General features: G+C 34.7%; 13 protein-coding genes across 13 annotated transcripts; 7 read left to right on the top strand and 6 right to left on the bottom strand.

Moving 5' to 3' along the window:
- Window positions 1-11436: 11436 nt before the first annotated feature.
- On the top strand, window positions 11437-23297 carry LOC133337019 (inactive serine protease scarface). Its single transcript, XM_061545284.1, has 6 exons — window positions 11437-11757; window positions 18495-18656; window positions 21650-22402; window positions 22459-22613; window positions 22674-22942; window positions 23008-23297. Exons 1-6 carry the CDS (start codon window positions 11437-11439, stop codon window positions 23295-23297), a joined length of 1950 nt encoding a protein of 649 aa, XP_061401268.1.
- Window positions 23298-37954: 14657 nt separating this feature from the next.
- Window positions 37955-42095, bottom strand: LOC133337047 (protein fem-1 homolog B). Its single transcript, XM_061545310.1, is given in 7 exon segments — window positions 37955-38172; window positions 38237-38520; window positions 38591-38811; window positions 38870-39682; window positions 39807-39934; window positions 40073-40340; window positions 41877-42095. Coding segments are annotated over 7 exon segments (2097 nt in total). The 3' UTR covers window positions 37955-38008.
- Window positions 42096-49104: 7009 nt separating this feature from the next.
- LOC133337043 (proteasome subunit alpha type-5) lies at window positions 49105-49903 on the top strand. The gene is made up of 2 exons (XM_061545307.1): window positions 49105-49252; window positions 49308-49903. Exons 1-2 carry the CDS (start codon window positions 49120-49122, stop codon window positions 49901-49903), a joined length of 729 nt encoding a protein of 242 aa, XP_061401291.1. The 5' UTR covers window positions 49105-49119.
- Window positions 49904-51439: 1536 nt separating this feature from the next.
- LOC133337060 (UBX domain-containing protein 6) lies at window positions 51440-53324 on the bottom strand. Its single transcript, XM_061545326.1, has 5 exons — window positions 52794-53324; window positions 52629-52723; window positions 52153-52576; window positions 51602-51750; window positions 51440-51542 (listed from the first exon to the last, which is right to left on the bottom strand). The coding sequence occupies exons 1-5, from the start codon at window positions 53322-53324 to the stop codon at window positions 51440-51442; spliced, it is 1302 nt and encodes a 433-aa protein (XP_061401310.1).
- Window positions 53325-53326: 2 nt separating this feature from the next.
- LOC133337018 (uncharacterized) lies at window positions 53327-53799 on the bottom strand. Its single transcript, XM_061545283.1, has 2 exons — window positions 53547-53799; window positions 53327-53406 (listed from the first exon to the last, which is right to left on the bottom strand). Exons 1-2 carry the CDS (start codon window positions 53797-53799, stop codon window positions 53327-53329), a joined length of 333 nt encoding a protein of 110 aa, XP_061401267.1.
- Window positions 53800-54530: 731 nt separating this feature from the next.
- Window positions 54531-59498, top strand: LOC133337017 (uncharacterized). Its single transcript, XM_061545282.1, has 5 exons — window positions 54531-54614; window positions 54694-54857; window positions 54943-57060; window positions 57141-57941; window positions 58002-59498. Exons 1-5 carry the CDS (start codon window positions 54557-54559, stop codon window positions 59496-59498), a joined length of 4638 nt encoding a protein of 1545 aa, XP_061401266.1. The 5' UTR covers window positions 54531-54556.
- Window positions 59499-60015: 517 nt separating this feature from the next.
- LOC133337016 (mRNA-decapping enzyme 1A) lies at window positions 60016-61195 on the bottom strand. Its single transcript, XM_061545281.1, has one exon. It carries the CDS (start codon window positions 61191-61193, stop codon window positions 60039-60041), a length of 1155 nt encoding a protein of 384 aa, XP_061401265.1. The 5' UTR covers window positions 61194-61195; the 3' UTR covers window positions 60016-60038.
- Window positions 61196-64189: 2994 nt separating this feature from the next.
- LOC133337015 (N-acetylglucosamine-1-phosphotransferase subunits alpha/beta) lies at window positions 64190-66294 on the bottom strand. The gene is made up of 4 exons (XM_061545280.1): window positions 66184-66294; window positions 64795-66126; window positions 64548-64738; window positions 64190-64493 (listed from the first exon to the last, which is right to left on the bottom strand). Exons 1-4 carry the CDS (start codon window positions 66292-66294, stop codon window positions 64190-64192), a joined length of 1938 nt encoding a protein of 645 aa, XP_061401264.1.
- Window positions 66295-72164: 5870 nt separating this feature from the next.
- LOC133336995 (V-type proton ATPase subunit S1) lies at window positions 72165-73849 on the top strand. The gene is made up of 4 exons (XM_061545259.1): window positions 72165-72482; window positions 72550-72652; window positions 72822-73086; window positions 73149-73849. Exons 1-4 carry the CDS (start codon window positions 72400-72402, stop codon window positions 73844-73846), a joined length of 1149 nt encoding a protein of 382 aa, XP_061401243.1. The 5' UTR covers window positions 72165-72399; the 3' UTR covers window positions 73847-73849.
- A 1811-nt stretch (window positions 73850-75660) lies between these two features.
- Window positions 75661-92229, top strand: LOC133337014 (locomotion-related protein Hikaru genki). The gene is made up of 9 exons (XM_061545278.1): window positions 75661-75814; window positions 78590-79537; window positions 80155-80379; window positions 81243-81340; window positions 81831-81896; window positions 85276-85612; window positions 85671-86153; window positions 87775-87957; window positions 92015-92229. Exons 1-9 carry the CDS (start codon window positions 75661-75663, stop codon window positions 92227-92229), a joined length of 2709 nt encoding a protein of 902 aa, XP_061401262.1.
- Window positions 92230-95157: 2928 nt separating this feature from the next.
- LOC133337013 (uncharacterized) lies at window positions 95158-116166 on the bottom strand. Its single transcript, XM_061545277.1, has 10 exons — window positions 116011-116166; window positions 100452-101043; window positions 100009-100378; window positions 99757-99952; window positions 99412-99688; window positions 99104-99335; window positions 98860-99050; window positions 98308-98610; window positions 97395-97550; window positions 95158-97070 (listed from the first exon to the last, which is right to left on the bottom strand). Exons 1-10 carry the CDS (start codon window positions 116161-116163, stop codon window positions 95158-95160), a joined length of 4383 nt encoding a protein of 1460 aa, XP_061401261.1. The 5' UTR covers window positions 116164-116166.
- Window positions 104832-108979, top strand: LOC133336993 (probable cytochrome P450 28d1). The gene is made up of 8 exons (XM_061545257.1): window positions 104832-105016; window positions 105075-105213; window positions 105270-105377; window positions 105437-105538; window positions 107357-107776; window positions 107824-107950; window positions 108013-108282; window positions 108816-108979. The coding sequence occupies exons 1-8, from the start codon at window positions 104832-104834 to the stop codon at window positions 108977-108979; spliced, it is 1515 nt and encodes a 504-aa protein (XP_061401241.1).
- A 6250-nt stretch (window positions 116167-122416) lies between the features above and the next one.
- Window positions 122417-123595, top strand: LOC133337012 (polyhomeotic-like protein 2). Its single transcript, XM_061545276.1, has one exon. The coding sequence runs from the start codon at window positions 122417-122419 to the stop codon at window positions 123593-123595; it is 1179 nt and encodes a 392-aa protein (XP_061401260.1).
- Window positions 123596-144179: the final 20584 nt, after the last annotated feature.

Here is a 144179-nt window from a genome sequence, read left to right as displayed (position 1 = left end):
AATTGCTAAGATTACGGTCTTGTTGTTGTTTCTAAATAATAGGTGTGTTCGTTTATTGGTTAATTTTAGTTTTTTTGTCTAATCAAAGAGAGAGAGAGATAGAAATAGATAGAGGTACCACGAGTTTGCGACACTTTCCCCAATAAACATTTCCAATAGGTTGAGTCTTAATGAGCCTGATGTTCCAAGAGTTCGATTGTTATTAAACGAGTTTTTAGTTCGTCTTTCGTAATTTTTCGTGTTGAAGAAATCCCAACAGATTTCCATTATCATTGGTAGCGATAGACTGCGAGTACTTTTTATTAGCAAGTTAAACGAACCCACCTAATAACGTCAAGATCCGTATTGTTTAATTGGAACCGTTGACGTTGTTTTTGTCGACAATGTTCATCTCCTTTGACTTGGAATTTAAAAAAAAAAGTTGTTTTTCACCCATTCAGTCTATTGGAAATTCCGTTCACGTACAGCCATCGATATATAAAAGAACCCCTCAAATCTATTGTCTTAAATTCGGCAATGTACAATTCTATTAATTCGGTATCGGGTGTGACAAACACACAAAATAAAACCAATCTTTCAGTAGATGTTTCAGCACAACAATGACACACACACACACACGGGGAAGCCTATTCATCAGAAGAAGAAGAATCTACTCCAATTTATGTGTTTCAGATAAAGAATCGAACAAAACAAAAGATGTTTTGACGATTTGTTGTAGAAACAAGTTTCTTTGCAAACGGTAGAAAAAAACGAAGAAAGTTAATGATCCTCGCTGTCTGTTGTTGTTGCTGTTTTTTAGTCATCGTCGTCGTCGTTGGTAAACAACAGCCACTTGTCCAGCGACCTGTTGTTCTATTGTTGTCAGTAATGACTGGCGACTGCCCCCTGCCCTGAGCAACCCATCCCAATTCCGGTTGCTGACCACCACCAACCACAAACACAACAATAAAGCCACATTTAATTAATATGTATTTAAAGTGGTGATATAATTATGAGCGTATGAATCCAAATATTGTAGTTTTGACATATCTTCTTATGTCATATTTGGACCATTTGTTTGTTATGACAATGTGTACTCTCGTATAGCAAATACCAAACATTCAAAATCACATATCCAGTTTGGAAAGGCGTTCGGGGTGGTCGAGCAGTGCTCGTTGTAGGGTATTTGTTGCTTTATCATTTTTCAAATTCAATTTCAGATTTTATGCTCGTTCGATTAACATTTGTCATTATAAATTGCTTCTAAAAAGCAATAAAAGAGTTGTCAATATAAATAAGCAATAGCCCCGCCAGATTTGGCGAGTGCGACGACGGTAGCTCTTAAATGATTCTCCAGCCATAAATCAGCTTGTTTATGCAACTGCAAATTGAATTCAATAAAAATAATCGAAAAACAAATTAAATTAATCTTGAGGATAGGATACATATTATAAAACAGTTAGCAGCTCTAGCAAGCCGGTGATGTTGAGCACAGACATAGGTCAGCCGTGATGCATTATGGCCAATATATTTGTACGACACTCATTACAACATTTGGGTCAATGATGAGAGCATAGAAAAGCCTAAGGTTACGTTCGGGTCGCTCATCTCAAAAGTAAAACCACAAAGGGCTATGCTTCTACCAATTAGATTGACTTTCACCCTGTGTTCCCGACAAACTTAGTGTTGCCCCATTAAACGCATTCACATAAAGTTCAGAATGGCAATACAACAGATATGTTTCAAAATTACAAAATTCTTTTAAAATTCAATAAAAAAATTTGCAATTTTCTTTGCGAGCACATTCATGATTTTTGGTACATAGGTTAAGGAAAATATGCTGATTCGAAATCTGTTTTTCCAATTTTTGAGTTTTTAGTATGGTTATGAGAATACGGTTGTGTCTAGATCTTCTAAAACATGTGACGATTTCTTCTACAAATTCTTTTATATGATTGTTAAATATCGGTAGATTCATCTGTTAAAAGCTTTGACTTTAAAAATTATCAAATATATTGCAGTTACAGTATATGAAAATGATTAACATTAAAAAGCATACAGTTTCGTTTAAATCGAATCAATCTCTTCCAATAATTATGATTTTTTCAAGATTTCATTTCGCGGCCAAAATGTGGCGCTCGATGCACTTTACTATGCAAAAACCGTAAAAATGGCTAAAAATGTCGCAACTTGCATACGATTTTTATGCGCATCATATTTCAATTTTAAAAGAATATTTCCTATTTTAAAAGAATTGGTTAAGAACCGCCGATGTGCCGCCACAATCAATTTTAGATAAAATACGCATATTATATGCGTATCGATGTATTTTTGATCTATTTTCACACAGATTCGCGTATATTATAATACAAGCATGAATAGAGGTATAATCAATTCGAAGAAAAACGCGATTTAATACGCGAATTAGTCAAAATAAGTTTTTGAAGTTTTTCCTACATTGAAGGTCCCTACATCCGCCGTTTCATTGGGCGGAATAGAACATGACTGGGCTCATTAGATTCGGCGCGTAAAACACATTTTTTTACATTACCACAATCGCAGTTTCCACGCATCTTATTATTTATTACCAATATTCTAAGATTTTGACAAGAACACTTCATTTTATAGAAATGAATTTAAATTATATGCAATATGATCATATTTCGCTTGCAAACCTCAGTTTCAAGCACATTTGGACTATTTCAAGAGTTTAAAGAGGATTTTCAAGTAAATTATCCTACAAATTATAAATTGTGTCGTTTCGCCTCGACGTTAAACTTAAGTTTTCTCTATGAATACGCTTACTGGCCGACCTTAAGATAAATATCGGGGAAATGAATGGAATGTCAAGTTTTTTTCACAATTCAAATGTGATTATACAGCCCTACTTAGCTTCTACTAGCTCGTTCATCGCAAAAGTAGAACACGTGTATTTATATGAATGTTACCGAAAGACGTCGAGCGTACAAAATTTCAAGTTGAACAATTTCAACTTTGACAGAACGTGTTTTTTGTTTTATTCTTTTGTTGAAAATAAAAACAAAACATTCAGAAAATGTTAAATTTCGAATGGCAACATAAAATATTTGGATTAATTTAATAAATTTTCAATTTTGTTTTGCGGTTTGTATTATTCGCTTGAAGATATAGATTCGACTTATTTGGGTAATATTACATAAGTGGGGAAGTTGAAAATTTTTGTACGCCCCGTCGGATAATAGGTAACGTTCGAATGCTGAATTCGAAAATATTTTAATTTTTTATATTTTCAAAACATTACCAACACATATGTATACAAATTGAGATATATGGTATGTTCCCGTACTGCAAGAATCTTCTCGATTTTACTATTTTCTTCAATATCATAAAGGAAAATTCGTTATCGTAGTAAAAAGTAGTAGATTCTTGCAGTACGTATACAAATTGAGATATATGGTATGTTCCCGTACTGCAAGAATCTTCTCGATTTTACTATTTTCTTCAATATCATAAAGGAAAATTCGTTATCGTAGTAAAAAGTAGTAGATTCTTGCAGTACGGGAACAGACCAATAGTTTTGACAGAGCAGGGTTATACACAAGAAAAACAGTTTTTTCTTTTAAAATATTTCGTTTATATTATATATTTTTTCAACGTGAACGACAAAATTAGCACCCCGCACTGATTTTTTTTAATCATTTATATATTTTTCACACTATTTGATATAATTATCTTGCTGTTTTACACATTTGTTTTTTAAAAAGAAAAATTATTTTACATACTTTTTTACAACGTTAACCTTTCAAATAACAGGCAGCCGAATTCATGCCTTACAGGCTTACCTAAAATTCAACAAGCTCGTTCGACGTTTTTCACCACAAAAATAGAACACAAGTATTTATATGCATGTTACGTAAATACGTCGACGTACAAATTTTCAAAGTTGAAAAAATTCAACTATCTTTGTTTTGTTTCTTTTGTTGAAAAAAAGAAACGAAACATAAAGAAATATAATTCTTTCAATAAGAATATGAAATATTTGAAAACATTTTATAATTTCTTAATTTTATTTCGCGATTTTGTATAGTATTTGGGTAATACGGCCGTACAAAACATTTTGCCATAGTGGGGAAGTTAAATATTTTTGTACGCTTCGTTGAATTTTAGGTAATGTTGTTAGTCTTCTCTTGCTGTCAAAATTTTAATCGCGAAATACCAACAAGTACAGAATGAAAACTCAAACTATTTTTCAGGAAAACGTAATGATAGTAATGTGCACATAGATTTTGTTTGGAATAAAAATATTTTTGTTTATTTATTCTTCAAATAATAAATTTGACAGTCAATGAAGACTTTGAATTCGTCTCCCTGTTAACCTTATCAATAAACCTTGTTTTTTTTATTAGAAATCAACTATTTTGACAAAATATGTAGATAGCAGCTGGCCCAAGGTAGATATATAAGGTAGCCGCATCGGCGAATTGGGAACATTATAATTTCGCCATGACGTAAAAAACGCGAATCAAATTAAATTCCACCAATCAGAATTAATCATTTTGAAAAATGTAAATTATTTGTTTATTTTTTTAATATTTTTAAAATTCTAAATGTTTGTGTAAATATCTGATTTTTGTATAAAAAGTAGCATCAGAAGAGCGCCTTAAATGCAATCATGTTGGTGCCATCGGGTGTATAGAGAGATAACAGGATTTTGACCATTTTCCGTAGTGTTTTTATGCCCTCACATGAAATTAAAAAAAAAAAACAATATCATGCAAAGAAGATAAAAAGGTCCCATCGAAGCAAATCTTTTTTGATTCCAAAATCTTGTTTTCGATTCCATGGTCTTCTTATAAAAGTGTAATCTCGACGGTCTACTGCTATGCCTTTCTTTTTTAATTGTTTGAAAAATAAATTCCATAAAATTTTATGCATGTCGATTGGCATATTTTTTTAAAAAATTAAAAATGTATTTTTTTATTTTAGAATGGACAATTCTATTCATAATTGCATCTAAATATTCCACTGCATATTTTCAGTTAAATTTTGAAAGCTGAATGTTGTCAAATATAAAATGATGAAAAAATTGGAATTTATACCTGTACGCAACTACCTTGAGTAATTATGCCATGGTTATTTTTTAAATGTAGTTCAATTTTTATTTGGAAATGGATTTGTGAAAAAACAGAACAATTTGTTATGACATATAATGTTACCATCAATCTACATATGTACGGTAACATCAATGCCAAGGTTTTTACATACAAACAGCCTTTGTAACAATGTTGGTTCATGAGTTACAGCTACTTTAGTATGCACATGTATTTTGAAAATTCATCTTTTTTATCGAACGTTCCTACGCCTCACTTGCCCACTCCTGCCGACCGAGGGGACGACCTCCCCTTTCGTAGGGATCGCGTACACACCATAATCCGCATCATGGTGGAATATGAGAAGGGAATAGAAAACCAGCTACAGAATCTGCTCCAACAGCCAGTTTATTATTAAGTTGCACTACTCATTAAAAAATACAATTATATTAGATTTTATAAGTTCAACATTCTTGCAAAAATCTACATTAGAGTACACAGAATTAAAATCAATACAAATTTTGCTGACTGGATCTCCCATAGAATAATTTGTGCGATGAAAATCTACATATAATAGTTGATAATATCTACTAGATCGAAAAGGAATATTTTTTCTAATAGATGAAATTAGAAATTATTACATTTCCATTGCATTCTGGTGGAAAAAAGTTTTGAAATAAACCACGCCAATGGTCGGATCTGAAGATCTATACAACGTCATTGGGTGGAGCTCACGAATTAAACAACACCTTTGGGGGGCTTTTAGGAATTAGACCAAAGTCGTAGAAGAAGCTAAACTGTAAAACAACGTCAGTGGAAGGAATGCAAATCGATATTATTGTTTGCAGAGACCGTCATTCAAATACAAATAACGGTCAGACTATTCCAGATGACAAATTTTTAAATTTTGACCACTAATGCGTTAATATTTCTATTGTGGTTTCGAATGGCTGCGGAAAGACATTGGGTTTTTACGACTTCGTTTGGTTAGGTGAAATGAGTCACTGCAATGCCAGTCCGTTCATATGACCAGCCAAATATCGTGTCGTTACTAATGGGTGACGATCAGTGAACAAACGTAATAATATTTCAATGCGGATAGAATAGCTGGCTGGAAGCAGCTTCTGAAATTAGCATGACGAAACAAACATGTCAGCAGAATTGAAACTCCGTCACAAACACGCGCACACACATTGTGATGATTTTTGTTTTTCTTTGTTTTTAAGTGAATTCCCTTTGGCCCAAAGCAGAGCGACCAAAACAAAGCACTGAAGTTGCTCTTGCATATTCAGAGCATCAATGCTAATTATTGCTAAAATCAAAACGTCCGAGAGACAGAGCGAGAGTATAGACAGAGAGTATGATCACACGCTTTGAGATCCATCTTCACGTCGGCAGTGCAGGAACAGAGCGGCCAAGTGAGCCGGTTACTGAAGCAGCATCAGCCAAAGTACCATTCAAGTCTAAGAATGTAACATACAACAAGCTGAGCCGAGAAGAAGAAAACAATAACAAAGCGCTCTTCACCAAGCCGAAATAAAAACACTTGTTTTTTGGCAGGCGACCACAGCCAAGAGGCACACCACTGGCCGTTGTTTTTGTTTTGCGAACCCCTCCCCCACACCGCGCTACACATAATCTATAACACTACCCAGCCGTCGTTGAAGCCGAGGGGAGATTCACACACTACGACGGTGGCTGAAACGCCCTCAGCAGCAACGCGCAGCATCGACAACGCAGTAAGACGTCACCTGCCGAAAACTTGCTGCATATAAAAGCAACGGACTTGGCGCAGATAAGACACTATCTTTAAAATACCTGTACGCGGCGGACGTTAAGTCAAGTCAAAGTCGGAATTACTCGACAACGAAAGCAATCAACAACAATATCGAATCGCAAACAATCGGCCAGTGAACAAATAAATAAATAAACAAACGATCTTCAAACAACAACGAGGTAATGACAACAACAGAACATTTATATCGAACAATGTAAGAAATCACTGTCTGACTGTCTGTCTGTCAGCGTGCATTCAACGGGGGCATCATTCATCCCACAGACGACGTAATAGTAGTATGAATATGTTGGTGTTCTGCCCAAGTGCCAGGTGGAAACATACATACGCCGCCAGTTGAAGAAAGTGTGTAAATGTATGTGTGTGTGTGTGTTTTTATTACGGAATATAGACAAATTCAAAAAAGGACTATGAGTCATTAATTGTGTTTGTGTGAGGTGATATATATCTATATGTGTATATATATAATTTTTATGTGTAGCAGATTCTTGTAATTAATACAAAACTCATTGGTTGCAATGCCGATACCAAATTTTATCAATATCAGATATGGCATTTAATATGTAACGAAATAGAAACTACTCGGAACCCTATCGGTATGAACGTTTCCACCTAACGTGATGCCGTTTAGAAAGGAATGTGGTTTACTAATGGAAGGATTATCTTCAAATATTCAACCGCTACATGTGTCGAATATGTTGCATTTGGGACATTGGCGACGAATTGCGATACACAGCTGAGAATGGTATTTTGTATGTGTTCGTTCGTCAATGTGCTTAGCTTCCTTAAGTATTCTGTCTGTAATCTCCAAGTTTTCTAATATGTTCGTCATTCTGTACCAATGGCAATAACGATAAATAAATAACGTAAATATTTTCTAAGTTTATATCCCGCATTTTTTTATTACTTCCCGATATTACAATGTGCTCGAAAAATGTCACGACAGTTCATCGCGACAGATCAACAAAATTCTGGAAATAAGTATCGGAATTTTTGGATTTCTGTTCTTAATATATAATGGGAAGTATTTTGTTTAATGTTAACTCTGCCTTTAATAACTCCGAATCGCAATATAATATATAATTCGAATCTAAACTCAGTTATAGTGTATCTACTCCATTGTAATATTCATGAAAATGTAGTTCTGCAGAATAGAACACTAATAATTATTGCAAATTCATACTATTAACATCGACATCTGATCCGAGGGGGCGTGAATGGAGAAAACTGAAGGAATCCTCAAAAACACGGAATTCCTAGATTCATAGGGGGGAACAAATCCAAAATATTTTGGATCTAAACGTTCACTAATTCTTACTTTCTCCGCATTTCTAGAGCACACAACAGGCCTCAATTGACTTATGTGTATGTCCTTCCCATGTTGGACATGTGGTAGTATTATCCACCCCTCTTTTCAACCTAACCTAACATCGTTACCTATAATCCGACGTGGCGTACAAAAAATGCAATTTGCTTACTATGGCAAAATGTTGTGTACGACCTTATTATTACCCAAATACGTCAAATTCATATCTTCAAGCGAACAATCTAAATATTTTATGTTCTAATTTGAAACTTGACATTTCAACGTAAAATTTCGTACGCTCCAAATTGCATGTGTTTTTCTTTTGTGGCGAAAATCAAATTAAAAAATAAAAACGCCCTTATGGCATATGCCTAAAAGTGCGGTTTACACTTTGAAAATACAATCTAGTACGTTTATAACGATTTTTTCTTATAGCGAAAACCCTATCTGGTTCCGAAGGTTTACATTTTTCATAAAAATCTTTACTCTTATAGCGAACAACGGATATAGCAAAGAATGGGTGTAACGAAGAGTTCTGTGTGTACGGGATATAACGAACTTTATATAAATAGACCTAATATTTAACGATGACAATCACCGTTAAAATATTTTCAAATTCAGTTGTAACTAAAATACCACTTCACAGTGTTCGGAAGTGAACTATGATATGTTTATATGCATGTAGAGACAACAGTTTGTATTAATTTCGTCAAGTGATTCTACCTTTATTATTGTATTATAGATACATACATATGTATGTGTTTTATAAATCGTTAGTAAATCCCCATTTCTATAATTTGAATATTTTCAATAATACCTCAATTCTAAAAATAGCAACAAAAGTGTGTACGGGCTACTGCTCTCGCACACACAGACACAAGGTCCAAGCGAAGAGAAAATATTGTTAGAATAAAAAATGCTGTTGGTCATTATTGTTGTTTTTTTTGCCGTTGACGGATTTAAATTTTTGGATGCTAGAAATTACACATCATTTTTATGGTGGAACTGGTTTGACCATATATATATATATATATGTGACTGTATATACAATACCACAATATTTCACTTTTTAGTATACATAATAAACACAACTAAATCGACTTTCTATTTCAATTTCTTTGATTTAATTCCATGTCGAAATAAAAAAACACAAACATATCCCATTATTATAGTCCGCATATGAAAGAAATTAAAAAAGATGGAGAGGGAGATGTATGGTGACTCTGCTTAAAGAATTCCATTAAAACATCACGCATACCCTCTCTCAGAGCACATGAATTTGCATTCCTTAAAAACGATTTACGGACATTCCAAAACAACAAATAATCATACATAGTTTAAGCACGCGTTCCATCGGATTGGGGATATTAGCAAAGCTTATTGATTATGACACTAACAACGAATCGAATATTGGGTCAAATACTACACAACATCCGTTGATTGATTTCGGATGGTGTATTTTTACTCCACGCGAAATAATTGATCGATATTTTTGTAAATAAGATAATGTCCAATAGTCACGTTAATCAGTCACCCCCTCCTCTACCGTTTACAGAATAAATTATTGAATTAATTTCACTTTCACATTACATCTGATCAATGCCGAAGATGTTTTCATATTCTCTTAGCTTTAATTTTTAATTGGTGTCAACCGGCAGGCAATAGCCACAGCTTTTACATATCTAAAATATAGATACCTTTTTCAATAAGTGGCCAACTCCTATATAAATATGTACTTATATAGGGTTCTGGAGGTTTGCGTCCAAGCATATCATCGAACGAGTACATTTGTCGTGCCAAACATATTTACGCCCATACAGGTGTACGTACTCTGGTAATTGTTATACTTTGAATATTACGTTGTCACCTTGCCATAATTATGACATTATCGGCTCTATCACAACAGCTTGACTCCGTTGCACGATGGCATCATAGTATGGGTTTGAAAAATACCGGATCAACGGTAGCTCGCTCGGCCGAAAACCCAGTAACCGTACCAGCAACGGCATCAACGCCCCATCACCACAATTATCACAGCATTGTGGTCGGTTGTTAGCAAATTCCGCCAACTAATTCTGTTTGATCTTTTACGTAATGTGATTTGCTTACACACATGCAATATACATATGTACATTCGTGCATTCGGGTGTATGTGTGTTTGTCGGTTTGTTTGAGTATATCTAAATGAAAATTCTTTTTTCAATTATCAATCTGGCTGTGCGAATTTTAGCATTCAGCACGTTCGAAGCTACTACAACGGCTTTGCATAGACAGACATCGGTAGATGCATCGTTAGATAGATTATGCGATTCGGTTTTGGCTTCGGCGACAAACATTGCAATATCGGTGTAAAATTGTTTCTCGCCTTTTACGAAAGTGGCAAATATTTACTTATTTGTCTGTCCGACAGCTTGTCTGGCCAGACTGTCGGATCAATGAGCAGCGGACGGGGCAACAATTGACGCTAGAATTATTTGACAAATCTGTTGAGCAACTTTATTAGTCGGAGTCATGCAAGCCAGAAAATAAGCAACTACTACTTGTAGGCTTCCACAGACGGACAGACACAGGCGTTCTTGCATTGCTGCGACACACAAATTACAAATTGTGCACCAATGCATCAATGCTGGGCATGCTTATGTCAAAACGTAGAAGGAAGTAAATTATTGTGTTGAGCACCGCGTATTCGATGCGACTCGTACACAACTTGTCTGTCCAAAACTAAATTTACACAACTTAACAACCTCCAGCGGTGGAGATACGCACAAGAATCTACCACCTACCGAACAACACCTTGTGTACAATGCATGTACGGGCATGTACACATATATGAGTACGTGCCATATTTGTGTACAAATGTCCGGGCGCATGGCTTTGAGTGGTCGATTGGATAATTAATTGCAAAGCAACACTCAATAAATAATACTGTTCACTTCGACTGGTGGGGGATAGGTGGCACGTTGTGCCGAAATAGCTCTCGCGCATTATATTAAACAGTTTTAATAGCACTGACTATTATCGCCTAATCAATCAATGGCATCGTCAGAATCCGTTTGCAAATTGCATTTTGTTGGCATGTTTAAAACGCCAGGAGAGTTTCGAGGATCTGCCGGACATTGATGTCTTAAATATGCAGCATGAACAATTGTTCCGGGAACATTATTAATTCGTTTTCTATTTCTATTTTACAGATCAGTATTCAGGAGACTACAGAAGCCGGATGGTAGCTTTGACCTTTTACTGTTGCCAACGATAAATTCAACACAAAATAGTTCAATTAACGCATCATGCTAAGTTGTCGCATATTGACATTTGGTCTGGTGGCCACACTTTCGTACGCCCTCACAGGAGTGCACGGCTCGCAATACAGCTCGAATATGTTCCTCAATGGTGAATACAAAAATGGATTGGCATCTCATCCGGACCATGAGTTCAGACCAAACCCAGCCGCTGCAGCTTTTATATCCATGCTAAGCAAACGCGCATCGCCCTTTGTGGGACAACAGTACTTGCCAACCCTGCTGGAGTGCAAAGGACGCGGACAGCAATGTGTGCCCAAAGACAAGTGCATAAACGGCTACTTTAACGAGCAGTTGCCCAAAGTCCAGGTGAGTCAATAATAGCAGCATTATATTTTTAAAAGCATAAAAGTTTGTAACCCATATTTAAATGTTAACATTTGAGGTTAACATCCCTCTAACTCCCACAAAAAATCATATAAATAGAGTTCAGGTACTTAAAAGGAATTGTTTTTAATTTTTGGGCATGACAGTTTCGTTCGGTATGAATAACATAAGGAGGTAGTATTGATTGACCTAACCCTTTGCATGAATTACTACATTTATTATTTTATTCATCGAATTTAATTTTGGGGGCTCATTTCATAGCCATCTTTCAATTCAATTTATAATGGCCACAGGCCTTTAGGTCTTTATGCAGACCAATTGGTTTTTGTAAAGACCTGTGGTCTCCAATTCGTTTTTATAAATCCAATTGAAAGTATATGGGCTGTAATGGGGTAAGAAAAAACCAAAGAATAGTGAAATATTGAATTCTAATAAATCAAATGGATGGATTAAAGAGTAAATGCAGTAATTGACGCAATTGTTGCAGTACGGAACTATTATTATAAAAATAAATAGTTTTTAAATCCCTATGTTTATTATTTTTTAACAATATAAGCGATTGTTGTGTAGAATTGTAAACGCAATCAAATTAAATTTAAATTAAGTGTCGTTTGAATGTAGAAAATTGAATGTGGTCAGACCATAGTCAATTAATGGCCAAGAATTGTGATTCAAAAAAAGTATATCCTAGGAGTTTATAACACCCGAAAGGCTGTGGCAACATAACCGTCATCACATTTCAATGAGCCGGTGGTAATTAGAAATCTGGTGAGATTCCACGTAAACAAGTTCCCCTCAATTTATTGATTGCCATTTGTTTTTGTTGCTTTTGTGGCTGTATTTGTTGTTTTATTTTTGTTATTTTTTTTTAATAAACGCAACAATGATTAATTTATAATAAATGTGTTTGTCGAAGTCTGTGCGAAACGATTGTCTCATGGCAGAGCAATGGGACCGGTGCTGATATCTCAGGTGCGTGTGTGTGTGAGCGCGGGTCTTTCAATTACATAATCAGAATTGAATTTGGTTTTACCCATTATATTATTTTTATTTATATCTATATATACATACATATATATATACATATATATTTTTTTTTATTTTGAACAAAACAACAGACAAACAACGAACAAGCAACAAACAGCGAAAAGCTATTTGGAAAAAAACGTTTATCAATTCGACGGTTTATATAAATTTTATGCAGATAAGCCAGCTTAAAGGTATCACAGAATGTGAGTGTGTGTGTGTTCATATGTGCGTATATGTGTGGATGGCGACGAATTCGTTTACTGGGTCGTGATGGTGGCGATGGGACTTCTCTCGACTTCGGCCGGTAGCTGTCTTAGTTTATTAAACCGTTAATTTCCGACCATCACCATCACCCGTCCTTCGAACTTTCCTGCACAACATATTTTCGATTTTATTTGCATTATACGGTTTATCACACATACATCACCAACGTCTTTTACCAACATTGAAATTTCGTAACTTTCATGAAGTGGTTGGAAAGCAAAACCATGGAGCCTGTATGGTATTCGGCAATGCGGCAACGTGGCGGTGACAGTGGACGTGGCACATACACGTACACACGTTGGTATATATCGACGAAGATGCAACATGTCGGTCATATGTTTGTCTGGAAAAAGTATGTCGAACGTAAAAATGCAACTCATCTCTTGATAATGCCCCAAGTTCATGTTTAATTGCGAAACAGGTTTATGATGCAGTCAAACCAAAGAGAAGAAGACGCACAGCAACAACAACAAAGAAATAAGTCTTTTATGCAAATTCCACAGCAAAAAAGTACACACAGCAATGAACTTAACCCTTTGCAGGTGCTCAGCACAGCAGTGGGCCAATAACAACATTACATAAGAACTTAAAGGGCGCCACCAATAGTTATTCATGAACCGTGAATCGATTACGGTTGAAACGGGAAAACTTCAAATATAATTACAACGATTGAAAGCTATGTTGAATCTCTGCTATGTTGTGTTTCATCCACAGAGAACTTCGGCAAACTCCCCGTGCTTGTTCCTTATATATATTTTTTTATTTTTTTTGGCTGATCGATAATTTTTACAGCTTTCAAATCGAAAACTAATTTTTCCATTTTGAAATTTATGACGAACCAATAACGTGGCGTCATGGCGTAAAATCCAATTTACAACACCGCAATGTAAGCATCTCTGCCATTTCACGTCAACACACAAAAGTTAAGGGATAGGTGTTTCTAATCGCCATTCCGAAATTGATTTTAAACGGGTTTTGTTGCAGGTGTTGTTGTTGCGATTCCGCCAGTTTCGAAATGCACTGAAGCCTAAAATAAATTCACAACGAAACGCTAATTGTGTGAAATCGAGTTATTTAGTATGTGTGAATTTGCAAACTGGCATCAATATGTTTTCCGCGTTTCCCAAAATGTGTACACAACGAAGAATCAAAATAGTATTCGCACTGAGCACACACTAAGGAAACAATCAATGTTTTTCTACTGATATTGAGATATATTTAGGTGATAGCATCACGATCAGCTGTCATGCCCGAGTGCTCCCGCACAGTAGCCTTCTATTCGGACAATGACACTATGAAAAACGTGATACGACGTGACAATTAAGTTATCACATCCTAGGCACACCAATATTGTTGAAATTTAATTGACAGCGTAACGTTGAGGTCAGATTCAGATCCAGCATGGTTACACCATAAACATATTCATTAAAATCTCGCTAATCCGGACAACTGATAGCATCCGGATTTCCAATTTGTTATAATTTTATTAATTTAGAGATCATTTAAATTGTTTTAAGTTTTTTTTTTGACATTTCAATTGTTTTTTGTAATTCGTTTTGTTTTTCAGTTGTAATTCAAATTCAATTTGCAACATTTCATGTGCAATTTTACTTTAAACTTTTCATATTAAATTCAAAATTCAAAGAACTGAATTTGAAATTCATAACATTTCACTTGAAATTCATAATATTTCAGTTGTAGTTCGTAATAGTTCATTTCAAAATCACACTTATTCTTTTTGTGTTACCAATAATGTTTTCTAATTTAAAATTAAATGTTATGAATAACAAATGAAGTGCTATGTATTTCAAATCAAGTGTTATGGATTTCAAATGCAATTTTATTAATTTCAAATGTAATCCTTTGAATTTCGAAAGGTATTCTATGAATTGCAAATTATATGTTGTGAATTACAAACGGAATTCTTGAATTACACTATGAAAAACATGTGAATAGGGTGTAGTTTATTTTTCTACTTGGAATATGTTTCAAAATTAGCACATTTTATGCGATAAATTGAAGATTTTTGTTCAATTACTTTCGTTGAGATAAGTTCTTTCCATTCGTATTTTTGTAATACAGACAACCCCTAAAATACTGTGTGCAACATATAAAGCGGGTGTATCTCTCCAAGCTTGGTACAATTATAGAAGGTAACTGGAAACCTTATATGACTTTAGCACGATAGCTTCTCTATAATATTCGAACATGTTACTAAATTACTTTCCCCCAGAAATAGACAGCCCACAAATTCAAGATCACCAAATGCTTACACGCCATACAGTCATTGGCGGATTACACTACACACGATAGGTGATGACGATATAGAATACCAAAAACTGCAACTGACTCAACTTTTTGGCGTGGGGACAACAACAACAAAGCAAATGGAAGTGATAAGAATCGATGTGTGAGACAAGTCGTTGAGGCATCAATAAAAAGCACCCACTGCCTAGAATTGTTATGGTTATTTGTATGACAGATCAGATTTGTTGTGGCGTTGCAGAACTTCGACAAAACAATACAACACACAGATACCAATTAATACAGTTCCGTTGAAGTGAACATTGACTCGTAAATTCATTAAATTCAAATCGTATTTGGATAGCTAGCGATTGTTTATCTATGGGGGCGACATTTCCATACTGGCGATTGTTGGTTTTCGGAATTGTGATTTTTAATTTCTCTTTTATTCATACATAGAATTTGGATCTAGGTCGTTAACATTACACAAAAGCTCTTATTGTGTAACATTCACCCACACATACCTTTAAGGGCAAACTTAGGCAGATCCGAACAATACAACATGTCAGATTGGCTACGAAGATGCTTTCAATGATGAAATATGAAATTGGTAACAACAAGATGCAACACGTTGTAATAATAAGATGAAGCAGTTCTGAACTGAAACATGTACTGTTCACCAATTGAACACGGAGACGAGACTAAAAGGATACTGTAGGCGTTCAACAGTTTGTGATGGTCCAAAATGTTGCAAACGTATTTGTTATCTCTTCGTAGCAAAGCTAATCACCCCTGAACGATTTCATGTTTTCTTTTGTATTGTGACAGCTTCATGCTGAGATTTACATTTTTCGCAAATCATGCTGCAAAATGTAGTCATTCATTTTATTGGACATCAGTGACGATCATCATTAGCTGCCAAAGCAACAACAAAAACCAAATATTTCAACTCAGAATGGAGATTCGTGGTAGTTGATGTTTCTACATTATCGACATGCATTCATACATCCAACACATGAACATAGTTATTTGTACAGCAAGCTGTCAATAAATAAATTGCCATATTAATCAATGACAACCAAATTATTGTAAACGATCTAATCGATGCTGGCTGTTGCCGAACCAAAGTCGATCCAACGTAGAACCCATCAAACCAAGTGGCATCCAGCAACAGTGTTCGTCGCTGTATGCTAAATTTTACTAGTGAACAATGCGGAATCTAGCATGGAACTGGAATGAAGGGAGGGACACAGCTAGTATTTATTTGAATATGGGTCAGCACCCCACCCCATTTATGATCTTCATGTTACCAGAAAACAGGCAATTTGTCACAGCAGCAGGCACGATGTTATGAATAGTTTGAAGACAACAACTCTAGCAATTTCTTGTACATACTCTTTTCCGGAGCCTGCACAAATCCACAACTTTTAAATGTTTAACTTCTTTCGCGTTATATGTTGAGGATCTTTGGAATGAGATCCTCAACATATAACGCGAAAGCGTAAGCATTAACAGTACTACAGTCTACAGCACAGACATTTCCAGGTATTCAATATACCCCCTAATCCTGCAACGGAGAATTTTACAAGTAATCGAAATACGTACATTTCAAAATATGTTAACGATTATCGACTTGGGGTGCATTGGGAGGCACCCAAATTGCAAGTTTCCTAATAGTAGCCTCCGATGCTGAATAATTAGATACAGTATTTCCCTGGGCTTAATTCACACCTTGATTGATGATTTTAATTTCGGTTACAGTAAGAAACCTCCATTTGTCTGCTGAATGTCAGAGCCCGGAGGTTAGGCTTCATTGTGGCCAATGGTCATTTGTACAGCTAAACGTGGTGGTTCGTTTTTGATACACTGACATATGCCAACGCTAAAGACACATGAACATTTATCGTTGTCAATGTGCGCCACACGCTGTCCTCACCTCTGCCAATGCTGCCCGTGGCACAAACATTCAACAGATCTGACAGAAAGATGTAACATTGCCAATTGTTGATATTTGATACTGGAGTACTGCCATCACCGACATCCACATCTCCATCACTGGCGTGCACAGTTGTAGATGGCGAATGATCAACACGACAGCGACAGTGACAGTGACACCAACAACAACGACAGCCGACCAATGAATTTACTAATGGCGTTAATATTGCGCTTGGGTGTTGCATATTTGTTAATCATGTGCATGGTGAGCGGTCAATGAATTGGTCCAGCCTCTGTGGCAACATTCGTCTGAATCCAAGAGAACAAATTGGCCATAACAACCATTCAAATTGTCTGTGAGTGAGTGTGTGTGTGGACTTCTCGAATTAAGAAGAAGTGGCGAACAACTTATGTGGACAGCTCAATGCAATGCTTGGATGCGATCGTGTCGTCTTGCCTTATGGCAAAGAGAGGTCAATTCAAATGCTAAGTACGGATGGAGATGAGCAGCAATGGACACAGATCGGATTGTGTGGGGCCAACTTTTGTCAGTCGTGTGTGCGGCTGTGTGCTGTTGCCGTATGCAAAGTGGCAACGTGTTATAACCAGTCCCCGAGAATTAACATCTAAACGCTCAAATCGCCAATGACAGATCATTTATTAGTTATGTTGCATCGTTTTTTACGATGTGGTTCTTCTGTATGGGTTTTGCATAACCTTTTTAACCTGTCTTTAATTAACTTGCAGTTCTTTGTTCAGCAGTCCGAACAAGAAGACCATCGGAATTGTTATTCGTTATTAATTGTTGCACAAACACGCTCACAAACAACGACATTTCGCCTCGCTTCAGTTTGAGCTAGTACCTACTCCCCATTGCCACGATACGGGCGTGTCTCGCTCTATTCCGCCTATTCTTGTTGTAGGACTGAATGATTTATGATCTGCCACTAGCAATGACTTTACGTATTTCAAATGGCAAAATCAAATCGAATGCCAGTTTCGCATTCGTTCATCGCAAATTCGTCAAGCCAAGATTGGCACAGGCATAATTAGCGCCATGGTGATCAGTTGCAGGGGTTCCTTAGTAAAAAAGAAAAGTGTTTGTTGGTTGTCGGTATATTCAATAATAGTGCGCAAATTGACAGATCTGGAGTTTCTGCAACTGATAAATAGAACATTGCCGATCCTGTCACATAAATATGAGTTTTAATTGTTTGTTTTTACTCTCTCTCTCTCTCTCTTTTCAGAACTGTGCTCCAGAAGAAAATGTTTGCTGTACATACAATCCGCCTACCCAACCACCCACTACATCCACTCCCTACACCACATGCTCATCTAATATGGCATGTGTCCCTCCGCGTGATTGCCGCAATGGAGAAATTCTTGCCAATGCTGTAGTAACTTTGCAAGTAAGTATTCATTAGATGCGATTGAAAACATGATTCCATTATTGAAAAATTCACTTCAAACTAATGCCAGAAAAATTTAAATTCGCATATTCAAATAGTCCCTAGCAAGTCTGGCGTTGATAAAAAAACGTCGATGCCGATATTGAAATGTCAAGTATTTGTAGTGTGGTGTATATCCGCAAAACGATAGAAATCGATTGTCTGCCATCCGATATCATGAACCAAAGGTGCCTTTAAGCGGACAATGTGAATTTAAACAATCGAAACCGTTTTCAAAACCGACAGTTACACAAATACAGTGTGTGTGGTGGTTTTGGTAAGTCGGTACATGACTTACCAAAACCACCACACAAACACACAAATATTCACTCATGTGCATTCGGATGCCAAGTAATTACAAAGACTTCTCGTATTTCAATTTGATTAATAGATCGTTCCTCTAACAGGTGAATGAGTACACCAGCCGTCGTCTACAGCAATCCAAAGACATTGTGTCGTTGCTGCACAGCAGCTGCGCCAAAGCGATTGCCTTATCATCATGAGTGTTGCACAAACCTAGCAGAAAAAGAACGTTTCGAGTCGAAATTTAAGATGCCGCTTTGGAAAAACACGACAATTACAAAATACTGACTCTGTTTGAAAATATGTTGCAATTCGATGTGAAATATTGCTGCCCAGTAGCATATGGATCAAAGAACGGCAGCCAATGACAAAGGGTCCATTACATTTACCCATTTGCATTGCCGAAACGAATAGGCACAGCAATTAGACGACTGCTGGTGGCAACCAATGACGGGATACCCTTATAAATAAAATTGTGATATTATTGTGAAAAACATTAAATTTAGGGCTCGTACTTAAAATACAACGTACACGATCGATGTTTTAACCACAAAAATTGCATACTAGAGTTATGACATTTTTTCCCGGAATCACATTTTGATAAGTTTTACATAATATTAGATAAAATCGTAATGACTGGGCGATTCTATAGGGCCCTCAGCCACAGAATCATTTGAAATTGTGATCGATTCAAAATAAGATGTCTACAATGAATTGCAAATTAAAACGTCAAGCGTTCATCGATATCTCTGACCAATGTCTCAAACTTTACATAAGTTATGTGACATTTCGTGTAAGTTATAAAAATTTATACAGTTTTGGGTATAGTATTATGTATGATTAAAAAACAAAAAAAATATTTTTTTCACAAAAACATACCATAATTTCGAAGTGACTTTTGCTGGACATTTTGTAATCAATAAATAGAATAAACCATATTTTAGTCATTAATAGGCAAAAGTTCATTAATTTCTATTATTTTAATGGGGTTTGAGAAAAAACTAAACAATTCCTAGTCCTATTAAACACGTCTAGTTATGTGAATGCAACCAAAATACGTAGAACTTTCGAGATTTTAAATTTGGACAAAAATTAAACCCAAACATAAATTGTTGATGAATTTATAGACTATTTGAATTACTTCTTTGATTGTGTGGTGTGTGTGTGTGTGCGTGTTTGTGAAGATATGAATCCGGCGGTACTAAATATGAAACATGTGAACATTCAATGGTCTGTTCCGGTACGGTAAGGAACTTTCGTTAACGTTGTAAAAAGTAGTAGTTTCTTGCAGTAGGGAAACAGACCACAAATATTTAAATATGTCAACATGTATGTAAATAGAATAATTCCCTACTACAGTCCATTCATATGGACGAAATGTTGGTCAACGGTGACTGGATGGGTCATTTAGTCCTCCAAAATTAGGAGCATAACTGTTAGTTTTTTTTCTTTTGCTAAATAAATATCAATGGTAACAGCACCGTCATCCGTCCATATACATCACACTCCAACGAATAACATGCCAACGAACAATGTTAAGCTATCGTTCGGCTTCGTTACACCTGTATGTGTATATGTTTACAGTTGCTTCTACTTAACACATATTTATCCATTAAATAAATCGGATTAATTGCGGAATGCATCTCCCCCACATCTCGCTTTACTGCGACTTCGGCGATTTGTGCATGTGATCGGATTGGTGAAACAAATACAAGTCACAACAGAACGCCGGTTTCATGTCAATACCTCTGCAAAGTTTTATGTACAAATTATGTGCCTTTGCAGATTTATATTTATTGTATTGGCATTGGAATCAGCATACATGCATATATAGATGCATCAGTGCATAGTTTGCAATTGTATTGCCAAACTGTCTATTATTCGTTTCGATTTGGCTAATATTCTCACACATGTGCTTGGCAAATAATTCGGTATGTACCAATGGACGACTGTGGGGCCGTGTATGCATAATAACAAGGCCGAATTTGTACACCATTTCCAAATTCACATAGATAATAATAGTAAGCATGCTTGTTCGTACCAGTGTATCGTCACATAATTTATGCAACAACACTGTAATGGGAATAGTGCGGCAAATCTATAATACCTATTTTGTAAAATTATGACAGTCGATATCGAGTTGTTTCGATCGATGTCTTTCAATTTGGTATGACCGTATTCGATATCGACCACATGTCGTCAAATATCATATAAAAACAGTCGAGTCTTTTACTTGAAATTTTAAAGGGACATTCTTGAATTGGTGTAAGGTGGAATTTTATAAGAGAGTAGTTCCCAATTTCTCCACCTAAATTAAAGTATGTCATCTTTTTTATAATATAAAAATGTAAATTCTTATATTTTATACAAAGCTGTTTATTACTAAATATTGAATATGTGATATTAATATACTTAATTGAGTAGTTAGCCACTTGCCAAACATTCAAATATATTAATATTTTTAGAATAATACCTTCTAAGGTATCATTGAGAAATCTTGTTAAATGGAGTAGTATAGTTTACAATTTAATTGAAATCGGCTTTAATGGCTCCAAATTGCATTTTTTGGAATAATTAAATAAATAAAATAAATTTTTTCGATGAATATTATTTGTTGCTGTTAACTAAACAATGTCGTTTTTTCTTTATAGTCGAAAAAGTGTTTAGCGCCGAATGTGTGTTGCGGCGTACCCTCTACCATGCTAACGCAAGATGGTTATGTTTTGAAAACACCACCGACACCACTGACGTATCCATCTCCTGAACCTTTCAAGACGACTACTCCAGTGAATAAAAATTATTTACCCCCTGTAGCAGCTCGTAAGCCACAACAGGCGCAACCACAATCCCAATCGCAAATACTATCTGAAGTCCAAACTCAAGTAAGACCTACCAACGCCCCTGTTCGGCCAACAGAATCCAAATATAACCCCAGGGAACCTTCGCAACGACCTCAGAAACCCACGTTTGTCACACCCGCCCCTCCAAGCCGAAGAATACCATCAACAACGCCACCAAAATATCTACCGCCTGTCGAGCATAAGGAGGAATCATCAAATCAAGAAAATGTCATCTTGCGTGGTGAAGATCAATTGTCTCCACAAATTTTCCCTACGAACCAAAAGAGACGACCAGGACAGTTTGTATCCGCTGAACAGTCTTCCATTCCCGCGGTCCCCGCCACTCCCTCGAAGTGTGCCTCAGCTTTAGTGTGCACCGATGAGAATTATTGCAGTGCGATCGGTGTTATTAGCGAAACTCCCGTGGAGATTACTCCTTTCAGAGTACCCTTAACCGATTGCATTATTGAAGGTACCGGGGCACCCGGCAAATGTTGCCGCGATGCTAACTATGTTGATCCTTGGCCCGTGAATTTGGCCGGTGTGTGTGCCCAGAGAAACAAGGTATGTACTCATTGACTCGCCCATGCAACCGAAAATAATACCTGTTCCGTTTACAGAACACGAAACCACAAGGCGTCAAAGATATAGATACCAATTTTGCTGAAATTCCATGGCAAGCCATGGTCTTGCAAAACTCCTCGAAATCCTTGTTATGTGGAGGCGCAATTATTGGTGATTCCCTTGTTCTGACAACAGCATCTTGCGTACAAGGGTAAGCATGCATTTATTTCATTGTCGGGCGGTGCGTTTAAAAAAAATACTATAATTTTAGGGTGTCTGTGGCAGATCTGCGAGTCAAAGCCGGAGAATGGCAGCTGGGAAGTACTGACGAGCCGTTGCCATTCCAATTAGTTGGAGTGAAGAACGTCGAAGTGCATCCAAATTACGATCCTCGTAGCGGATCCAACAACATGGCCGTTATACATCTCTCCCAACGTCTCCAGTTCGCCACTCACATTCAGCCAATCTGTATTAGTGACAAGGATCCCAGTCCATCAGAGACATGTGTGACCACTGGATGGGGCAAGCAAGCACTGAGCAGTAAGTTCTATTTGATAGTAAATTTTCATCAGCAGGCCTATATATGTATCTTCATTCCTTTGCAGTACACGAAGAAGGAGCCATCATGCACGTGACCACAACCACACCAACGTCTCGCAGCGATTGCGGCGCCGATAGCAGCGGTGTTTGCAGTACTACTAAATTTGATGCATGTGAATTCGATTCCGGAAGCGCCCTCGCCTGTGGAACCGGTTCCAGTGTTCTACTGAAGGGCATATACAGTGTTGAAAATGGATGCGGGGAAGGTGAAACCGTGCGCTTCATCAAACCAGATGTCGCCTGGGTGAATAAACAGTTCCTCGAAAGGAGTAAGCCACTTCTTCTCAGAGTGTAAAACGACCTGTGTGTGGCATCCAGTCTGAAGAGCATTTGTGCTACCTGGAAACTAGTTCTCATATTTGGTGTTTGATGACCCAAAACTCACAGCTAAATTATTTGACATTCCATTCCAAGTCACAAACCCTCTATTTTTTCCATTTCATGTATTCCCACCTGCTCGGGCGATGGACTGGTGGAAATTAGTTATCGCCCCTCTATATAATGTTTTTGTTCTTATCCCCGTAGTCCAGTAGTAACATTTTCAGTGCGGTACTCAATTTCGAACGAGTTAACGTGAGATTACATACTTATATAATTATTATTTATACCTAATTCACATTAATGATATATAAACGAAAACTTTCTAAATTTAGCTTGTAATTTAGTTTATAATAAAGAATGTTTTTAAATAGAAATCGTTTGTCACTTCATTCTACTGTTCGATCAATATATAGTGGGTCAAATGGACCCAGACTTTTGTGTGTGGAAATTGGAAAAATGTGCATTCTATGGCGTATATAGGCCATAGACCGGATAAGATTACAGTACATCCAAGAAGTGTGGTTAACCATTTAATTGATACCACTTACGTTATTGTATTTTCTCGGATGTGAGAGTTTTACAGGAGCCTACTGATATCTGACATTGTTCAGTATTACCAGACGACAGGACGGAATCGTTTTGAAATGGTGCATGTAGTTCCGGTTATGGTCAATAACGACGGGGTGAACTGAGGAAACTGATGAAGATCTGTAGGAAGATCCGAAACTATACTCTTCCCTGCCTCACCGTTTGGCGGCGGTGTTTAGATACAGAATATTGGGCCATAGCGAATATATTCAGGGGTTCAAAAATACGCAATCGTTTTAATAAATGAACCTATAATCGAAAGTAATATATCATATGAAAGCTTAAATCGTCTTCGTTCAAATTCATCTTTGCAATGAATAGTCGACAGAACATATCTCCCTGGTTATCTGATCATTTGATTTCATTGAGACATTTCATAGACTCTGTTTAATAGACATTTCATAGACTCTGTGCATGCATTCAGAAATTTCATCCGACGATACCGAAATGGTGATATTCACCCCTACTCCGTATGTCGTCGTCGTTATCGACGACGTTTCTCTTTCGACATCACTTCGACACTGATTTGGTATTCTGTAACACTCATGGCCTATAAATAAGGTCACCAACTGAGACCAGCTGATTATCGATACCTCTCAAGTTTACTGTCAAAATGCATTATTGTGAATTGACTCCCATTATGAAAACGTAAACAAAGTCCAAATTTTTGACATTAGACTTGAGAAAAAACAGCTGTTTTCCGATTTCGATTGCTATCTTGGTGACCTTATTAATAGATCTTGGTAACACTCATGCGACGATGTCGACTATTTATCGATAATATCAATAAAAACAAAAAACACATCTCTAAAAATGTGGTCAGTTGTTTATTTTGTTGCATATTTTTGGGCAACAATGTGTTTGTATCCTTCACCGCACTGTGTGCAACGACCAAAAAGAAACGAGGTAGGCCCAAAGTTACTTTTTAGTATATATGTACATAGAATTATTTTTCAGTCGATTTATGCATGTCCCTCCATTCATGTATTATTTTAAACAAGTTACATGCCACCATTATAATCCGAACGGGATGAAATTTGGAAAAAATCCATCCAATTGGGATGAAATTTTATTTCCACATAGACGAGTCCTATTGACATTGGTCAAAATCGGTTCAGATTTATATATAGATCCCATATATTTTTCTTTATTTACACTTTATTTTATATTAAGTATTAGATTCTAGAATGATGTATCCTGTTCTTGTCCGGTCATGTTTTTTTTTAATTTCTAAAAAAAAGGTTCAAACGCTTCTGTCGTCAACAAAAACTTTGAGAAGAAATCTTCGACATCGTCGTCGTCTCATATTGTTACGGAATACCAAAAATGTTTCAATAGTTATCGATAAATGTCGACAACGACATAGGGAATACCACTTTGCAAAAGACGACTCTCTTCGACGTCGTTTCGTGTCGACGACATGCAGAATAGGGGTGATTAATTCATTTGGAACACTGTTGACCGTTTGGTCTGTTGGAAGTGTCAAAGGAGCTAGTCATTAAGGAACTTAACGCATTGGACATCAAACAAATTGTGGTTCATATCTTGGCCTTATTATGCAGAACAATCTGTTATGGAATTCCCACATTGAAAAATTAAAGACAAAAGTTTCATCGTCAACTGGAATTTTGCACAAAGTTAGTCTTTTGAATACAGAGAGTAAGATAATGATATACCACACGTTGATACACTATCATTTAACATACCTACTGGGTATTTATACCTGTAAAAATAGCAGATCATTAAGCGAATTGCAACATGCTCAAAATAAGGCATTTAAAATTGCGACAAATAAACCAAGACGATATTCTACAAAAATACCCTAGAAAGAGAAAATAAAAAATGTTCTTCCAATACGTGGTTTATATATGCAACACATTGCACTAAGTTACGTTTATAAATGTCTGAATTTGAATGGTTTGGGCTGAAGGGTTTTTAGTAATAACTATGATAGAACTGCAAGACACACGCGATAGGCTCGACAGTTACATGTAGCGAGACGCCGAGTTGAGAAAACTACTTCCATATCTCAACACTACACACCAATTCTAAATTCAACTATACCAAATTTGGTACCATTTAATACCTTGTGTACTCTAGTTGTATTTATTTCCAAAACTAATTCCATATTTCAAGATTCGAGTTCGATATGTTTACCAAAAACCAAAGCTTTCCAAATGCAGTATCCATTAATGAAATAGAAATCTTATTTCCCAATTTCAAGATTCCAGCCTTAATGGTTTACGCAAATCCAAATTGTAACATTTAGTACACATAGGTACGCATTTCCAAAACTTTCTACATACCTCAATCCTACACCCCCAACCGTGATCCTAACTCCAAATTTCATCAGCACCATCGATTTACCCAAAAGTCAAATTGTACCAATCACTTTACTCTTTGATTAGTATAGATTGTCTAATGCTTATGCATATTTTTAATTTGTCTTTTATTTTTCATTCCAGGTTTTTATGAATTATATATGCTCGAATTTCCGTATGATGACAATCGCAAACGATATACAAATTATTTGAAAATATGGCAGGCGCGCCGATAACGATATATATGTATTATATATATATATCTCAATCATAAAATTCCACAAGGAAGGATTACAATAAAATATAGTCCAAATAAGTGGGCTAAGTTGTTAAGAAACTTATTTATTAAAATTTATATTTAATATATTGAATATTTAATATAAATATGAATAAAAAATAAAGAATAATGAATTTACTAAAAATACTATTTGTTTTTATTTACGGATACAACAAATATGGTAAGTATACATGCCCCTACGCATGCGATATAATTTGTATGATGACGTCACAATTTTTAATTCACCTGGTTGTACGCATTTTTTGCGCAAATTTCACAAAACTACCAGGCCCCGAAAAAAATAGAAAGTAGCCCGCCAAAAAATGTAAAAAATTGCATCTTGCAATGTCGTAAAAAGAAATTACAAAATTTGTAACATACTTTTAGACATTCGAATTTTGCCAGACCAAAATTTTTCGATTTTTTTTTTGCGGGCAACTTGCCACTTCATTCTGGGCACCTGGCATTTTTTGAAATTTGCGTAAAGTTGCACCAAATTTTTGGGATTTTTTTTTTTCAAATTAATTGGGAGCCATTATTGTGACATTGGGCGTTATTGTTACAAAGAATCCCCACTAATAGATTTTTTAGACGTCCATAAATAGACACACATTTTTAGTATTTTTTAAAATCTGTTTATTTGTTGTATTTCAATAAACGAAGAAGAAGCAAAGACATAACTCAACTACATACACTATTTGCTTAATAGTACTTAATACAATGGTAGTGTAGAGGAACAAATTGATGAACGATGTCAGGCTCAGCTGGATATTTTCTTTCATTGCTCAAACCTACGAGGCATCCAGAACAGGTAGATAGAAAAGTTAACTAATTGGCAAACTGCGGGCTTTTAGCTCAGTAAAATGAACCAGGTTTGATAAACGGAACAACATTTTTGGTCTCATATCAGGAAATAGCAATCGAGCAACACATAAAGTCGTGGGTTTTTAAACATGTTTATTTACCAAGGACCACAAATGAAAGTGGGTCTCAGGGCTGTCTTTCTTGAACTGTAAGGTATCATAGTGAAGTAAAAAATTAGTCATTGGTAGGGAAACGGCAAATTTTATTTCGAAAACTTAGTTAAGGTTCTAAAAAATTATTCACTGCGGTCGCTAAATTACCAGGTCGTTAAGGAAATTTAAATCGGTATATATCTATATTAATAAAAGAGTAAGGAATAGCCGCTTAAGTGGGTCGATCATAACATAACATTAAAGAAACGTGTTGTGAACCTTTTTAACAGAGCACGCATTTTTATAAAAGAAATCAATGATTTGAGAGGCTTTTTTGTTTGTATGACTATTCATCATGAAATTATAGCCCGAACTAAAGATGTTTGGCAGTGAAACAATGACCAATATTTAGCCATTAATATGACACCTTTGCTATGACTATATAGTACCCTGATAAAAAAAATACATCTTGTAGAAAATAATTGTAAAGAAAAAAATATTGATCAGACAATACCCTACAGGAAAGCCCTCTTTTGGGGCGGAATGAATTTAATTTATAGCTTCATACTTACCTTCCCGCAATCAACCACAAAAATAAAATAAAAACCCATTTTTTTTATATTTTCATAGTTTCATTTAGAAAAAGAAAAACAATTTATTATTTCGTTTCTTGTTTTTAATTCATCGTTGCATTTACTTTCAGTTATTAAAGACTTATGAAAAAATTTTGTTTGTACAAGAAATACACATAAAAATATACTTCTAATTTCGAACTTACAAACAAAAATATGTATACGAATTAATTTACAACAATACTAAACACTACAAAAAGTGCAACACCTTAATAATGTTAATATTTTTTTACAGAAATATTATTAAAATTATATACTCTATTTATAAAAAAGTAGTATTCATAATTCCTCTTTTCAGGATTCCATCTCTATACACTCAACTAAATGCAAATAGTACCGAATGTAGTACCATTTTGTACTTTTTATACACATAAGTACGAATTTCTTAAACACCTTTATTCCTTATAACATTTCAAGATTCTAGTTTTATATGTGCAATATATATACAAATAAAACTAAATTTTAGTACTTTTCGTACACTTATAGGTCGAATTTCCAAAAACCCTTGTAACAGTCTTTTAATTTAACAGGGGAAATGGTACTTAGGTGTTTGGCTACGGCTTAGCTCGCCGGATGGTGAGGTTCTTCTTCCGCTGAACTGTACATTTAAAAAAAAAATATGTACCATTTTTATAACGGAAATTAAATACTCAAAAAGGTTTATCAAAAAAATCATATTTTATAGACGGATGCATTTTAATAAACATTACCTTCTTACCGTTCAATTCAAATTAAGGTTCTGTAGATTTCAAATTTACAAGAGGTTAGGTGTTATACCTCTTTGGCTACCCTCCCCTTATGAGTTTTTACAGTCATCCTATGGTATTTCCTTGCCAAAAATAATATATTGGGAAATACCCCTTTAATTAACACTTTAGACTATGCGACCACTTTTTTTTTTAAATAATTCATAAATATATCTCAATATTTATTATTTTCAATTTTTTTTAGTAATTAATTTCTAATTTACTGGGTTTTATAATAAAAATATTATTCCTTTTAAAATAATAACCAAATTATTAATAATAATAGATTTCATAAATATGTTTGGCATGTATATATAAATTGTTAATTTTATTCTTATATATTTCCAAATCTTATTCTCATTTTTTTTTATTTACTCCTTATTTTCTTTGTAAATTTTTCTTTTTAATTGTAAATACATTTCGAGGTACCTTTTTAATTGTAATTTTAGGACACAATGATTATTTGCGCCTAAACATATTCTTCAAAGCCAACTATATTATTTTTAGGTTATGACAGTGGCTATCAAACTGCAAATAATTACAACCACGTGTAAACGTAATTTGGAATATAAAAAAACAATATTTTAAACAATTATGGTCTTGAAATGGTTCCTTGCATTAATTATTTTACTTATTTTTATGATTTTTCAGGTAATTGGCTAATTTCATATTTAAAAAAGGCTTAATATGTAAAATTTGTCCTTTATAATTTAATGTTGTTCTTTAAAGGTTTGTGTACTCACTTCCCTGCCTTTTTCAGAATCACCGGATTGCCAAACCATGTGGTGTAATTTTGGTGAGGTTGGGTTTCTGTGGTGTATTGTGAGGTCAAAATCGAAGAATGATCATCCGGGATAAAATATCTCCCTCAATATGTTGACTGTTGGTGGGACACTTGTATATAACGATTTGTCATCTAGGCTGTTGTGAGGGTTAATCCTTTGGCGATCATCAAATGATTATTTGTCCAAAATATCTTGTAGAGATGATAGAATTATATAATTCACTATAAAACTATTTTAAGAATTTTTTTTATTTAAATTTTTATGGTGACTTAAATGTTTGTCACCTCACCACTTGGAAACTGAATGACGGTCAAAAAAGATAAAGTCATTTTAGAAACTTCAAGGTGACATTTGGCAAGGTCAGTATCCACATGGAGTTGAAGTTTCAGGGTTGAAATTATATTCTCCTTGCAACTATGGTGGAACCTGAAACTGGCGAGTTTAGTTTTAACTATATGGTATAGATTGCGTTAGCATACAACTTTTAAATTTTAGGTGTGTTCACCTTTGACGATCTCTATCACCAATAAAAGTTGGTTGATCGATTACGATGAAATATCAGTACACATATTTTACTATCAGCACACACAAGCTAATCAATTTGAAATAAATAATAATTTATAAATTATTTCATAGCCTATGTGTAGCTGTCACCCTTTAAAGGTCGATATCTTGTGGTGTTAGGAATATATATATATATATATATATATTAGTTGTATCTATTTACTCGATATTTGGTAACTATGTTACTAAATATTATCTGTTTATCCAAATATCCATCAAAAGGGATTCAAGTGAGCGAACAAGTTTGACAGTTCAGCAATTGCAAACTTACTGGAGTTTACTGAAAGAATTTTATGCAGTTAGATATTGCAAAGATTTTTATTTTTTTGTATCAGCTGTCTTGTGACCTATCGCCAAGAATTGTGTGCAAGATTTCAAACATTTTAATTTCGAAAGTACAATTATAAACAATTTGGAAAGTGGAAGGAAATTCGCGAATCTGCAGATTATTTGCTGAATCTTACTGAATGTTGTCTGTTTACTATCACATGACACACGCTCAACAACCGTCACCATTTCCATCTTTTCGTTACATATGGAACGTTTTTAAATTAAGCTGGTTCCTTCGTACACCGAATCCGATCAGAACGAACTACACAATACTACATGGTATAATAATAGAAGGTAACAGCAAGTGTTGTTGTACAAAAAACGATACAACAACCACATGGAAATTTGTTTTTGTAAGTTCTACTAGTGTCAAGGTATATTTAATAAGGTAGCCGCATCGGCCCAGCTGTTGGACAAATAAATGTCAAAAATGTTGTTGTAATGTTGAACCAAAAAATTAAAAAACAAAATTATGAATGAAAATCTCCGAATTACGAAGAGCTTTTTTGGCAATACTTTTATTAACATTTTCTACAAGAATTTGTGTAAAAAAATCTTGCCAATCTGTTTGTTTTGGCAAAATATTTTTGACATATCAAAATACAACAACCGATGTTTGTTGTAGAAATTCGCCGATGCGGCTACCTTGTATATCTACCTTGACTAGTGTCAACTCATTTGACAGAAAAATGTAAACAAACAAACAAATTATCATCAAATTATTTTTATTTTGAAAATGAAATATTTTTGAATCCTCAAAATAAAAATTGAAAAAACATGAATGAAAATGTATCAAATTTATATTTCTATCGCTTCCACATCTTTCCTATAATTGAGCCATTGCCATATATATGTGTAACGCATATGAAAATGCTGGGAATAGCGAGTTATTCCTTGAAGAAAGATTTGCTTCCTCAAACTTTCCCAGCAGGCAGATTGAGTAAATTGAATACAAGAGCACATTTAATAAAGAACAATTTCAAATTGTATGCGTTCCCAATTTTCCTGTTGGGTGATTTTTAAAAACATAATTTGTCAAATTCATATTGACACTAGTATTACGTTGGAATCAAATCAGCTGGGATTTGCTGTTACCTTTTATAATTGTACCATGACAATACTAATAAAGAATTGTTTGTTTCGAACAGTTGTGTGTTAAAAAAATAAAATAAATTACAAAAAAAAACATTAAAATTGTATTTCTAACCACAACAAATTCAATCTGAGGTTGCAGTTGAGGGTTTCCTCTATATTGGCTTGTGGCGCGTTATGCTGAATTGAATGCCAATACATCAGCCATACCAGAATTGGTGGCTGTCACACCCTTTTGCACATCTTTCTAACATCCCATCAGTGACCCAAATTTCAGAATTCTTGCTCTTCCAGTTCGCCTAATACAAATGGTGCCGTATTTGGTACATTTTAGTACTTTACGCCTACGACATCTCACGCCTACATATCAACAACCCACACTCAAAATTTCATGTTTCTAGCTCTACCATGAGCAAATGTTTACCCATGTGGCAACCTGCCGAACGGAACGAAAAAAATTTTGTCCTTTCTTCTTTGCCTTCCTTCTAAACATGACGAGCGCCATGGCGTTATGCTTCACACTCATTCGTAAACATTCTAAGTGCCTGTCATTTTCGTTTCGATCTGGCCTTTATCGGTTATTCTCTTCTGTCTCTCTTATTCGATGTTTAGATATATAGACGGTCTCATTTCTCATTTGGATCTGACTAAAGCCACACAAAAAGCACAAACCAACCAAAACGCCCTCAACACAAGGAACGACAAAGTGAATTGGATTTTTTGGTTGATTAAGGGATAAGTAAGTATTATAATATTGTTCACATTATATAAATAATACGTAGCGTACCGTTGTTTCTGCTAGGCGTCGTATAGAGCTGCTCTTCAACCGATATGCTTCTGGGGGTCTTAGCTTTGGTGACATTTGAAGTTCAAGTCTCGTAGTCCATCTACTGAGATGTTGCTTTTGAAGACTAAGAATTCTATTGGATGGCAATCTCCCACGCCTTTTTCCATTGCCATCCACTGTGAGTTCGTCTCACTTCACGACTTCCATTTCTACTAACAAGACACCTTCACCTAAAAGACCGTTTGAACTAGGTCTTACAAAGTCGTTTTTTTTTTTAGTTTATTAAAAGAACGAATTGGAATAATCGTTCCTTTTATTTCAAATGTGAGCATTTTACTGTTCGTTTTGGTCTAAGTGGAAGCGACACCGATCGAGTTTTATTTTGCATGTTAACAGCGCATTCACTAATAAAAAATATGTTGCCTACAATAATGTTGGCCAGTAATTTTTTCAATTAATTCGAAACTTTTCTTAAAAAATCTACCCTATGTAGGCCTACATATTCTTTGGAACCTTTTTTTATTCCACGCCTTATAACATGGTATAATAATAGAAGGTAACAGCAAGTGTTGTTGTACAACAAACGATACAACAACCACATGAAATTTGTTTTTGTAAGTTATACTAGTGTCAACATCATCAAATATTTTAAAAATATTTTCGAATCCTCAAAACATAATTTGAAAAACATGAATGAAAATCTTTCAAATTTATATTTCTATCGCTTCCACAAATTTCCTATAACACTGTGCGACACGAAAATTTTTCAATGGTTCTAATGTACCAAATATGTTTAGTTGGAGTCCCTGGACCACGAAAATACCTTTGGTTTTTCTGGGTCACTTCGAAAATTTATTTTATAACGGTAAATATAGAGAAAAACGTGGTTTCATGGATTTTCAATTTAAAACTCGAATAACTTATTTACTTTTTAACAGATTTATATTATTCTTTTTTTTCTTTCGAAGAGTACAATTTTTCCTTTCAAACAAGATATATACTTGGTAAATCGGTTGAGGATTGGCTGAGTTACAGCGGTTGAAATGTGAAAAAATACGTATAAAATGACAAAATTTACTTTTCTTCGGGCTGTACGATGAAATTATGGCATCAAGCCATATAAGTTTTATTGTATTACGGGGAAGAAAATTAAATTAGCTTTCGAAGATGATAAAAATCAGAAAAATCGGTTAAAAAATGGATGACTTATACACATTTTTGTATTGATTCTATGCATATTCTCTAAAGGAAATATGGGTCTGTATCTTTTCCTGTTATAAACCGTTATGTTTGCAACAGGCAAAAGGAAACGAGATAGACCTATAGTTCCTTTAGAGAATATGCATTGAATCAATACAAAAATGTGTATAAGTCATCCATTTTTTAACCGATTTTTCTGATTTTTATCATCTTCGAAAGCTAATTTAATTTTCTTCCCCGTAATACAATAAAACTTATATGGCTTGATGCCATAATTTCATCGTACAGCCCGAAGAAAAGTAAATTTTGTCATTTTATACGTATTTTTTCACATTTCAACCGCTGTAACTCAGCCAATCCTCAACCGATTTACCAAGTATATATCTTGTTTGAAAGGAAAAATTGTACTCTTCGAAAGAAAAAAAAAGAATAATATAAATCTGTTAAAAAGTAAATAAGTTATTCGAGTTTTAAATTGAAAATCCATGAAACCACGTTTTTCTCTATATTTACCGTTATAAAATAAATTTTCGAAGTGACCCAGAGAAACCAAAGGTATTTTCGTGGTCCAGAGACTCCAAATAAACAGAATTGGTACATTAGAACCCCTGAAAAAAATTTTTTTGTTATTTTGTAGCACAGTGTAATTAAGCTATTGCCACTGATTTGTGTAACACATATTAAAATGCAGGAAATTGCGAGTTATTCAATGAAGAACGATTTGCTTCCTCAAACTTTCCCAACAGGCAGATTGAGTAAAAAGAATACGGGAGGACATTTAATAAAGAACAATTTCGAATTGTATGCGTTCACAATTTTCCTGTTGGGTGATTTTTAAAAACATTTGTCAAATTCATACTAGTATTACGTTGGAATCAAATCAGCTGGGACTTGCTGTTACCTTTTATAATTGTACCATGGCCTTATAGGTTCATCAATTCTTTTGAAAAGTTTCTTTAAAAATCCATTACTTATAGGTTCATAAACTGTTCTCAAATTTTTCTTTTTATATCCTCGCCATATTGATCCATAAACGTGTGATGAACTAGTAAAGTAAAACGACAGCTGAATAAAATAGCTTAATTGCGAACGGTTGAACTACTGAACTAGAAGACCGAACTAGTTCAGTCAAAAGAGCTGAACTAAAAAGAGCGATCAGCTAATTGAACTAGATAGAACAACTCTATTGTGGACCATTGTGGCAGCTCTAGATCTGTCCAAGGCGTTTGATACGGTCGATCATTCCGAGCTGATATCCGATATCACAAATTCCACCCTTCCGTCTGATATCAAACGTTGGCTTGTCAACTACCTTAATGGGCGGCAGGCCTTCGTTGAGATCCGTGGCCAAAAATCCAAATATCGCAAGATCAAAATGTGAGTACCGCAAGGCGGTGTCCTTTCTCCCATTTTGTTCAACATGTATCTTGCGAAACTCCCCATTCCTCCACCAGATGTTTCAGTGGTGTCGTACGCCGATGACTGTACGATTATTTCGTCCGGCGTTAACATTGACGACGTAAGTGCAAGAATTTGCAACTATCTAGTTACCATCACCAACTTCTTCCGGGAGCGCAATCTAAAATTATCCACTGCAAAGTCAACCGTGTCGCTTTTCACTTCCTGGACGCGAGAAGTCAATCTAGAACTTGACATTTCCGTTGAAGGTAGGCGCATCCCCACCGTCCATAATCCGAAAATCCTTGGGGGAAAATCCTTCATTTCTCCTCGCATTCCAATTACATCAACCAGAAGGTGAAAGCTAGGAATAACACTGACGACGTAAGTGCAAGAATTTGCAACTATCTAGCCACCATCACCAACTTCTTCCGGAAGCGCAATCTAAAATTATCCACTGCAAAGTCAACCGTGTCACTTTTCACTTCCTGGACGCGAGAAGTCAATCTAGAACTTGACATTCCCGTTGAAGGTAGGCGCATCCCCACCGTCCATAATCCGAAAATCCTTGGGGTGGTCTTCGATAGCCTCCTTCATTTCTCCTCGCATTCCAATTACATCAACCAGAAGGTGAAAGCTTTGGCTGGCACCTCCTGGGGCAAGGATAAAGAAACGTTGGTAACGACTTATAAGGCTATAGGTCGTTCCATCCTGAATTATGCTGCCCCAGTCTGGGCTTCTTTCCTTAGTGACACACAATGGAGATCATTGCAAACATCCCAAAATAATGCACTCCGAATTGCAACCGGGTGTGTCCAGATGACGTTCGTCGATCACCTCCATGAGGAGACCAGGATGCTGTCAGTCAAGAAACATAATGTGTTGTAGACTAGACAGTTCCTGCTGGCATGCTATCTGCCGTGTCATCCTAACCATCACATTGTGATGGCAGATCCACCTCCGCGACACATCCGCCAGGACTTCAGGCGCTATCGTGATGGCATCCAAGACGTCATTCCATCGGACTTCAACAGATTGTCGATAGCGAACGCGATGAAATCCGTGCATCAACTGGCGGTCCCCGATGCCATAAATGGCAACATATGCAATAAAGTCCTACAACAGCATCCTCTTGCAATTTCGGAGAGTGAGAGGCTTCTTCCTAGGCAAACCCGTTCAATTCTGGCACAACTAAGGTCCGGATACAGCAATGTACTCAACTCGTATCGAGAGCGCATTGTCCCCGGAACCCTAAACAGCTGTCCCTCCTGCCAGCAAAGCCCTCACGACACACACCATTTATTCAATTGTCCGTCCGAGCCTACGAGTCTATTGCCCATAGACTTATGGCTAAAGCCAATAGAGGTGGCAAAATTTCTCCGGCTACCCTCTTCAAATCCGAATTCCTAATTAATTAATTAATATATTTTCCTTCTTCCGTTTTCTTTTCAATCAACATTTTTCAGGAAAGAACTTTCGTCAACAGCCAACCTGTTACAACAACAACTCTACTTGTAGGTTCGACATGTTTCAGTAGTCGGTATTATTCGTAGTACATATTCAAAATCAAATAACAGAAGGCCTGCAACTAAATTTTTAAAATAGTTTGAATGACCTTCAACAATGTAGTGTGTGTTTCCATACACTATAACTGGTTAAACTTTCAAATTTATAAAAGAATAAAATGAAGAAATTATATATATAGGATATATTAAAAAAATAAATAAATGAAATGGACTTGACACTTAGAAGCGTTCATTGCACACTTCGATTAACTGATTTACTCTACTTTTTTATAAAAGAATTTTATAAACAGCATATAGTCTGTTGCCATACTGTAAGAATCTACAAAACGTTGCATTTTTTCGTAGCAAATATTTGTTCGTTCTTGCAGATTCTGGAACAGTCATACAAATTTGATATCGTATTTCCTAAATTTTCATTTTATCGTGTTATATATGCCACATTACACTGTTTTCCTCTATGAATCCGGTTTGCAAAGATCTTCAACATAAAGGGACCTTTATATGGACTGATTTTCAATGTCAAACATAATATCCATTTATATACAACACTTCAAAGCTCTATATTAAATATAGCATACTCAATCGCGGTTCTAACGGACGTACATGGCTAAATCTACATAGAAGCTTTCTCAGATCTAAAATGTATATTCGTAATGGAATCTGAACAAATATTTTAAGGCGATGCAAACAGTATATGAATAAATAATGCCAATTACAGATATGTGCATGATTTCATAAAATTAGCAAGTTGAACTTTGTTGTATCTCAAATTAACCTGGGAATAAACAACTCATAAACATGGATTTTATTCAATTGGTAAGTCGACGTTAGCGATATTAAATTATTGCCTCAAATTCCTTCTTTTGCAGATAACTGAATTTGCCAGCATTGGTTGTAATGAAAAACTTCAAGCTTCAGTTGCAGCTCGTGTGTTTCAAGATCTTAAGCTCGGTAAGTTTATGAATAAGCTCAAAAAACTATTTACAAAGCACCGGTAATAAGCGACTCAAACTACACAAATTTATCTACATCATTAAAGATAAATAAATTTTCTTCTAGACAACAATTATCGCATTATATCTAAATGTTTTGATTCTTATCTTCAAATTCCATTTTTGCGTGCAACATCTTCCTGCAATGACACGTCCATCTTCCTTCCTTTGCTCGATTCGGAGGATGTAAACTTTAAAACAATTACTAAGTTCCAGAAACAATTTTGTGGTTCCAACCGGAACAAGTTACGTTAAATATCAATTATGTTAAATATCAAAACAATGACTAATTTTATTTATTTAATTTGCAGGTTGTTTTTGGCTATTTGTGATCCGTCATCCAATATTTTGTACTACCAATTATAAAAAGTTTTTATAATTCCCAAATTATATACGACTATTTGATTTTAACCTATGTTGTTTTATTTGGCTATAAAGATTTTACAAAATATGTATAAACTCTGTCGTTTAGTTGGAATACTTTGACCTCCTCATGATAAGTACTTTTCTGTACAGTGCATTTCTATAAAAGATTCCAAAATAGTGGGAACGAGTCCTTGGTACTTAAGTCTGTTGACGGCTACACAACGTGATGCAATACATTTCAAAGATATTGATGAATTCGTATGATTCATTATTATCGCGTTAAGGGGGCCTTTAAGAAAATATTAACAGATACAGATTAAATATATAAATAGTTTCTTTCGTACTCAGCTCACCAATATTGCTAACTTGGGCTGGAGTCAAGCCTTGAGAATTCACTGCATCCAAATGAGCTCCAGCGTCGACCAAAAGTTGGATAATTTTTTCGGCGTGAGTAATTAGGTGATTATTGTCTCTAGGAAACTAAAGGCATTTGATGAAAAAGACGGACATAATAATAAATCTGGATCTTCTTACACTTGATGCCAACGTATGTAAGGGTGTGTTGCGCATATTATCTACTGCTAAAACATTAGCTCCACCATGAACCAAAAGAAGGGCAGTCCGGTAGCATGGAAACCTGAAATGGTATATGTAGTATTTATGAACTTATAAACATACTTGCAAATATCATCTACTTATAAACATACTTGCAAATATCATTTGTATAAAAGTCATCGACTGGAGTGACGGCATTCACAGCCATGTGAAGGAGGGTTTGGCCGTCAGCTAGTCTGATATCACATTTTATAATTTTCTTAATTGTACAATAGAGAATATTTTTTTGGTCGTTTGTTACATTTTGAGTCAGGAGTCTGGTTATGATTTTAATTAGGTAAAGGGCGGTGGCTACGTTCTGTTCATTTTGATCCTAAGTGAAAGTGTGAATCATATATTTTGAATTTTAATTATCGACATGTAAGACTTACTGAAATCATTTGGGGTACATCCTTGGGTCCTGGGTAGCATATCTTGTGCTTGTTCCGTTCGATTTCTTGCTGACATTTGACTAGGACGGACAATACCTGTCCCAGGTCCAGCCTTACATCTTCCATACGCAAGATTTGTGAAAAAAGCTGTGCAAAACGCAGCAAGTCTCTGTCCACAGATATGCCATTCATCATCCTTAGGTCCATTGCGTAATTCCATAGCACTTGACACTGAGAAAATCGGCCTTGGTCAGCCATAACCGCGCCCCTATACACAATGGGCTGGGGTAAGTCCGGATTGTTTCTACCCAGGATGCGTTCTCGTATCGTCAGAGATTCCATATGAATTGAATGGTGATTCAAGCGGATTGCCTGTAACTCTGGAATATTTTCCGTTTCAAGCCAATCATCATATGCCGGTATTGGAGGCATAACCATCTTTCGTATTACGTTGTTTGAATCGGAGAATCGTAATTCCATAGCTTTATGCAAGTACTCGTATGCTTTCTGAATATTGTAGTTGTCCTTATCATTGGCAAATGAAGCGCCCATCAACTCCAAAGCCATAATAATGTCCTCTTTTTGCATTAGACCTGGTCTTGCAGTAAACAATTTGACGACTTCCTCTTGTGTCCTTTCAGCTGCAGTCAATACCGGAGTCAGTCCCAATTCATTTTCCTGCAAACGCGCACCATGATCCAGCAGCAAGCGACAAACTTCAAAGTGACCGCATTCTGCGGCATAGTGCAAGGCCGTTGCTCCGCACAACGCTTGTTCATTTGGATTAGCGCCGTTTTTTAAAAGTGTATCAACCTATAAACGGGCAAAGTACATACATTTATATTTTGCATTCATGTATTTCAATTACTACAACAGCTTTTAATGGATATGAGTTAAAACTAAAGGAAAAAATCTTTAATTTTGCATGCAACCTTACCACTTGTGTGTGCCCCTTATAGGCAGCAATCATTATGCAGGTGTTGTTATATTTATTTCCAAGATTGACATCAGCTCCGTGTTCTATAAGGTACTTAACTATATCCAATCGTCCGGCGTAACATGCGGCTGTAAAAATAGTTGAACATACCATACTAAATACTAAAGTTTTTCTCTTATTTTGGCAATATTCTATAATGTTCATAAATTGTACCTGATTATAGGACATGTTTGGGCACTGAACATCCAGAAATACTAAATATTTACCTCTTAACGGCGAGGACTGCGCTTTTGTGTTGTGATTCACATTAGCCCCGTGTCGCACCAATAACTTGACAATCTGTAGGTGTCCTAATCCAGCAGCTACCCACAAAGCCGTTGCGCCATACACTACCAGCCCATCGAATATCACATTGCATTCACACTCCAGATCGACTTTGTATTGGTTAAGTAAAGTTTTGACGTACATAACGTTTCCAGCAGTCGCTGCCATTGTGAGAGGTGTAATAGACTGACCATCGATCTCATCGAATTTCTACAAAAGAATGTGTAGTAAAAAGAGTATGTTTTACAAATAAAAAAAAGTATTTATTCATATTTTCCGTTGACTTGAATACAAACAACTAGTATTCAAGTGCTTTGGCATTTGTAGGTATGTGCATTGAATCCGCCCGAAGAAAGCTTAACAGTTATAAACAAATTACCATTGGGTAGGAATGCAATTATCACTCCCGTACAATAACGCGGAACATACAAAGGTTAACATATTTTTGCACTCACCGGAGGATAGGTCAAATATGGAGATAAAACCACAGTTTTCGGAGATTTCCAAAAATTCGAGCCAGGCCATGCCGTATTGAAATTTTGTTTACGTTTTCTAAATTTAAATTATTTAGTTATAGGAAATATACATATATGTATATCCTTTTCGATACTTACAACGACATTTTATTGTAAGAATCAATTGTTTAACAAAGATATGTTCGGAGTATACGAAGGATGTAATGCAACTAACTAGCTCCTTTGGTGGATGAAAGAAATAGTCATTTGGTATATGTTAACATTGAATGTTTGTGGCACATGCCATCCCCTACAAACGTGCGAAGGCTCAAGGCTCGCGCACAATGCAGCTGCTACTAAACACTTACGTTTCTCTTTATTATTGTATTCTCTCTCACACACATTAGACAAAATATTAAGCCGGCTTACGTCTCGATGGAGAGAATACTAAATAAAGAAACATGTTAACAACACATGCTTGAATATAACGAATTTGAACAGATGTGCCTAGCAGTATATATTGCCTAGCACTATATAAAGCAGATAATTATGTAGAGACCCGTCTTGCGTCGCCGACGAGAAAAGGAAAAACGCGGCGCAAATCGAAAGAAGCTAAATCACACACTGCAAATGCTAAGAATTTACGACGCAAATAATCAAGAAGCTATGCAAATCGAAACTATCAAAAATAAACCTTATTTCTAAATACATTTTCTTTAGAAAGTAATTCTAGTTGTTTGATATTTTATTGGTCTAAAAAGTTTAGGAAAATGATATGTCATAAATGTATCCGTAATAATGCCAAAGAATTGCAAATTCCAGGCGGACGGAGAACATAATTGAATTGAACTCATTTAACGGGCGTCCTCCTACGCAGAATTATCCCCTTTTGGGGGTTTTTAATAATTGCGGTTCGCCCATTTCCTAACGAAGACACCACAATCGCAATTATATATATAATAAGATATATATAATAAGATTTAAATCATTAACAACTGTCTCTTGTTCCCAGTACATATATTACGTTCATAGATCTAAGCTATGATCTGCATTAGGCCTCGAAATTTATTTCAATTCTTCATACATATTATATAGCGTACAATTTTTCTACATATTTAGTACATACGATATTGAAAACAAAGAGATGCTCTCACTGTAATGACAAATAGAAACAAAGTACGCAAAAACCGTAGTAAATGAACACGCAGGAATTAATTTGAATCGGAGTGCATTTTTGTGTTGAATCATCCCGCAATGATTAATTGCAAATTGAATATTTTCATGTCCTTACCATATTCAGCAGATAACTTCGCAATTCCTCATTTCGGATTTCATTCATTGTGGACACCAATAGCTTTGCATGATTGAGTTTCGCTGTGGAATATAGCATGGTGATCAGTGATGTTGATATTTTCTTTCCATCTGATGGGAAAAGTTGGTGTAACTCTTCAGTCAATTCCTCGATCATTATTCTTCTCTTGTCCTCCCAGTCTTTAGAATTCGAGCACATACGTTTAGGTCGTTTGTATTGAAAAATATAACTGAATTTTAAATATCTCTCCCGAAAGTCTTCCTATGTAAATAATTAATAATTACAGAACAATTTAGCTATTTGGGCCCATGGTAGCTATTTGATAAGGTAGACGCAAAAGCAATCTGTTGCAACAAAAAACTGTAGTAGTGATTTGAAATGTCAAAAACATATTTGAAAAAATAATCTATCGCCAAATTTAATTCAAACCATTTAATTCAGAATATATTAAGAAATGTATTTCCAAACAATTTCCTCAAAAATTCATAGATTTTTATTCAGAAAATAATGTTTTTAATTTTAATGCCTTAAATTGCAACAACTCTTTTGACAACTTATTACACTAACAGATGTTCTGATGGATGATCCACTTTGATTGAGTGATCTGGTTCAAAAAATTCACTGAAATGAAATATAAATCCGTCGTGCATTCACTCTAAGAGTCTAAACGCAACCAGAGCGTCTAGAGTCAGCGACGGTCGTTTACAGTGTATTTCTTATTGGCAACGGAAATCGCGAAGGCTGACGTTCGCGTCTAGCGGCTTGACTCTAGAATAGATTTTATTCATTTTTGCTCAGCGTCATACTCAAATTTTCTCTCTTGCTCTCAATTGAGTTACCATATTTTAGGAAAAAATCAGCAGTGCTACCAACATTTCAGTGGAAATTTATATCAAAACATATGGCAGTGCTGTTAAAACAACAAATATTTTCAAAGATTGTGGTCGTTTTTTTAACGAATTAATCATAAAATGGAAGATACATTTAAAAATAAAATGGAAAAAATGATTTTCCACAAGTTCATTGACATTATTGTTTATTAAATAATAAATTAAATTTGGTTTGCACAACGTACAATTTTCTGTCAGAAAATGAAAACAAATAATTGCGATTTTGTGCCGCTAACGCTAACTCTTTCGTTTGGTTTTCACGCCGGCGAAAAAGTGTGCCGCTGACTCCTGACTCTATGGTTGCGTTTAGACTCTAAAATAAGTGTATTAGAGTCTAAACACAACCAGAAAGTCAGGTGTCAGCGGCGTACTTTTTCGCGGGCGTGAAAACCAAACGAACGAGTTAGCGGCTAGCGGCACAAAATATCAATTATTTGTTTTTTCTCTGCAATGCTCTTTCAAATTTCTTCTTTTTTGATTATGTTTTTGTAATCAGGAGATTCCAAGTTATACAAAATCCAGGTTTATTCTAAGGTTAACCGGCAGGCAAATTCATGCCTTAGTCATCTCTTGCTACCAACTTTTTAATCGCGAAATACAAAGCAGAGTAGGATAAAAATATCTTTCAAAAATGTGTATTGATAAGATTGTGCACGAATATTTAGTTTCGAATAAAACTATTTTTTGTTTATTTATTCTTCAAAAAATAAATTTGACGGTCAATGAACACTTTGAATTCGCCCCCTTGTTAACCTTATGAATAAACCAAGGCAAGGTAGATATACAAGGTAGCCGCATCGGCGAATTTCTACATCAAACATCGGTTGTTGTATTTTGATATGTCAACAATTTTTGACAATTATTTGCACCAACAGCTGGGCCGATGCGGCTACCTTATTAAATATACCTTGAACCAAGGCCTATATAAGGTCGGCCAGTATGCGAATTCATAGAGAAAACTTAAGTTTAGGGTCAATTTTTTTGCCGAGGCATTGCAATAAACCTTGTACAAAATATATATTTTTTTTATTTCCTCGATCAAAAATGAATAAAATCAACTCTAGTTTTTGTTTTGATACATCACCTTATTATTGCATCATGAACTGACTGTTAGAGTCTAACTGCCTGGTCTAAACAGAACCAGAGAGTCTAGAGTCAGCGACGGTCGTTTACCGTGTGTTTTACTTGAATTCGATGTGCAGTGTTGCCAACCATTTAAAATAATAAAAGGAAATTTTTGACAGATATTCGAGACAAAAATGTTTTTGTTTTGATACATCACCTTATTGTTGCATCATGGGACTACCTATTCATTGTGCCATGAGCCAGCTCAAGGTATATTTAATAAGGTAGCCGCATCGGCCCATCTGTTGATGCAAATATATGTCAAAAATGTTTTTGTAATGTAGAAGCAAAAAATTAAAAAAACAAAATTATCAAGGTGTATTTAAAAAGGTGTAAGTGACAATCATATGGCTTCAAACATTTTTCTTTTTTGTTTGCAAAGTAAATTGTCAAAAACATTTTCAAAAACATTTCGATTTCAAAACTGGTCTTTAAATTTAGGCTTTTTTAATAATAAAAATTCAAGAAAACTACATTTATAGAGGCGGACGGAAAGGAAACCTGGGATTAATCAGTTATAACCCCGTTCGCCGATTGGTCCACATATTCTGTGTTATGTGTCCATAAATCCCAGATACTCATAAAATCGAGGAGATTATGTTAGCCTATATTGGAATCGATCCCTTGGTGCTTGTCACAATCCTCGGCGGAGGTTAAATATGCCTATGGAAAGATTATATACGGTCAACACAATTTCCATGATTTAGTATTTAGCCGGGGATTTATGTTCTTCAATTTTCTTTCAGAAGGCAAGATTTGAAGCCACTCCATAGAAAAAATAGATTGTAATTCACAATATAAACAACATCACAAGGAGTCATGGGCTGCATGTGGGAAACATCAAATTAATCGCGACCAGGTCCTAAACTTTATTTTTCACTAACCTAAAACCGCTAATAACCCAAGAATACACTAATTCATTAATTATTCCTCAAAGAATAGTTCTTGAAAAAAATAAATTAATAATTGTTTTTGTTTATTTTTGTCAAAAACTTATTGTCAGCATGACAATTTTATTTCTATAAATTATAAATGAAACTCTCCGAATTTCGAAGAGCTTGTTTGGCAGTACTTTTATTAACATTTTGAACAAGAATTTGTGTAAAAAATCTTGCGAATCTGTTTTGGCAAAATATTTTTGACGGCTACCTTGTATATCTACCGGTGGATGCGGCTACCTTGTATATCTGTACAGATTCCCAAAAGGACGTAGGATCTGTTGTGAAGTCTAAATTCAGACGAATTTAGAGCTTTTGGATTATGAGTTTGCCGGCAAAAGCAACAACTACAACACATACAAATATACAAACACCACAAGTATACGTGTAATACTCACGTGATGTTTAGCACAAATACAAAGATAAATAACTTTAATTATAATAAATATTCGACTGTCAGGCGACAGGTTTATTATGGGTTTAATTTGGGTCATGGCCAAGGGAGACAAGCTGATTATCGATACCTCTCAAGTTTGCTGTCAAAATGCATTATTGTGAATTGACTTCCATTATGAAAACGTAAACAAAGTCGAAATTTTTGACATTAGACTTGAGAAAAAACAGCTGTTTTCCGATTTCGATTGCTATCTTGGTGACCTTATTAATAGATCTTGATTTGGGTAAATATAAAGTTGACGATCAAGGCGATCCTTTAGGTTTTACTTCTTGTAACAAGAGTGATTAGTGATGGGAGGAAATCGATTTGGTCCGATGACTTACAGGTCCAAATCGATGTGGTTGTCATCGTACTGCTTGATGGCCGTGCGGACGTCAACAATATGTACCTTGAGCCGCTCAACTCACACGGATTCTTATGCCATGTACAGACGAGCGTCGTTCGCTCTCTCATTCGTTGTTCGACCCTTAATTATGAAGTAATTACTTAGTTCCCCATACAAAAATGTCTGAGCGAACACCGACTTTTGTTCGTTGTTCAATTCGAATCACTCTCTGAATAACTAAGAAATTTGTCCCATCCCTAACAATTGAGAGGATTTATCGACAATAAATTAATTTTGACAGCATGAAAATATTTATAAAATTTTCAAACTTTTTCAGTAAAATTGAAAATGATGAATGAAAAGTTAAAAATTGTATAGTTTTTATATATGCAGCAGGATGTAAATTTTGTTTTCTACATAATGCAATATACATTTATTTTCCCTTGATTCTAATTAGCGTACAAAACAAGAAACAAATGTGGGGAAACTCAAACAAAAAATTCTCCAAATTTGTATAGTGACAGTGTGTGACATTTTAATTGAGAAAATATAAAAATGTATTAAAAACAACAAAATTTTCAGAAAAAATGGAAAACATGAATGAAAAGTAAATAGCTATGGGTTCTGACTATATTCAGGAGAAAGAGGTTAATTTTCTCTATTTAAATGTATAGGTAATACACACAAATATGTTGAGATTTCTGTGTAAAAGGAGAAACAACAAATTTGAAAAAGGAAATTCTGATGACATGAATTAAGAATAGTGTTGTATGAACGGGTTAATTCATCTAGGTAATTCTGAGAGCGAACTACGTTGTTCGAATGCTCGTCAGAACATGGCATTACGCTCATTTGTTTAGTCGTTGTTGAGATTGATTCTTTGCTGAAGAATATTCTTTTGAAAAATTCAAAAAACAAATGTTCGCGAATTCTCGCGAGCACTGTTAAAAACAACAACAACAAATAAAAATATCATAAAAACACACATAAACAACCCTGTAGGACTTTCATCAACTAGTTTATAAAATGTTTAGTTATAAAGAAATTATTAATCAACTGATTATAAATTAGCAAAAAAGTCATCTAAGACTCAACCACATTGAAACCAAAAATATGTTCATGTCATCAAAAACATAACACACGCAAAACAAGAAACCGTTAGAATTGCATTCCACACAACAACACAGGATGCAAAGATGAAGAAAAATCATTCTGTTTGAAAGTTCGGAGAGTGAAGACGTGTAAATCGTAATTAATTGTAATTGTGCTTTTTAAGTGTGAAATTAAAAATAAATTGGTAAGTGTTTTAATAATATAATTGAAATGTTTCCTAGCAAGTCACATCGTAGAAAATTATGTAAAAAGCAAAGGGAAGAATCTGTAAATATAGATACACATCTTTTTTTAATTTGTAGCGCATATGCAGAATATTTGTAAAATTTCTAAACCAATAAAAACATGGAGTCCCGCCAAAATCAGTGAAAAGCCTCAGCATGAATTTAAGCAAGTAATTTATTATATAAATTAAAACCAACTATTCTAATTCGAATTTTAATTTCACTATATTTCAGATGCTCATCTGCCTACCTAAAAGATTTAAAAAATGTTTTCGAGTGCCTTATGGACACCCTGCGATCACTTCCAGTGACATATTTTATGTATTTCCACCTATGTATATAAATTTCAGCAATTTATAATTCAATCTATTGAATTCTAAACTGAAATTGTATATTGTCCAACGTTATTTCATAGATTCAAACATTGCAGTATTGGTATAATTACAAATTAGCCAAGTTAAGTTAGTAAATAGTTATATTAAAATATACCAAATAATAGTCATTTCGAAAAGTCTACATAGAAATTAATCTCTTTTAGACCGATGACTGTCTGCATTTTTTTAATCTAACTATAAATCAAAAATAAGTAGTTTGTAAACAGTTGAAAAGTTACTGACTACTACCGCGACCATCGTCATGTAAAAATAGTCAGTTGGTCCAAAGAAAAATTATCGATAAATGGACTAGTAGTGACTATTTTAAAATTAGTTTAAAGTTAGTTTAAAATTGGTTCATTTCCCTACAGGGAATGACAGGATATGTGTTGAACAGCAGTCGGCAACAAATACATATTCATTTGTTTGGTCACACAGACACAAGGTGTGTGAGAGTAACTCTTGCTCTCTCGAAAAATAAGGTATAAGGTCACCAAGGGAGACCAGCTGATTATCGATACCTCTCAAGTTTGCTGTCAAAATGCATTATTGTGAATTGACTTCCATTATGAAAACGTAAACAAAGTCGAAATTTTTGACATTAGACTTGAGAAAAAAAAGCTGTTTTCCGATTTCGATTGCTATCTTGGTGACCTTATTAATAGATCTTGATGAAAACGTAAACAAAATCGAAATTTTTGACATTAGACTTGAGAAAAAAACAGATGTTTTCCGATTTCGATTGCTATCTTGGTGACCTTATTAATGCCATGTACAGACGAGCGTTGTTCGCTCTCTCATTCGTTGTTCGACCCTAGATTATGAAGTAATTACTTAGTTCCCCATATAAAATTGTCTGAGCGAACACCGAATTTTGTACGTTGTTCAATTCGAATCACTCTCTGAATCACCAAGAATTTTGTCCCATCTCTAACAATTGAGAGAATTTATCGAAAATAAATTAATTTTGACAGCATGACAAAATTTTTCAAACTTTTTCAGTAAAATTGAAAATGATGAATGAAAAGTAACCAATATTCTAGTTTTTATATATGCAGAACGATGTTAATTTTGTTGTCTACATAATGCAATGTGCATTTCTTTCCCCTTGGTTCTAATTAGCGTACAAAACGAGAAACAAAAGTGGGGAAACCCAAACAAAAATTCTCCCATTTTTTAAATGTGACATTTGAGTTGAGAAAATATAAAAATGTATTGAAAACAACAATATTTTCAGAAAAAATGAAAAACATGAATTAAAAGTAAAGAGATAGGGGTTGATATTATAGTCAGGAGAAAGAGAATTATTTTTTCTATTTAGATCCATATGTGAATCACGCAAATATGTTACAATTTTGGTGTGAAACAAGAAACAAAAAGTTTGAAATAAAAAACTCTGATGACATGAATTCATATACGTAATTCTGAGAGCGAACTACGTTGTTCGAATGCCCGTCAGAACATGGCATAATAGATCTTGATCGGTGTTGTTTTCTTTAACGATAACGGTAAATGGACTACCTATTTATTGTGCCATGAATTGCCCGATTGTGCAAATATTCGATCTTTTTAGTTGGTAACACTGACAACCTCCGTATCGCCGTTGACTCTGGTTACTTTGGCTTCGCTGTCTTTTGGGCAAAAGTGTTTTGTCATTTTGCACATTCAGATTGTTTGAGAATAATTAAATTGATTGGTACCGCTAAATAAGAGATATATCCAATTGTAAGTTAATAGTTAATTTAACATGTCTAGTTACTAATTAAATATTCACAGATGTTTCTCACCCGCTCTGAATATGATCGTGGAGTAAATACGTTTTCTCCTGAAGGAAGACTCTTTCAGGTGGAATATGCTATCGAAGCTATTAAGCTGGGATCAACCGCCATTGGCATATGTACATCAGAAGGTAAATATTAGTAGTTTTTTTTTGCAATTGGAAAGCTAAAGTGGGTTTACTTTAGGTGTTGTATTGGCTGTTGAGAAACGCATTACTTCCTCACTAATGGTGCCAAGCACAGTGGAGAAAATTGTAGAAGTCGACAAACACATTGGCTGTGCCACATCTGGTTTAATGGCTGATGCAAGAACTTTAATAGAGAGGGCACGGGTGGAATGTCAAAATCATTGGTTCGTTTATAATGAGCGTATGTCTATTGAATCGTGTGCACAAGCTGTGTCTGCTTTGGCTATACAGTTTGGTGATAGTGGTGATGGCGGTTCCGCTATGAGTCGGCCATTTGGCGTTGCAATTCTCTTTGCAGGAATAGAGGAAGGCAAACCACAACTTTGGCACATGGATCCATCTGGTACATATATTAGATATGGCGCAAAAGCCATTGGATCTGGTAGTGAAGGTGCCCAGCAGAACTTACAAGACAATTACACTGCTGAAATGACCTTAAATGACGCCATTGTTTTGGCACTGAACACCTTGAAACAGGTAATGGAGGACAAAATAAATTCCACCAATGTTGAAGTGATGACAATGACGCCGGAGAAATTATTCCGCATGCATACAAAAGAAGAAGTGGAGAAGATCATCAATGATTTGGCTTAAAAATGTCAACATTATATGAAAGCATCAAATGTAATATATATAATTTTTTATTGTAACTTTTCATCATACTTAAATGAACAGAATTTTGGCCGTCGACGGTAAATACGTTGTTTTTATTTACAAAAGTAGCATATTTGGGAGCATCGGACATCATGTTATTAAAAAGAACAATGCCGCAAGGAACAATTTTAGTAGTTTTTTTGCAATTTTATGTATGAAAAGCGCCGTTCAAAAATGGAAAGCCTTGTTCAAAGCTGCCCCCTGGCTTCGTCCATTAAAACAGTAATAAAATATTTAAATCGGACTTAAAGTATGTCAGATGTGTATCCAGTGTAAAGGTTACATCTGTACCTATCAGTTAAATTTTATAAAAACCCAAACATAAAATTAAAAATTGTATAAGGCCTGAAAGCAGAAAGAATCCAAATGCGCCCCTCTCCCCTTATTATTTTCTTAAAACAATAACAGCTATTCGATAAATTAGTCTTCGATTCAAACAATATTGTTATAATGTTAATGATAATAAAATTTGATGAAGAATTTTTCTGCGAATGTGAATTGAATCCCTTATTTCAAAAAATCCCAGATTCGTAGGAAGTTATGTTTACTAAATGGTACTAAATTTGGTACAATTTGGTTGAACCGATCGGACTGGAATACTTAAATTGGGAAATAGGATTTCAATTGGATTGTTGAGGTAGTTAGCTATGTAAATTTATTTTAATGTGCACTAAATGTTACTAAGTTCGGTAAAATTTGGGTGATCCTATAGAGCTCGAATTATGAAATTAGTTTTGGTACAAGAGTACAAAAAGTAATAAATGTTAACAAATTAATAAGCCTTTATTTTGTAATGAAAAGCCAAAAGGGTCAATAAATTATTGCAATATACTTTGAATTTGTAAATTTTATCTAAAAAATTATTAGAACTTAAAGAAAATTACCAAAAAATACACTTATGACACTTCACATGGGAATTTTTGCTGTGGTCAGAAGTGTTGTGAGCTGTATAGATATGGAGGCAATATTGAAAATACATACTATAAGAGATCAAAGATACTATGTTTAATTATCGCTGATATTGGTGTGTAGTTTGAATAGCTTTTCTGAAAACAGTATAATAATATGTAAAGACAAATTTAAATATCTCCCACATTCGCTAACGAAGTAACCGGAATATGCTAGTACATATAATAAAAATTATTCATTCAAAATAAGAAAATATGGGATAATTTTATTACATTTAGTATGTTCAACCCTAAGCTATAAATCAAAATCTGCAAAAATAATAAAGATATATTTAGACCAGATTAACATATAATATATATCGAATGTTAATATTCCATAGCATACAACATTTCTTACATCGTCCCATTTTCCTTTGTATAAGATCTTACTTGCTGAAATACTACGTAACAAAATATGTTGTACATTGTATGTGAATTTATATCGTAAATTTATAGGTGATCGCATGCAATTTCAAATGAAACCCGCACATTTGTTAAATTTCGCCACTCTTATTTTATTACACTAATATTACATATTTTGTACAAGCAGCAATAGATCTTCTTTCAAAAAATTGCCGTCTGACCCCAATTCTCCTGGTGATGTAAAGAGTAATACTACATTTGGTATAAGTCTGTAACAAAAATTATAAATGTTGATTACTACATTCGTGTGTACTTCATTTGAACTGACCTTAAATCAAATAGTGTCTTCTCCATGTCGTCTTCGGAGAATTTACCGCCATTGGGCAACATTAAATTGAAGTCCATACATTCGTTTTGTAAGCATGATTGCACAAATTCATAGACATCAATAAGCTTTTCGTAAACATCAAATGTTCCCTTTGTAATAAATCAGAAAAATATTTTTAAGACAATGCTTGTTGTCTATGCTGGCATTTTTAATTAACTCTGCTGGTATTTTTAATATATCCTAAATTATTTATATTATTTTGTAAAAATTGATTTTCATTTAAATACTCCGTAACAATCACACTGATAATTTATCATTCATTTCAGAATTAATTTTAAAAATGCATCCGCATAATTCTTTTAAAATATTAAAATTTAAGATATTAACATTTATTTTAAGTATCTAATGTAGTATATTTATAATTAACGATAGTTATGATGTAAGGTGGATTCCTTGTAATAATATATAAATTGGCCATTGAATGTATAATTTGGCTTCAATTGCAAATTAAATACAGATGCAATTAAATTAAATAAAGGCACTTGACTTACTTGAATGTAGAGTCCATTCGGGAACTTTACTCGTATCAACGCGTATTTGTACATTCTCATGAGTCGCTGTTCTTCGCGTTCGCGCATCGCTTTTGTTTTCAGTATTTGGGCGTTTTCCAAAGCTTCAGTTCTGAGTTGTTGTTCTCTTTTAAGTTCTTCAGGGGATATGCGATAGAAGTCGTCTGGCAAACTAACATTTTTTGCCTGCGAAGGCAAAAGAACTTTTATATTCCTGTCCAACTCCAAATGTATCTGTTCAGCATTTCTCAAGGACTCTAACATTAATGGTAAATCGTAGTCTTTTTCTATATTATCTTTGGACCATATCAAAAATAATTCGTTGTCCAACATTATTTCTCGAAAACCACAAGCATTAAGAAAATCCAGTGCTCCCTCGACATATCGAACTTTATCGGAGAATATCCTAAAAAACACCGTAAGTAAAATTCATATTAAATTGAAGCATACCTCATTACCTGTTAGACATACGTATTGAACAGTACTTTTCCTCATTAGGGTGGTTGATAATATTTTCCAAATATTTACAAAGAGTCTGAACGCATTCCTCTGCCTGAATATTACAAACATTCGAATTAATTTAAAAACGCAATATTTATGCTTCGATCGGTACTATCGCTTACCTTCTCTTTACTATTACAATTCTGAATTATTAAGCAAGATGTCAAGGCTTTTTCATCGCTGTTTTCTAGTTGCTGGTACAAAAACTCTTTTATTTTTCCTCTCCATTCCTTTCGGGGAAGTATTTCGTCACTCACTAGAGGGCAACGATAAAATATAGACGCCACGTTAGAAGTGGGTGCGTTTTCGTTGTTTGCACACTCTGTCTCCTGTTTGAGAGCTGCCGCTTCAGCTTGAAGTTCTTGTTTAGCTCTAGCTTTTATTGCTGCTAGCGAAGTATTCAAAGTCTTGGCATCGCCCCTTTTCTCGATGCGTGCCAGAGCGGCTTCTGCCGCTGCTTTGGCCTCATTGCTTAATTCTTTCCTTTTTGGTGGTACGTACTCCTCGTAGTTAGATTTTCTTCCTTGCGAAGAAGACGTTCCTGGCTCTGAAGAACTTAACGAATGTCCCTGACCCAAACTACCACCGCCAAGCTTGAATTTAAATGCGGCTTCGTCCTTCTTCTTTTTAAAGTACTGTTTAATTTTTGACATACTTAAATTCTCGGCGAGTGTTCCTTAGGAAGTTTCAACTTATCCACAGACAGTTTGAGCTCTTCGATCTCCTTAAGGGTACCTTTAAACGAAAAACATCCTCTGTTATTCGACGTTAATGAATGGCATTCGTCCAAAAATATTCCCAACATATTCGAAAGCCGAATAAAATTCCTAATAACAATTTACCCAAAAAATTTTCATTATCAAACTCCAACTTACTAGGTCGCACAAATTTCTCGTTTATGACCTTTCCGTAAATTTTCCAACTGTAGCCTATTATTATTAGGGTGCACAATACCAATGCTAGCAACACATAAAGAAGTGTCCTCTGCAAAGGCGTAAAAATTGAGTCAGCTCGACCAACAGCCTCTTTCAGGAGCGTTATAAATGTCTGACTTGTTTTTTCCACTTGTAATGCAAAGGCTTGGAGAGCTTTGTTTAGATGATCCCGGAAAGAATCGCCACTATGCATCTCGCATAGGCATAAGTAAAATATAGGTTTTCAATTTATTTGCAAAAACGTCAAAGGAATGATTCGCAAGTCAAGGTTTTCTTTAATCAAAGTGAGATGGTATATCTTGTGTCGATTACGAGGTAATCGCCAGCGGAATGTATTTGATGTTTACCAGATATAATCGTTTCGCAATAATGCCACATTGATAACTTTAAGAATTTGCAATGTTGCCACTGAGAATCAAGAAAATATTGACAAGGAACAGAGGAATACGATGCCCACATTGCGATTCACACACACACACACATCATACAATAATAGCATGTTTGATGCCTACATTGCAACTCAAACATCATACCAAGGTATATTTAATAAGGTAGCCGCATCGGCCCAGCTGTTGGACAAATAAATGTCAAAAATGTTGTTGTAATGTTGAACCAAAAAATTAAAAAACAAAATTATGAATGAAAATCTCCGAATTACGAAGAGCTTTTTTGCATTTTCTACAAGAATTTGTGTAAAAAAATCTTGCCAATCTGTTTGTTTTGGCAAAATATTTTTGACATATCAAAATACAACAACCGATGTTTGTTGTAGAAATTCGCCGATGCGGCTACCTTGTATATCTACCTTGCATCATACACTTCACAATGGTAACAAATGTGGCAACACAACAAACAAAAGTACACAAATACCAGTCCGCAGTCCGGCAACGTAGCGCAGTGACAATGGCAAGATTTATTTTTCCATAAATAAATAGAATAATTAGAGGAAAATGGCTTATATTAATGTAGCCGAATGGTCTCCGGAACAAGTGACCGACTGGATAAAAGGTTTGGGAAGAGCAACGTGTGGATTTGTTGAATCGTTTGTGTGAATCATGTCATGTGGTGGTGCTCTTGTTTGTTGTAGGTCTGGATGACTCGATGTATAAATATGTGTTCTCCTTTCATAATAAGAAAGTCGGTGGTCACCAGCTATTGAATATTAGGCCTTATGAGCTGGAACAGCTAGGCATGACTTCCATCGGCCACCAGGAAATAGTTTTGGAAGCTGTGGAAAATTTGAGAAACTTTGTAAGTTGAATGAAGTATAGTACTGTGTTGTTGGAGGGGGCAGGGCTATTGACAATTTCTTAATACCGTACTTCTTATTTGGTAGCACTTCAACTTGGACAAGGAAAACCTACAATTTATGGCGCTGCATGTGGCGACCGCTGCTCGTTGCCTCCACCGTCAACTGGCGCTGAAAACGGGAGAGACTATGATTGAGACGCAGGTTCTCAACGATATTACGCGAACAATTGCCACAATCAAGCCTTTGATATGTTGGCTGGACCGATCACCTTTCCTCGGCCAGTTTCAGTTTACTGAAATTTGTCGAAAAATGCTCAGACTAGGTTTGGAAATGGCAACGATCGCACAAAGAGAGCGCTTCGTAGAGCGACCAGTAGAACAAATTCGGACGACGGCTGAGACATTGGAACGTTTAGCTAACTACATTATTCAGGACATCACTGATCCGATGCTACTACAACCGGCGTCCCTTAATTTAGTTACTTTGAAGAAGAGGGAGTCTGAACTTGGTTTCAATATTGAAACTAGCTACCATGGGGTTCATCGGGTAACAGATATTAAACACAACTCACCAGCGCACAATTCGGGAAAAATAGAAGACGGCGATGAAATAGTTCAGATAAACTATCAAACGGTGGTTGGGTGGCAATATAAAACAGTACTACTACAGTTGAGGGAATCATTGCCCGATGTATTGCTAACACTCAAGAAACGGCCAAAACACACAAAAATTTATGGTCAGATTTACATGCAACCATATCGCCTTCCTAGCAAGAAACGGAACATTGGGACGCGATGGGGAGAAAATGTCCCAAGCCCCCGACCAGGATTTCTTGATGTCCCCGAGACTACATTCAAAATGCCTCCGTTGACATTGAACGTGGAAAATGAGAAAAACGATGATGCTGATACAGATTCCATATGCAGTGATATTTTAACTCCGACGGACGCCAAAGTTTTGGAGAAGGAAAGTCGTTTGTATTATCCGAAGCCCAGAGCAATGCTACAAAGACGAAATACTATTTGCGGGGATGAAGTCATGCGACACAAAAGCTTAGGTGTTGTGTCCCATTGGATTGAGAGCAAATCTGGCATAGGAGGAGATCCCTCATCACCCAGTTTACGAGACAAATCAGTTTCCTTTGGTTTTGGGCTCGAAATTAATCCGAGGCCTACGACATGCATAGGTATTAGTGGCGGATCTAATTCCAAATACGTTGGCGAGTTCAACGATAAGAAATTGCGTAAAATCGTTGAGCAGTCTAGTGATAAGTCACTCTCATCCAAACCTGGAGTATGCAAAGTGGTGCGCTTCGATGCCACAATGAAGGCTGAGGATTACCCACTTGACGAAAAGTACACATGCAATGTTCAGAATACAATATTGGAGACATTTGAACCGATTCCATTTGCGGACGAAGAGGAAGATGGCACGGAGTCGCTACGATTTGCTCAAGAAAAATCAGACGTATCAGCAGAGGGCCCTAACAAGGAAAACATTAGCAATAAAAACTCCTTGGTTGAGACCATAAATATTCCAGTGGTAGTAAGACGAGGTAGACTTGATAAAAGTCATAGTACGCCGGCCTATGATAACTCTGGCGAGGACTCCGATACACCTCCTGCCATTGAACCAAGAAAGGAATTTTTAATAGTAACGCCACCTGTACCCCCGCCACGCCCCAAAAAGCTACACGAAATGAGTCCACGCACAGTCCCCATTCCTCCACCCAAACCCCCAGGCCTAATGCAAGGAATAACCACATCGCCTGTACCTCTGAAAACACAACAAATTCAGCATGAATCGTCACAGCCGAAAATGACCACGAATAGTCCGAATGTATCGCCGAACAATGCAGGGGATGCCAGTGCGATCCATAATAGTACATTTTCGCTGGCAGCCACAAGTGATGCTCCAACAGAAGGAAGTGAAATTCACACTCCTACAAAAACCAGAACATTGACACTGAAAAAGAAACACAGTTTGATTAGCAAGAGGAGAAATGTTAATCTGAAAATTCTAGGTACTGGCGACATTCAGGGTTACCTGTACCGAAGGACCAAAGACAAACGAGGTGTCACTTTCTGGGATCGTTTGTACTTCGTAATGTTGGACACAATTTTATATGGCTTCCGTTCCAAAGAAGCCTCGAAGGCGAACTGTGTAATTTTTCTTCCAGGTTTTACAGTTTCATTAGCAAAGGTTAGTACTCATTTAAATTGATTTAAGCCATAAACATATATTCGAAAGAGTCAAATCTATTTGTTTTATAAATTATTTAGGAGGTCCATTCGAAACCATTTGCCTTTAAGGTCTACCACTCGGCAAAGACTTTTTACTTCGCTGCCGAATCACAAGATGCACTGAACCAATGGGTAGAATTTATAAGAGTGTCCACATTAGCGCAACATACCAACACACTAAACGGGTCAGAGGCAGAAATAGACTCTAGCACATTGTTCTCAGAAAATGATAGCTCCAGTGAAGAAAGTGAATCTGTCGTTACAAAAAATCTTTGCACTCCTTCTCCGCAAGCAAATAGGGAAATGTCGGTGTCTTCGGCCTCAGTTCAAACAAAAACGCCAAATTCGACACCTATATCTACAAAGAGCGATCGACGCTACCTGGGTTCCTTGAGAAAACTTACGAAGGGCTCATTGCAATTTAAAAGTTCTTCTGCTAATGAGAAAAAAATGTCCAATGATATTCCTGTGCCTACAGACCAATTCCGGTCATATCGTAAAGTACCTGGTGGTAATTCTGGCATTCAGATTGGAACAAATGCTCCCGTGTATCAAGATTCGTCTCTACACCCAATCAATGTGTCTAGCACTAATGTTCACTGCGGAGAACAACAGCAGTCAACACTACTGCCTCAACAGCAGCCCCAGCAACGACAGCCTGTTCAACAACCGCAACAACAACATACCGTAGCGTTGACTTCTACTAACGAAAAAACTGTTCATTCACACCCGAGACAAACGTCAAGTGGATGTGAAACATCTATGGTGAGCCTGGAACCGCCCTCATCGCCAGCACCCGTGCCGCTCATTTATAAGGATGCCACATCCATGACGTCAAATGTAGGATTAACTGATCTGAGTATCCCACAAACACGACTAAACGACGAAGAAACCATTCAGCAATCCAAGGGTGTGACGAGCCCTAGCAAGAGTGTGAAGAAAATACCGTACAACTTCATTCATGCCTCAAATCCCAATTTAGTGGAGTTCGATTTCCAAACATCACGGACTTTAGACTACAATTTACCGAAAATTAATTCAACTAATGCGTGGGATGCCCTTCCCACTAACATTCAAGGCTTTGTAACTCTAAAGGATTTGATGCTACAGAAGCAAGAAGAGGAGGCCCAAGAAATGTACAATAACCGCGTTCTATTAGGCGTAGAAAAGAAGGAAGATCACAAACGAAACGTTGCTCAGAGGCAACAAAATCAAGGTAATGGATTACCTGACGATGGCGGTGGGGGCCAACATTGCGAAGATCAAAAAGTTTCAAAGACTCAGAGCCGCAGTCTTCCTAAACCGCCTGATTACGAAATTAGCTTTAAGCCAGACGATGAAGATATACAACTTACGCGGACAAAAGAAGGATTAAAATTAAGAGATTTTGGCTATGAACTCATATCTGGCGATGAACCATTGGGTGCACCATCAACTACTGCTCGACAATACCTTCAAAGTAATCGTCATTTGACGCAGCACACAGATATGCACGACACCATGTGTAGTAGCAGCAATTGGACCTCTGCTATGAAATCAAAGTCATTTTTACTCTCCTCGAATAAGCTTAAAAAGAACTCCACAAGTAGTAGCTGTTCATCTGCCGATTTTAATATTGGTCCTGGGGGCGAACGTAGACTAGGCAGTTTTAAGAAGAAAGGAAAACTGGAAACTTTTAAGACCTCTAGTGAGAGAATTTTCCAATTTGGCAAACATGGATCCTCCAGCAGCGCCGCAGGAACGACAATGACTTTGCCCCTTAACAAAAAGACGAGCAATTTGTCCAGCGATGCCTGCGGAAATTCTGGCATTAAGAAAAGTCAAACATATAACAACGAACTGAAGGAAAAAGCTGGTAAATACGATGCTCAACGAAAAAATTCTGCTCCAATGCCAATATTTGGTAAGTTGAGTTTTTCTAGCTCCTCTTCGGCGCCAAACGCAAATAACAAAAACGATAGCAAGAAGGACAAGAAAAACTGCAATTCGCCCCTATTCCATCGGACACTTTTCGGTCATCAAAATAATGCTAATAGCCAGCAAGAACATATAAGCGGAAGCAATGCATACACTGGCCGAGATTATGACCAGGAGATTTTTTCTCAAGTCGTGTTTCCCAAGAAGAATTCCAACCGTAAACAATCTATTGTAACGCCAGTTGCTAACAATGATATTATAACTGCCCCTGATGTAACTGCGCCGCCACCTCCATCGAAGGCTAGTAACGCTAATGATATTCCACAATCAGTTTCCGGCGTTTCAACCACCGAGTACCCCAACATGGAATGTCCTCCAGTCTTCGAACCGGACATCTACTCATTGGATCCAAATGCCAGCCTCTTACTGAGACGAAATAATAATAACAACCACAACAGTAGAGAAAACGAAAACAACTGATTCAATCAGTCCCTTAATTATTACTCTTATTTAGCCTCTGCACATCGTACAGGAAAATAATTGTACTCAGACGATTCTTGAAATTTGTATAATTTGATCGCCGATCAGCATTATCATGGTGTAATTTAGTCTTCCCTTTAGTTACAGTTCTATTCAGAATATCTATTATTTAGCATTACATCTATTTTTGTAGTCGAAAATTGGCCTAACTATTATTTGAAAAATACTGGTCACCATGTACATAGTATACATAAATATATACATACATATATAATATCGCAAATATTTACAAACAATAAATAATTTAAAACAAATCAGACAATTTCATTATGCATGTATTAAAATGTGTGTGTTTCTGGAATCGTAATTTTTGGTGTTAAATATTTTTTAAACACATTTAACACAAAAAATTACTTAACTGGTAAAATTCGCAGCCAGTTCAAATTTAATGATGAACTATAATGAATCAACGAAAAAGTATTAAAAATATCCAAAGAATTGTTTCAGAAAAACTTCGTTTTTACATTTTTTATCAATGTTTTATTGACAGGTCTTAAGATAAGCTTCATGTAATTTATCTACAAAATCATCATCGTTTTGTATCAGATAATTGAACGCTTGTATAAACTGATGCTTAGTGAGAGGCTCCTTGTGTTCCTGTTCTGCAAAATTGGTTTGAGAAGGCGTAGTCGATGATGGTTTGTCGAACATTGTTGGGGGCATAAGTGCCGGCTTGGCAACCTCTGTTGCCTGTGACAAGCTTTTTTGAAAATTCAGATTTGAAAAGATTTTGCTAAGTGATATCTGTTCGCCAATATTTGACGTAGAAGAGCATGTCGCCGCTGTTAGGGCCTGTGCAAAGCCAAAGTCGGGGCCTCTATTTAACACAGCCGTATTGTCCAATGTTGAAGTGCTACCAGGTCGTGGTATTGATTGGTTGTGCAAGGAATTTGTAGAGTTTTCCAGCAAGGAGCACGATAGGCGTTTTGTGACGGTCGAATCTTCAAAACCGGCTGTCTGCTGCTGTTGTTGCGCTGGCTGTATATCGCGCTGTTGTTTTTCAAGTTGTTCTACTAATAAAGTATTGGGTAATATTCGTGGTGTGTAAGCGATATCAGTTGTTGGTTTAGCGGCTTCAAAAAATTTCAAAACGTTTCCCGAAGCTTTCAAAGGCGCTTGCTGTTTTTGGTTCTGGTTATTGAACTCTTGTTGTGCATTGGACAACATTTTAAATATGTTGACATTATTGTTATTGCTGTTGCCTGCCTTTGCATCATTATTAACGTGTGAACCGTTTTCAGTTGTACTGGCTACTGTGTGTACCAGGTCGCTAACCAATTTGCTTATGCGATCACATTCCAAGCTGTTATAAAACCAAAAACCTCGGATACGGGACCTTTCGTTGCGGTACAACAAAAAGGGTGCTTGGGCCTGTAGTTCCAGATGTGGTGTAATGGGTTCCACAAACGAGGTTGTATTTAAGCGGTTATTAATGAAAATACTGTGAAATGGTTGTGCATTGCGACTATAAATGAAGAAAGCACCCTCAACGTCCGTTTTCTCCCACTCATTCTGATCCGAATCAAATATATAAAATGCTACATGAGATGACGTATCTACAATATCCTTGGCGTAAGGATCGACCTTTTTGATTGCAGCCAAGTTCATACGCGTTTTGCTCTTATCTGCCATCATGACTTCTGTTAATCTCGATATGAGCGCTGAGATACCGTTTGGAGACCTAAATATGTTGCCTCTGAAAAAAAAACTAAGGAGAATAAGAAGAAATGAAATATCGATGAGTCTTTATATAACCCTTGGAAGACAACCCAATCCATATCGAATCATAGGTGCATGCTCTTTGTTGCAAATACTCATTTAATTGGTCGTATACAATTACCAAGATATATATGCAAGAAATTATCGTGTAATCGAACCACAATGAACATTCGCAGATATTACTCTATTAGATGACGGAATGAGAACCATCATGGAAGTGGAAAAGTAAACAATTAACAGATACGTGTGATTAGGATATGGTAGCCACAGCGAGATAGGCCTGAACTTCTAACATACACAAAGCGAGCAGCAATGGCCTCCAGTGCCCAGAGTTATATCAGTTCTCAAAAATAGCTAAAACTACCTCACACTCACTTTACGAAAATTTCGAAATGTACAAGCAAATAAGCCACTTCGATTGCGATTTTATGGGAAATTGTTGAATCCTTCCTTCGGAATGCCACCAGAGATATGTCGCTCAGGAAAGAAACTGGTTCAACGAACAACTCAGTGAAATGAACGATCAGAACGTTGACGTTCTATCCACTGTAAAATGATTACCGTCGCGCTATACACAGCAAAATGGCTACTCTAGTGTGAGGTGTTGAATATATTTTAATTCTTTGTGCGTTTGACATGATATGATAAAACTCTCAACGCGTTGGATGTGTTTGGGCCTTAAATCTAGTTTATTTATTGAATATTAGAAATTTAAATGAAATGCAAATGATTTTTTGCATCTTTCGTCAGAAATTACTTTGTTATTTAGTCGTATTCAAAGGTTTGACAGTGTGTGTCATATTGTGAGAAACTTTAAAATTAAATGGCATTTACATCATAAATTTTTGCCGGGTTACCTATTTAATGAGGATTTATTTGACATATGGAATTGACAATTTAATCCCATTACTATTAGTTTAAAGATGGATTTTTCAACATTGGTAACAAGAAATTTTTTATTTGTGCTTGAAATCATATTCCCGATTCGAGTTTGAAAAGAAAACCTGACATTTTCCATTAATATTTCGTGGTTTTGGTAAAATTTTAAAAATATGTCAAATTAACAAAACAAATATATGCATTTGCTCTTATTTATTCTGTAATTATAGTGCACAAGGCAGAGCTGTATTTTTTTTTTTTTTTTTTTTGACAAAAGATAGCGTACTTTGTATAATTGTACCATGCTACAATTATACAAGTAATACCAAAGACAGACGAGAGCCTTAATTTGCATTAAATAGTTCTTAATTTGAATTAATATTTACCCCTGACAGACGAGAGTTTCTGCATTTATGAATCAGTTTTTTGTTTCAAAACTATTGTTTGTCTGTGTGTAGTAAGAAAATATTGTCATTTGTTTACATTATTTTTTAGGATTACATCTTTATGAAGAGTATATATGCCAGACAGGAAGAATAACAGCTATAATGATGATGAAACAGCGCCCAATTCGACGGAATGTTGTATTTTGCCTTTATTTCTAATTTTTATTTTCAAAAACGTAAACAAATTTGACAACAATCAATTTATTTTCTACAGCATTGCCATATTGAAATTGGTTAATTCAGTATAAATTCAGTTTGATTTTGTGCATTTACAACACATAAAAATGAGGATAATGTACAAGTTAATTTGAATTAAGGCTATTAGCAAATTAAGGCTGTCGTCTGTCTAGGCTATAACTGAATGCTTAGCAGATTTGATTGTATCGTAATGGTACGTTTACATTTAACCGGATTTCGTTAACCCAGTGGGTTTCAATTGTCAATTCCTTTGCATATATGCAAATAAATCCTCATAAAGTATGACATTTTTGATTTATGTAGAACGACCCAGCAGAAAATTTTTTTACACATTATACTTGAAATAAAAATACGATAATGCAATTTTAGGTTCACAATATATGTATAGAGAACCAGAAAAAAATCGGCGTTTAATTTTTGACATGAGAATTTCAATTACTTTAAATTAAAAGAGTTCTAGGCGCGAGTAAACAATTGTACATTTCTAAATCAAAGAAATTGCAACAGAAGTTCGTTACCATTTGGTTTAAAATTTACTCAAATTTCCTAATGGGAATATTTAAAGAAGCAAATCGTTTTGAAATGAAAAATGACAATTTTTAACGCTATTTGTATTATTTTGTATGAGTTAACTCTACATATGGCAATGGTAGCGATTATATGTTTAAAATAAATCAAATTAATTGATATTTCATTTGTGTGGTTTTCGTTTTCGATATATCAAACTGACACTACAAGGCAGGGCACAGCTACCAACTGATTACAATTTTTTCTCAAGGTGGCTTGTTCCATCAAATCAAAATACATATTTTGTGTATGAGAATGTATTGTTTTGAATACAATGTCAAATAATTTCAAAATTAATTGTGGCTCACAAGAAAAATTGCATCTGTTAAACAACAGCAGATGTAATTTTTAAGTTTAGGGGGTTCGCTTTATTTCTTTATGTAACTCGAAATTTTGCAGTCATATGTTTCCAATTTTTTCGTAAATTTGCTTTGACAACATTCAGATTTGAATAATTTATATTTATTATTAAGTTCCCTGCTGCTAAAACTTATAAATATAATTTGCAACACCGATAGATTAATATTGAAAAGATTGTGGAGCTTTAGAAGTGTGAGGATAATCGGTTCAGATTAAAATATAGCTCCCATGCATACTTTCGCCAGATTCATGCATTAGCGCCGTCGGACAGTGATCCCTTTTTACTGGGTTTATATTCATAGCTACTTTAAGAATTCTTGGTTTGTTCAGTAATTCCATGAAATAAAAAAAAATCATACGATTCTCAAATAAGACTACCTTCTGTAATTATGCCATGCAGAAATTTTGAAATCAAATTGATTTTGGCTCTTTATTAGAACATTAATTCATAATGCTTTATTTTTATTTGGTAATATGGCAATACTTTATAAATAGGATTTGTCTTTTTTTCCTACAAATTGATTGAACAATGAAAATCATAAATATAACGCAAACCCCATAGATAACAATCCAGAATATTTGCATTTTCAAACGCCAGTTCACATAATCCGTATAATTTTCGAATCTGTTGCGATATTGGTGATCCAATTCGAACTTGCTTCGATGAGGAAAAAAGGACAAATAAAAATCTTCCAGTAGGTGACGAATCAATTCATTCTCTTCCGGATATTTAGAATTCAAGTTGTCATTAATGCAATTGAATTTTCTGAAATAATCCAATAAAAATATAATTTATCGAATAAGCAATATCAAAAAATACCTTGGATCTCTTCTGATTCTGTCTAAAGCATCTACAACATCCGTTACATTTGAGGTGAGCATCATGAAATTATTTAACACATTTCTCTTCGAGTTTATTTTATACTTATACATGGGTTTTTGGGCAAAATTTAAGGTTAATGCTTCCACCAACGGCAGACATTTCTTCACCAAATCCTTGGTGACCGTGGGCTAAGTATAAGTGACAAGTCAGTAAGCATCCACTAATATTCACAAATGTATCTTACCAAATGAGAATCTTCGTATCGTTCGTATAAAACTGTAGTATGTTGATTTTTATTCAGGGCCGCACTTCCGTACCCATTGGATTGACTGCAATTTTGAATAACTTCTTCAAAAAAACGAACAGCGGACCAATCCAAAGGTAAGGGAAACATTTTTGCCAATAACGTTCTAATTTCTCTATCGGACCATGTAAGAGAATTGTCTGTGTCAAACTCGCCAAAAATACTCTCTATAGTCTCAGTGAAGGTCTCCTCCATTAGAAATGAATAGTACAGAAAAGCAAATTGCAGATCATCAGGTGCCCGAAATCTATGTGTAGCCGTAATGTATATTTCATGGGCAAACTTTTTTTGCATCGCCCCAATGATTTGCTTATCTAATAGGAATCCTACATGGCTAATGACGTGCCTTGCTTTAAATCCATATCGACGATTTAGCAGCATGTTCGTGTATATTAATGATTGTGAAAAATTGTCACTTGTATTTAGAGGGGATCTAAAATGTTTGGCAGTTGTGTGTAATATTGGGGCATTAATGGACTGATGATGTTTGTTGAAAGTATCTACAAGAGCCTTCACATTGATCGGGTGTGTCAAATTAGAACCATTCAATATATCCGCAAAGTGTTTTGTAGACCTTGTGCTAACAATTTTGCCCTTTCTATTTCTAAAGTTTCTTTTATTTTCTGATTGTTTTTGACTACGTTGGTTTTGTGTTAATGCCTCAAGAAAACCTATGCCGGTCTTATACTTAACATCATTGACACAGTCTCCTCCATCATATTGGCATTCTGAAACGTTGCAGTGATAATCACATATCTTATCACCAATATATGTCCAGGGGCAATTCTGAGAACATTCTGGAACAAGCCAGGCTTGGAAGACCCGTGTGCCTTCTGAATGAGTGTAAAGATCTTCTGGATACAACTCAGAACCCAGAAATATGTCGTCATTCAAATAAAGAAACCTATTGGATAAATTGGGGATACGGTGAATAAACGTTTCTATGGCAGCACTTGAAAATAATGGCAACCATTGTTCGTTTGGTATTAACAATTTGTGTGGTACAATGGTTATACGTTCATTTGACAAATCCAACCACCCCGGAATTTGACCATTTGTAACAATGTATATATGTCGAATCCAAGGGGCATATTTTTCCAGCGAACGTAAAGAATATTTTAATTCATTCTTATCATCAAATCTATTTTTGTCATAATGCTCTCTGTATTGAGTTATTGTTTGATAAAAATGTGAATCGCTGCCATTAACCCACGTGTAAACAACATCCATTGGTTCGCAGGCCGATGATGTTGATGCTCGTTTTCCATTTTTCTGTAAATTAGGTGGACTATATTAACAATTTATTACGAGGATTAACCTAATGTTTACCTTATGTTTAAACCAGAATAACACTATTATAAGCATTGAAGCCAACAATATTTTCCACAGGCGCTTCTTAAGTGTCCATGCCACATACTTAGATGTCCTTCTTAAGCACATGATTTGAACGGGTCATGTAAATATTATGGGTAACCATTGCGATGACAAACATCCATACTGTTGTATTATTCGCGAAAGTTATTTCTGCCCAAACTCCGTAAATGTTAGTGTGATACCAATAAAAGAAACACAGTTGTTTTTCTGCCACCAGCAATTGTCCCGGCAGAACAAACACATGTACATACTATTCATTGTGCAGTGCGTCTGTTTATGTATCTTGCATTACGAGCAACTTCAGCTAATGGAAATCATATTTTGACTATATTCGGCAAAAACACACACACAGTCAAATCATAAAAATCCTGGAGCAAAGCAATGTATTCAATCTTTTAAATATAAATATGAATATATTAAATAATATTAATATATTAAACTATCCTAAAATTTCCACTGTTATACACTACACAGATACCGGCAACATTTAAATATTTCCGTATTTTTTGTGTACATATGTACACAAAAAATACGAAAATATAATGAAAAAATGAACATGAGTATGTACCCACCACTCAGCTGATTTCAAATACATATATGGTGTGTTTTTATTGGTTGTGTCTGTTTACTCGATAGTTTGTAACAATTGTTAGCAAATGTTACTAAAGATGTGTTCCCAAACCTGCAATATAGTACTATATTGTACTAGTTTTACAATTTTTGCTAGAAAAGCGTTTCCTTACGTCGAAAAGCAGGAAACATTGAAGTTATATTTAAGAGAGTTAAAACCAAAATGGTGTTCTCTTCTCCTATTTTCTGCAAGACCAATTTGGCCTAGCACGAAATAGTAAATGTAGTAAATTATGAATTTGACATTTGATTGCCAGAGATATACTGTCCGAAATAAAGCATATGAAAGTTAGCGCTTCAACAAAAGGGACACACGCAAAGACGCACACACATTTGCTTAAAAAAAAAAAAAACAAATAAATTTAAAAATAGACAAACAGATTTTTTTATTCTCTTTTGAAGTATAGCGAAGATGAATGGCTGGCAGAAGATTCAGATGAAGAAACTATAGAATGAAGACTTGGGTTGGTTAATCGTACTAACCAATGTGTGTACATTGGTCCAAAATATCTTGGGCTTAAGTCAAGTTTAGGGGCTCTACTTGGATCGCTTTGACATTTTTACAGTAAGTAGTCCTCGATGAACTGATTACAGTGATACATATATATTTTATAGGGAGAAATGCATACTTCCCTTGAAAGTTCGGAGAGTATGTTCTTTTAATCAGCCGTATCATTTTAAAGGTTATGGTTTGTGCTATATAACTAGATGCAGAATATATTGCATAACCATGTATGCGCCTGTCCGTATGTGAAAGTCTTATTCTTAAGTTCTCTTAAAAAGTACCCGATATAATCTTTTAATGATACCCATATTGCCTTGGTGGCAATAGAAAAAGGGCTGTTTTAAAGAAAATATGTTCCGAAATGTCAAGGCCAATAACTCGGGAAGTATGCATTTCCCCACATGAAATGTATATCACTCTAATCCGCACAAGGAGGGCTACTTACGGTAATCATTTCAAAATGATCCGAGTGGAGCCCCTAAACTTGACTTGTTCCATATTTTGTTGTTCAAGTTTGCTAAAACATTCCAATCAAAATATCTACCAATTTGTTTGTGCATTAGGTTTCCAATCAAAATATCTACCAATTTGTTTGTGCATTAGGTTTCTGTAGTCTGTTTTTGTCCTTAACAAATGGAATTTTTGATTTTGACGTTTCTTTATGTTTTAACTATTTTTCGTTCCTTTACTTTTTTTTACTAGTACAGGAACGAACCTTAAATATAGTCGGTTTACCAAAAAATCCAGTAAAAGAGAGTAAAGTGAAAGAGCAAGTTTGACAGTTCAACAACAAAAAACTTACTGGAGTTTACTGAAAGAAACTTTTCTCACCCTATACCAGCATTTCATAGCAAATTTATGCAGTACACAAAAATCTCTCTATTGATAATGGTCTAATTTGTATTCGTAAATATATTAGTATAAATCCCATTCCCATGATACATTGAAATATTTTTTATATATGACATAAGAAATTGAATTAACTTTGTAATGAAATTGACCCTAAGGCTTTATGATTATGAATAAATATCATGAAATGAAAATGAATTTTATGCAATAACACTGTAATTTTCGAATCAGCTGTTTTATGACCAATTGACAAAAATAATGTGAAAGATATCCAAACATTTTAATTTCCAAAGTGCAATTTTAAACTTTGTTGTATAAAAAATATATAAAATGGAAGAAAATTCACGAATCTGCAGATTTGCTGAATCTTACTGATTGTTGTCTTTTTACTTTTCCCAGTATTATTGCAGAAAATAATAAAAACGGCTTACTCTCTGAAACAGAAGTTAAACGACATATACATTAAAACTTTTTACCGGGTTAACCTACTTTATGAGGATTTATTTGACATATATGCAAAAGAATTGATAATTGAAACCCACTGGTTTAACGAAATCCTTTTAAATGTAAACGTACTATTACTGAGTAAATCTTAATGGAAAAGAAACCAGATACAGCTCCATATATTAATTTGTACTGGTTCAATGTGTATTTAACAAGGTGTAAGTGGCAATCATATGGTCTCAATGTTTTTTCTTTACTGTTTTTAAAGCAATTTGTCAAAAAATCAATCATGGAAATAGTTTCGTTCCTATGATTGTATTTTTGTTCCATTAACTCAATTTAAAATAATATCAAAAATCAATAAAAAATGGAACAAAAATACAATCAAAAGAAAAAAATCAAGATGAAAAAGGAAACTTAGGCTTAAATCAATGTCGGTAATTTTTCACACATATTTGTCCAGTACACCTTGAATTCCAAATTACAAATATGGGTACCCTTCTACCATGCTATCTCAAAATCAAAGAGATAATGTGACATAGAACATTCGAATCTGTCTATTAGCGTGTTTAAAAATGAATCTCGAAAATCATATTTAAAATTTTGTTGCGGAGCCTTCAATTTATTGATAGGTGAAAACATTAGTTCCTACCATGGTATAATTATTACAAGGTAGGGCACAGCTATCAACTGATTACAATTTTTTCTCAAGGTGACTTGTCCCATCAAATCAAAATAACTATTTTTTGTATACAATGTCAAATAAATTGAAATATATTCAAGTAGAATTGAAATGAAAATAAAGTTTTTAACGCGTTCGTCTGGAAGTAATTACTTTGTTATGGATGAAACAAACATTTTATGGTATTCCCTACTGGATTTTGGGAAGAAATCATAACCATTCATTCATTTTTCGCATTTTTAGTTTTGTGTTGAAAAATAAATACAAACACTTCTAGCGTATATTTATTTTATTTTTGGCAGAATAGGTCACACGTGCACAGTTTTTTTTATTCACCTTCGAACAGAGATTTTACTGGCATTTATGATAATTCTTCTAGGAATATCTGTTGACAAAAACAAATAAATAACAGTTTTGCTCAAATCATTGTTACCTTTCTGTCACTACTCAAAACTAAAATATTTGTCAGTTGAGATTTGTCCCAGTGCACACTTATGTAATTCCCCGAAGCAAAATATTATTGTAGTTCGGAACTCAATCTAAGTACGCCCAATGTTATGTAATTTTTTCCATGAAATTACATTGACGGGGACAATCAACAATAGAATTGACAATTCTATTGCGAATCGCAAGATGTAGATTGGAAAAAACCAAACAAAGGATTGATTATATTGGCAGTAAAAGATATAATGAATTGCCACCAGATATAAAATCACTACAGAATATTTCGAAATTTAAGTCTGCCTGTAAAAAATACTTATGTTCCATAAAAGAAACACTTCTAGTATGAATGTTTACTAAATTTATATTTTTTAATTAAATATCATGGTGCAATTATAAAAGGTAACAGCAAATCCCAGCTGATTTGATTCATACGTAATACTAGTGTCAATAGGAATTTGACAAATTATAGGTGTGTCTGGTTACCCTAAAGTTTGTAACAATTGTTACAAATTGTTACTGGAAGTCGTCTGTTAACCCAAAAGTTCTGCAAAAGAGAGCGGTTGGAGAGAGAAATTTTGACAGTTCTTTCAGTGAGAGTTTGCAAATTCTTGCTGGAAAAATTTCTTCTTGCAATCTCTTGCAACTCTTCTTCTTCTCATACATCGACATTCAATCAGATGTTTTCTATTGTTTGTTTATTTATTTTTGTGCTTTCAATTTGAAAATAATTTTTTTTGGAATTAGCAAGACTAATTGTTTTTGGAGAAAAACTTTACAAAACGAGAAAAACGTAAGTATTAATATGTAATAGGAAAATAAAAGACTATTTCCAGCATTTTTAGAAAAATGACGGAAGAAGATCAGTGTGTCTCTGTAGCCAGTGGCAGTAAATTATTAAGCCCAAATATGGATTTGGATTTTTTTTATTTTTATTTTATTTTATTTCCTTTTTATTTCAAAAACTTGTTAAACTGGTTGTGTTTTCTTTCTTTTAATTCTTTATAATGGCGGACAAATTGGTTTGTTTTGACAAATCAGCTGATTAGTTGCAAGCTTCTGCAGGGATGCCGTCTGTTTACTTTTCGCATTTTTCTTGCAAAAGAGAATAAAACTACCTTACTCTCTCAGAAAGAAGTTACTGGACAATTCCTGCAGGGAAAGTAACCAGACACACCTTATGTTCTTAAAAATCACCCAACAGGAAAATTGGGAACGAATACAATTTGAAATTGTTCTTTATTAAATGTGCTCCCGTATTCAATTTACTCAATCTTCCTGCTGGGAAAGTTTGAGGAAGCAAATCTTTCTTGAAGGAATTACTCGCTATTCCAAGCATTGGCATATGTGTTACACATATATATGGCAATGGCTCAATTAAAGGAAAGATGTGGAAGCGATAGAAATATAAATTTGATAGATTTTCATTCATGTTTTTCAATTTTTATTTTGAGGATTCGAAAATATTCCATTTTCAAAATAAAAATAATTTGATGATAATTTGTTTGTTTGTTTACATTTTTCAGTCAAATCAGTTGACACTAGTAGAACTTACAACAAAAAATTTCCATGTGGTTGTTGTATCGTTTTTTGTACAACAACACTTGTTGTTACCTTCTATTATTATACCATGATTAAATATTAACATTTAATGATGTAATTCAAAATGTTGCCAATTGCCTCAATAATGCCACTAGGGCGCTGAGGCCAAAATACAGAAATGTAAATAAATATAAAAATTTAATAAATAATAAAAAATGCACTGTATTTACTATATCCGCTACTCTTTATGGGTTTTGTCATATTAGGTTCGTTTGTTTACTCAATCATTTGTACAAATTATTATAAAATGTTGTTCGTTTACCCAAAAGTCCAGTAAAAGAGAGAGTATTGAGAGAGCAAATTTGACAGTTGTGCTAATGAGTATTTGCAAATTCTTACGAGGAAAAATTTACTGAGTAAGAATTTTCTTGTACCATTTTGTTTGCGCCAAATAGTTTGTTGTTGTGTCGATACAACCTTCTTACTGAATGTTGTTCGTTTTAATTTTGCAATTTTCTCTCCATTTTGTTTGCGCCAAATAGTTTGTTGTTGTGTCGATACAACCTTCTTACTGAATGTTGTTCGTTTTCATTTTGCAATTTTCTCTCCTGGAAACGAAAAATTCGTATTTTATTCTCTGCAAATTCTTACTGAGTAAATGTTACTGGGAGAGTAAACGAACGAACTTATTGTCGTTATGTTTAAACGTCAAATACGTTTACTAAATTTAAGTATATCTGCTGGCAATACCCCTCTCACAACCAAATACACCCCTGTAATTGCTCAACAATTTTTGACATAACACATGACAACACGAAAATATGGCAATCTACGCTATGTCATCACATGACTGCTTAAAGATCATATGAATACGAAGAAATTTTCATTGTTAGACTGTGAAGATCGACGTCGTTTTTTTTTTCTTATGGAACAGAAGTGTACATAATTGTGTTTTTATTTTTTTTTCAAACGAATACAATTCCATTTTCTATTAGTTTTCAGTTCCTAAATACTCATTTATTTTTTTGGGAATATTGGAGTGTGTTGGGAAAAGAGGAAACTAACTAGAAAAAACGACATGAAGTCTGTGGCTGCGTTATTGTGTCTTTTGAGTTTGGTCATTGCTGAACAAGCTCCCGTGTTTCTTTGGGGCGTCAACAGGTACCTCCGTCATAATATTCAGCTTTGTTTCTAAAATTAAAAATGTATTTCCCCTTTAATATTTTAGCGAGGCTAAACCTGCATTAACAACTGTATCCAAAACGGAATTTTCTGAGATTGTTGCTTCGCAGAAAAAAGATAACACCTTGGTTGTGTTTCTCGAAAATGGCGTAAGTAAAACTTCATCAAAGCGATATTTAGTAAATGTGTTTAAATGTTTATGACTGAATGTTTAATAAAGAACAATACATTCTGACAGATATCAATAATGATAATTGCAATATTAAGATTTAAATTATGTATGAGTAACGTAATTGCATTCATGTACTTCCTTTGTAGTTGACCACAAAAGACTTTTCATGCACCAACGCCCTTACATCAAAGTCGTGCTACGCACATTTGCAAGAAGTCCCCGAAAAAACCTTCTACGCCTCGGTTGAAGATCCAGTCGATGCATTGAAATCTATTGGTGATTATGAGTACAATTCCGTGGATGCCACAGGAAAGCTGAGCAACAATTTGGAATTAAACGAAGGCAAAGTTGTATTTGTTACTTTTGATGATCAGTCAGAATCGAACCGGGCTGCTTGTTTGGAGTCGCATGGTAAATTAGATTAAATCATTTAGAAAGACAAAGACATTTTACGTTTTCATTTTTCATTCCAGATTCTATAATCACATCGATTTCCAAGCAATTGAATGGCAAGGCTATTTTTGTGTACACAACTGCTCCACAAACATCCTCATTGGCTTTGAAACGTGAACGTCGCGCAGCTGCTGATAGCAACGGTGTTGTTTTCCGAAGTGGTGCCGAATTGTTGTTGTACTACACTACACTTACCGTAGAAAACAGCAAAGACAAAAGCACAACCACTTTGACACCAACTAGCATGCTCGTGACACCAACAAACGCAACAGCTTTGTCAGTTACATTGACAACAACACCGCAATTGACATTTGACGTAACATTGTCTGGTGGATATTTCTTTATGACTAATGTCAAATGGAATGACATCTCGTTCCGCAGTAATGATGTTTATGCTCCCACTGACTTCTCGTACTTCTGCGGAAATTTAACTCTATATGGCAAAGGCACTGCCGAAGAACCAAGCACATACACCTTACATTGGAATTCTCTGCAGTTCCAAGCACCATTTGGAAGCACTACGAATAAAGATTTCGTGTTTGGAGATGCATGGCACTGCGTTGGTTTCTTCACTGGTGGAATCTTATCTGGCCTTTTGATTGTTGCCCTTTTATTAACCATCACATTTGTGGGTGTTTGCTGGATGATGGATATCAACACCATGGACAGGTTTGACGATCCCAAAGGAAAGACAATTACAATTAATGCTTCCGAGTAAATAATGTAATGAATGTCCACATTATTTCTATTCATTCCCTTCTTTCTCAAGTCATTTCCTTTAACTCTTGTTGTTACCTATTTAAAAAACAAATATTATTGAGTGTGTGTATAATTGCAATAATATCTTTGTATTTAAATTAGTTCAGCATCCTCGATTTAAATGCAGATATATTGTTGCTCTTAAGGTAATATTATACAAAACAAAATGAAGCCCGTTTAACGTCGGAGTTGGCCGTGGTTGGTTAATAGTGTAAAATCGCAAACCTCTTTCTAATAAGTATTTTTAGAATAGCTCATTTGTTGTATTATTTTTATTATCGAAATTTTGAACATAACAAATAAAAATGGTTGTTCTACAAACAAAATTGTCTTATTTATACTATTTTTCAGATTATTGTGCATCATTTATTTATGGAGTTACAACAAAAAATTATCTCGAGAATTTAAGAGTAGCGTTGTGTTGAGACAATTTAAGATAAACTAGATGTTTATAAAGTCAGAACTATTGTCAACATGAATATTATGTTGTGTGTTGTTTTTCGAAGTTCCAAGTTTTGGGTGAAGGAAATTTAAACATTTTCATTATGCAGTGGCAACTCTGCCTCGATTCCTTAAAGAGAGCACGAGAGAAAATGTTGAAAATGTACATATTAAGTAAAATGAATGAACAATGAATATCCAGTTTTTCACTGAATGTCTTACTTCGTACGCTGTGCGGCAGGACACATCTCTATTGAAAAGTAAAAAAAAAATATGAAGTGATTTTCAAACATAAAAATGTAAATAAACATTTTCATTCAATACAAAATCTTATAACCAATGTGTCAATTATATTTTTATATATGCATTTAAAATTATCAATGACTTTAAGTGGAAATAAATAATATATGCATACATATATACACAAACTTGCCTTTTTTATATGTATACGAAACGATGCTTCCGTGATAGTTTTTACATAATAAATAATTAATATTCCTCCGAAGTTGCGTATTTTTTAAATGATGAAGTAGAAAAAAATACAATGAAATGTACGTATGTACTACGTGAGACCTTGGCGAGGATGTTATTGAGTTTTATGAAAAATCAATATCAATATACTGAAACTTTTTTAATGTTTAGGAAGATAAATGTAAACAAAATGTATATTCACAATGGATTTAATTATATATATATATATATATATATATATATAACCATCAATATATATTTCAATATTTTAAGGGGGTAGACAAATGTACAGAAAAAAGTTCAATTTAGAAGTAGGCAATCTCAATATACAGAAAAATTCATGGTACAATTATACAAGAGAACTGTAATACACTCGTGTCAATATGAATATGACAAGTTATATTTTAAAAAATGATCCAACAGGAAAATTGGGCAGGCATAAAATCAAATTTGAAATTGTTCTCTATTAAATGCCAATTTACTGAACCTGCCTGCTGGGAAGGATTGAAGCAGTAACTCTTTCTTAATTCAAAATTTCCAGCATCGTTATATGTTTTACATACATATATAACTGGCAATGGCCCAATTAGAGAAATGCTGGGGAAGCATTAGACATATAAATTTCATAGATTTCCATTTATGTATTTCAATTTTATTTTGAGGCTTCATGACGTTGACAATATAGTTGCATTACTTACAACAATAATTGTCCATGTGGTTTTTGTATCGTTTGTTGTAAAACAGCCCTTGCTGTTACCATGTAAAAACTATTAAACTCACCTTACTTATAAACAAATACACAACATTGTAGCGTATTAAAGTAACAGATAAATAAATAATTGATTTCAGTTCTCCATCGACATGCTCCTGTTACAACTTCCACATTATTTGCAAAGGATGCCGCACAAACCAAGTTTGTTATTTTTGTTGTTGTTGACCATTTCCATGACATTTCTGGACAAAACATCTGCAAATCTTGAAACAGAGTCGCCACAGACTACTACCCCTGAACCGGGTGAGTATTGTTGAAATAAAACTGTCAAATTCTTTTATATTCCAAGATTGAAGTTTTCTCAAATGAGTGGTTTATTTTGAAAGTAGTTTAAGACACATTTTTTTCTTATGGTGAGACATTAAAGGTTTGGGTTTGATTCGTTTAAAAATATTGTTAATTTTGTTTGCGGGTTTGTGCCCTTAAACATGATAGAATAGGTTTGTCTTCGCACCAGTAATAATTACTCAGTAACACTTTTGTGAGAGTAAGAGAGGTTCTTTTTCTTCAAACAGTAAAATAACTAAAAGCAAGGTGTATTTAATAAGGTGTATGCATCAGATACAACAACAAATATTTTACAAAAACAACATTGTTGTTATAGAAATTAAATTGTCATGCTGACAATAAGTTTTTGACAAAAATAAACAAAACAATTATTAATTTATTTTTGCCAAGAACTATTCTTTGAGGAATAATTAATGAATTTGTGTATTCTTGGGTTATTGGCGGTTTTAGGTCAGTGAAAAATAAAGTTTACGACCTGGTCGCGATTAATTTTAAGTTGCCCACATGCAGCCCATGGCTCCTTGTTGTTGTTTATATTGTGAATTACCATCAGGTTTTTCTATGGAGTGGCTTCAAATCTTGCCTTCTTAAAGAAAATTGAGGGACATAAATCCCCGACCAAAGACTAAATCATGGATATTGTGTTGACCGTATAAAATCTTTCCATAGTCGTATTTAACCTCCGCCGAGGATTGTGACAAGCACTAAGGGGCCGATTCCAATATAGGCTAACATAATCTCCTCGGTTTTATGAATGGACAGATTTCCATACATAACATAAAATATGTGGACGAATCGGCGAACGGTGTTATAACTGATTTAAGCCTAGGTTTCCTTTCCGTCCGCCTCTGCGAATGTAGTTTTCTTGAATTTTTATTATTAAAAAATCATAAATTTAAAGACCATTCATGAAATTGAAATATAATATTTACTTTACAAACAATTTACAATTTACTTTACAAACAATAAAGAAAAAGTTTGAAACCATATGATTGTCACTTACACCTTATTACATATCTATTGTTTTTTTTACTTGTACTTGAGTGAATTGTCCAAGTAAGATTTGTTAATACTCAGTAATACAAAATTCAAAATAGCTTTCTCAATTTACAATATTTTACTAAAGTTTTGTGGAAAAAACAACATTTGTAACAATTGTTACAAAATATCAAATACGTAGACAGACCTATTACATAAAATAATTTGTATTGTAAACGCTTCTAGAAAACCAAGATTTGTATCAGAACCTAAAATGGGCTTATTAAACCACGTTCAAAATAAACGACTCAAATAAATAAAAAAGCGTAGATAACTATGAACAGTAATACATGGCAAGACAACGTGAATAATGACATTTGTTGGTTTAGTTTTTACACAATTTTATTCAAAATAATTACTTGAATTTTCATAGAGATATTGGTATTAATTCAGAATAATTGGTTTCTAATGGATCATATCGATGTATCGATGTATTTGCTAAATTTCCTTTTTTCATCCTTATTTATTTTAGTTAAAATAGTTTTATGTAGTGCGGCCATTGCCGTTATTTGTAAATGTTTGCTCATAACATGGCCTAGAAATAAGTGGTCTGTTCCAGAACCTACAAGAATGTAAAATTTTTTACTACGATACCAATAGTAAAATTTAGAAGATTATTGTACGGGAATAGACCAAAGGTCTTCCGGGAGACGAATTCATGCTTTAATCTTCTCTTGCTGTCAACTTTTATATAGACATCTTTAGGAAGAATATTTTTTACTTCCATGAAACATAAAATGACAAAATCCGGCTAAATTGTTGATTCTACAAGTTATTTAAACATCGCTATATCAAGCTTCAAAGCTCTTTGCGCAAAATATTCGATTAAGGGAACCTCCCCATTCTCGATTTTAATTTTTCAAGAATTTCAATGGGCTGGTAAATTTTTTTCCCTTAAGTATATATGTAGATGGCTATACTAATATTTGTCATAGAATAAGAAGACAGCTCTACTGAACATATCTTATACATAGAAATTCCTAACATTCGAATTGGCTGTCTGCCAGATCGCTATTTTGCTATTTTCCTGGACACTGTAAATCTACCTTGGTTCCGTAATGCCAAGCCAGTCCTGACAAGTCATTCCTTTTTCTAAGGCCATATGTAAAAGTGAAACAGGTTTTATGATTTTATGTAAAGTAAAATAACATAAAAAATAAAAAAAAGTTTATTATTCAATTCGTTTGAATACTTATTATTCAACATACAATTAATTACTTATGACGGCTGTTCCAATTATGCCTAAATAACAACTAAATTCGTATATAAGCAATTACTCAATATAAGAAATTACAAATTATTTTTGTATTGCAATTATAATATATTGACATTAACAGAAATTAAATATAATAATCTCATAAATGAAAAGAAAATAAATGCCCAAAATCTATGAAAATTAGTAAAACATATATTTTTACGATTTTTGAGCCTGCTAAAAGTACAATGGTCCAGGTATAGTCGTGATATGGCCATATCCTAACACATTTTCCATATACAAAAAAATTTACTATTTTTTTTTTATATAAACGAAAAATTGTTATCGTAATAAAATATAGCAGGTCCTTGCAGTACGGGAACAAACCAATTATATAAAAAAGAAACAGGTCATACATTTTAATTTAATACTTATATACATATATCCACGATATTTTTATTTCAAAATAATAATATTTCACTATTTCATTTTTATAGATGCATCGCCTGGTTGCAAGGCACCAGATATACGTTTCACTGTCATAAAGCCGGAAACAACGACTCACCCACCATATGCCAAGTTCGAAACAACTCCTTCATATACGGTCGATGAATTCACAACATCTGATGTAGAGTTTGTCGAAAGGATTAATATTGACCTGACAGGACGTCATAACGGCAATCAAATGGGAGGCATTGTGAATCCCTATCAGGTCAATATGAATGATCACAATACAGCTGGAAATTTCCATGCCAGTGATATGGCGGCGGCTGACGAGGATGCGGGTGAAGATGAAGACTCCGATGGATCGACTCCGAATCCCCTACAAAACCGCAAGAATAATGCCAAAAAACGACGCACCGGCCAGGGTCGACGTAGACGTATTGAGAACGAAAATGGCCAAACTCGAGGTCGCGGTAGCCGATATAAGCGTCATTTGGTAGATTACGCGCTCAACAGTGTTCTAAATGTCGATAAACCCACTGGAAATATATCGAATGTCACAACGGATGTGTACTACATACGTTTTGAAAACAAAACAAAGAACCATGGCTTGAACGGAGAACTCAAGTACAAAATATATAGATTGAAGACAAAAAGCCGAAATTACACACACCACGAACCAAAAAACGATATCGGATCCCACCATCGACATCGCGGGGATGTTCAGAACGTAAGCAATAATGTCGTTTCGATGGATGACGACGTCAATAGTGGACCCGCAAAGCAGCACTTGCTGGTCGATTATAAGTTAAATGGAGAACCCGCACCACCATTGGAACAGACTAAAGAGGTCGATACATTTGCCCAAACGCACTCGAATGAGAGTGGAAATAGCGCTTTGCAACGTGTGAAGCGCAAATCAGGCAAAACAACCGGCGCTCTTAGTCGTCCCAAGGGTGGTGGCGATTCCAGTTCGAAAACGACAAGCCGCAAGGACAAAGGTAAACAAATATCGTAGACTATTTAACTAATTTCTGTGAATTTGCCTTATTATTCAGCATTCAATTGTGTGACGCATTGCTGATAATTGCCTCCACTTCCACTGTCATCCAACAATTGGATAAATATCTTGTATGTTCTCCTCCTACAAATAAATAAGTGAAGTCTTTTCAAATTATTCATTTTCATTTTTGATATATCTTTCAAATGAATCTGCATTCATATTTTACTAAGTAGTCCCATTTTCAGTACCGAACATTCCAATATGAATTAATATATTGTCGATATTATGCCCAATTTTCGTATACAGATAACAATAACATAATTCTGGATTCCGACTTTCAATCTAGTTTTCAGATTTTTCTGGGTTATTTCCAATAAATAGTCCTTAATAGTTTAGTTCTGTAGATTCGACAAATCCTTAAGTTCTGTCCAAATTTCAAATGTTCTTTGTCCATCAGCCATCCACAAACTGCTAAGTTAAAAATCGATTTACTTACTGATTTAAGGAATATTCTTCTGAGTTAAATTATTTTGTGGAATATGTATCTAACATTTTATTTGTGCACTTCATTGGATATTTAATATTTGTTTTTTTTTTTTGTCCCTTTTACAATAGGCATTTTTGATGAAGATGGAGGATATTCACCCGTTCATCCGGACGAAGGCGATTCCGACGAAGAAGATGAAGAGGAGGAAGAGATCGATATACAACAGCAATTTACCGAAGTATCGGAAATACGTTTCCCTGGAGAAATCGGACCACTCGGTGATAGGCGTTTGTGCAAAATCCGGTGTGTTAAGGGGAAATGGGTGGGTCCATTGTGCGCCACCAATGAGGAGGGTAAGTGAACGAACCGCAGAAATAAGGTCACACATATACCGCTAACACCAACACCATACGTACACGGATCATTCTGCTTTGCGCACATACCTACCTACATACATCTGCAGTATGTGTGTGCCCTCTGCACGGTGTACGCACTTTACATGCGAAAATTACACACTAACACCTTTCTAATTATATCTTAAAAAATGCAACATTATCAGATACAACTAGAGTATAACTATAATTATAATCACATTGTCACATTTTACGCAAATTACACCTAAATATAAGCATGACTCGTTTCGCTTGTCCTCACAATATGTTCGCTTTTCGAATACTTATCTATCTATCACGTACCTATGTTTCAATTGTAGCCATTGTATCTAATTGAAATACATACAAATATGTATAATTATTAATAATATGCAAGCGCACAAAACATAAACATACACGCCAATGTAATGATTGTAATTACTGGCAGGATCGTCTACATTACAACCTGAAGCCAACTAACAACTAACACATATTCGTACTCGCTAGAAAATTGTGAAGCACTATAAGATTATCTCTTGAATCCCATTACAACACCATCGATTGATGCGATGCACAAATAAGCGTCAGTTTGTAATGCAGCGGTCCTCAACATATTCAGGATCACTGATATTGATAATTGAATTATCTGTTCATTCGATAAATATGAATTATACAAACATATACATATATATTCACATGTTTTGAAAATAAAATGTCGTCAAACCGAAATATACTTGCACCATTTTTTACTTTACGGAGATGCCTGGCTCTCATTTAATTGTTGTTTCTCGTTTTATTTGTAAATCACTTGGCCGCCCTCGACCCCATTGACCGCCACTATTTAGACGAACACGGAAATGTGAAATTTCAGCCGTTGTATAAGTCATGTCACGTCCAAAGAATTCCACCCTACTTGTTGTTGAGTTACCGCAACATCTCTGTGGTAAGTTTGATCCAGAAATAATGAATAAAACAACCACGACCACCACCACCACCACCACCACCACATCAAATACAAATAAGAAATACATTTCGAGCACGCTACAACACATCCACATCAACATCAGTACACATGCCAATCGAAGTAGTTCGAATGTATCCAATAACCACAAACACTGTAGAAGCCGTCGATCACTGCATTTCTCTACGCACCAGAAGCTACCCAGCCAATTGGAAAGTTGACAAACTCTGTCTGTGGTTTGTGCAACGAAAACAATGAACTTCGGTCACAATCTGTCCATCTCTGACGTCATTACAATCATTTCATTGCGTTTCCTCTCTCAAAAGAACAGCTATCGTTCGTTTCCCTTGTACTGCATTTTGTCCTGATTTATAAAAGAAGAAAAAAAAAAGAATTCGAAAGAGAAGATTCTAAAAGTGTTTTATTTGTTTCTTTTTTGGTTCTTTTCTTTCTATTTTCGACTCTTTTGCAGACCCCCATCTACCGTTCTCGTCGTAATCGAACGTCTAAATCGAATTTTATTTCCAATACCCAAATTGTGAGTCAATTTAAAAGGCCATTTCAAACAGTTTATCATACGGAACTAGTCCATCTAGAAAACAATGAGACTTTCTTCGACACACAAACAATTCTACATAATTTGATTATTGAGTATTTTTCATACATACAGTCAGTCAGACAGTCTGACAATCATAAGCAATTCGGCACTGGTGCATTGGAAAAAAAATGTTACGCCTCGTTTCAGATAGCCTAGCCCCCTTTCGAGTAGTCCACAAAATAACATACACAGACGTACATACATCCGAGCAGGTTATCGAGTAAATACGTTATTTAATATATATATATATATATACATATTACATCCAACTACATAATTTTCCACATAGACCTTCATTCTTTTATACACTACAAACGAAACAAGAAGCCATAAAATTATATATGTATATACTTTTAATTTTGTTGGTGATTTCCTTTTTGTACATTTTTTTTTATACATGTCTTGATATAGATCCCAATGATCAACAACTGTGGCTCATTTGAACCCATCTGTATTTATCGCCGATGTGGCTCATTATTGACAAGTTATTATTTTTATTTCGTTTGGAGAGTAATCTCACTTATTTGTTGTTGTTGTAGCAGCCCTATTGCTTTTATACAATGGGCTGAGGTGACAGACGTTGGCCGAGAAAGACTCGGGTCGTTTCGGATCGTAGACCCCTCTGTCGTGGAAACGTCACTTATTTATAATCTGCAGTGGTGCTTAAACATTTATTTGATCATAATTTAGTAAATTTCGAATAGTAATTATCCAGTTTTATGGGATTATGGAAACAGGTTCAATACTAAATAAAAATATCTTTATATATATAGTTATGACGTATGAAATAGCTTAGTGGAGGGAGTTTGAATGGATTGAAGTCTTCAATTCGATGAGAACAAACATAGTAACTATAAAATTGTACAAATAAAAAATAAATGGGAATGGGATGCATCACGATATTGCAGCAGGCAAAACAATCCCCTACATATTTTCTGCCTTATTATCATTACAATAAATTCGAGTTTTTAACAATTAATTGAAGCTCATAAATGAAGATTGTTGATTTGTTTTCATAGTTTATTTAGCAAATATTAATAAGGTAATGAATACATTTTTAACCAAATTGTCTGCTTTATTGGCCAATATTGATAGAAAATGTTTATTTTTAAAACTCAAAAAAAAAAAAAAAGATCGTATACAATTAAAAAAGTCTTTTTTAAAGATTTTAGTTAAATAAAATAAAAATATTCAACTTTCCCATGACAAAATGTTTTGTACGGTCGTATTACCCAAATACATCGAATCTATATCTCTTATACCATAGACAGACGACAGCCTTAATTTGCATTAAAAAGTTCTTAATTTGAATTAAAATTTACCCCTGACAGACGAGAGTTTCTGCATTTATGAACCAGTTTTTTCTTTCAAAACTATTGTTTGTCTGTGTGTAGGAAGAAAATATTGACATTTCTTTACAATATTTTTTAGGATTACATCTTTTTGAAATTGATACATGGCAGGAAGGAAAACGAACAGCTATAATGAAGATAAAACAGCTCCAAATTTGAAGAAATGTTGAATTTTGCCTTTATTTCTAATTTTTATTTTCGTAAACGTAAACAAATTTGACAACAATCAATTTATTTTCTACAGCATTACCATATTGAAATTGCTTAATTCAGTATAAATTCAGTTTGATTTTGTGCATTAACAACACATAAAAATGAGGATAATGTACAAGTTAATTTGAATTAAGGCTATATCTCTGTCTTATTAGCAAACTAAACAAAATTAAAAAAAAAATGATAAAATGTGTTCAAATATTTTACATTCTTATTTAAAAATTTATATTTTCTTTTTGGTTTGTTTTTATTTTCAACAAAAGAAAAAAATCCATGTTCTGTCATTGTTGAACATTTTTTAACACATAACTGAAAAAAGCTTATGATTGCTTCCCAAAATCCAGTAGGGAAGGCCATGAAATATTTGTTTCATCCATAACAAAGTAATTACTTCTAGACGGACGCGTTAATAACATAATTTATTTAACATAGTATTGAAAACAATTCACACACATACACAAAATATGTATTTTGATTTGATGGAATAAGGCACCTTGAGAAACATTATACCATGGCGAAACAAACGAAACAAAATTATGAAAAATATTCAATTTTGAGCTTTTGACTAAATAAATCTTTTGAAACTTTTTTTTTGATTCTTTTGATACATTTCGCCATTCCCTTAGGACTTCGGTGTATAAATACGAGATCTTCTTTTAGTATAAACAATTTCCCACAAATGTTCAATGTGATTGAGAGTTGGGGATTGGGATCGCCTCTTTTAAACACATACATACCTCATTGGACGACCCTAGAGGTGTGTTTTGGGTCACAAGCATTGTATTATAAATGAAACGATTTGGACCAATTCCTCGGACATAACAACAAGCCCTCCCCATAAAATTGACTATCTCCCAACATGACTGCCTTGTATGTGTACTTTTCTTTTCGTCAATTTCCCTTGCGTTCCTTATAAATAATCATACACCGCTGTTGGTAGAAATTTCGTTGCAGGGGCTCTGAAACATTGTTAGGCTGACATGCTAATATGCATTGTTTCGAATTCACCTGCCACTGACTGTATGTATGTACAAAGTTTGTACATATTACCGTTTTTTTATTCGCATTGACAACCAAGTAGTGATGACTTTTTTGTGATTTGCTTTAAGTGAAGTACCAGCAATAAGTAGAGAGCTGATAGTAGCTAACATTTTCAAAGATATCATTACTTGTCACCATCCCATCACTCGCCTACCAGTCACCGCTCCTCCTGTCACTCGAAGTTCTAGTAGATTTGGCATTGTTGCTGAAATTCAGGAATTTCAGTGTACCAAAAGTAGCAGCAACAAGGCCAAGAAGAACACTGTTTACGAAAGATTGCAATATGGCACACTTTGTCACAGATCACGTTACTCTCACCTAAAAATAACTTTTGACCCACTACACACACCAAGCCACAAAAGTTTGTCCTCCTATCTTTCGTCTCTCAGCTGCTTATATTCACCGAGTTGTATTTTTCTATGGTTTCTCTATCTTGCTCTTTTTCGATAACATCCTCGGCTGCATTTTCTCTCTCTCTCTCATTTTGTTAATGACTAATCGATATGAACTTTATGCACACACAAACACACTCATATATATGTATGTACGTGTCTACCTACATATACATACATATATGTATCTGCTATATACACGCATGTGTTGTATGAATATGTGTAAATACTGATGTCATGTGTACGAATCCTTTCAAATCAATCAATCAATCAACTACTGCACTGTCTGTAATCGGCTGGCGGTGGTGGCGATTAACAAAGAATGTCGGCTGGGACCTGCCGCATGGCCATTCCCTGCAAGCACGTTGCAAAGACTTAGGTATGTACAAGCTGCTGGGCGAATCGAGGGTGCTATGTTCGAATGGCTTGTGGGCTCCGCGTATGCCGTCGTGTGTACCCACAACCCTATTGACTAACTTTTCGGACGACAGTGCTCCGTCCATTAAGTACAAGATCTTAAACGGATCGGGATCTTTTGAACCGTCTGGAGTTTTGGCAGTGTTGCCACATAGCACTATTTTGTTGGACTGCATGTATCCGAGAGTGCGCGGTATACCCGAATGGACATGGACTAGTTGGTATATGAAATATTCCACCGGTAAGTACGCTAAAATATAGCAGCAGCATATAGGCGAATTATGTGATGTTCTTTGCAGGTTGGACCCATGAGGATAAAAATCTACGGTATCGGCTAAGCATTAAAGACATCGAAAGCAGGGACTCTGGGACATTTACTTGCACGTCGCCCAGAGGCCTCACGAACAGTATTAGCATCGCTGTAGCACAATCCACTTGCCCGCAGCTTCCAGAACCGGCGCCACCGCTCACCTTACGCTTAGAAGGCAACAAGCTAGGCCAGAGGGCTATGTACCGCTGCCCGCCTGGCTTTAGAGTGGATGGCATTGTAAATGCAACTTGTTTAGCTTCCGGCAATTGGTCATCGCCGCCACCAACATGTCAAGCTGTACAATGTCCACGTTTGATTTTAGATGACCCACACCTAAGTTTGGTTGAGTTGAATACATCTGCATGGGGGCGGGCGGTGTTCAAATGCCAGTGGGGTTTCAAATTGACCGGTCCACCGGGTTTGGAATGTGATCCGTCGGGCGTGTGGAGTGGCGCAGTACCCAGATGTAAAGGTATGCCAAACATCAATGCCTTTTAATGTGATTTTAATTTAAAGATCTAACAGCAGCCACATGAAAACGCTGGGACCTATAGCCTGCCGTGGCAATGTACTCCATAGATGTTGAGTATATTTTTGTGGCAAGCTGAAAGGTATATTTTTTATTTCGCTATTTCGAACAAATTGCTACATTAAAAACATGTAAGAAGTCAGTCCCTGCTGATATGGCGCATTTATACTGAATTAGTGCAAAGGTTAAGTAATATGGTCAGGTAGGCGTATACTAAATATTTTATTACGTATACCCACCGATGTCTAGCCAGACCGTTTTTAACGATGTTTTTAGTTGAGTAAATCATTTGCACAACTTTAGCCTCCAACTCTCTAAATTTTTCTTTCCGAACAACATTACGAAGGCATTGTGAAGTTGTGAAGATTTGTAACATCAAAATTTATGGAAAAATAGTAAGCAGAGCAGTATAGTCGCAAGGGGCTCACCATTTGATACCCTACCACTGAACTCTAACATTCTGCAGATTTATATTTGGAGCCTAAACAATATTTCGCGATGTTGGTCGCCCTTGAAAATAGTAAGCAGAGCAGTATAGTCGCAAGGGGCTCACCATTTGATACCCTACCACTGAACTCTAACATTCTGCAGATTTATATTTGGAGCCTAAACAATATTTCGCGATGTTGGTCGCTCTTGAACCTGCCATCTTTTCCAAATCATATCTTCCATAAGACTTATTTTTGTTTATTTTACACAAAAACATCTTCATTTGACATACATATATTCTAATTAGTTGGCCAGATCGCACACACACAAAAATAAAGTTGTTGGTCCATTTCTTCCCCTAAATATTACAGGACCGGGAATATAATTTCATGCCAAATTTCGTGACTATTGATCCACAACTGTGGCTGTGTTTTAGAAACTGTGTACTGTATTTTAGAGATTATAATGTATAGGTACTAGATCAACCCAGCTAGCCGAGATGCGATGATCGGTATACTAAAACGTAGAACTAATATTTCGCGGCGTTAAACAGCCATAACATTGCTTTCGCTCAAGCTATTCCGAGTTATGAATACTAAAAATTAACAAATTTAAAATGTAGACAGATTAACGAAGTCTTGCTTCTCAGATAACGTCTAAAAATGTTTACTTAGTTAGCTGACTCGAGACAGAACATTTGTTCCACAAGCCGAACTTAAAAAAGATTTCCAGGTCGTCGATCACGGCTTTTTTTGAAAAACCATTCTTTGATATGTCAACCTCCACTTTATCTTTCTATCGAATTCGTGGCCTTCCCCTTCTGCGTGAACCATCAGTAGGCTCGTTTTTATATGGGTTGGTTTTGTCTGGCGATATGTGTCCTTGTTTCTAAGTTGGTAACCTAGACCATTGTAGCATCTGTTGGTTTTTATTATGGTGGTATCGAGATATATAAAAATGTTTGGCTGTTTGTATTAATTCTTGTGGTCTTTAGTATATTTCTGAACATCGGTATTGGAGTTGTAGCAAATTCAACGAGAATAAATATCACTTCCGGATTGCAGTTTTAGGCAACTTATTTAATAGATTTCATTATTATTTACGAATTAACCACGATTTATGATTTCTCTTGCAGCCATACAGTGCCCTACACCTGTGGCTCCACTAAATGGACGCATCGGGGGTACGAATATGAATCAACGGCGACTCACCGTTGGAGCGTTAATAACTTTCAGTTGCAATGAAGGCCACACCCTGGTCGGAGAGCCGAGCATTATTTGCACAGAGAGTGGTCTGTGGTCGCATCCACCGCCCTTTTGTAAGTAAATGAAATAAAAACTACAACCACTTCCCTAGATGCATATGTGTATGTAAGTACGCCACAGCAACATGCACATTTGTATGGACATAAGAATAAGACGATGTGTGGACTACTACTGCAATTGGCAAAAGCAACACCGGGCACCTACACAAAATTTAGAACATTTCATGGACTTGAGAAGCAAGAGTTGTCAATATTCAAGTTAGGCGGTCGTAGGCACTGCACCGAACGTTAAAATTGCGTCTTCCCGTCCAATTATGTGTACATATGAATGTATAGGGTTGCGTACACAAATGCTACATACAAAATACTAACAAGATAAATTGTGCCAAATCGCGAAAATTCGCGAACACGTCTTACCCGCTGACCAACATGCACTTAACAATTAAGCTTAATCCTCGATCTTTGAATAAATAACGCTTTGGCCAGGTTCAAGTCATATTCTCACATCGTCGGTGTTGTAGGCAAATTCACTTCGTTAGGTAGGCCATGCATGCTTCTTAGAATTTGATATTCGATTCTTAAAACGTCATGCGGAAGACAACATCGAAAGCTGCAAAACTACAAACAGTCGCAAAGCTTTTCGATGGTGTTGGGTTTTGCAATTTTGTATATTCGGATCGATAAGTGTACCCAATGAACAAACAACCGAACACTTAAGCAGCATAGCCATTGCATTGTAACGAAGAGATGCAAGCGGCTAATTTTAGTGGCCAATTGCCGTAGTGCTTCCTTATATAGATATGTATTATCTACATACAAATATAAATATATATATATATTTCGTTATCTTTACGTCAATTGCTATCTAAATATATATGATACATTTAGAATATCAATAAAAGAAATATTAAAAAAAAAAAAAAAAAACATAACAGAGAATAATAGCACACCCACATAGATGTTACACTAAATGCTGTGTTTGTTAAATTATATTTAGTTGTTGTTTTAATTAAACGAATCTTTGAAACTAATACATTGTTTGTTGTTTTTTGTCAAGGACATTTGTATATATATATATATATATATATATGTGCGTCACGATAGGACCAGAATTGATTTCACATATACCGAGGCAAAATAATTTTTCACCCCTATTCCGTATGTCGTCGTCAACACAAAACGATGTCGTAAAGAGTCGTCTTTTGCAAATTGGAACTCCCGATGTCGTTTTCGACATTTATCGATAAGTATTGACACATTTTTGGTAATCCGTCGCAAAGTTTGACGACGACGATGTCGAAATTTCTTCGTCATTATTTTAGTTGACGACTGAAGAGTTTGAAGAAATTTCTTGATTCAATACGTTATGCAAAACATATATGATCTATATAAATCTGAACCGATCTATATGCCAAATAAAGTTTCGTCCTATAAAGGTACAATAAACACAAGACATAATGCCCTGTGCCACAGTGCGATATTTTGCACAAAAATATCAAACAAATCCGCAAATTACAATATTAGGGATGTGTGTGTGTTTTTTTTTTTGACATTGTCTTATAAGTGTTACAGAATATGAAATCAATGTCGAAGTGATGTCGACAAAGAAAAGTCGTTGACAACGACGACGGCATACGGTATAGGGGTGATTGTTTTTTTCTTACGAGCAGCATCAGGCATGAGCTTTAGACATAATTATTAAAAATATAATCGCTAGACAGAGTTAACATTCCGAATAAACGATGGCTGGTTACTAGAGGTGGTAAGTATTTGGCTCAAATCCTAAGCCATTGTGGATCTTCCTAGAACGTAACTCATTGTCTTAATACAATTCAAGCACAAATATTGGTTCAACTGCCTCATACGGGAATGGTTAATTTTAAATCCATGGATTTATCAAGATGACATACAATTATACACTTCGTTCACATTAGATGGATCTGGAGGGCGTGTGCTTAATCATTTTGTTTTGAAATTATCAACTACTACTACAGTTGTAGTCAATATTAGCATAGGTGCCCAAAATTAAAATGCGTTAGTATGTGTGAGAGAAAACAGAACAATACTGAACAAAATTGTGTGTACATTTTTGTGGTCGGAAAAAATTATTGATGAATTTAATTTTTGTTATTATATAAAATAAAAGCATTATTAAAAATGTTTTTATATGAATTACAAAGTGTATATGTCATAAAAATCTAATAAAGTTTATAAAGTAGCATATACCGAGATAATAATCATATTATAATATTAAATACTACGTTAATTATCAAATATTTAATTCTTAAAAAAAAAAGAAATTGTTCTGTTGTTTTTAAAATTTTTTAAACATACAAAACGCATTTTGAATAATAAAATAAAAATCCAAATATACTGAAACACTTTTATCCCTAAGTGTTATTTCGTTGATTTTCTAGTTCTGCGGACACGACGTCGTGCGCGCACCCCAGCATGTGTTCATTCGTTGCCTGTCAAACAACGACTGACTGAAAGGGCATAACAATGCGTGTGAGTAGGCAGCTACTTTAAAGTATACTGATGGGCACCTATGATATTAGTTAACACACAAAGGTCTATTTATTTGAATTAAAACAATTTGGAATTCCCAATGATAGTCTTTAAAACTTAGCTGAGGGGGAAGAAACTATAGAAGAGAGTTGCTCATGTGTTAGTGAGGAATGAACGCGGGAAGTCTATTGACCTAAATTCTTAATAATTTATTTTAATTCAAGTTTTTACTTTTTTCTACAAATATTAGGTCTGCCTGAGTACTCGATACTTTGTAACAATTTATTCAAAATATTATTAAATGCAGTCTATTTCCTTTGAGGTTCAGTAGAAGAGTATGACTTTATTTATAAGGTTAACCGGTAAAGCCAGCTGAAGTCTTCGTTGGTTGTCAATATTTATTGCCTGAAGAATAAATATATTCAAAATGAAAGAAAACAACTAACTAACAATTAACAAAATAATTTGTTGGTGTATTTATCCCGTTCTGAAGCCATCAGAAGATGTTATTTTTTTCTTATGGGTAGTGAAACAAGGTTATTCGTTCTCAGAATTTCATATCTCAAGTAACCCGCTCATATCGCATTATTCTAAATTCATGCCAACATTGTTTATTTTCAAATTAAATCGCGAGATTCGCCTCTTGATCATACGTGTTTTTAATTTTTACTCACGCCTAAAAATTTTGATTATTTTTATCTCCTATTTGTTTCTTGTTTTACACGCCGTACTTCGGCCTGAGATGTTGACATCTACGCTTAATTTGAGGGACTGGCTATTTATAGCACAAAACTTTTCTATTAACAAGAATAGTTTTTGGAGCCATTTTTTTCGAAAAAAGTTTTTTGTTTAATTAACAATAAAAAACTTTTCTAGTTGCCAATGTCTACATGTGTTAATTTGTTTAAATTGCGTCAAAAACTAAATGTAACCATGACAATTTAATTTCTATAACAGCAATAGATTCGTTCGGTTTACTCTATATGTGCAAATTATTACAAAATGTTGATCGTTTACCCCAGTGTTGCTCAGCCCTTTACGTTTTCGTGATAACAAATCACACGTATTATCTTGTCAATTTAGATCTGCCGTTTGTTTAGCATAGGCGGGAGAGTAACATACAAATTCCAATGCAAGTAATATGAGCATCACTGGTTTACTCAAAAGTGCAGTAAAAGAGAGTGAATTGAGACATCAGATTTGACAGTTGTGTTACTGAGTATTTGCAAATTCTTACAAGGAAAAATTTACTCAGTAAGAATTTTCAGCTGATATTTAATCAGCTGTGAACTAAATAACATTGAAAATTCAAATATTTTATCGGTAATGTTAATATATGCAAATGTATACATTGCCACCAATTTATTAACATTCCTAAATGATTTTAAACTTTTACGCAATTTTTATTATTTTATGAAAGGAAATAATATTTTTATTTATGAAAGGAAATAAACTTAAATTAAACGACTTAAATTCAAAAATTTTAAAGTATGTGTTGAGTCACGGATGCAAATTAAATACACCCCCAGCACCTATACAAAATTCTACCTTTGATTTTGACTACGGCAGTTGACATGTTCTTATCATTTCTGATTCAACATAGGTAAATCAGGTTGCCCATACCCCGGAGATCCTCCTAATGGCTTCTTGGCACCACTGAAATTTAATTACGAATCCGGCGACTATATAAGCGTTCAATGTCGACCGGGTTATGTTCAATATAGCGAGATTGGTGGTCCACCCGAACGTCCTAAATGTCTGCCCAACGGCAATTGGTCAACTCCTGTGCCAAAATGTCGTAGTTACGAAGATGTGTAGCCAATTCGTGGAGACGATGTTCATCTGTTGAAAATACTTTAAAGAATTACTCAAAATATTGTAGCATAACATACCAATTTCTTTGTAAAGTAATAATTTTATCTAATATAAAAAAAACAATTGTATCACACACACACAAACTCTGACATCTACAATATAGTAACGCAAACAAGCAACTGGGAAGTAACATATTAATGATTTTAACAAACTAAAATAGACTGTAAAACTCATTTCTGCCTATTGTGACTGTATATCAGATGTTTATTTGAATATTTCCAGTACTCGGCTATGTCAAAATGTACTGGCTAACGGAGTGATATGAATAGGGCTGTATGTAGCTTCAAAGGGCGGTGACTAATAGCGGAAAGTAATTTTGTCCCATTTGTAATTTAATGTCGTTTCTAAGCCAAGCTATTTATTGTGATAGACTCCAAAAGTATCCGCGTTCTTCAGTATTAAAATAATTGTCATTCAAACAAGATTCATTGCATATCTTAATAATGTAATGTCTGTAATTGACATCACTCCAAATTAGTTTCAATGTTGTAAAATTATTTTGTTTCCATTAGTTGAATGTGTTATTTGTTCAAATTCCTTGTAAGTAAATTATAAGTAAACATGTAGCAATATAAATAAAAACTACATTTTGTTAAAAAAAAAAAATACAAGTACAGTTATTTTGCTTATAGTAGGTTATACCTGTCGCACTTTGTGTGGTAAGTGTTTTAAGCAGTTGCTGTAGCAGTTGCGACAAAACAAAATCGAAGAATATATAAATTAAGTGCATATACGAACATTGGAACATAATTGACATCTGCATCCAAAATATTTGGTTCTGCTTTTTCATCGTTTTAGGGTTTGTCTATGTCTTGACGCCTGGAACGCCGCAAATTATTGCAAATATCTTCGATTTATTGAGAGAAATTTTGATTCTATTAGAAACATTGGTTTTCTATGATTGACATTCGCCTATGTGAGTTTAGGCTAATAATTATGTTTTAAAACCTATAGCTAAGAACATTTCTGCAGATTTCAATTGAACAGTTTTGTCAAACTAATTAATCATGGCACAGTATGTTGTATTCATAGTAATATTTTTGGTATCATTTTAAGGGACTATGTCATCAAATGTGAGAGAAAGAACTTTTTAAGCAATAGTTACCGAAATACCGGGTAATTCAAAATAACACAATGTTGGGATGACAGACTCTATGCAAAACTGCAGGAAATTCAACTCAACAACCATATATAAATGTGTGGTTGTATGTAACGTGACCTTAACCTTACAGACCAATAGTTTTTAAAAATTAACATCAAGGCTAGACTTGCGTAAAACATAAATGTCTTTGTACGAATATTTTAAAAATTATAAAATAGCGATTTTAAAGTCTTACATACAATTCTACAATAAACAAATTGAACTCAAAATTAAATATTTACTTTAGTTGCCTGAAACCCGTAGTATCTCCTACCTCTATTACATGTAAATTTACGCGGTCAATGTTAAGATTGATAAAATGATAAAACTCATCTCTTTTATGGAACGCATTTTTTTTATCGATATCTCAAGTCAATACCGTTTCCTTCAAACATTGACATTAACGATGTTTAATAGTCAAGACAAATAAATATTACAGAAATTGGCTTGCGGTTTACGACACTTTAAGGTAACAATTGATGTGATAAATATTCAACTTATGCTAATCAAATCGAAACAAGTATATTTAAAATTGTATTTATTCTCGTTTATTTAGAGGCATTAAAAGGTAAATAAATGTGAATATAACATTATGTATATTATATTTTTGTAGTTTGTTTTTTTTTTCTCATTTTAATCACAGCAGTCTTTATGTAATTTACGCCTTATATAGCTACACTTACTCTTAGGGAATTTTACTAAAATGAAATCAAATGAATGATGGATTTTGTGGAAGAATGCGGAATATATTCCGCAAATAAGATTCTGTAACAAATTTAAAACTAAAATATTAAAATATAATAATAAGGAATACTGCTTAATAGCAAGATATTACATAAATGATATAACATATACGTAGAATGTACATAAACGTGCTGGCGTAACTTCAAGCCTGACCATATATAAACGTCTTTGACTTGTAGTTTGTATGGAATGTTACATTTAACGACTAAAATAAAATTGCTTTCGGCCAATGTAGGTATATAAAGTTGTGCATCATTGTACAATGTAACAATAATTAACAGTACTTGTGGATTGAAAATTCCTAACTGGGCTAAATATATGTCTCATCGGACGTTCATACACACAGATATTAAAACTCTAACTTTGTGGTGAATCTTAATGTAGACCTTAATTTTAGAAAAACTTAACGCAAGACTACGACTATATTACAAGGTATACAAAGAACAATTGACATTGAGGAAAAAATGTTTAAAACATTAAATAGAAATAGAACTGCAGCACATGCTACTACCACGAGAATGGTGAGGATTTTCGGAATCTTGCATTGCGCTTCCATGATTCATGGTGATTCAGTTGTACTAATAATAGGTCATAGTTTTATGATAGACAAGATTTGCATTAATGATTTATTTGTTTTACTTAGCACTATACTGTTGGACGCAGGTGCGTCAATTCCCCACCAGCATGCTTCAACACTTGTCACAGTTTGAGTGACTATTGGAACTTTTTTAAAATTGAACAGAACAACAGAGAAATGAGCTATCGTGTCCATTCATATATACTCGTTGAGGGTCGGGAGGTCTTTATACATGGGACTTATAAGATTGTGTATGGCAAATGTATTTAATTTACGCAGTATTCTTAATATCTATTCGTTCTTACCCTTTTCAGGGAGTATTTACATATTCGGCAATATTAGATAGAGGGCATGGAATTCTGAACAATTTGAATGTGAACATTTGCCAATGATAATTAATTTTTTAGATCTAACCAGCTACTTGCTGTATATTTAGCTGATTTATTAATTGTTGGCACAGTTTGCCGTACTCAAATTGATCGCCAGAAATTCGTCTCAGTTTAATGCCCTTGCCTGAGCTTTGACTGTCACGGCTTCGCCCTTCACACACTTGTACTTCGATTTGTAATCCTCCGGAGTACTCTAGACTTAGATTGGTTGTGATGTAGGAGGGTGTTAGGTCCATTGAATATGTGTTGGACGCATCTGGTGGACCTCCGGTACTGGGCCTGTACTGTGTCCAACTTGATGAACCGGAGGCGATTGATGATGGCGTTTCAATTGTATGTAGAGTGAAACCTTTAGGAGGCATAGTTGAATCTATCGTTTGTTTAATGATTTCGAGTATTCGGGCTGTGTCCAAATTGGAACATTCGTAGGGCAAAGGAACTTCGTAGCACATATCTTCAGACATGCGACGTGATTCACACATAGAATCTGGGGTTAAATGTCCCTCGGTATGATCTCCTACTTCGGAGTGCGAATCTGACTTGAATCCCGAAGATGCGGATGGTTCTTGGCTGGGCGATACATTATTGGAATCATTGCTTAAGGAGTCATCCGAAAAGCCCAGAGATTTGTCGCTGCCTCTTCTGTCCTCAGAAGATGGAGCTGGTACATTTTGCTCTGTCTCAAGGTTTATTTGTTTACCCAAGATCCCACGAGTTACCGTTGGCATGTCATTTGATGTTTCGGTTATCATTAAATCCTGAAGCGACATTAGTGATATGACGTGGTGTTCAGACGAATCGGAGCTGCTCTCATTGTTGAATTGTGATGATTGTGCCACTAATGTTATTTCGCTGCCCTGTACATCAGTCAGACAAATCTGAGGATGCGAAGGCTGTTGCCCGGGTGATAATACGCCTTCTCCGGACGACAACGTACCAGACGATGGAGTGGGCGTTACACCACCAGTACATCCCGTGTATGGTGTCCCAGTTGTGATTGTGTGACTCATTTGAGTTGTGGCATTTTCTTCTTGTATTATGCATAAGTTTGGTGACGTGGGGGGTGTTGTTACCACTCTTATAGGTTGTGCAGGCGATAAATTCAATGGCTTCATTTCGTAGTAAGAAGACGGTGGGAGAAACCAGTTCTGCGTCACATATGAACCCACCGGTGTTTGTGAATCGTCAGACGCGGCGACGTCCATAGATAAATCCAAAGGTTGCATAGCAGCTGAAGCTATTTCGCTTGCTGCCGACGTTCCTCTTGTTATGGAACCGCCTCCTCCGGTTGTTAAATACGAAATTCCCTTCGTGATTTGATGCAAAGGAGATGATGCACCTCCTATCGACGTCACACTGCTTCCGCTGGCTAGAACTGAACCTGGTACCCCTGCGTTTGCAATTGCAGGCCCGCTATAATTTCCGCTACTTTTTGCAGCTGTTGGAAACGGCTGCGTATAACAGGATCCCAATATTGTGTTTGTATGCAAGCCTCCAGCTAAATTCATCTGATTACCCATAACATTAGGCTGCATTATTGGACCACTGGTTGTTACACAACGCCCACTTTCGCCCCAAACACTGCTCGTTTGTTCGCCGCCACTTTTTGAAATAGACATAGACAATGGTGATGTACTGAAACTATGCGCTTGCTGTAGCTGTATATGTGCCCCCAAACCTTCTGAAGTACTGTGTCCATGTGCTGCTAAACCCAGAAGATGAGCCATATCCAAAGGGACTTGTCTAGTGGATACAATAGTATTTGCAAGATCCATGCTAATTCTTTGCTCTTTAACTAACTGGTCTAATAACGGCACGACGGTTTTAAGAGCCTCAGGCGGTATTTCGATGTCTGGTGAGGCCAATGAAGACGGTGTGCCAGTACGACGAAAAGCATTATGGAATCCAGAAGTTTTTCCATGTATCGGAGACCCTTAATAAAATAAAAAAGGAAATCAGACATTCCCCTACGTATTTAGTATTTTTCAGATAAATAAAAATTATTAATTTCCAAGCAATGCAATCTAATTATTGTATAACCACATAATTGAATATGTAGTATCCTTGTATTATCAAGATATACATTTTCCGGGCCGTTAAGTATTTTGAGAAAAATACATTCAAGATTTAAGATCTTTATAATTAAAAGTGCCGGTTTCACGAAAATTATGTGCAATTTTTTATGTATCCAAAAGACATTTTGGAAACCGAACATAGCGCTAACGGACGGGTTAAAATGATATAATTATCAACCTACCTGGCAAACTAATGGAGTTTTCCAAAAGTGGTTGACTTGGAGCAACCAAAAAATTGCGCTGTGCGATTCCTTTTTGTAGATATTGACATTCCTGGAGGGGACCCTGGAATTGTGTCTTCGATCCCTCTGAAGCACGGCGTACAGGACTGTAACGACCTATAAACAAACCATTTGAATATCTGAATATTAGTACGTTGTTTTAAATGAACAAAGAAAAATAAAATAAACCGAAAATACATCAATGTGTTAACTTAATATTAAAAATAAAAACGGATGTAATTCCAAAGTAAAAGCACTTGCAATTTATGTCACTTTTTGTTATAATATCATTCTATTACAAAATATATTCTATTTAAATTTAAATTAATAAATAGACCTAGAAAGCCTATGATAAATAATAAATTTGAAGTTTTATTCTTCACTATTTGTATACATATATCCTTGGTATATAGGCTTGTGGTCTCAATTGGATCTTCAATTATATATAACATATAATGTAAAACATTTTTTATTGATCACCATACGTGTGTATATTATAGAGCTGAGGGTCTTCAACAAAAATAACTCTCAATTTACTTTCTAAAATTTTTTGGTGTATACCAGCACTGTGCTGTAATGTTGAGTGTCATACAAATACCGAAATATATTTTAGTAGTACAAAAGATAAGCCCAAACTATTAACGAATTTCTGAAAGATTCTATTAGATACGGCAATGGAACGATTGATTATACAAATACCGAAATATATTTTAGTAGTACAAAAGATAAGCCCAAACTATTAACGAATTTCTGAAAGATTCTATTTGATACGGCAATGGAACGATTGATTATATTCAAATTATGCTAAAACCAAGACAAACCAACAAGTGTAGTTTTTACTACCACCCATAGCAATGTGTATAATAAAACTTACCAACTTCTTGGACGGGTGGCAATTTACCAGATTTGTTATAAAAACGTCTATTGTTATAGACTATATTCGCTGAGCTTGCAGCTGTTGTAGGACTTAATGACATTGATGTAGTACTTCCTAGGACTGAAGTGCTTACGACGGGATAATTACAATTGTTAGTCGAACTATTGTAGGAAGAACTCACACCGGAAGGCGGCGATAGACTAAATCCACCGGAATAATTGCTTTGCATTTTTAAAGCTGGTGGTAAGTAATTACGATTCATGCGAGATTCAACCTCTCGAATGAGCTCCGGACTTATAACTTGTTTATATAATTCATTTTATGAATAATCAAGCAATGTGACGAACAAATCGTCAACATTGTTGTGTATGAAGCCAAGCGTCATCAAATAATTAGAAAACATAAAATAAGAAACAAAACAAAAATAAACAACAAAAATTAAAATTTGAAAACAAAAACATAAAAATGCGAAAAATTAAAATGGTTTATGGGAATCATGCGTATGCGGCTGCAGATAGGTCTGAATGAAAAAAAAACACCTCAATTTACCTGGCGGTCTCTCTGTCACAGTTAGTAGACCGGTACGACGTGTACGTATACCGGTGCTAACACCACCAGAAGTTTGCATACCCACTGGAGTTTGAAGCTTAGGGTTAATACTACATTGTTCCCCGTGGTGGTTTAGTGATAAATCTTCTGTACAACCGACAGTGTGTCGTTTGCCCCGCATTTGCATATACCTACAAATATTCTACGTTAGCACTGGTATTTAGTATAACGACATTACTATCACCTTTGAATCTCTTCCGGCTTTTCATCCTGATTAATACTCGGATTGTCCGCAGGAACTCGGTTATTTACACTGGCAGTAGAAATATGGTCGCTATTGGGCCCTTTTGTTGGATGCATAAAATACGTCTCGGCTTGTTCTGGCGGCCCATCAACAGTTGATGACTGATGGCCGGTAGTGAAACAATATGGCAAATTAGCTCCACCATCTGAAGCTCGACGGTTGAAGGACCCAGCTTTTGTAAAAAAAATAAAAATATATGTTATTTAATACCTATGGAGGAATTGCTCAATTGCCTTAACGCCACTTACTTGCTCCCATTACCAGTGGTGGTTTCAACAGATGTTGATCCTTTGTAGTCAAGTAGTGTAGAGGTTGGTTCTGCAAGGTCGGCAAATTGAGTGGTGGATAAGGATACATTTGTTGCTGATTTTTCGAAGGTTCGTATTTAAAGTTCAACGCTATGACGTTTGGATCCTGTAAGGCATGTTCATGAGCAACATCGCCAGGTCCCACAGTATGTCGCCTTGTGTTTCCATTGCCTTGACTTGTAGATGATGATGTAGATAGTTGACTTTGATTTATATTCTAAAATAACACAATAAAATAGAGTTACATAAACATATAGCGCACAAGTGGTTGAAAGAATTTCATACCTCATTTGGTCCTTGCATTCGTTCCAACTCAATGTCACTGCTAAACTTCTCTAATTCGACATTCAGATCTGTCCATGGGCATATGGATTCCGGTTGGGCTACATTCGTATTCACTAGAGGGCTTAAGCGATCCATTGCATCTTGCTGCAGGGGTTCAGACCGATCTACCATTCCAGTCGTTATACTGGTCCGGGACCTGTGTGTTTAAACAATTCTTGGTGAAAGAAATATAAGCGATCGCAATTGACTTACCTGGCTCTATTTGCGTGCTGCTGCAATTTCTGATGCTCTCGGCGTCTCTGTTGCAATTTGTCGTATAGCAAGTAGTAGATGGCATATATATTATCGAAACGGTTCTCGTGAACGGATTGCGCAATTTTATCGGCTGTTAATCCTGACAGCTGCAGCATATGAGATACCACAACTGTGTCCAAATTAGGAACAGATGTAGTTTGGCCGATAGCCGAAACTTCCGAACTCATATGGGGAACATGTGTCTGCGAACAATCCCGTTCGACTTCGGCCATCCATTCACTAACCCACCGGTGCTTCATAACTTGTTTAATGGTGTAGCGCTTTTCCGGTTCCACCACCAACATGTTGCGAATGAGGTTTTCACAATCTGTTACCATTCACAACCAACACGAATTTGAGTAAAAAATAAAAATAAATATATGTATATCAGTTTTACTCACCCTGAGACATGAAATACGGAATGCGAAATTTCCCAGTCACCACTCGGCTCTTCAGTTCCAAAAGTGTTTTTCCGTCAAATGGCAGAGCACCGCACACCATTGCATATAGTACAACTCCCAAACTCCAAATATCTGCTTTGGGGCCGTCATATTCTAACCCCTGAAAAACTTCCGGTGCTGCATACGGTGGGGATCCACACCATGTTGTGAGAGGGCTACCGTCTTCGTAGTGGTTGCTAAATCCAAAGTCAGCCAGCTTAATGTTCATATCTTTGTCCAACAGTACATTTTCGGCCTTAAGATCACGATGAACTACTCCTTTACGATGGCAGTACTGTACTGCCGAGACTAACTGCGAAAACACCCTTGCAGCTTCGGGTTCCTTCATTCGTCCATTATCCACCAGATGGTCAAATATTTCTCCGTTGGCCGCGTACTCTGTTACTAGATATATCATAGTTTCAGACTGCATTACTTCGTATAGACGCGTAATATGTTGGTGTCTAAGTGTTTTCAAAATGGATATTTCTCGATAAGTTTTAGCCAGGTACTCTTCATTGAGACAAGTTTTGTCAATAATTTTTATAGCGACCTGCAAAATTTTAAGGAAAATAGAAATTATTTTTTAAGCGTCAGAACATCTCGTTCAAAACATCGTCGTTCAAAAAACTCCCTGTGACCACGATGTAAATTCAAACATGTGTTTAAAACCATTCTATTCGTCTTTATATAATTTAATATAATTTGAAACCTACTATGAGTTAGAATACATGTATTTATATGAATGTAACCGAAATACGTCGAACGTACAAAATTTCAAGTTGAACAATTTCAACTTTGACAGAAAGTATTTTTAATTTTTTTTCTTTTGTTGAAAACAAAAACAAAACATTCTGGAAATTTGAAATTTCGAATGGAAACCATGGTACAATTATAAAAGTTAACAGCAAATCCCAGCTGATTTGATTCCAACGTAATACTAGTGTCAATATGAATTTGACAAATTATGTTTTTAAAAATCACCCAACAGGAAAATTGGGAACGCATACAATTTGAAATTGTTCTTTATTAAATGTGCTCCCGTATTCAATTTACTCAATCTGCCTGCTGGGAAAGTTTGAGGAAGCAAATCTTTCTTCAAGGAATAGCTCGCTATTCCCAGCATATTCATATGTGTTACACATATATATGACAATGGCTCAATTATAGGAAAGATGTGGAAGCGATAGAAATATAAATTTGATAGATTTTCATTCATGTTTTTCAATTTTTATTTTGAGGATTCGAAAATATTTCATTTTCAAAATAAGCATAATTTGATGATAATTTGTTTGTTTGTTTACATTTTTCTGTCAAATGAGTTGACACTAATAGAACTTACAACAACAAATTTCCATGTGGTTGTTGTGTCGTTTTTTGTACAACAATACTTGCTGTTACCTTCTATTATTATACCATGAATGGAAACTAAAAATATGTGGATTAATTTAATAAATTTTCAATTTTGTTTTGCGGTTTGTATTATTTTCTTGAAGATATGGATTCGAAGTATTTGGGTAATACGGCCGTACACAACATTTTGCCATAGTGGGGAAGTTGAATATTTTTGTACGCCCCGTCGGATTTTAGGTAACGTTGTTATACACAAATCTTAAATGTCAATATTTATAGATAATAATTACATATCGTCAGCTAAAATGCAAAAAGGCGTAACTAACGAAAAATTGAAAATTGTCTTTTTGAATGAATAAACTACATGTGTTGACAAAGTTTTACACGTCTGCGGTCAAAAAGGGAGCTTCTATTAACAAAAAAAAAAAAAAACAAAATGACGTAACTACAAGTGAGTTTATGTGATAAATGCAAAAAGGCGTAACTAACAAAAAAATCAAATTTTTACTTAATTGTTATGACTGCCATTAAACTAAATAACTAAATTTGTTAAAAAAATTATAGTCTATTATTCGTCATATGCAATATCACCCTGCCGGGCATACTTTTTCATTTCACATGACATGTTTATGGTTTTCATTCAAAACAGTTTTTTGCTTCTCCTACACAATTATGCTTTTGTTAGTTGCGCCTTTTTGCATTTTAGTTAACAATGTAGATAATGGATTTTAATTACAACCTCAAAATATTGAAAGAAAACAAAAGATGACACGGAAATAATTAAATAATTTATTCAGAAACGTTTAAATCAAGAAATTTTGCTTTGTTGTAGAGAAAGAAGGATACATAATAATAATACAATTTTTGATATTAATATTGAAAAAATTCACAACAATTGTTTATTTCCTATATATATATATCGTTAGCTAAAATGCAAAAAGGCGTAACTAACAAAAAATTGAAAATTGACTTTTTGAATGAATATTGTGAATGTCAAAAAACTACATGTGTTGACAAAGTTTTACACGTCTGCGGTCAAAAAGCGTAACTACAAGTGGGTTTATAATAATAATATAATTGAAAACCAGTTTTGTTTTATTTAGGTATACATCTGTCAGTGTATTAAAAGTGAACTTAGAAAAATCTTCATTTGACATGTTTATAGTTTTCATTCAAAACAGTTTTTTGCTTCTCCTACACAATCATGCTTTTGTTAGTTACGCCTTTTTGCATTTTAGCTAACGATATATATATATATATATATATATGATATGTTATCTACAGACATACATATATTGTAATCAGGACTTGTCGTCAATAAAATTCAATGTTACAATTATATATATATATATATAGACACATGTAAATCTTGAAAGCAGAAAATTGTCACAAGTAAAATTATAAAAAAAATTCGAATCATACGTCTTCATGAGACTACTTTGTACAATTATACCATGCCTTAAATTATGCTAATAACATTGTTTAATCTCTCAAAACATTATCCTCCATCCACGGTTTCAAAAATTGAATGATATTTTTATTTAATTCGAACCTACAATAAAATCTCCCTATACAATTTTTAGTGAAAATCTCAACAACTCTTTCAGATTCAGAGGATTTTTAATAATTTAATTGTAATCAATCGGTTCTATTCTGCACATACGTAGCTATCGTATGAACTAGGATAAATGTTATCAGTCTTCTTATTTTCTACCTTGGTTTGTGTTCAAAAATAGGGAATTTTATAAAAATCAAATTTCCTAGATCCGCCATTTTGTTATTTTTATGCGATTTTTATAATCCTAGTTCATAACAGAGGCAAACAGGTATTTATTTTATTTATTCATATTGTATAATACAAAGCCTTCATGTTCAAACATAATATATTACATTGCAAAATATAACCTGAATTTTAATTCTAAAATCTTAATTCTAATTGAATTGGCTCCCCAGTCTTTATTTACATTATAGGTGTTACTAAAATAAATATATATAAGTCCCATTAGCAATAACATATCCCAAAGCATCAATTACTTTATATTATAATATGTAAATAAGTGTAACAAATGTATAATGAAACGTGAATTTAGTCTGTGTGACTTGATAAGTACATTCTAAGCTTCAAGCGAAAAGCATTATTTGAGTGAGAAAATATGCGTAAATCAACCGGCAAATAGTTCCAGACCCTGGCTACTCGAACCACAAAAGATTTTTCAAAACAAGAGTTACGTATATGTGGTATATTAATTTGAGTATTCCTAGTAGAACGGGAAAATGTAAAAAGATTAAGCAAGAGCTTTGGGTATCCGCTTTTAACAGTTTTAAAAAAGTGCAACGTATTCTTTTGAATATCTGTGGAATATTTAGATTCCGTCGTTCCAGTGGCCGGAAATCATGCCCGCTATGGAAAAGAAAGACTTTTCTTTCATAAAAAAGCTACAAAGCAACAACGTATTGGAGGATTTTCACATTATTTTTAGTATAAATATAAATGTTTGTAGACTGCTAATTTCTTAAATGTGCTCTTCGGACATTGAAATTATTGTGAATAAATAAAAAATATGTTTTCAATTAAGTTTCCTATCGTTTAAGTCTTCGAATACCTATGTGCAGAATTATAACTCTTCAATATAATACACATCCATTTGCCAACCATTTGAAAATCGTCGACATTTCAAATGAAGAATGCGGGTCCCTTAATATAATAATATATATTTAAATAGCGTCCACTTTCGGCGGAGAGCAGATTAGCTAAAAATACCAATTTCATTTATTCAGCTGTAATGTTTAATCAGGATTGATACGGTCCACCAATTATAACTTAATTGAAGCATTATTTACCCTAAGAGATTGATAAGATCGTTTATATGTAGAAAGACAGACCAGTCACAGATCGTTGCATATTGATAATGAGCACGTTCTTCTGGCAGTAATGCTAATCGACAAGACAGGATTCTCGCCGAGTCTTTGTTGAATGCTTCTGCTATGATGTTTATTGTCGTCGGTGCGGTTGCTTTCTTTCTTTGGGGTATTTATGTTTACTTGACATGGAACTTTGATCACTGGCGTAAAAGGGGAGTACCAGGCCCAATACCGCAAGTATTACTTGGTACATTCCCTGGTACTGTATTAGGCAAGAGGAATTTAATTTATGATCTGGATAATATATATAGGTAAGACGATTTCATTCAATACCAGTCCAACATTTAAATTTCGTTCCATTCATTACAGACAGTTCAAAGGTCAAACACGATTTGTAGGTGTTTTCATGACCAGAAAACCACAGCTATTATTGATTGACCCGCAATTGTGTAAGGACATTTTAGTTGGCAACTTCAAATGTTTTCAAGATAACGAGTCATCAAAATGGGTAAGTGTTAAAAAAACAAGTACTTATGCATGTGTGCCAATGAACTTGTAATGCAGATGGACCGTCATAAGGAACCAATATCTGGAAGCAACCCCTTTGTTCTTCCGTCGGCAGTTTGGAAAACAAAAAGGACAGAAATCGTGCAAGGGTTAACACATTCCAAGGTTCGTAGCTTTTAAAAAGAAAAGGCAAACCCATTTAAACATTCGCCACTATTGTTTAGATTAAAAATATGTACCCTATTATTGACTCCATTGGAGATAGACTTGTGCAATATCTGCAGAAGATGATGCAAAATGATGTGTTTACCATTGACGCCAAAGAGGTATGCCAACGTTCGTTATGTACAGTGTTGCCAATTTAGCACTTTTCGTGCTAGATTTAGCACTTTTTAAACTCGTTTAGCACCAAAAAAAATCGATCTAGCACCTAGCACTTTTTTTTAGCATTTTTAATTTGTTCCAAGTTTTTTTTTACAAATTTTAGTATCGCTCCAAAAAATTTTCGTTTTTCGATTTCACATTAGCACATTGAAGTTTCTGTATGTTTCACATGGTGGGTTTGAATTTCCAATGAACGGAGCAGTACAGTCGGACGGGGCTATCCATATGATACCCTACGAAACTACCACAAGACTTAAATTTTCTGCGAAACTAATTGCCGTGTCAGTGAAAAATTCTGCGTGGTATCAACCTCATGGGTTATAATAATACTACAATACCATAACATAAAAAGTAAACATGATTTTATGTTTGACCCGGCCGAACTTTTTTAACCTCCACCATGAGGATGTCAATCAAAATATCTAAAATTAATGGACATACCGAAAAATAGGTGGTAAACAGATATTGAAAATGTCCAAACATCTAATGGTGGGGCTACCGTTATATGGGTTTATAATAAAACAGAGATCAATATTGATATTTCTGGTAGTGAGAAATAGTACGGAAATGTGCCATACAATGTGAACCCAAAATACAAAATTACAGCCAATTTAATTTAAAAACGGGTCAAAAAATTTTATATTTGACAGGTATAAAGTCGGACATGCGAAAATCGACATAGAGTTTTATTCTGATCAAGAATATATATGTAAAACTTTGTGGTGTCTCCCGTGAATATTTCGATGTGTTGCAAACGGAATGACAAATTTAATATAGACTCCACCTTATGGTGGAGGGTATAAAAACACTGTGAACAATTTGGGGTATATAAACGAATATAATTTAAATAAATGTAAAGTCAGCTTTACTTCTCTTGACAAGAAAAAATGTAATGGAATGTTTTTTTTTTTAAATTTACTGCTAAGGTCTTGGTTCATTTAATTAAAAAAAATTGACAGATCATTATTTAAGCAGCCATGCTTTTTCGTTGAGTAGATTTCCCGTATTTATTGGTTTATCGGTGTTCGGGTTACAAAGGTGGCATCTAAAAAAAAAAACAAAACTATAGATGTGGCACTTCACCATAACCGGAACTTTATGCAAAATTGCATAGATATCATCTAGTGTAATAATGGTAATTCTAAACATTATTAGAATACGTAGACTCCTGTAAATATTTACGTATAGCTCCCACACCTGGTCTTTGTCCTTCTACAATAAATGTATACGGCATAGAATACAAATTTTGTATTTTTCGGACAAAAGTCTTGGTCAATTTGAATCGCTCAATATACTTATTCATTAGCGTTTCCTTATGTACAATTTTGTGACCTCTAGAGATACCAGAAAAACATATAAACTGATTTTGGTTGACTTCAACAGCCAAATATTGACCGATTTTCCCAAACACAATAAGTGTCTTCACTAGCCAGAACAGGATATGCAAAATATCGTGACAAGTTTTTACTAAAATGTGAGTCCAGGACCAATATTTTGAGACGTTATAAGCTGTTGGAGCACTTATAACATCCCCACAAAATAGCTGCTAATTTTAATTTTAAGAAATAAAGATGTCATTATAAAATATAATCAAATTTCTTTATATTTAGTTTTAGCACTTTTTTCTGGCACTTTTCTAAAATTTTTAGCACTTTCTAGCATATTTTTCAACAAAATCTAGCACTTTTTCTCCATCAATTTTTGGCAACATTGGTTATGTATAATGTATGTAGTTTCATTAATCAATTGATATTTCGAAGGTGTCATTGCTGTACACGGCAGAAGTTGTTGCCGATATAGGCTGGGGCATAAAAACCGATAATTTCAGAGCAAAAATTCCTAAAGAAAACTGTATTTTTTTCCATATGTCTAAGCGAATGATTGCCCAGACGTTCAGGGCCTTTAAGTACTTTTTTCTCATGGGTATATTTCCCGGCGTACGACACTTTCTGTACGTTCGATTTTTCCCAGTGGAAACAGACCGCTTCTTCTTGAATTTAACTCACTCCGCACTGAAATCCAGGCGTCGGGCACCAATCAGAAATGATTTTCTTCAGCATATGCTGGAGTTGCAGAGCAGAAAGGGCCTCTCTGAAACTGAAATATTGGCTCACCAATTAACACTCCACTTCGATGGCTTCGAAACATCAGCCACATTACTAAGTCACTGTCTCTTGCTGGTAGGTTATGAATATTATAGTTGCAATTTAATTTAATTACATTACAGTTGGCCAGAAATCCGGACAAGCAGCAGATATTGCGAACTGAAATACAGGAACACATGGTTGCCAACCGAAATATTTTAGCCTTCAACGATTTAATGAAACTTCCCTACTTAGATCAATGTGTATCAGGTAAAAATGTTCAAATATACATAAGCATAGACCGAGCTTTATAATCTCATTCTTGTTATCAGAAACACTGCGTATTTTCACTCCTCTACCATTTATGACTAAGCTTTGCACGGAGACATGCTCGTTCCGAAATGCGGACGGTGTGAATTTGATTTTACGACCTGGGGACGTTTGTATTATTTCATTGTACTCTATACATCATGATCCCGAATACTATCTACAACCGGAGGAGTTTTGGCCGGAACGATTCTCAGATGTGTATGGCGGCACCAAACCGTTTAAGGATACCAGCATATATATGCCCTTTGGCGACGGACCACGCATTTGCTTGGGTATAACTATTTTTTTTAGCAAAAAAGAACAATTTTAGCCTAAATCTCAAAACAAAATGACATTCCCTATACACCGCTATGATAGTTGAGATCAACTTATACCCTTTTTAAGCTACATGGTAAATCGAATAATAATCTAGATTCTTTGCAATGGTTGCAAACATTGTATGCAAATAGTCATTACAATTATAAGACCCCGCTGTCACTCATAGATACACCTCTTGCAATAGACAAAAAACCCCTTTCCTCTCTGAAATGAGTCTGTTGACTATGTAAATAATTTTTAAATGCTGTTTTGTTTAATTGTTTGATCCTTTTAGCAAAAACTATATCCTCAAAAAAAAAAAAAACATTTAAGAAAATCTTGCCATTTTCCTCTAAAACGGTCTTTGAATAATTTTGAATTTTTCGTTTTGAGTCACTTGACCGCGCATTTTCTGAGTATTTCGTCGTCTATAATTTTTTTTTTTTTGGTCTAGTAAAATTTACTGTGTAAACCCTGTCGTATAAATCTTTTTTATGTTTTTTTATAGGAATGACGTTTGGCTTAGCACAGACGAAAGCTGCCATCGCAAAACTTATTCTGAACTTTGAACTAACGTCCAGCGAGGAAACGCGCAAGGATAACTATCAGTCCGCCCACGGCTTCATAATTGGCTTGGATGGCGGTATATTCTTAAATCTAAAACAATTCTAAATATTTCATATATGTAAAATAAAAACACGACACGACTGGTTAAATAAAGTTCTAAATGTAAAATAAATCAAACAATTTTTTTTTTTACAACTCACCCTTAATACGTTTTTGTAGTATTTTGGTAAAAAAAATTGGTCGGTCAATTTGAAACATATTGTATAAGCATATAGTATACGACAATTATTTCCTTGTTGGTAGCACATTAAGCCACCCCAAACAACGCGGCCAAGAGAGATGCATTTATTTATAGAACGTAAACAAGAACAAGGTCGTAGTTAGCAACCTGCAAGGGGCATTATTTTGGGGTAAATTTATTCCACTTAGTACCGATGCGCCAAACATTCATCACCTATTGATATCATTATTATTGACGTAAGTATCAGCAATTAGAATTGCCTCACAATATTCATATTTATTTTATGCTTCTGGTCCCATCGTCTATGTTGCAGTAATCATTTGTTGTTATTAGTGTTGATGGTCGTCAGTATTACATTATATTTCGATAAATTAATAAGCTGGCTCTCCTACGACAATCGGAAACCAAGTATCGTCATTACACGCAACTCTTAAAAAGGTATTTAACTTCGAAAACAAACATTCGTTTCGATTCTGTAAGATCTACACATGGAACACATATTGTTAATTTTCGGTTTGATTTGTGTAAGTCAAATATATCGCACCACTATAAAGCTATTAAAAAGTTTTTATTTCAATATTTCCAGTAGACCATTTGACGAGCAAACCCGGAGTGCATATTAATATTCCCTCATTATAGATTCCCTAGTAATCTGTTATAAAACATTACAGGATAAAAATGACCAGAGCGAAATCTAATACGGCACTGATATGCGAAATAACACGTCTAAAGGCTCAACAAAAATATCTGGAAGCAAATCAAATGAAAATCACACCCGGCAATTTCTCCAGCATATCCTCTTCCCACCTAGTATCCTCTTCAGCAGCAGCGGCCGAATCAAATGATCTTTTAAATTTCATAGTCGAAATAAACAACCTAAAATCTCAACAAGAAGCTGACGTGAACAAGTTTCGTTTGAAGTTACGTACTTGCGCAAAGGAAATTTGTCACGAAATAAAACAATTGCGCGAAGATACTAAACATAAAAAATCTATTGAAAACATATCGGTCAATATAATCGGGGAAAGGATCATAGATATTAGCACGCGGATTGAAGAATTACAAACAACAAATTTGGGCGAACTTAAGTCATTGCAAGATAAGTACCCTCATTTAGAAAAGGACGTTATGATTTTGCATTAATTATCGTTCCAAGATATATAAATACACATGTAAATAGTTTCCAACCTGTTAAATAAAATTATTTATAAACAATAAACTAAACTATAATTGAATTATCCATTTTAACTGGATAAAATATCAAAATATCTTCAAAAAAAAAAAAAAAAAACTAATGATTGTGCACGCAAATTTGAATAAGAATATTTTTTGTGTATTCTTCAAACAAAAAATTTTGGTTTCTTTTTTTTATTTATTTAACAATTCCAAAGTCCGAAGACCACATTTAAGAAATTGACAATCGACAGAATATACTTATAACAACAATAAAAAATTTTAAATTAAATCTATATATGCTTGGCTTGATGCTCAATACAAAAAACACAAAACTCAAACAAGAAAATTAAATTCAACATTTACTTATCACAAATTTCCAAAAGGATAAAAAGTGAAAGTAAATAGAAAAAATGACCTAAAACTCTGCTAGCAGTTTAAAAAACTACTCGGTTTGCCGAGCAGAAATAGCTCATCAACAGGCATTGCAAAAAAAAAAAAAAAACATAAGTTACAAACTTAGCATCAAACCCAGCATTAAAAAATAATATAACAGCTTAAAATAAAGATCAGGATTGTAATTACTACTAAAATTTATAATTTTATAATTTATTTACGTTTACTTTTGAAACTACGACATGTATGTGCTACAATATTCATAGATTTCCTAGATCTACAATACGATTAGTGAAATCGTAAAATAAATAAAATGTTCTAAAAGACATTCTTGATACAACATTCTTGGTTTATCTGATATTTGGGCCATGATTTAGCTTTGTTAAAACAAGCAAAGACATCATGGTATATATTTTTTTTTGCTATACCTTCGTACTGACAGCAAAGCTATAATCTTGCCGTACTTTCTTCAGAACATCTAAAATCGGAATGTGACTTATATAAGAATCAAATTTTTGATAAAAACAGAAACTTATATATAGTAAACATTATACGGCATTTACATTAGAACTTTTTACCGGGTTAACCTACTTTATGAGGATTTATTTGGCATATATTCAAAGGAATTGAAAATTTAAACCCAATGGGTTAACCAAATCCGGTTCAATGTAAACGACCTTTTAATTCAATATCGGCTATATAAGCTAAATTGCTTCATGTATAGGGGAGCACCTTTGAACACTTTTTGTTTTCAAGCCTTATAATTTTTTTTTATTTTATAATTTTTGGTTTCTTATAAATTTTAACTAATAGGTACATATGTAACCTTTAAAATGAATATACATATGACACACTATAAGCTTGATAAATATATTTTATTACTGTTTTAATGGACGAAGTCAAAGTGTTCAAAACTGTCCCCCCAGGGGAGCAGCTTTGAACAAGGGTTGTCATTTTTGAACGACATGGTTTTTACAGTGCTTATGTTCAAATATGTACATATGTATTTTATTTATACATATCAGAAATACATTTATTCATTAAAAAATATACATTTTCAAAATTTAAAATAAATTAGATCAAAATTTATTAATACATAAAATGACTTAAGGGGACCCCCCCATTCTCGGGGTCAAAATTTTTGTTGACTTAATTCCAATCTACACTAATTCAAGAGTGTCCCTGCAAAATTTCAAGTGAAAATCTCAAGAACTCTTGAAGATATAGCCAATTTATTGTGCTTCTCAAACTTTAAACACGTTTTTCTCTAAACATTTTTTTGCGAATGGCGGGCACGACAACTCAAAAACTAATAACCCAATCGATTTCAAATTTTTACACGTTTCTCTGTGAGTGTATAGCTATCGTATGAACTAGGATAAAGCCAATCGGTGAAAATCTTCCTTATTTTTTACCTAGGTTTTTGGTAAAAAATGGGCGATTTTCCAAAAATATTTTTTCAAAGGTCTGCCATTTTGTTAATTTTAGAGCGAAGTCAATAATCCTAGTTCATACGAGAGCCAGACATGTACTCCTTCTAACACCGTTGGAATTTTCGGATTCCGATGTTCCAGTGAGGAGTTATCATGCCCGCCATCAAAAATAAGGACTTTTCTTTGATCACAAAAAACAACAACAAAACAACAACAAACATTTTTTGTAAATTATTTTTCTTTCTTTTTAAATCTTCAAATATATATGTGCCAAGTTACAAACCTTTACAAGCATTGGTATTCATTTACCAGCCCATTTAAAATCTTAAAAATAAAAAATCGAGAATGGGGGGGTTCCCTTAAAAACAAAAATTAATATGGTGAAAAATACAGTTAATTTCGTAATATCATTAGCCCATTTGAAATTTTGAGAAATCGAAGCCAAAATTTAAAAACTTCGTTTTTACTCGAGTTTAATGGGAATCTTCAAAGGTGCCCCCATGGCATTTTACGGAAATTTATAACTTTTTTGTAAAAAATATATATATGAAAGAAATTACATTAGTTATGTTTGAAATGATTGTTGGAATGCAAAAAAAATGTTTAACGACAGAAAACTATCATATAATTTTTTCCTGCGCCCTTACAACCAAATGAATAAAAGTTTGGTCACCCATGCACAATTTGTCGACAACGGAAAAAGCAAGCAAAGTGGTTTACGCAGATAGAGAACAAGATTGCCATATACAACCAGTAAGGAAAGTAGTAAAGTCGGACGGGGCCGACTATATGATACCCTTCACCACTATGGGTATATTAAACAGGACTATTTACATGAAATTGGATGAAATAAAATATGTAATATTTATCTAAATGTGAATCTACCTAGATCTATCCATAAACATGTCATTCGTTAGTTACAATGGGACAAAGGTATGTAAATCAACTTCAAACAAATATAAATAGGTCATCCGTTGGGCTATGTCTGTACTTCTAGAAAACGCAACTACGTAATTCTATGCTCAATTTTGTACGTTGTGCAAAATTTGATGTCAATCTGACTAACATGAGGAGTTTGATGCCCAATTTACTTGAAATCGGTCGGAAATATATATGGAAGCTCTATCCAAATATTAAGCGGTTTCAAACAAACTTGTCACAGGTTAGGTTATACTAATTTCAGAACGTTTTGTTCCTATCAGCCAATTGGTTCCTATAATAAAAAGGAGCTATATCTAAATCTGGACCGATTTTCACGAAACAAGGCAGACATCACTCTAGGCTCAATTCAGTACGTTATGCCAAATTTCATGCAAATCGAAAGATATATAGCGACTTTAGTGCACCATTTACATGAAATCGGACGAAACTATATATGGGAGCTATATAGAAATCTGGACCAATTTTCTCGAAACTTGGCAGACATCACTCTAGGCTCAATTCAGTACGTTATGCCAAATTTCGTGCAAATCGAAGGATATATAGGGACTTTGGTGCACCATTTACATAAAATCGGACGAAACTATATATGGGAGCTATATCTAAATCAGGACCGATTTTCTCGAAACTTGGCAGACATCATTCTAGGCTCAATTAAGTACGTTATGTTAAATTTCGTGCAAATCGAACGATATATAGGGACTTTGGGGCACCATTTACATGAAATCGGACGAAACTATATATGGGAGCTATATCTAAATCTGAACCGATTTTCACGAAACTTGGCAGACATCATTCTAGGCTCAATTCAGTACGTTATGCCAAATTTCGTGCAAATCGAACGATATATAGGGACTTTGGGGCACCATTTACATGAAATCGGACGTAACTATATATGGGAGCTATATCTAAATCTGGACCGATTATCTCGAAACTTGGCAGACATCACTTTAGGCTTAATTCAATATGTTATGCCAAATTTCGTGCAAATGGAAAGATATATAGGGACTTTGGGGCACCATTTACATGAAATCGGACGAAACTATATATGGGAGCTATATCTAAATCTGGACCGATTATCTCGAAACTTGGCAGACATCATTCTAGGCTCAATTCAGTATGTTATGCCAAATTTCGTGCAAATCGAACGATATATAGGGACTTTGGGGCACCATTTACATGAAATCGGACGAAACTATATATGGGAGCTATATCTAAATCTGGACCTATTTTCACGAAACTTGGCAGACATCATTCTAGACCTAAATGATTAGGCTGTACCAAATTTCGTGCAAATCGAAATATATATAGGGACCGTTTACATTAAATCGGTTAAATATATATATGGGAGCTATATCTAAATCTGAACCGATTTTTCCCAATTTCAATAGGGTTCGTCCTTGAGCCGAATAAGTGACTTGTACCAAATTTCATCCAAATCGGATCATAAATGCGACCTGTACTTTGTTTACAATTTAACATCTACAGACGGACGGACAGACGGACGGACGGACGGACATGCATAAATCGACTCAGAAAGTGATTCTATGCATATTCTCAAAAGGAACCATGTGTCTATCTCGTTTCCTTTTGCCTGTTACAAACATATGCACAAAGACATAATACCCTGTACCACAGTGTGGTGAAGGGTATAAAAATGTGGTTGCGGGTCGGAAAAATTTTAAACCAAGATTTTATGAGCGCTGTTCAAAGGTGCCCCCCTCTCCCCTACTTTTTAAACCAGTGGTGGGCATGACTATGTGAGAGTAAGTGTAGGTGAGCGTAACTGAGAATTAATTACAAAAATGACTGAGAAAAAGAGAAAAATCAGAGTACGTTTTTAACCATTAACGCTATCGTATGATTTTGGAAAGTTTTGGTCACATAAAAAACACCTGCAGTAAACATTTTTATGATAAACCCACGATTTTTTTATTTCAAAATCCTAGATATAGTGTATTATATATCGCATGTAATATTTCCAAAAATAACGGTTTTTATAAAAAAAAACATTTTGAAGTGGAGACATATTTAAAACATCCTGAAAAAGAAAAACATTTAAAAAATCATTTTGATTTAGTATAGTAACTCAATTAAGCATCGTTAATACCGTTTTCAGGTAAAAATTAAATATTTCTGTAAAATCTATATAAATTGGCAACGATTTATACAGTACACCTAACATTTTGTAGTTGCTAATAATATAAACAAGCTTTAGCATTGATTGCTATTTTTTTTTTACTGTGCGTATTTGCATGACTGCGCTACATATTTTGAGGATGAATTGTACAAGCAATGCTGTAATTTTGTAATTCGCAATAAATAAGGTATTGCGCTCCTCCTTTATAGGGATGGTAAGACATCCGTATTACCTAAATACGCAACGCAACAAATTTTTCAAAAAAAAAAAAAAAAAATCAAAAATTCTAAAATACGCATTGTCAATGTTGAAATTTTTCAACTTTATATTTTTATACGCAATGCGTATATGGGTAACATTAATTGAAATACATGTATTTAACTTTTGAGGTGAATAAATTCGTACGCATACGCATGAATTTAGGTACGAACCTGAAAAAATTTGTTGCTATAAAAGTAAACATTTCTTGCTGAATTAAAAAATGTTTCATCCACTTTCGCCGTTTTCAACTGACACACATTTAGATAAGGTCCTTGCGTATGTGGATAATACGGACGTTCAACAAACAATGTAAAGTTGAGAAGGTGGGTATTCTAGTACGCATATGCATTGAATTAGGTTCGAGCCTCACATGTATTTATATGTGTTTTACATTTCTGGTGAACAACGTCGAACGAGCTAGTCACATTTTAAGTAATGCTGTTAGATTTTTGAGTTTAATAAAATCATAACGGGATAGCAAGTTAATAATAATAATAATCAAAATCATAATAATAATATATGAAAATAGAGTATTTTTCTAAATATTACATACCTTTGTTTTGGTGACAATGTTTGATGCTAATTTAACAACAGCAAAGTTCCCCTTTCCAATTGTTTTCTCCAAATCATAGCATCCAACCCTTAATAGCTTATCCAAAGATATTTTGCTAGTGGAGGGCACTTTATAATTTTGTGTTGATGACATTTTGGCGCTCCTTGAATTAACTGCCCAATAAAATGTGGTGTTTGTGCGATTTCTCTATTTAAAACATATAACCGTTTATCGTCACATTACCCATAAGATTCGCCGACTAACGCGCATGACTACATTGGTATCGTTTTTATCATTTCGATAATTCACATTGACGACAAAAAATATCGCTATATTTGAATATAATAACGAATATATTTTGTATATGTATAGTTTTTAGTTTTTAATTAGATTGTTTTTTTTTTTGGTTCTCGTGGACGAAATAGGTTCCGGCCTTTTCGCAGTTGTCGTAAGTAAACAATGTCTTCTAGCAACTCATAGCATAGTTGAATCCGAACGAAACGACGTGCGTCCATATTTTGTTATTAACGCTATTATTTATCTAGAAGTACCTGAAATGCAAAGAAAAATGGATTTATTAAAAACAGGACATGGTCTATATTGTCAATATACAGTTGGGTTCATAAAAATAGTAGGAATTTTATAAATATACAAATGTCATTCAAACAGCCAAATACGCACATATAGTTGATCACTGGCGTACAAAATTTTGAAGAATGGAATGTAAATATCGATAAGGCGAATAAAGTCCCGTGAGATTAGCTGTCGCTTCCTTGAATTTCTCTAGTTAGATGAAATTCATGAAAAATTTACCGTTCGAAGTTAATGCAAATAAAAAATAAATAAAGCCAAAAATAAGCTAAAGTGTTTTATAAACAAGAACAATATTTTGATTTGATATTTTTATTAATTACCATTAATTTACTTGATGGTATTAATTTTTATTGGGAAGAGGAAATCTTGTCTACGAAACCATTGCTTTTACCCAACATGTTTGTGTTATTTTCGTTTTTATGAACAGGACAAAAATTCACTATTTCTTTTTATTAGCAATTTTTTAAAAGTAAATTATTTTTTTCGGGAATAAAGCGTTGAAAATAATAAAAACGAAATAAAACTATCTATTTGCGCAATTTAATTAGAAAAAATAAGTTTTTCTAAACAATTTTACAGCTCAGTAAACCGCCAACACTACTGAAGTTCACTATTAATGTTAGATAAACTTCAGTACGTACTGCACTAATATTTTAATGAACACAGCTGTATGAGCATGTTTAGTTAGTGTAAATAGTGTACATTACAACGACAGTTGGATCTAAGAATTCACCGAGTCCAAATCACGCACATTGGTATGTGTTCGAAACTGATCCCCGTTGCGTTGGAGATTTGACAATTCCAGTCCGGCAAATAATTTGTATTGCAGCATTTTTCGGTTAATTGCACATCAAAATTTGCACAATTTTTTGTTCAATTAACCGAGGAACCAATTATCCGATACCCGCTTAATTGAACAGTTTGTTCAATTACAGAAAACACGCATAATTGGGAGAAAATAATTTCTAATGTTATTGTCAAATACAAATTAAAGATTTAAGCTTTCTCGCGGTTTTTCCGGGCCGACTATATGATACATATGTATCCTAACAGACGTCGCTCTTCGAAGGAACATTGACACGGAACTGAACGAACATAAATGTATGGTCTTTATCTATCTATATTTTTGTGAACATACTAACATAAATCCATACATATGTCATTTTACAACCTAGGCTAATGTTCAAATTGGAAGTTTGGTGCGCCATATACCTAAAATCGGACAAAAATATATATGGGAGCTATATCTAACTATGAACCAATGTCAACGAAACTTGCCAGAGATTAAGTTATATTAATTTCAGAACATGGTACAAAATTGTGTGCACATTGGACAAACTTTGGGTCTTTCGCACACAACTTATATAAAAATTTAAGAAAATATATATGGGAGCTAGACGAAGTTCACGAAATTTAGCACACAATATACTAGTCATAATTCAGTATGATATGCTAAATTTCGTAAAAATCGAAAAATATATAGGGAATTTGGTGCACCAATTAGATAAAATCGGACAAAAATATATATGGGAGCTATATATGAATTTGAACCGATTTTTCTCAATTTCAATGGTGTTCGTCCTTGGGCCGAATACATTTGGTGTACAAAATTGCATCTAAATCGGATTACAATTCGATCTGTACTTCGTTTACAATATAACATCAACAGACGGACGTACATGCATAAATCGACTCAGAAATTGATTCTTTGCATATTCTCAAAAGGAACCATGGGTCTATGAAAATGCCAGATCAATAATAATGCAATTAACCGGTGAAATACAAGAGGAAATTTATTTCTGATGACATGAATTTGGAACCAATTAAACGGGAAAATCAATTAACAGGGCTAAATTATCCGAGGAAATTTACATGTATTTTCGTATGCAATATTTGTTTGTCCCATCATGTGGTTCAATTAAGCGGGGAAACCAATTAACCCTAGGGTCAATTAACCGAAAAATACTGTATTATGTTTTGGTAGATATTTAAATCTCAAAACTCCACGTAAATTGAATTTCAATTGAAATTGTCTTTGCCAATCCGAAACGCGAAGGGCACAGTATGTAGAACTATGTAACTACATACATAGCTTAACCAATATTCTTTGCCTGTTGTAAAATCATTATCAATGAAATATTTCGTATCATAACACCCACACATATGTACATAACACCATCATTTAGCGCAGTACTCCTATCATGAATGGAACAAAAGCAACAACAAAAACAACAAACTTTTCACACCAGCAAACAACTGCCTGCTTGCTGCCTGCCCTTCCTCGACAGTGACTACTTTTTACACTATGTAATAATGGATATAATGAATATTACAACAACCAACCTTCAACTCGATGCCCCATGACGTGAGGAGGCTACGTACTTTCCTTACGGAGCTTTACGAGCTCGTCTTATTATCATTGGCAAATGTATTAATGTTAGATAAACTTCTTATTTACAGATTTAGTTAATTTTGCAATCGATTTTTCTTTTTCAGAGGTATTGCCCACTCACACACTTTTCATTGCACACTTGATTTGTAACTTCGCCGAGCCTTTCCGTTTCATTTCGGTCGTCACACGGTCCACTTTTTACAATTACATCAATCACACCACCTTATTATCGCAAAACAGTGGCAGCAGACAAGACAAATATTTTTTTTAATCATTTAATTAATAATTTTTACTAAAGAATCAACGACACTGAACGAACGTAATAGGGATACGTCAGTCGACTTTGGACTAATCAGTTAATCGAAATTATCGAAAGTTGAGGGCCCAGCTATAAAGGTAGGAAGAGCGACAATGAGAGAACCAGCGATAATGTCAAAATCAGTCAATAGCTCGATGCCACAATAATTAGGTAATCATTTATCGCAGCTGACTATTCAATTAACTGCCAAAGAGTGTAGGAAAACCTACACTCAAGGTGTTTTAATAGGTGTATGCATCAGATACAACAATAAACATTTTACAAAAACAACATTGTTGTTATAGAAATTAAATTGTCATGCTGACAAATAGGTTTTGATAAAAGTAAATAAAAACAATATACATTAAACAAAAACAAAATACATTAAATAAAAATAATTTATACATTTCTTCAGGTCGAATAATTTTGAAAAGTGTCCCACATGTGAGCCTTGGTTCCTTGAGGATTTTGTTTATATTTTAAATTACAATAAATAGAAGTGGTAGAAAAATTGTAGGACATAAATCCCCGGTCAAACACCACAAACCCTTATACAATCTGTCAATAGACTACGCAACAGAATCTCATTTTAAATTGTAAAAAGTTGTATTTAGCCAGGCGTTTGTAGAAAACTAATGGACAAATTCTCATACAAGCTATATAACACCATTTCCTTGATTTTGGGGAAAACAGGGGATTTAGGGGCAGATTTCCTTTTCGATAACAATCTCCTTTTGGTATTAATTTAATTTAATTTCAATTTATTTCATAAACAAGAACCTAGACCAAGGGTCCTACTTTTGGACTACTCCAAAAGCTTAAAATTAACAGTATATCACTTAATTATATCATAACCAACAATACATGAACTACTCCAAAGGCTACTACTACTAAAAGGCTTAAATCGATCATAAGAACACACATATACATATGTATATTTGCAATCTGGAACCCAAGTTGTACTTGCGGCAAATATGTGGAACAAATCAGCGGACGGATTTAGAACTGATTTAAGCTCACGCTTCCTTGTCCTCACTTGGGACATTAATAAATATTCTGTCCCTATAAATTCATTATTATTGCACTTTTATTAATAAAAAAATAATAATCGAAAACAAAAGACAATATTTTAAATCGAAATGAAACGTTGACAAATATTTTTGACAATTTACTTTACAAACAATACTGAATTCGATGTGCAATGTTGCCAACCATTAGATATATTACAGATAAAATTTGACAGATGGACGGGTAAAAAACAAATGTTTTTATTTTGATACATCATCATATTGTTGCATCTAGGTGCTAACCGTGGTACAATTATACCTCTAATTTGTGAACTATATTGTATTGCATAATAGTATTGGAATGTTACCATATTCAAAACCCTATAATAGACTAAAATTGAATTAAATTTATGGTCTGTTCCAGTACTTTTTTAATAGTAAAGCTAGTAAAAGGGAAACATTTCAAAATCGCTCTCAGAGTACAATATATGGTCTGTTACTGTACTGTAATAATCTACTACTTTTTACTACGATAACGAATTTTCCTTTATGATAATAGTAAAATCGAGTAGAAAATAGTAAAATCGAGTAGAAAATAGTAAAATCGAGGAGATTATTGAAGTACGGGAACATACCAATAATTTGAAAAGTATGGGTACGCAAATCTAGTAAATATGCCAAAATTAAACGGCAATACTTCAAAATCAACATTTCAGCCAATCAGAAGTTGGCATTCCTGTTTACCATTTTTATTCGGACAATTTTTTCGAGTAAAAAGTTACAAACAGAACGCTACTTTGTTTTGTACTCTCTTAAATTTGGTTCAAAATTTTTCGAGTTTTGGGAGTGGAGGAACGAGTTTCGTGTAAAAAGTTTGAAAAACTTGTAAAAATAGTAGATTCTTTTAGGTTCTGGAACGGAACTTTAGTAAATCCATTGCATATATGTCAAATAAAGCCACTCTTTATATTAGCTGTGTCTGTTTACTCAATATTTGGTAATAATTGTTACTCGATGTTGTCCGCTTACTCAAAAATTACTTCTAGTAAGATTTATTCAGGACAATTCCATGTATTTTAATCAGCAATATTTTTTTAATTTTTACGAAGTCAAAAATATTTTAATTGTATGAATTTTATTCATTACTTATTATAAAAAAGAAAATTTCAGTAATTTCATGTAAATTTTTGCAAAATCTTACGGGAGTTTTCTTTTTTACTTTTCTCAGTATTATTACAAAAGAGAATAAAAACTTACTCTCTGAAGTATAACTTTTACTGGGTAAATGTTACTAGAAAAGTAACCAGACACAGCTATCCAGTCTCATGCAGAAATATGCTTCCAATTTCTTCATAAATTAACTTTTGACAACATTCAGCTTTCAAAATTTACATGAAAATACTGAAATGAGTTACCAATTGAAAAGGGTTGCCATTTTTAATTTCTCAAATGTGACTACCTTCCAAAATTATGCCATGGACGATATCATTCACTTTTCACGTTTTTTAGTAAATTCATTTTTTAAATGAACATTTGCATTTGTTTTTATTTATTTATACTTATCACTGTATTGCGATTCTGTAATTGCTTATATGCGAGTACACACTATGGGGCAACGCACAATGATCGCGTTGCGCTTTTTTATCTGCGCCGCACAATGATCGCGTTGCAGTTGGGAATTTAATATATTTCAACATTTATGTGCATTAACGCAATAACAACAATCGCGTAACGCGATTTACTAATTTTACAATTTTTCCGATTTTAAAAAGGGAAAATAGTAAAAATTTGTGCATTGTTGCAGGTGCTGCTACATACCAGATATTTTACTATTTCAATAAAACACATTCGATGTAAATCTATTATTAGTCAGTCGTCGACCTGTATAACCCTATTACCCGCTCTTTTGACGCCATCGTAATGTCAACATAGTCGTCGTTTCATTTTATTTTTCCAAAGCGTTCAATTCTCAAGAATAGTTTTTTTTTTGTTTACAGATATTGAGGTAATGCCTTCATAGGGTATATTATATATGTTCTTATTCCCATTTATACAGAGATTATTTGCTTATAGGATATTTCGGTCTTCGTGAATTGATCTGTTTCATCAGCAAAAATGGAGCAACATAATGAGCAACAGCAGCAAGTCCGAACAACAGGTCGGATAAAGAAACCGAAAGCGGTATTTGATCCATCGGACAATTATTTACCCAGAGCACAGCGTTTGTCAATAGCCACCCCTCCTGTTGGAGCTGGCGGTGGAACTGTAGGTGGCAGCCATCAAATTCAGGAACGTCGCAGCACACATAGTCGAATGTCTACAGCATCGTCATCAGATAGTACAACTGTGTCCGTATCTATGTCCAAAGAAGTCTGTGTTGGATGCGGCAAGCGTGAATCAAAGCGACCAGCATTTGCTTTTAAAAATCCCCTAATTTCGTGTGCAGAATGCGAGAACAAAATCCATAAACTTTGTCTTAAAGTTGACTTCGATGATTTTGAAAAAGTGCGACAGAACTACAAGTGTGAAAAGTGCTCACCATGTTCAATCTGTAACAAAAGAGGCAATGGTAATGGCGACAACAATGAAACGATCGCTGTAATTTGTTCCACGTGTGCATCACTTTATCATAATGAGTGCTTGCAGTCAAGGGTCTTGAAGGCAGGATACGATCAACCGCGTGATTGGATTTGTACCAAATGCAGTTTGGATCAACAAGAAAAAGTTGATGTCGATATTTTGCCAGTTAAAAAGATCCGAGAAATTATTGGCGGTGGACATGTCCCCCCTGTTGCAGTCAATAACAAAACAATCCAATCGGCATCGACTACGGAATCGAATGCAACAAAACGCACACATGGAGATGCTCAAACGAAAGAGTACACTTCTCTAGATGAGGAGGAGGCCACAGAGGAGAAACGCAGCAAAATTGATAATTCCGTTGTGACGGATGGAAACATAGACTCACAATCCCTGAAATCACATTCATTGTCTGTAGAAAATAATCGTAATAGTCCAAATAACATATCTTGTGAAGATATTCCGGACGTTCAGTTGGTAAAAAATTGGTCGGTGGACAAAGTTTATGAGTACTTCTGCAAACAATTTCCCAAAGAAGCCTATATATTTAAGGACGAGGAGATCGACGGACGGTCACTTTTATTGCTAAAGCGGAGTGATGTTGTAAAGAAGTTACCCCTTAAGTTGGGGCCATCCCTACGCCTGTATAGTGCTATTTTGAAAATTCAGGCGCAATCCAATGACAATACTCTGGGCTGGAACTGTACCCTCTGATCACATTATTTAGTGTTCATTTAATTAATATAGCACATGTCGTGGATATGACTACATCATACTGTTTATTTTATTTTCATTTATATTATTTCTAAACAAAATTAATGCAGACATATACTTGAATTTTAAATAAAAACATATATGTACAACTGGTCGTGTACAAACTTTTAAATTATCTGAACTGTTATTCTAATGTTCTTCCCAGTTGTGTAGGGTGATGAAAGTTATATAATAAAATCTCGAGCGTTTTAATGAAAATTTGATCAGAATTCAAGATAACGAATGCAAATAACGCCATAGATATTTTTAGTTCATAATTTGTCTCTTCTCGTATTACAAGAATCTACTAGATTTTTATAGTAGGTGTGATTATCGTTCGTATAATGACAGACCAGTCGCCGTCGAGGAATCCAATTTTTAGACAGTTACTTTCTAAAAAATTGAAATGTTAGACATAAGACACCTATAATATGATTCTATATAATATGATACGAAACCAATACAGTAGAATTTCGCTTTAACGATTATGCGATTTAACGATGGAGCAATAGCAATCCAGTATATTTTGTACCTTATATAACGATGGTGTTCGAAACTGTTGAACTCAATAAAATTACCACAAACAAAAAGGCCTAGTTTTCCATTGCAATCTTATATCACCAAAAATTCAAAGAATCAAATAAAACCCGATACAATTCCAGATTTTTTGTTTGTTTTTCGGATTATATTCGAACTAATTTTGCTTGCCATTACATGTTATATGGTATTTCAGTAAACATTAAAATGACTGCAAAAATGAGGTTGTTAAGTGAAAAACTAAAGCTGGTTGAAGATCATCGTAAGCTCAGTTATTTTAAAGTCTGGTAAAAAGGGGTCGTTTTGAAAAATGGGAAAAGAGTTCTCCTGAGAGAAAACTTTCGTAGGATTAGCGAAATTTTATTTTAGGCCTTTTACTAGTTTAAGTGTATATACCACTTTTCAACCTAACATTTAAAATTAAATATATAAAAAAAACATGACAAAAACATGGTCGGACAGTAAACACAGCTGAGTATAAAGTTTGCAGTCAAACCTATACATACTGTTACGTTCTTAGATTTTACTTAATCCCGTGTAGACGTTGTTTTATTTCCCAATACAGTTCGTACTAAATAAAACGCGGGTTCTTACTGATTACGATTATTACAATGATTTTATTGACACAACTTTACTTTGCACTTTACTTTACTTGACGGTTTCAATTCGCGATATGATTCACAACTGACTAACTGCCTTGCCATTTCCCCTATTTATATGAGCCTTGCCTGTCGCTACAGAAGTTTCTAGACGATCTGGTAATTACGAACAATCTACCAATGCAACAAACACGTACAAACTTACATTGAGTGAACAATAACAACAACACATATACAGGCGAGGGGGTAACAAAGAAAGAGGAATTAAGCGATCGTCAATGATGACGTTTAACAAGAATTGTACGTCAATAACAAAATAGACAATGAAAGAGAAAATGGAAGGATGTAGAAAAATCTATACAGTAGTTGTTTGCGTTGATGCAAAATATGAAAATATAGAAATAAAAACACAATTGTTTTAGAATTTTTTACCAAACGTAGATTTGGTTGTTTATTGATAATTGTTCGTGGAACAATATAAAATTACCTTTACTACAGGATGTAGGGGTTGATGCTTTTTGGTCGTGAACCAAAGAACCAGTGTTATTAAAAGCTAAGATGTCACAATGCGGCGCTTTGACGTAGTTACTCGTTATATTTTGCTACTACCTTTTGTCTTTAGTACGAAATACTCAAAGACGTATATAAAGGTAGTGAACAAGATATAACGATGGGGGCACAATTTACATTAATTCAAAAGAAATTATTTCAAAATAATCATTGCCGCCCGCGTTGCAACATCTTGCTATGTTGCAAAATGAACATGTAGGTAATGTTTGGTAAATTCTTTTTCTTTTTTTCTCTTGTTTTTTTTTTGTTTTATACTTTTTTCAAAAAACATATTATTTGCTCGACGAGCAGGATCGTGCAATGTCTCGTCAAGATCTGATCCGTTATCTTTTTTATAATCAAAAGACTCGCCGAGTCTTGCGGCTAGGCAATTGAAGATTGCCCATCGCTTGATGATTAAATGCTACATGGAAACCAGGGCTAGAATAAGTTTTGTGGCTTTATTCATTGTTTTAAACCTCTGGGCCTAGTATCATGCTGACCGTTGCAGCTTCGTTGAACCGAGAATCGGCAAGTTGCAAGCCAGCATGATATTCTTTAAGCCGCCGGACATGGACTCCGAAAGAGCAACGATATGTCCCAAACCAATAGCTCTCGCTGAGAGCATTTGCGTAACATCGCAGGGACTTGAAGCCGAAGTCAATGAGGAGTTAACGGACGGACGTTTAGAGGCTGATTTTGTTGGAACAACATTATGCACGCTCTTTTCGAACCCTGGTTCTTTCGGCAGTGTGCCGAAATAGGTGGCGACACCACCGGGTTTCCTGAAGGAACTTCAGGGACCGTCGACGACGTTCTTTCGACAGTGTGTCGAAAGAGGTGGCGACACCACCGTTTCTCCTGAAGGAACTTCAGGGACCGTCGAAGACGGACTATAAATTATTTTTCTCCGATGGAGAAGCAGCTTCGTGGGACCCGAAGGGCGTAGACTCGTTGGCGATGGGGACACCTGTGAGGTTGTAGTCCCTTTCCTCATCGGACATGAGGACGTCGTCTTCAATATCGGGGGTACCGCAGCCATCGTACCTAAATTTTCCATCTTCTGTGAAAATAGAGAGATGTGATACCGAAACGATGAGGATTATAACTAATAAATGTATTGCCAGAATGACCAGTAAAAACCGTAGGTCGTTTTGTAATTACCATAGTCCCATAATACGCGACTCTATCGCGACCATCAATGGTCATTTTTCATTACGCGAAAAAGTAAAGAGGTGGCAAAAGATGACTCGAGATATGGACTATGATAATTATTTGCGCAACAACTTTTATATAGTACCGTTTTCCGTATGAAAATCCCGAGTGCACCTCTACTATTCGACGTTATTTCCACGATGTGGAAGTATTTGTAATTACGAAAGATGCGTAACATCAGTGTATTATATTTGATTTCACAAATATGCCTGCAAAAGGATTATGGGATTTAGAATAAATGTAAGAGGTCGTAAACCCGTAGAACAATTTTGAGACATTTGCGTGACAAATGAATAGAAGAAACTGAAAGTGACCAGATGTGTTATTGAAAATGTATGAGAGAAGTGGACTGTATATTGAAACTTGCTCGTGAAGCGTGTACATTTTATTAGAACAGTAACATTAGTCAACTGGGACGAAGTCCCGGAATGTAGATCGTAGAATCTACATTTGCGTAGCGTGTATGTAGGGTCTAATGTAGGCGATGTTATCTTTAAGTTTTCCGTGAGAAAACTTACCTAGCACAATTATTTTAGTTACTATCGACACCTATGGATAAAAGGGAGCATAATTTGCTCAAAGTCCCCCAGGTGTATATCCCTAAATAGATGGACGTAAATAGGAAGTGGGCATTGGACCAGCAATAATCCAACCGAAAATCGTACTCTGAGCTATTAGGGAGCCTAGTACGTTGGAACGTGTACCCTGTAGCATGATCTTCGGATAAAGATCTGCACCAAGCAATATGTCGACAGGACGGGAAGAGAAGGGATCGGGGTCGGCCAAACGTAGATTTGGCAAATTTGATCGAATGTCGATTTGTGCGGTGAATGAGGGCAGATTTTCTGCGATGGTTGGAAGGACAATGACTTTAGTTTCCATTGATAGCGTAGCATCAATGGGAGAACTAATACGGACTTCGCATTCCTTATTTGAAGTAGTTGAAACAAATCCACTGACCCCAGAAATAGTGGAAATGTTCGAAGTTGTGGATATGCCTGTTCGATTTCGCATTTCTTCAGAAATGAATGATGCTTCAGAAGCAGGGTCAATAAGAGCTCTGGCTAGGTACGTAGTACCTTTATGAACTATATGAACGTTTGCCGTTCCTAACAAGATTTTTCGATTCTGGGTGGTATGAAATACCTGTCTATTTAAAGATCGTGGGGTAGTCCCTCTCGTTGAAGAGGGCTGATTGGGAGAGATTACGTTCCGAACTTGTGGTGTTGTGGCCGTCGAAGACGAACCAGTAGTGGATGGTTCCCTGTGCAATAGTGTGTGGTGTCTTTTATTACATACCCTACAATTGTGTAGGCTACTACAATGGTTGACTAGATGTTTAGCGGACAGACAGTTTGAACAACAATTATGTCTCTTAATAGTATTAAATCTTTCAGGAACTGAAAGTTGTAAAAAGCGTTGACATGATCTTAGGTGATGCATTTGTCGTGGACAAATAATGCAAGACTTATTGGGAGATAATGGAGATTGCCTAGAAGTATTAAGCGAAGTTCGATTAAAAGGAGGTGTTCGATTCGCGCCAGCATTCGTGAAATGTGAACGAACCTTTTTGTTACTTGATTGATTGACGTTGTCAATACCACGAATGTCACGTAAGCAGTTAAGAGTTTGGATACGTTCCGTAAGAAAGTTATCCAAATCTTTCCAGGAAGACAAAGCAGACTTATCTTTGATACTTTGTTCCCAAAGTGTGACACAATTTTGTGGTAGCCTCTGAAGACATAAGAACACTAGGATAGGGTCCCAGTCTTCCGTAGAGACGTCATAATTTGACATGGATGATATGCACCCATTAATACCCCTTTGCAATGTCTTTAGGCCTGAACTAGTTTCATTATCTATAACAGGCAAATCGAATAATAGTTTAAGTTGGTGGTTCACCAATATACGTGGATTGTCGTACGTACGCTTTAGAGCTTTCCACGCAAGACCAAAATTGGTGTGGGTAAGCGAAAACTTAGCCACAATTTCATGGGCGTCGCCACTGGTCTTTTTGTTTAAGTGACATAGGCGTTCAATGTCACTGATGCCAGAATTGTTAATATATACCGCAGAAAATAAGTCCCTAAATGTAGGCCAATTAAGGAAGTCGCCATCAAAAACTTCAATGTCACAGGGCGGTAAGTTGAGCCTATGACTAGAATTTTCCTCACCAACTGTTGACTGATGCGTAGCATTGGAAACTGAGTGAGGAGAAGGCGGAGCCCGAAGTTCATCTAACTTTCTATTGATTGTAGATAGAACCCTGAGGAAGCAATTATATGCGACATCGCATTTGGTTTCTGCGGCAGTGAAATGGTCACTAGAACAATCTTGTTCTGTCAAATAATTTTGGTATTTGTCGTACGTGGTTTGTACCTTTTCCCATAATCTCTTCACCTCAGCTCCCTGTAGTTCTAAAATATAGACATCGAGCTCTTCGTCCCGTGGGGAACTGAATTTGGCGTCAAATTTAACCAAAGCATCAGTAGCTCGGATGAATAAATCTAGAGGAGTGAGTGGCATTGTGAAATAAAAAATGAATAGATTTCAGAAAAATGTGGGAAATGAGAGTTTTCGTTAAAAACTATATTTTTGTAATAATAAATTGAAGCGAATACACCAAGTATATGTTGCAGAATTGTTGGAAAAACAACTGCGATTAATAAACTTGCACGAAAATGCACAAAAGTATTAAAACTTCAGAATATTTTGCACGAAATGCAATAAATATGTAGAATTTGACACGTGATGTCAATAATTGTAATTTAAAATCTTCAAATAAATTCAAATTTTCAAAAGAAATTAGGTAATAGCACGTGATGCTGTAGACAAAACGTTTAAAAGTTTATAAAAAGTCGTGGACTTTTATCGATATTGTATCGTGAATACAACAAAAATGTGGTTTAACGTGATTAAAACCAGCAAAAATTTAGAAATTTTAAGAAAAACGTATTAAAATTTCACTAAAATTTCTCTCAGTGTATTAAATGTATTCCAAATTTATTACAGTGTATCGTATAATACACGTAAGCAATGGCAATGTATCGAAGATAGCTATTGCCCACAAAATTATTTTGAAATAAATATGTAAATCGTTCGATAAATATAATATGTAATATTATATATACGAAATTAATAAATTTGTATAAATATAGCCAAATGTAGGGTGCACTATGTTGAAAACGATATTAAAATATATTTTTAGTTGATATCCGAATGATTCAACTCAAAAATACTAGAAAGCGGCACAAAAATATTTTTATAAATATTCATCAAACTTATGCGGACGTGTGAACACCCCTAAGGAAACTGATCATATGTTTCCAATAATATGTCATATGTGATAGTGACGGGTGGCAACAATCAGCAGAGATGACAATCACTCTCTCATGTGATGTTGCTATTGTTTTTCTGTTTCTTCGTTGCTTGTCAAACAAGAAGAAGAATACATGAAATGAACAACAATAAAAATGAAATATATAAAAAATTACGTGGAACACGAAATTGAGTGAAATAATTGAGAGAATAAATAAGAAAATATATCTTTGTTTTGATTTTTTTGTTATAAACAAAGGAGTGGGGATGACACAATGTTGTTGCTGTTTGCAATGTAATTTACCGACGGCAACGGACGGACAATTAGGCGCTTGTTAAACCGACCGACAGTTTTTGTTTAATTCTTTATCACAACACAAATATCACCGTATGTCACTTTTTATTTTGGAAAAATAAATTAAGCAGTGTACATACCTGTGTTGTTGAAATTTATGTTTTAAAATAAATACAATTATTGGATTGTGGTGATCGTGGATCTTTGTAGTTGTTGTTCTCCACGATGTCGATATTTTCCTTCGTGAAAGGAGAAACAAAAGGAGAGGGGTTTGTTTTCGTCAAAAACAATCCGGCTCGAAGGACCAATGTTTGCGTTGATGCAAAATATGAAAATATAGAAATAAAAACACAATTGTTTTAGAATTTTTTACCAAACGTAGATTTGGTTGTTTATTGATAATTGTTCGTGGAACAATATAAAATTACCTTTACTACAGGATGTAGGGGTTGATGCTTTTTGGTCGTGAACCAAAGAACCAGTGTTATTAAAAGCTAAGATGTCACAATGCGGCGCTTTGACATAGTTACTCGTTATATTTTGCTACTACCTTTTGTCTTTAGTACGAAATACTCAAAGACGTATATAAAGGTAGTGAACAAGATATAACGATGGGGGCACAATTTACATTAATTCAAAAGAAATTATTTCAAAATAATCAGTAGTTGTTGTTGTGAAAGTATTCGAATAAAATGCGTAGTAGAAATTTACGTTACAATTCAAATTCTTAAATTAACGGAATTCATCTAAATTAATTTGTGTTTTTTATTTAAAGGCGAAACAATTAGTTTTCACGTCGGCAAAGAAAATTGACATTAAACTTAAGTTTTCTCTATGAATTCGCTTACCGGCCGACCTTATATAGGCCTTGATCAACATAGTTTCGATTTTGAAAATGAACCCCTTACCAATGTTGTAACATTCATCTTTAAACAAAAACTCGCTCTTAGATTTCAAAATTATTTGAAAGGAAATCTAATAAATATGTCAATATTAGGTGGCAATTAAACACAACAGCCAATCAGAAGTTTGGAAGTTACGTGGACGTGGTTCATTTCTTCCCCAAGGAGGTGACATCCGCGATAAGAATGCAACTGTTGTATGGTGCCTTTTACATTTTTTTCATATTGTCATCGTATACAAAAGATTCGTTCCTGGACCTGGAAGAATCTGCTAAATTTACATGTTTTTCAACTTTTTACACGAAACTTTGAACCAAATTTAAGAGAACACAAAACAAAATGGCGTTCTCTTTGTAAACTTTTTACTCGAGAAATTTGAACGAGTAAAAATGGTAAACAGGTAAATGTTAAACTTCTGATTCGATGTTGTGTTTAATTGCCACCTAATATTGACATATTTACTAGATTTCGGTTCAAATAATTTTGTACTTTGAGAGAGAGTTTGAGTTCGTGTTTAAAGATGAGTTTTACAACATTCGTAAGAAGAAATTTTTGATTTGTGAATGCATCAATATTTAAATCATATTCCCTACTCGATTTTGAAAAGAACATACGCCATTCCATTCATTTTTCGTGTTTTTGCTAAAATGTTAAACATATGTCAAATGAACAGAACAAATTTGTTTTCTTTTATTCTGACATTGTAGTCCACATCTGTTGTCAAAAGATACCCTATCTATTATAATTGTACCATAATTACACATATCGCTCATTTGGTGCAAGAGATGCACAACTCAAAAATCTGTTCCATATAAAGTGTGAGTAAATTGTAAACTTAAAAAGCATTTTCTGCAAAATAGTTTTTTTTTTGAGTTATGCCTGTCTTGCAGCAAATGAGCGATATGTACATTCATACATTTAGAATATGGCTTTGATATAACAAGCCGCAAAACATGCAAGTTGAAAGTTTCTTATCCCATCGTAGAATTATTACAAGGTATCGCATATCTATCAACCGATTAAATTTTTCTCAAGGTGGCTTGTTCAAATAAATTCAAATTAAATTGAAATATATTCAAATTTAATTAAATTGGAAATTATTTTTTATCGTGTTCGTCTAGAAGTACCGTGTAGGACTTTCATCAACTAGTTTACAAAATGTTTAGTTACAAAGAAATTATTAATCAACTGATTATAAATTAGCTAGAAAGTCATCTAAGGCTCAACCACATTGAAACCAAAAATTTTCATGTCATCAAAAACATAACACAAGCAAAACAAGAAACCCTTAGAATTGCATTCCACACAACAACACCGAATGCAAAGATGAAGAAAAATCATTCTGTTTGAAAGTTCGGAGAGTGAAGACGTGTAAATCGTAATTGTGCTCTTTAAGTGTGAAATTAAAAATAAATTGGTAAGTATTTTACTAATATAATTGAAATGTTACCTAGCCAGTCACATCGTAGAAAATTATGTAAAAAGCAAAGAGAAGAATCTGTAAATATAGATACATTTGTTTAATTTGTAGCGCATATACAGAATATTTGTAAAATGTCTAACAAAGTCATCCAATAAAAACATGGAGTCCCCGCCAAAATCAGTGAAACGCCTCAGCATGAATTTAAGTAAGTAATTTATTATATAAATTAAAACAACTATTCTAATTCGAATTTTAATTTCACTATATTTCAGATCATCAGCCTACCTAAAAGATTTCCAAAATGTTTTCGAGTGCCTTATGGACGCCCTGCGATCACTTCCAGTGGATCCAGAGAAAGAGCTCCAAAAAAACATTATTATTTATTTGATTTGACATATTTTATGTATTTCCACCTATGTATATAATTTTCCAACTATTTATAATAAAATATATTGAATTCTTAACTGATCCACAGTATTGGCAAAATTACAAATTAGCCAAGTTAAGTTAGTACATATTTATATTAACATATACCAACTAATAGTCATTTCGAAAATTCTACATACAAATTAATCTCTTTTCGACCGATGACTATCTGCATTTTTTTAATCTAACTATAAATCGGTCAAAAATAGCTAGTTTGTAACCAGTTGAAAAGTTACTGACTACTACCGCGATCATCGCCATGTAAAAATAGTCAGTTGGTCCAAAGAAAAATCATCGATAAATGGACTAGTAGTGACTATTTTAAAATTAGTTTAAAGTTAGTTTAAAATTGGCCACTACATACATAGTTGCTTTTTTGTTCACATATGAACACGTTTCATGTAAACGTGGCTAAAGAACAACTGAACTTTTGACTACACTGAAATAATCATTGTGCGCCACAGTTATTGACATACACATTCATGAATTAGTTTTGGTATCTGATGTTTTCCTGTGTTGTGAAAAATAATTGTAGGGTAATTTATTTGATGTCATATTTTGGAAATCCTAGCATTATGATCTCTGTGCTAATGGGGAGAAACACGTAAAATATTAAAAAAAAAGATTTTGTTCCAAAAGCTGCAATGTAACAAGGATATTCGGATATTTAGCACATGCCCATTTAATGTACAAACATACGTGCGAATTGGCGAATATGTACAAGGTGACTGGTGAAAGCTACTCTTATCACTTGAAGCGAGGTATAATAACAAAAGGTAGGTCAATGCAACAGACCAAATAATTTTGTTTCCTATCAAAGCAATAACTAAATTTGTATATGTGTACTAGTACCACCGCCATTTCGGTAGCGAATTTGGGAAATATTCAAGGGGACCCTTCCATTATCGATTTCACATTTCGGCTGGCAAATGAGCATACAAGACTTGAATCTTTGTATATATGTATTTGAAGTCTTAAAGAAGAAGAAAATAACTTGGCAAAATTCAGTTGTTATTGTAATTAAAGAAAAGTCCTTCTTTTTTGATGGGGTTCACGATTGCCGATCGCTAGAACATCTAAATCTCAAAATTCCAACGCAATTTTCTACTGAAAATTCAAAATATATGTTTATACCAAACAAAAATTGTGTTTTTGTTTCATTTATATTTGTATTGGTATGATGTCATGCCGATGAACTCCTTTTTTATTAGTGAGATTGAGTTATTATTTCAAAAAAATTATTTTTTTTTGCCAAAAATTGAGTCATTTTTGACAATATTAATGAAATTACTTTTGGAAAAAAAACGTTATTAGTGTAACGTTTCGGGACTCCATAGAGCATTGCCCCAGAAAAAAGTCGAAATTCTTCAAATGTACTATGAATAGATGATTTGTAAAGATGCTAAATTCGCATATAGATTTATTAAAGAATAAATCTATTTCTATGGGAACGCAAAACTAATCGTGAACATGTTTTCAACCTAAGGCCAATATTCATTGAGATCATTGAGAACACAAAAATATATAAATTCATTACATGATTTGTAAAAATATATTTATATTTGAAAATAGCTTTTCGTCACATACTACAATCGCATCAAGTGGATTAGATAATCGGGAATGTTTCGCTTTCCACGTAGTGATCCACAGATCCACAGTTTCTACTTCCTGCTTACAATTTCGAAAATCTTTTTCATAAATTTGTATGATTTCTTAAAAAACTTTATATGAAAATTTTATAATTCTTGATGGCACTACATTTGCGTTAAGTTTATGTCCAGACAAACGTTTGTAATTGAACGAACGATGAAATAGCTCGGATAGCTGAAAAATTACAAATGAACAATAAAGAACGACTTTGACTGAACAACCGGAATATTTGTCTTTAGGCGGAACCATGGCACAATAACTAGGTAGTCCATTTAGCGCAGCTGATGTCTCAATTAACTGTCAAAGTGCGTAATTTCTACTTAAATTCGATGTGCAATGTTGCCAATCATATGGAATATTATAAGGAAAATGTTGACAGATTGCCGAGACAAAAACAAAGGTTTTTGTTTTGATACATAACCTTATTATCGCATCATGGGCGGAATATTTGTCGGAGGGGGTACTGTACCGACCCAGAGTAATAAAGCTATCGATTCATTATCATTATTTGGAACGTTTTAGTATAGTCTCCAATTTCCGTTACTTTAAATATTACAGTTAATATTTTGGCGACCCTAATGGTTAAACAACATTATCTCAGAATATTTTCAATATAAGATGAGGTTTCCACAAAGGAAACGATTATATTTGGATTCAGTATTTAAAAGTATTATTTATTTCAAATTGATAGTCAATAATAATCTCAAATCTTGTTGAGTGTTGTTTTTTTATGCACTCTACTTTTAATTTGATTTATTAACAATTAATCAAAAAGAAACCAGAAACTTTTCAATATTAAAAAAAAAACAGTAATTTTATTTAAAATGAAATTGCCCTTCACTATGCCTTAGTCCACATCAAATTGAATGCAGTTGAACAAAGCGTACTTTTGATGGCACAGCTGTTGGAGAGGAAAACGAAGAATGAGGAGAAAAGATGAAAATCAAATTGATTTCTCAAGATTCAATAGCGAGTGCAACCACGAGGAGTGTGTGTTCGGGTTTTTATTCCTAAATTAAACTGTAACGAAATGAGGGAATTCACAATGGGGTTCCACAAACAGTTGTGTTGCCTGATTCTTTTGTGCTGGCGAATATTTGCTCTCGTCAGGAGCAATAAACTCTCGGAGTTTTCATCGTAATTTTTCTTGAAAATTAAGCCTACAGCAATGTAAACATTGATTTTCAAGTATAAAGGAAAACACTTCAGTTCCAGGTACGCCAAGTTTAGACAGTGGTTCGTTGGTAAGTTGAAATAGCAAAATAGTTGTTATATTACTATTAGCTTCGACCGAAAATGTGGAAATGCATATTTTTTAATTGCCTGATGAACATAGGAACACAAGTTTAGCTAATTTGTAGCAGTCTTTTTATGATGTCATAGCAAATCACATCAATCACATCATCCTGTCGTTTGATTTAAAGTTGCCCTGTATAAATATAATTACCTAAGAAACTGACCTGAAGAATAAATTACAAAAAATAACAGTTATATATTCGTATTAGATTTGATGTAATTTGAATAAACCCGAAATTCCGTTATCGCTTTAAAGCCACACGGTACTGATTGACTTACAACTCATTGCTTTGTTTGCCGATAACTACTATACATACAGCACACTATACATTTCTGTTCAGCCATTGTCCCATGTTGGCTTCCTTCATCGCTGATGCTCAAATCTCAGCTGTCATTAGGATGCCGACTGGGCTCGTCACTGTGCGAAATTGTCATTTGGTGGATTTTTCATTTTCATTTTTTCTTGTATTTTTGTATTTTTAGACTTGTTCGTACCACATATACAACTTGTCTTGAAAGTTGCTATCCATTCTTTATGTGTACTCGTTAGTGTGTTTGTGTATTTGTGTGTGTTAGAATAAATTCCTCAATTTTTTGCCTATTATTTCGAATTCTTGTGACAGTTGTCATTGCATCTTTTGCTCTGTAATTGTTGGTGTTGTTGTTTCGTATGCTGTTGTTTAGGCCGTCTTTAGATTGCGTTTTGGCAAGAAGACGGCCATGGCTGTGGTGCACACGCACACACACACATACACACAGCCAGCTGCTCCATCAAAAGAAGCCAGAGAATGCTCCGACCAGCAATCACTGGAATAGAAAAATGAATGATATGAACGAACAACGGATGAAGTGCCGAGGAGAAGGAGAAGAAGATGAAATCGTGTGACTGTCTACCAATAATAGAATCGACCCAATATTATGTTAAAAAATGCAATAATGCTAAACATACAACTATTACTTTAATATCATCTCTGCACCCATGAGAGCGGTTCGGTATCCAAGACCAAGAACAAAAACAACAATAATAACACTGACACTAACACTAACCGAGACCAGCAACATCAGCAGCAACGACCGTGGAAGACAATGAAAGCTCCACGACAGGCTCATCTGTTGTGTCTGTTTTGTTGGATGTCTGAGTGTGTGTGTGTGAATATGTGTGAATGTTCACTTTTGATGCCTGCTTTTCGGGTGGATAGTATACTAATTTTAGTAATCAGAATCATCAATAACACAATGTTAGGTCCTTCAGTAATTTAAGTGAGAACTCATTAATATTTCGTTTGTGGAAGGTTCGATTTAGAGGCGTTCAACAGCATTTAGCTTGTCGATTTATCAGCAACGCAGTGTTTTGATTCGATCTTGTACCCGTATTTAGCAGCCCAACTACTTAAAACATCAGCTAGCTGCATTTTGTTGCTGTTGATGTTTGGCATGAAAACGAGCATTTACTTGTTTTTGGAAAGGACTAAAAAGGAAGAAATACGACAATATCCAAACCAAAATGAATACCGACTTTTGTGATATGGGGCTGTTGGTTGTGTGGCTGTTAGATGCTTGTCTGCACTTGCGATGACTGGTAAGCATAATGAAAATAGTTGTTCATATGTATGCATGTGTGTTTGTGTGTGTGTGTGTTTTATATTATAAGCGAGAGAATACGAATCCAATAATAACAGCTGTAGTTGTTCATGCTGGCTGAGTGAGTGATGGAGCCACTGTCTCCATCGCTCATCCTGCATGGGCCTGTTGCTGAACGCAGTGTAGTGAAAAACCCCAACATGTAGAAATATTTGTGAAAATTTTCGTTAGGAATTTCAATTTAAACGCAATTATATTATTTGTGAACACCAACAGCAGAAAAACGAAACACACACACATCAGCAAAAATATTATTGTGAGTGTCTAAATCTATGTATGACAGTGTTAGTGTTTGCGTGTGTGTGTGCGTGCTAGTGTTTATGTTGTCGAGCGTTTACATATTTTGTGGTAACATTGAGGAAAACGCCGAAAAACAAAGCGATCCTTTTGACTAAATGTGGTTTATTTTTTTTTATTCGACTCTCAATGTTGTCGACGGGCAAGGCGTTCTGCGACGTCTAGTTTCCATCCTTATTAGAAATTGCATATTTAGATTAAAGAATTGCCCTTTAAGGCGATCTACTGGCATGTATGAATATTTATATTATTACAGTCTGTTAAAAATGTGTACGTATGTACTTTGGTTTATACAAAATTTGATGTACAGAATATTGTCAGAATATGAAAAGATTTTAGTTTGAGAATTGTGGTTTGAATATTTGTTATATAGGGGATTTATTCCATTATTATTTGTTTGGAAAATCATGTGACATTATGTAAAGGACTCCCCCGTAGGGTACGAAATCTTTAGACGCAGTCTGCTAGGGAGGTCTCCTTATTTGTTTGCTTTATTGTTAATAGGACCGTAACATCTAACACCTTCAGTGGTCATTACATGAATCACATCTCATTCAATACATATACATATTAGGCATTTACGTATAATGTCGTTGTAAATTTCACCATTTTACTTGCGACTTCTGAGCGGTTTTTACTTTTACTGGCTTTCAACGGGCTTCAGGATTGAGTGTCAGACTGATAGATAGAGGGATTTACTATAAAAAGGAACGTCTGGTATATTATCAAGTGGTTTTGGCGAGTGGCACGTGGTGTTGCTATGTTTTAATTACTTCGTCCGAGAAACGCCTTACCTTTGTTGTTGTTGCATCGCCGATTAGCAACGCTCTGTGGTGGTACACATTGTCAAGTTGTGTCTCCACATTGAGATGCCACAGAGGCGATTTGTTTGAAAATTGCAATTCGCGACTATCGTGAAAGATGACGGACGGGCGGGTGGATTTCGATGGCTGTCCCATTGCAAGACATTAATTCAACCCGATTTTGGTATAATTTGCTAATGAGGAATTTCCTGTTTGCGGAGTATGGGTATTTAGTATTTGTAATCCCTCAAAGACGCTTTATTTACCAGGAAGCATTTTCGTGTTATCCTTTTGAGCGCATTGCCGCACACTAATGGAAGTTGTTGTGGCAGAACGATGCCTGGCCAGTAGCAGATGATGTTACTTACTTTGCCACCAGACAATAGCAAATGGCATTAAGCCTATTCAGGTGCAGTTTGCTGTTGTTACTGCTTGTTTTAATTAACTAAATGGTTTACCTCGAAAAACAAAGTCCAACAAGTCGAAGTGGGGAAAGACATTCCACCGCACCGGTGTCCAGTCTAGCTTAAGCTGTTTTTAAGTATTTTCGTTGTCTGTTTAATTCCAATGTTACAGGAGAATTGTTGAATGGTTGGGGCGGTATATCCATTAATAGACGAATGTTTCTAAGAAAAAAAGAAGAAAATATGTGTGATTTTCTAATGATCTTATTAGCTTGGATCAATTAATTGAACCAATCAATGAACAAATATGTGTGATTGTGGGTCTAACAAAATGTGTTTTCATTTCATAAATATATGTATATATGTATTATATCGGGTGTTATATTACACCCTTTCTGTATTATTATTTTGTTCATAGATGTTGCAGGAAGCGGGAAACACATCCGCCGTCGGAAAAAATGATCCCAATAGATATGTTTAATTCTTCAGTCTATTACACAGCTAAAACATGTATGAATCAATGTTCGGTGTTATTATTATTTTCCAAAAAAGTTGTACACTCTGGTTGATTTTGTTATTTATTCTTATTTACCGAGAGCTCTATTCGGAAATTTGTCTCAAAGGCCAAAAAAAAAAAACGTCTGTGTTAATTTTATGTAACCACAGCTTAATTTGGCTATTTACTGATCCTCTTAGACATGTTGTCTAGACCTCCGCACAAGTCGCCGTTGCACACTTTTAATTGGTCTTTCGAACGACTACTCTATCGAGAATCATACATTAGTTGGCATTGGTGCATACTGGCTAAGCTCCTGGCCTGACTTATGGATGTTGTCACTTTGCCACACGTCCTTTGCATTTCCAAGGCTTTGATGTTGTTGCTACATCTGTGTCACTGATGTTCACAGCTAAACCTCAATTGTGGCCACCGTGGTGTGATATCAATTGGTTCGCCTTCACGTTATTCTAACGATATTTTGCTATTTACGGACAATTTTGCCAAACTCTGGAAGGTTGACATATAGATGAGTAGTAGATGTGTGTGTGTGAGATCGCACATTTATTCACGTTCAGTTGCACCGGTGTTAAGCAGGTGCTTGACTCCACTTGCCAGTAAATGATGTCGATGGCAATGACGGCGGCAACGAGAATGTAGATGATTGCTAAAACGACAACAACAATGAGACACCGTCACGCCGTTTGTCCTCCAGCGCAACACAGTGACCATTATTGGTGAATTATTAAGTTGGAGTTGAAAGTTTAAGTGCGCCATGGTGATTTGTGTAAATGTTGCTAATACCACTTGTGCAACTACCATCCCGCCAATGGTCATGTACAGTCGACTTATAAAAAGACAACGTTTGTTCGTCTGTCCTTCTGCTTCGAATTCGACGAAGAACATAAATTGATAAACATTGCGAACAAGGTTAGTACTCGGCTGCACTAGATTATCGCATCGGTATATTACAACCGACTAACGATGATAGAACAAATTGCAGAGCATCATCAATTTGTTAATTTCAATATTTTACTAGAAATTGTTATGGTTTTTAATCTTTAAACTAAAAAAATATTGTCCATGGTTTAGGATAAAGTCGTTCAGTGGCTCCTCTGTACAGTTAAGAAGAATGGATTCTGTTCTCCTTTTTATATCTTCCATCATAATGTGTTGTGTATATTACATTTGTCATTTCTGTTTGCAATATCTCGAAAACTTTGATATTGATATTCTTGATCATATTTATTCGAATTCGAAGTCTTCATTGACTGCCAAATTTATTATTCGATGAACAAAAAGACAAAAAATATTTTTATTCGAATGTAATTCAACATCTTGGGTTCTCATTTGTGCTATTTATCATGTCCACTTCATGGTGGAGGACGTAGCAACAATTGTAATTAAATAACTCTTTGGTTTTGATTGAATAAGCAGATCATTTTGGTATTGATCCTAACAGAAAAACGTGATATTGGTAGACTCAAGTAAAAAATGGATTAGTTAGCTTTTGATTTCGATTTCTCTAAATTCCAAATGGGCTAATAAGACTACGAAATCAACTGTAATTTTTACCATATTTATTTTAGTTTTTGTCTTTTTTTATGTTTTGATTTGAATTATTTAATTTGTAAACACTTATATTTATGTTTTTAATAAATCAATGCATTTCTGATAAGTATGTATAAAATATGTATTTTTTTGAAATAATCACTGAAAAAACAATGCTGTTCAATAATGCCCTGGGGGCAGATTTGAATATAATGCCTTCGTCCATTAAAACTTAAGGTAAGTCATATGTATATTCAGTGTAAAAGTTACATCTGTACATATCAGTTAAGAAAAAAGTTGTCAAAGGCAGCCCCTCTCCCCTACAACATGTTTATAGCTTCGTTGACCTTCAAAGTCACATGTGGTCGAAAATATACATCGGAAATGGAGTTGTAGGTGCGGTTTTTTAAAATGTCTTGAACCATAATTTTACTGGTATTTTATTGCGACAACCACTACATGTGCTTGTGTCTATCTAGTTTGAATTTTAGTTTTCCTAACAAAGTATGTATGTATGTATGCATGCACATATATGTATTCCAATTATAATTATTATGTATAAAAAAAATAGGAACACATATTTGATAAAGTGCAGCATTCATAAGGAAATCTAGCATTTTTACAATTCTCTGCAATATTAATGTGGCACTGAATTCATGTTAAGAATTCCGTAGTTTGCCAAACAACAACAGCAACAAAAGACAAAGATGAGAGAAATAATAACATAATTTTGTCTGTTCTTCCTTTCTACCTCTGTGTGCACTGACATGCAGACAAACAAACAAGCTGGCAAACAGACACACACTCACACGTGTAGATGTAGATTGCATACAAACATTTTTGATGAGACATCGTCATCTTAATGGCAATGTTGGCGGTGTAGCTGGCAATGCTTGTGCTGCAACAGAAGCAGTGGTGGTGCGGCCAGGAGGGGGTGTAAAGTGAAGCTTGAGATGACGATTCTTAAAATAGTTGTTCAAATGCCAAACATACGCCGTCACACGTTTAAGTGGAGATTCAGATTAAGATATTCAGAGGAGCGGCCGCATCTGTGTGTCTTTGGGAAGAACAGACGACATGAAACTACTTTCAGCAAAACTGCGACGACTACATGAACGGGGCATGTCAAAAGTTTGACGACATTAAATGTGAACTTAGCTAACGCTAACGAACTTGTTCAAAATCTTGAAGAACAACAGTGCGGCTACATAATGTTGCATGTGGCACCACAAATGTATGTGCAGACACAGTGGAGGATTTACGTCCCAATGAAAGATCCTTTTTGGAAATCCCCCATTTCTAAACCAAAAATCAAAATCGATGTTGCCAACAGATACATACCCTCAGTCAATGGTTTGCGGAGGTCTTCGAATTACACACAGGTTAAGAGGTTTCGGATGTAATGTTCATCGGTTATTCGATTCGCTTCAAATTAAATTTACAAATTTATGGAATATTGACTCTTTGTGGAGAGGTACCAAAAGAAGTAGGGGACCAACGGGTGGGTCCCACCATCTGACTTGATCTAGGCTTGGTAAAAATAGAAGTTTATGTTCAAATCGGACATTCCATTAGCCTAATATTGAATTTATATACATTGAAAAATTTGACTCTTTGGGGGAGGTACCAGAAGGCGTGGAAGTTTGGTTCAAATCGGACTTTCCTTTCAATTAATATTTGAATTTACAAATATTGAAAATTTTGAAAATAAAAATTGCTTGAGCTAATGTATGAAGGTCTAATGGAAATCGTAAAAGTGGCATGACTTGAATTCGGTGGCGCAGCAAAACTATAAAACCACAACACGAATAAATAAAAAATTATCCCATTGTTAAACAAAAAAAAAAAAAAAATAGACCGACGTAAAGACATCTGAAATTGTAATGTTGTTTTCAGTTATGCAAGAAAAAGGGAAGGCGGCTGGTGTTGCATCATGCTTCTAAATTGAGAATGTTTTAGTCATATTTTTTGGACTACACCAAACATCGTTTGCTGTAAGTGTGAACGAAACGAGAATGTTGGCATTTTAATTTAAAATGTGTTTGAATTCGAAGCTGTTCATTGCAATTTCGATATTAAAATGCTACCCCATTTCAGGTAAATGGAACCTTAAAGTATCTACTAGTTACATATTTATATTTAATACCTGTATCTTCGCTACAGAAGTTTTGAGAACCATACTTTGAATTTATCATTGAAACATATTGCGATGTTTTTCCTCATAGCTCCCATAGGATTTGACATTTTATAATAATTTAGAGGATCTCAAAAAAAAAAAAAAAAATAATAATAATAATAATGAAAATAATAAATAAATAAATAATATACGTTGTTGATTTGACATTGACACCATATAAAGATTCCACATATTTTTATGCACATTGAAGTGGCTGTAATCTAATTGTGGAATATGTTTCAAAGTTGGTTCGGGCTGAACTTCAGTTCAGACAATTTTAAACCATTGCCCTTAGTAGCATTATTCGGCCCTTAACTAACTAGCGATACGACTTACCGCCTCGAGTTTCCTCAAGATTCATTGAATCAAATTTACATTTTTGTTCCTTTTAGTTAGACATCAGAATCCGCCTTTGTCATGGAAATGTGAATGGCCAAAATAAATTGCACAGCACAATTGGTGAATAGAAAGATGCCAGGCATTGGTGAATAGAAAAATTTCATGGATTGGAAACGGAATTAGTTATTTGTTAATTGAAATGAAAAACTAAAAAAAAAATGGGAAAAATGAATAGGCAAAGAAAGAGAATGAATATGTCTCAAGATTGGGCCATGCAGGCGTAAAGAGGCAAATCCAACAGAGACTTGAATTCTACGTTGAAGTGTGCGATATGCAATCAATGCAAATCTTATTGTACGAACCGAAAGATTATTGCACTTCCAAGTCGAACCATTGTTCTACACACATTCTGTATGCAGCCAATTAATTGTCCAAGTCTATTGTACTTTTTTGTTTTGTTTTTCCATTGAGAACAACAGAAATTGTTGTTATATATAATAATGTGGACTTGATGTTTACGGTAGAAAATGAATACAGTGAATCTCTCCCCTCCCCTTAATTATAGGAAAACATTCCGAATAAATTCTAGCACTGCAAGCCAACAGTGATTATAGATTGGCTTTCATGT

This window comes from Musca vetustissima, unplaced genomic scaffold (genome assembly GCF_032173495.1).
Source record: "Musca vetustissima isolate MV318-11 ecotype Yass unplaced genomic scaffold, APGP_CSIRO_Mvet_v1 utg6013, whole genome shotgun sequence".
Taxonomy (NCBI): Eukaryota; Metazoa; Arthropoda; class Insecta; order Diptera; family Muscidae; genus Musca; species Musca vetustissima.
The sequence above is the reverse complement of the archived record's forward strand: the minus strand, read 5'-3'. Positions and strand labels throughout refer to the sequence as shown.

Excerpts from the sequence above, each read along its gene's own strand:
- LOC133337019 (XM_061545284.1), top strand. The coding sequence starts at position 11,437 with ATGCTAAGTTGTCGCATATTGACATTTGGTCTGGTGGCCACACTTTCG. Across the intron at positions 18,657-21,649 it reads ATGCTGTAGTAACTTTGCAA|TCGAAAAAGTGTTTAGCGCC; the intron begins GTAAGTATTCAT and ends TTTTCTTTATAG. Across the intron at positions 22,943-23,007 it reads GGGCAAGCAAGCACTGAGCA|TACACGAAGAAGGAGCCATC; the intron begins GTAAGTTCTATT and ends ATTCCTTTGCAG.
- LOC133337043 (XM_061545307.1), top strand. The coding sequence starts at position 49,120 with ATGTTTCTCACCCGCTCTGAATATGATCGTGGAGTAAATACGTTTTCT. Across the intron at positions 49,253-49,307 it reads TGGCATATGTACATCAGAAG|GTGTTGTATTGGCTGTTGAG; the intron begins GTAAATATTAGT and ends GGTTTACTTTAG.
- LOC133337060 (XM_061545326.1), bottom strand. The coding sequence starts at position 53,324 with ATGTCAAAAATTAAACAGTACTTTAAAAAGAAGAAGGACGAAGCCGCA. Across the intron at positions 52,724-52,793 it reads ATTGTAATAGTAAAGAGAAG|GCAGAGGAATGCGTTCAGAC; the intron begins GTAAGCGATAGT and ends TGTAATATTCAG. Across the intron at positions 51,543-51,601 it reads AAGACACTATTTGATTTAAG|ACTTATACCAAATGTAGTAT; the intron begins GTCAGTTCAAAT and ends TTTTTGTTACAG.
- LOC133337018 (XM_061545283.1), bottom strand. The coding sequence starts at position 53,799 with ATGCATAGTGGCGATTCTTTCCGGGATCATCTAAACAAAGCTCTCCAA. Across the intron at positions 53,407-53,546 it reads CGAGAAATTTGTGCGACCTA|GTACCCTTAAGGAGATCGAA; the intron begins GTAAGTTGGAGT and ends TTTCGTTTAAAG.
- LOC133337017 (XM_061545282.1), top strand. The coding sequence starts at position 54,557 with ATGGCTTATATTAATGTAGCCGAATGGTCTCCGGAACAAGTGACCGAC. Across the intron at positions 54,858-54,942 it reads TGGAAAATTTGAGAAACTTT|CACTTCAACTTGGACAAGGA; the intron begins GTAAGTTGAATG and ends CTTATTTGGTAG. Across the intron at positions 57,942-58,001 it reads CCACATCCATGACGTCAAAT|CAATCCAAGGGTGTGACGAG; the intron begins GTAGGATTAACT and ends GAAACCATTCAG.
- LOC133337016 (XM_061545281.1), bottom strand. The coding sequence starts at position 61,193 with ATGATGGCAGATAAGAGCAAAACGCGTATGAACTTGGCTGCAATCAAA.
- LOC133337015 (XM_061545280.1), bottom strand. The coding sequence starts at position 66,294 with ATGTGCTTAAGAAGGACATCTAAGTATGTGGCATGGACACTTAAGAAG. Across the intron at positions 66,127-66,183 it reads TATTCTGGTTTAAACATAAG|AAAAATGGAAAACGAGCATC; the intron begins GTAAACATTAGG and ends CCTAATTTACAG. Across the intron at positions 64,494-64,547 it reads AGAATCAGAAGAGATCCAAG|AAAATTCAATTGCATTAATG; the intron begins GTATTTTTTGAT and ends GGATTATTTCAG.
- LOC133336995 (XM_061545259.1), top strand. The coding sequence starts at position 72,400 with ATGAAGTCTGTGGCTGCGTTATTGTGTCTTTTGAGTTTGGTCATTGCT. Across the intron at positions 72,483-72,549 it reads TTTCTTTGGGGCGTCAACAG|CGAGGCTAAACCTGCATTAA; the intron begins GTACCTCCGTCA and ends TTAATATTTTAG. Across the intron at positions 73,087-73,148 it reads TGCTTGTTTGGAGTCGCATG|ATTCTATAATCACATCGATT; the intron begins GTAAATTAGATT and ends TTTTCATTCCAG.
- LOC133337014 (XM_061545278.1), top strand. The coding sequence starts at position 75,661 with ATGCTCCTGTTACAACTTCCACATTATTTGCAAAGGATGCCGCACAAA. Across the intron at positions 79,538-80,154 it reads GACAAGCCGCAAGGACAAAG|GCATTTTTGATGAAGATGGA; the intron begins GTAAACAAATAT and ends CTTTTACAATAG. Across the intron at positions 87,958-92,014 it reads GTCGCATCCACCGCCCTTTT|GTAAATCAGGTTGCCCATAC; the intron begins GTAAGTAAATGA and ends GATTCAACATAG.
- LOC133336993 (XM_061545257.1), top strand. The coding sequence starts at position 104,832 with ATGTTTATTGTCGTCGGTGCGGTTGCTTTCTTTCTTTGGGGTATTTAT. Across the intron at positions 105,017-105,074 it reads GATCTGGATAATATATATAG|ACAGTTCAAAGGTCAAACAC; the intron begins GTAAGACGATTT and ends CATTCATTACAG. Across the intron at positions 107,777-107,823 it reads TAAGTCACTGTCTCTTGCTG|TTGGCCAGAAATCCGGACAA; the intron begins GTAGGTTATGAA and ends ATTACATTACAG.
- LOC133337013 (XM_061545277.1), bottom strand. The coding sequence starts at position 116,163 with ATGTCATCAACACAAAATTATAAAGTGCCCTCCACTAGCAAAATATCT. Across the intron at positions 100,379-100,451 it reads TCCGTATTTCATGTCTCAGG|ATTGTGAAAACCTCATTCGC; the intron begins GTGAGTAAAACT and ends GAATGGTAACAG. Across the intron at positions 99,051-99,103 it reads AAGCCGGAAGAGATTCAAAG|GTATATGCAAATGCGGGGCA; the intron begins GTGATAGTAATG and ends GAATATTTGTAG.
- LOC133337012 (XM_061545276.1), top strand. The coding sequence starts at position 122,417 with ATGGAGCAACATAATGAGCAACAGCAGCAAGTCCGAACAACAGGTCGG.